The 144,179-nt window shown below is 42.6% G+C and overlaps 3 long non-coding RNA genes across 8 annotated transcripts in view; 1 reads left to right on the top strand and 2 right to left on the bottom strand.

The window, feature by feature from the left end:
* The first annotated feature begins 40,982 nt into the window (after positions 1–40,982).
* LOC141740474 (uncharacterized) lies at positions 40,983–114,885 on the top strand. Of its 5 annotated transcripts, none has more exons than XR_012586056.1 (14): positions 40,983–45,488; positions 46,080–46,157; positions 47,307–47,379; positions 48,878–49,089; positions 50,143–50,222; positions 53,552–53,729; positions 54,908–55,004; positions 55,497–55,653; positions 66,109–66,244; positions 72,407–72,493; positions 72,765–72,931; positions 97,424–97,593; positions 112,504–112,612; positions 114,200–114,885. It is a non-coding gene; the product is annotated as an uncharacterized LOC141740474 (long non-coding RNA). The 5 variants fall into 5 exon arrangements; XR_012586052.1 differs by having other exon boundaries at positions 47,262–47,379; XR_012586053.1 differs by lacking the exon at positions 50,143–50,222 and having other exon boundaries at positions 47,262–47,379.
* Positions 114,886–127,309: 12,424 nt separating this feature from the next.
* On the bottom strand, positions 127,310–129,963 carry LOC141740475 (uncharacterized). Its single transcript, XR_012586057.1, has 3 exons — positions 129,502–129,963; positions 128,875–129,098; positions 127,310–128,233 (listed from the first exon to the last, which is right to left on the bottom strand). It is a non-coding gene; the product is annotated as an uncharacterized LOC141740475 (long non-coding RNA).
* Positions 129,964–130,167: 204 nt separating this feature from the next.
* LOC141740472 (uncharacterized) overlaps positions 130,168–144,179 on the bottom strand; it is a 45,142-nt gene continuing 31,130 nt past the window's right edge. The window contains exons 1-6 of one of the 2 annotated variants that reach the window (XR_012586051.1): positions 142,844–143,023; positions 142,451–142,503; positions 135,983–136,082; positions 134,544–134,717; positions 134,024–134,103; positions 130,168–132,324 (exon numbers count right to left, since the gene is read on the bottom strand). This is a non-coding gene — a long non-coding RNA (uncharacterized LOC141740472). Of the gene's footprint in view, positions 132,325–134,023; positions 134,104–134,543; positions 134,718–135,982; positions 136,083–142,450; positions 142,504–142,843; positions 143,024–144,179 lie in introns of those variants that run through there. The other variant, XR_012586050.1, reaches the window with a different exon arrangement.

Here is a 144,179-nt window from a genome sequence, read left to right as displayed (position 1 = left end):
AGGGTTTTTTTAATTACAAATGTCTTTGCTTAAGGCTGCATTTCCAAAAGCACTTGCTAAACCCTGCAGAAAGCAGTGCCTTTTGAAACCTGCAGTACCAAAGTCAAGTTTAAAGATTTTTTTAGAAGAATCGTGGAGTTATAGAATTGGTTTTGGTTGGAAGAGACCTTTAATATCATCAAGTCCAACCGTTAACCTAACACTGCCAAGTCCACCGCTAAACCATGTCCCTCAGCACCACGTCTACCTGTCTTTCAAATACCTCCAGGGATGGTGATTCCACCATCCTGATAACCCTTTCAGTGAAGAAATTTTTCCTAATATACAATTTAAACCTCCCCTGGCACAACTTGAGGCCATTTAGGCATTTATTTTAGAAGTATTTTCGAGTATGAAGTAGATTTCACTTTGTCTTTTTCAGTGAATTTAATTGTGTTTGTCAAGTCCAAGTCCTAGCTCAGTGACCATCTTTAATTCTAAAATTCTAATTTTGCTTCTCCTTTCTGTGTTAATTTAATACCACTTTCAGTGTAAAGGTCAGGTTTATGAAATTCAGTTCAGTCGTTTTTCATGTTTCATATCAAATGGCGGGGAAGAGGCTGAGGCCAGAGAAAGACTCTCTTATTTTTTTCTTGGGAGGTGGAAAAGGTATAACAATATTTGGAAATTTGGGGTTTATTCTTTATTAGCTTTTTCCTAGTGGGGGAGTAACTGCATTTCTGCTTTGAACAAATATTTTCTACCCCTTGAAAAGCTGAAATTATTTTTGTCCCATAGACATCTCTAGCAACTTTCTATTTTTTCAAGGCTTAACTTCCCAGGAACTCCTAGAAATATATATCTAGTTCTTAATCTCTAAATTAACCAGAATTTCTATTAAATTGTAAGTAAGGTACTTACTTTAGAAATATGTGTTCAAAGGAACCACTAAACTTCATGGTTCTATCAATACGTACTTATCTCCTAATGGTATACGTGTTTAATATATATGTAAATAAGAGTTATTAGCAGAGATTGCATGTTTGGCTATAACTGTGGGTGCTGGAAGATTACCCTGGGGATCTTTTAAACTCTTCTTTGTTTTATTCCACATGAGAATGATAAGATTCTTATTGAATTAAATTTAGTTTTATTTAAATTATCTTGATATGTACTTAGAAAGTGTCTGTTTAAAGGAAAATGTGTATCTGATTTCAGAGACTCAGAATAGATACTTCTGTACTTCTCTTTGGCCACAAGGGACTACGACAGGAACATTTTATTTCAGTATTACTTTAATTAAGAGCTGATATGGAAAGTGTGTAGTGCCCTGTAATTTGATATGGACATTTTCTAACCTTCGAAACAGACTGTGGAAAGCTCTCTGTGTATATCAATTCCTGGGGTAAGCTACAGTGGATACTTTTTGAATTTGTCATCTATTTCTGGTGTCCTGGCAGTGTTTTTCCTTATTAAATCCCTAAGTTATGCCATATCTATTTCTGTTCTTTCTTTGAATCAGTCAAGGTTGTGGGGTTTTTTTTTTCCATTAGCTGTTATACAATGTCACTTACATTCCTGGCATTTGTATTGCTAGAAGAATTTGTCATTTTTGCATGCTTAGCACCTGCAAAAAATGGCATTTATGAGTGCGCTTTGCATACACCGTACCTGCATCCCTGGTTTTGCGTTCCCTAATTGAACTTAGAGCATGTAAGTCATCTCATCTCAGATGCACTCCAAAAGCGGATGTGCATGTCAAAAAAAAAAAAAAAGTATTGTCGGGCTGTGTATGGAGAAGCGGTTTAAGGTCTGTTTTGGGCATGCTGGTGCAGAGGCTGTTTTGGTACGGTGGTAAAGCACAACCAGCTGCCTCATTCAGCTTTTGCATTATTCATGGCTTCCCTTCAGAAACTGAGTGTGCATGAAAGCCGGCGTTTTGGGGCTAGTGGCTTACAAAGGATCGTTCACGCAAACCTTGTCTGAAGTTCTCAGCCACTCAGGGCAATAGGAGTATTTTGCAAAACACTAAGAAAATTGAAAACTATGGGATTATATGGGGTAAAACGTCTGGTCTGACAGTATTGGATTTTTTGTTTGGTTTTAGTTTTTACTGTGTTTTTCTAGGTCAGGTAGATGAAGCAAAAACACGCTCGCATTGCAGGGAGTGACAATTTAGATGTGCCAGCGAGAAATGTGTAAGAAAAGCCTGGCATGGAAAGGATGCGGTGGGAACTGCGTGCTGCACAGATGTGGAGTCTCGGAACACCACATCTTTCTTTATTTAAAAGAAAACCAAACCAAACAAATAAAACACGGGAAATTCGGGTTTTATCTGTACCATCCTTGTGCTCAGCCTGGAGGAGGATGCCCTGCCATCCCCAGGCCACGTGAGTGAGGCTGGCTGGGTTGAATCCTGCTCTCCGAGAGCAGGGATGGGAGAATACGAGAACAAGGCAGGCATCTATACCGTAGATGCTCTATGGTATATGCTCTGACCCATGCACAGGTGTCCCCGGCACAGGAACTGCCCCATCCATGGCAGGGGAAGGAACGTGCTGGGATCAATCCCCAAATAAAGAGCTGGTTTGCAGCCATACAGGTATGGCAGCTTGATAGCAGCACCAGCAGCCAGCGTTTGCTGCGGTGAAGGGTAGGGGAACACTGCGGGGGTTTGTGTGTCTCATGAGATGGCAGAGCAGAGCCAGCAGTGCTTCCCCACCTGAGCGAGTTTCTTATCTGCACGGCAAGAGTTTGTTGAAACTCATAATTCTTTTCTCAACATCTACGTTTCTGTTGCGTTAATGAACAGAAGCTGGAAATGAATGTGTCTATATTGCTAGAGAGCTGCTGGCTCTTTTCTTATAGAAAAACCTGCCTTAAAAAAACCCAAAGCGTAGGGAGGAAAAAATATCAAGTTTTATAAACAACGTTATACCCATATGTTGAAACTCTACCAACAATACCACCTTCATGAAAAAATTCAGCTCTTTCCATTGTCAAGTTTGCTAGATCTAAGTGGGGTGATTAGGTTCCTTTTCTTCATTCAAAGCTTTTGGGCAGCAATTTCAGGTAATATAAAAGTCCCTCATGGGCCAGGTTAGGTCTCAGTATCTAATCTGACGTGAACATTGAAGCGACTTGGATTTTTTCCTGTCTTTATTTTTCTTGTAAATATTCTTTTCATTTTCTTTTATTTCAAATCTGTTGTGTTTGGGAACTTTTCGGTTGCAGAAAATAGTTTTATGCGTAAATAGATAATGGAAATTCTAAGAATTCAAGGTTTGTTTTCAGACTGACTTAAAAAGAAGAGTAATTGTCTCAAAATATACTCCAAATTGCAAAAGAACCCTGAGCACTTGATATGGGAACACTGAAAAAATTAATTTTTCTTGCAACATTCTGAAATAAACCAATATAATTAGTAATATAATTTGAATAAATTGAATATAAAATCAAAGTTAAATTAAATTAAACAAACTGATAATCAAGGTGAAGATTTTTTACCTTAATGAAAAGGTTACGATATTGGCAAAATAAATATTTTGGTATTAGTGGCATAAGGTAGGAATTAGACCATCTTTGTGAAGCTTTACTTCAGAAAATTTAAAAATGTCGTTGAAATTACAAAGGTAGACTTTTTTTCTTTTCCTTTTTCTTTTTTTTCTTTTTTTTTCCCTGAAGTGGAATGTTCTGATGGAAATCTGTTTTTCTTTCATGCACTAGTTCAGTCCAGAAAGTATATAATGCCAGTGCCTCATTTTTAGTGCTGAATTCTTCTCTCCTTACTTACGGCATTCCCCTGCTGATATCAAGGCTTGGAGTTTAGCAGTCAAGGGTTGGGTTTTAGCAGTCAAGCAAACAGATTTTGACCGTTAATTTAGTGGCTAAATTAAGAATCCCAAGCTGCCTGGATGTCAGGGACCCAGTAAGTTACAAGAAATGATTCCTTGTTGCAAATGAGAGAGAAATGAGCTCTCCGGCTACGTGTGCCTCTTGGTTCAGGTGCTGAGGTGGGACTCATTCAAATGAACCATTCGGCGTCTGGTTTATCCCAGCACAGAGAGCCGGTGGTGGTCTAGGATACAGCAACGTTCCCTGTAAAAATTAAGTGCATTAATTTCTGGTTTTGTTGTATAGCGCTGCAAACCTACTTCCAATTGCTGGTGTATCCACCCCACGTAACTGGGAGAAGATGGTGTGTTTCTTTGTGGATGGTATAAAGTGCCCATGCCTGTGTGGATCTGCCTTTTCTGGTTTGGTATTACCAAATTAAGTGTCAGTTTGTGAAATACTTAACTCTATCTGCAGAGCAGATGGAGTGGAAATGCTCATGTGAGTAAATATTTGCCATATATGGACTGCACAATCTGGCTGCATCCTTGCTTATACTCTATAATTTATGCTTTTTAAACAGCAATGAAGAAACCTCAAAAGATTCAGAGGTTCATTTGGATTCTCATAAACACCAAAAGCTTGGATGCTTTCCTCTGCCTCTTGAGGCTTTACAATTTCTACAAGAAATTGGGTGAAAGCACTTTCTGTGTCAGTGTAGTTCATACTTTGAGTTCTCATTCCATCTGGGTGCAGAGAAAGTGGGGTAACTGCGAGGTAACAAGGAACAGTCGCTGCGTATGTTTAGACTCTAATACATAGTACCGTTTAGACTCAGGTCAACTGTGATGTTCAAGACAGTCAGTCCCATTTTTACCTGAAAAATCTATTCTGTTTTGGTTGGGGGTTTTATTTGTTGTTTTTTTTTTTTTTTTTTTAAATACCTAATTGTGTCCAAGACCCTATGAGAGAAGTCGTATTTGGCTACCGTCGGTTGAATGTGTTATCTGTAAACTCATTTACCATCTCTTCTGCTAGATAAGGGAAATTTCAAAACACATTTGCGAAGTGGAAGAAGAGAGAAATAGAAAAGTGGGGTTTTTTTTAATTATACTTTTAAATTATTTTATTCTGAAGATTTATTAAAAGGAGAAGAAAACCCCCTAAAGTTCTGAAGGAATATTAACATAACATGCCTGTAACTCAAGCTGTGTTTAATGAGAGGTGCTGTTTTTTTCTGCCATGAGGGCTACAGTCCAATGAGTGATAGCTATGAAAGAGGTCACATACATATTCATCAAATTCGACATGCACATGTAAACTGGTTTTAATAGGCCATGACAGCAGAAGTTGTGTCAGGCAAATAGCTGCACATGTGCTCATTCCCTCGACTGGCATATTTAGCCATTATCACTCTGGTATCCATGGATGAAATATTAGCTTGTTAACTTAAGACCATCAGTTGTTGCTGATGCTTAGTGGCAACCAAAAAAGCACAGATTCCCTCTGCAATTTTATTATGTGCAGAGCTAGGATTGAATTATTACAATTTCATTGTAATATTTCCATTTCCTTCCCTTATTTATTACAGAGGATATTTGTAAGTGATAAATTGGAATGCAGCTACAATATAAATAAAGGAACTATTGATTTGAAAATACTCCAAGGATTGGATCCTGTTATTTCCATGAATTTCTTGCACTGTGCTTCTGATTGTACATTCAGAAGGGACAATGTTGCTACAGCATTAATTTTTCCGTGAGCACACAGCAGTGTGTATATTGACACACAAAAAAAATAAACCAAAAGGAAAATACAGCCCTTCAGAATCCTCAGCGCAGCAAGGGGTAAACGACCGCACTCTGCCACGTGTAAATCAGCATAACCTACTGGATCCCGCTGGTTTGTTTTGCCTAAGGTGTGACAGTTGGGTTAATAGTTAACCTCTTTTTGTTGTTCTCTTCTAGGACTAGGGAGAAGGAACGCTGAGCTTTCCTTTTCCCTTCTTTTAGGGGAATAACATCTTCCTGCATTAGGAAAAAAGTGGAGAATGGCAACTACATACAGAAAAACAGGCTTACTTAGGCAACAGCTTTGCATTTTAAGAAGGAAGGTGTACTGTATTGCGGTCTTTTCCCCAGAGAGATTTTTTTAAAGGCTACAGATTTCAGCTGACGTGTGGAACGGGGCTATGATGGTGTGTTCGAGGAAGTGGTCTGGATTGCCACAGCAGCAAATGCACCTCTGTGTGATACTATACCGATGCGCTGATTCATAAACCTAACTTATTACTATACATATGTTAAGAAACCTGAAGTGAAAGCTTGAACAGGGCGAGAAACCTAAAAAGAGAGTTAAAACCTCGTAGCGTTCTAATTATGTATGCCGAGGTGTGAACGCTTTGCTTTTCCAAAGTGGTTCCCTTGCATTTCTTGAAGAGCTTTTGCAAATATTGAGAGCTAGTGAAAGCAGATGTCAAGCTTGGCCGAATTATGGTGTACTTGATTGTAATTTAAAAGTAATAAAACAAGTCAGCACTGAGGCAGCTCATCGCAGTAAAGAAGGAAATAATTCCATCTGTAAACAAGTCCCTCCCCTTCCATGTCAGAGGAGACTTAGCTGCCCAGGTCACGAGGACGAAACCTTCAGGTGCACAAATAGGGCGTGGAAGGCAGGTTTTGAACTGTATCCTCTCCTAGCCTGTTGGCTCTTGATGTGCTGGAGGAAAGCTGGCAGGAAGCTCAAAATAGTTTTTAGGTTTTCTTCTGCACAAGGACAATAACTGTCTCCCTGGAGACAGTACTTGTCAGTTCCTGGTGCACGCTCTTATTTTGGTCACAGTCCCTCCTGTACACAGCCCATCCCCTAAAAATCTCTTTATGCCAGGAGAATCTCTTATCCCATCGGAGAGTTACTCCCCTCCCTGGAGGGAATATTCATGTAACCAACTACAGCTGCAGTGAATAACACCAAAGACTCTTCTCTGGAGTTAAGGCTGATGTTTATTTTAAGAAAGCACACCTCATCTTTGTGATTTCAGACTCCCACACAGCTGGGAATGCCATGGCCAGTTGAGAAATCTTTAAAACTACGCTCCCGGGGCAGATACATTCATCAGTTACAGCGTGTTCCTTTGCATGTCTTTCACAGCTTCTATCTTGTGTAAGAATAAGCATGGAGAACAGCACGCTATTAACCATGCCAACTGCATGCAGAGTCAGGTTCAAAGATAAATACTTAAGGAAAGATACTGTATTTCAGTTTTAAGGGAATAATTTGAAAATAACCTGTATTCACAAAGGGTGGAAAATTTTGAGAGGGTCCTCTGTGCCGGTTTGTCTCTCTGTCTTCTGAATTTGGCAGTACCTGGTTGAGAGGGAAGATCAGGCTAGAGCAGGGTAATTGCTGCTGTTTGAAGGTTAGTCTTGCTCTAATCACAGAATCACAGAATGGTTTGGGTTGGAAGGGACCTTGAAGATTTTCTAGTTCCAACCCCCTGCCATGGGCAGGGACACCTCCCACCAGACCAGGCTGCTCAAAGCCCCATCCAGCCTGGCCTTGAACACCTCCAGGGATGGGGCAGCCACAGCTTCTCTGGGCAACCTGGGCCAGTGTCTCACCACCCTCACAGTGAAAAATTTCTTCCTGATATCTAAATCACGTAGAGGCGAGGATGGCATTATAGCCTGAAATAGCAGGCATTGCGCCCCTGACCAAAATGTTTCTTAGCATCAAGTGTTGCTACTCTAGGCAGTTTTAATATCCAGATAAAGAGACATTGATTCCTGCCAGTCGTCTTCATCTCTAAGCTGGAAGAGACTCTACCCCACAGAGCTGGAGACACAGGCTCTTGCACAGGTCACTGGAAGATCAGAATTTCTGAGCCTGAAGTCCTCCAGACAGCCTCTTCCTGTGCAGCTCTGTAGGCAGACTCTAGTGCAAGGGGTCGTGTGGAAGGCTCTTAGGTGCTGTGTGCTATAAATTAGTATAATTAAAGAGCAGAGACAGTGAGAGTTGACATGAGTTAATCTTTACTGTTGCTCTATTTCATATTTTTTAATGCAGCAAGTCTGGTTTCAAATATTTTGAAAGAAGACCTGAGATTACTCCAGCATTAACTGTGCAAGGAGAAGTCTATCCTATAAAAAGACTTTATCTTTTTATTAAAAAATGCACTAAGTCGTGGGAAAATATTCAAAATGAGGAATGATCTGATAAAAAACATTAGAGGCTTGGATTTGGCTCGTATGAACTTTTCTGAAAGAGAAGGGACGTGTTTGTATATTTCTTATCAAACAAGCCCAGATTTATTTATATCAATCATTCCTGTAACATGACATGTGAAATTATTATTTAACTTTACATTACAGTGACAAGCAACGTGGGTTTTGATCTTGTCTAGATGGAGGGGATGGTTTCCAAAAGAGCTTTGCAAGGAATTGGAGGACTGGCTGCTCTTTAATAATGCGGAGTGCAGTTTTTGGTTCATCTGGGTTTAGGAGCACAATTTTTTTATGGAAGCCTGAAGAAAGTGAGTTTTTCCAAACTTCTTAGTCACATTGAGAAACCTGTTCTTGGAGCAGGACAATAATATGTTGCAGTTTCTGTCACAGAGCAGTCTTTGAGGTTTTTCTTCACTTTTCTGTCCTCAAATCAACTTTCTGTCTTGAACATACAGCAAACACTTGAACTGCGTTCATTCTGAAAAGCAAATGCATCTGAGCTTGCAGTCGAAGCTATTTATTTGACTTTTTTTGTTGTTGTTTCTTTTATGACAAGCTGTTTAGCCTCTTTGATTTATTCATGTGCTGAGTTAATTCATTATTTGTATATGTAGGGGGTTAGGGGTGTGCTGGGGTGGATTTTTCAGCTGTGGTATGGCCCCAGCATTTGCAACTGGAAGCCTAGTTAGTGGATGAGGCAGCAAGAGCTGCTCGTATGGTCATTTTTGTCTGTGTTTTAATTGAAATCAAGAAATACAGCGAGTCCGTGGTTAATGTTTGTGAATATGCATACTGTTAAACTTACTGCAACTGTTAAACTGTTCCATAAACCTCTGAGTCCATGATCCAGTGCTCCTTTGGTGATGTCCACGCAGCTTTGCTGCATAACATTATTGGTGGGATGAAGGATCAGAAATGAAGCAAACACAAAGTGATAGAGTCTGCACTTTAACGGCTGGATATAAAAGGAAATCAGAATTTGTCCATCAGTTGGTTTTCAATGAAGGTCTCTGCCAGCCTGCCTGCAGGAAAGTTTTGATGCAGTAGCAGATGTCAGAGTCATGTGAAATAAAACCTGTTTATCTCGTTCTTTCTCCTTTCCTCTGAATTCCTCCTTTAATTTAAAAAAAAAAATCTCGATCCTTAAAGTTTTAGAAAAAACCTTTCAAGTGAGGCTGCCTTTCTGTAACCATCTGCAGTACTCCTGGCCACCAAATGCCAGCCACACTGTCCCAAACAGCTGACATAAGGCATTTCCTAAGGAATAAGCACAGACAGGGCAATGAAGCCTGACGTTTTTCTCTTGCTACCCAGCCCAACGGGAAGAGCCCTGTATACCAGTTCTGATCACTTATTCGGAGTCAGAAAAACGCTGTTTGGCGCATAGTTCCTTAAAGTTTATGGGGAGGATTTTCCGATGACATGACATGTAAAAGATGGTGTCTTGCATGTGTTTTTCCTTTCTCCCCTTCTTCGCTGACTGCTGGGTCACTGTTGTCTGGTTGAACATGCACAGCGTGTGCACTATGTGAATTCACACTTCCTTGGCAAAGGCACCTCATACAGAAAGCTCACTCCATAAATAACTTGGGCTGTGCGTTTATTCTGCTCTGAAATGCTGTAAAAAATAAAAGGCTACCTATCAAAGTTGTTTGTCTAATAATGGAGGAAGGGGACGATATTGTAAACACTGTCCAAATGAATTGTAGTAACCAGAATAAATGGTTGTTGCTGTTACTGAGCGCTGAGACTGAATTGAGGCCTTTCCAAATACATCACATGTGACTTTAATCCATTCCAGAGCCCAGGTCTCTTCCAGGCTTGGAAATTTGATGCTCCGAGGTGCTAAGCCCCCTCTATTGGTATAGAAATCAATAGGGCAGCAGCCTGCTCAGCACCCCGCCAAGGTGATCAATCTGTCGCGGGGCTGGTCCTCCAGGCCTGATCCTGCACAGTGTTTCTGTCCACACTTCATTTTAGGCAGGGATATACCGCCCTTTGCAGAAGGACCACTCGCTTGCTTTAAGTCAGCATGTATATGGGGTTTTACAGCATCAGGGCTTTGGTCTGTGTTTGGTTTTTATGTTGCTCCTTTCTAGTGCACCTACTTGAATAAGGCCCCATTTCTCTTTTTAAAATCAGTGGTTTATCTCCTTTTGGTGGACAAACGTTCTCGGCACTGAACTTGTTAATAATAAGCTGTGCCTAGAGTTTAAAGGAATGTGTTTACAATGTATAAAAGAGACCATAGAGGGTAAAGTTAAATTATATCCAGCCAAAACTGATTTTATGTGAAAGTTTAATCCAGCAGGTGCAGAAACAGTAGGGTGGGGAAGGGGTGGAGGAAATAATAAAACAAAAATGTTCTCAGCCATCAATATTTGCTGCCTGAGAGGGGGATGAATCCTGCTTCAAACAGCCCTTTAGACGCCACCGCTTAAGGGTCAGAAAAGGAGCTCTTTTGAGGTGACATTCAAACCTTTAATAGCGGGTGGTGGGTTTTGACAATAATAATTTTCTCTCATTGCAGGCCAGCGACTCTGCTGCTGGTTTACCTGTCTCCGGCAGCCTGGATGGAGCAGTAACCTAATCCCCTGCCTTGGAGGGTGGGGGGCAGAGGCAGTGCCTGCAGGTCTCCCCAGCCCATCCATAATTATACGGCCGGCAGAGGAGTGCCTCAGGTTGCACATTAGGCCCTGGCTGAGATTAGTAATTATAATATCAGTTTTCTCCAAATAGGCCTGACAGAATGGCACTGGTAGCAGAGGTGACTCAAAGTTTAGTAAGTCTTAGGGAAAGTTTACTGTCTCCTGCTGCTTTCTGTCCCACAAATTTGGCCTCTCTAATAACCAGCACCGGCCACAAACAGTAGGAATCCCTTTCAATCACTATTAGCCACACTTCATTTCTGTCATATTTGACCCCTGGCAAGCTGCAGCCCAGCAAAGAGCATTCCCTGCAGAAAGTAACCAGACATCCAGGATTTACTCGCTGACAAATGACATTTTTAAGGGCCCTTAAAAAACACTGAGACAAATTCACAGCAAGACTGTGGAAAGCCCTTTACCAACCTCCAGAGGAGATAAGGGATAGCATAGCCCTTCCTTGGTAGCACCCCATCTTCAGCTGTTTCTTCTGTGTGACTTCATGTTTGCTGGTACCTCTGAGAAGAAACTGCTGCCCCCCTTCAGTGTCTTAAGAGCATTATAAGGTTATTTGTGTTAGATACCGAGAAGTTTCCTAACACAAAAATGTCTTTCTCTCACCTGGATGTTCTCACTTGCAGCCCTTTCGGAGGGGTTCAGCAACCCTGGTTTTACTGGGGAAAAGGTGAGGCACAAGGAGGTTGTTGTGGCCACCAAATCAAGTTCTAGTCTATGCCTTAATTTTAAAAGAAATTTTTTAGTTCAGTAGGGAACCAAGTCTTTTTTTGCATGTTTAGTTTCTTGTAAAGACTGTTGTGCATTTGTGACTAGGTTGCAGATACCAGTATCCAGTTAATTCACTCTTGTAAGTGTCTAAAATGAGTGTAATATGAACCTGGAAAAGGCAATCGGGGGAGAAGGGAGCAGAATAACTCTGTTGGGAGATGGGAGCAGAATAAATAGGATATGCACAGATGACTTCTCTTTAGATGCTTCTAGCCTGATAATTCTGAGGTAGATCCTGGATGCTCAGTGAGATCTGCAGGATGAAGGTAAGGCTGTAGTCTGGTATATTAAAAGGTCAGGAGAAGATGTAGCAGGACAGAAAAGCCACGGCTTTTGATGCTACAGCTTCTTACATGTTCTTCCCAGCTGTTCTTCCTTCTTTATTTCATTTCCTCACCCTGTGATTTACAGAGTAGGGGGGTGAGGGGGAAACAGAAAAACATCTTGGCCAATGGCTTATGGCCATTAAGAAACAGTGGTCGTGGGGGTCACCCTGAGTACTTGTGCGCTTCCAGTAGCAGATGGCACATTCTCCTTCCTGCCCGCCGTGGCCATGCCGGCCAGCAGTGTACTCGGTGCAGAGGACTGCCTGGGTGCGGCAGGCGCTGCCCCGACCGGGAGAACTGCATTGTTTGCCCTTTCATGATATTTTTCTGCAACGCTCACAGTTGACATTTGAACGTATTTTGGAGGGTGTGTTGTAGCCACACCTAAGCCTGTGCCCACAGGGCTGTTGTCTCTCTGACCCTGCTCTCCCTGTTCGGTATATGCCTGCCCAGAGCATCCCTACTTCAGTGAGCGGTGAGGCTCTTTGCTTAGCATCAGGTTTCCCACGAGCAAGCTGGGGAGTGTATTGGTGACTGGAGGCAGAAGGGAGGGCTGTCAACCCACTGAAGAGGTACCTTGCTTTTAGGTTGAGAGCAAAAGACTTTTCTCCAACCAGTCCTGCGTGCTTTCCTTGTACGGTGCCTGCACACTCAAACTTTTGCATGCAAAATGAGAGCTTCACCATAGTTTCTAGGCTTCTGTCTTTCTTGGCGAACCAGTTGTTGGCATTCAGCTTTCCAGTGGCCCAGCCAACTTCCACAGATAGAGAAAACTGGTTGGGTTAAGCACTGTCTGACTGAGAGCTAGCCACCCTCTCAGCTGGGTAATGGAGTTTGCCAGACTGGGATTAGGTGAATGAACATTTTTGAGGTGCAAGAGTTGTCATTGATGTAACAATAAGTGTATGTTAAAGGGTAGCACAAAATGGTTATGACTTTCAATAGATACCTGTGAAGGGGTAGTGGAAAAAAAACCCACCACGTGAAGAATTGCTGCCCATCTGTGTGTGGTTTTGGGCCTGAAAGTGAGCGCTCGCTAGAGTCTTTGATGCACATCTTGGCATTTTGCTGAAGAAGGCTAAGCTAGACTCATCAAAAAAGAGCAGTGTGAAGAGGGACCAATTACTACTTGCATTGTGCCATGGGAGATTGTCTCCTAGACCTTGATAGACTCTTAATATATTGAAAATAGCCTAAGAAGGGCCAGCTTTGTTGCTGGGATTGTATACATTGAATTTAAAGTATTTTGCAGACATCAAAATCTCCTTTAAAAGTACATTTAAGTTTTGGTTCATCTTCTCCGTTATGCCCCCTGTTGAGGCATACAGAGTGAGTAAACATAGCCCAACAGAGCTGAAATGCTAGCAGTTGCTGGTGGGGTCCATGGTTCATGCTGGGATGGATCAGTCAAGAGAATCTGGGTCAAACAAAGGACATGGGCCTTGCTGTTGAACTCAGGGAAGAAATCAGGCACCTGGGGCAGAGTGTGTATCCTACTACTGCCCCCCACTTTACACCCTGCTCTTCCCACTTCAGAGGCTCTGGGCTGATGCGCTTATTTAAACACCAAAGGTTGTGCTATTGGACAACCATCTTGGCTGAGGCAACCATCGTCCCAGCCCAAGTAACCCATTATTGTATTTTGTCAGGTTGGTTCTCAGCTGGCTCAGGTTCCTCAGCCATGCAGCCGTACAAGCTCTCTGGCTGGGGCCAGGGAAGGGAGACCCATGAGGTGTCTGGGGACGCCCATACATCCAAGTAAAACCACAGGAGGACCCCGCTTGTCCTCAGCATCATCACTATTGCAAAGCCTGCTTTTTAGTACTCAGGCAGCTGAAGTCCACTTGCAAGAAAGACAGGTTTTCCTTAATTCTTTCTGATTTTTTCTACTCCTTAATGTCATTAATTGATTTTCTTTCAGGTTGTGGCCAAGGACCTGAATTACCAAGTTCCTTCTGAGCCTGAAGGTACGGGATACTTCTGAAGTCTCAAGGCAATGTAATTACTGAGCTATAAGGAGAGATGGAGCCCAGTTAAACTATCAGCCACTACTGGAAATTTGCAGTGGAGCCGTGCTGATCCTGCAGCATGCGAGGCAGAGAAGCCATTAAAAGAAGTCTAATCCTGCTGAGGAGAAGAGGTATGTCTTGTGCTTAATGCATCGAACGGGGGTTCAGGAGACAGAAACAAATTTCCGCTTTCCCAAATTCACGGTTTCCCAAATTTGCTGCATCAGCCTTGCTGCCTGCCCTTAGGGTTGCCACTGACTGTCTGAGCAAAGTTTCTGCGTGCCTGTGCAAAGCCTATTTCTCTTAGAAAGACAAGATGCCTGACACAACCGAGCCCTGCTCCCACTAATTGCCGTCAATATAAAGTATTGCTGTTAAAGTGGATGGCTGGATATTTACCCTTGAGTAACGACTTTGTTTCTTGGGCAAACCCACAACGTAGAAGTATTTGTGGCTTGTTGACTTGCTGCCATGCTAGTGCTCCTTCCCATGGTTCGTTTCTTTTTCTTTTTTTTTTTTTTGTGTCACTCTGTTTGTGTGAAAATCTGCATCTTTACATTTCCAGTGAGAGTCTGGTCCAGACTGAGTTAATATAAAGCTCTGTGGAGAAACAACAGGACAGGCTAGTGTTAAAAGGAAGGGAAGCAGAGGTGACTCAAAGTTTAGAGAGCCTTAGAGAAAGTTTACTGTCTCCCGTTGCTTTCCGTTCGACAGAGTTGGCCCATCTAAAACCAACACTGGCCAGCAGCAGTGGGAATCCTTTTCAATCACCATTAGCAACACTTTTATTTCCATCATACTTGACCACAGCAGGCTGCATCCCAGTGAAGAGCATTCCTTTCAGAAAGCCAGCAGACATTCAAGTGTAGCGGATTTACTGTGTGAAAACGGCATTTTTAGGGGCTTCTGAAAATGTTTAAATGAATGCTCTTTTTTTATTCTTTCTCACAGCTTGATTCTCAGCTTAGAAAGCCCTTCTTGCTAAACAATTTTAGAGTTTCCTAAAGGAGTTTAGGAGTTAGGTTAACGTTCGCAATATAAATGTTCTGTTGCTGCTGTGAAATCCCACATTTCTTAAGGCTTGTATATTGGCAAAACGAATGTTTGTAGCTATTTTGTTCAGGGTGAATGAATTGGGGTTACTGATGCATATTTTCAAGTTGACAAAAGAATTCTGCGCAGTCTTTTAGTTTTGGTAAAAGTCTGTAGTAACGTTTGGAAGGTTTTCTTGCTCTGCCTAGCAAGACAGCCGTCCATAATCCAGCCCTGTGCACGTTGAAAAGAGACAAAAAGAAAAATCTCCCCCCAAAAACTGAAAGCTGATTTTTTTGGAGAGGAAAAAAATGGGAATAAAGTCAGTCTCCGTTACAAATTGTAGCTAAAGCAGAGTTCGAAGGAGCTGGATAAATTTGACTCGCAGCGTGGTGGGGTGGTAGGACTTCCCTTCGCTCCCCAGACCAGATTAAAGTGGCTCTGGGTTTGGTTCCTTCCCTGTGCAGAAACGCCTGGGCTCCCGCCAGTTCTGGCTGGAATCAAAGGGAATCTCTCTTCTGCAGTGAATTATGTGACGGGCAATTATGTGCAAATAACTATAAAAGTATGGGTTTTGTCAAGTTCCCGTAAAGTCCCTGTTTATATTCACAAACTTTTACTGTCTTCTTCCCTGAGGCTGGAGATTTCAGGAGCAGCTTGTGAACTCTGTGCCCTTCATCATTTTGTTTTTCTGATCCCAGTTTTGGGGGTATCGCTGCACCAGCAGTTGCTCCCATGATGGGATTTTCGCATGCTGATTCCACATGCCTCTCCCTACACAACCTCTAATTATGTCCCGGGTTAATCTGACCTCACTTAATTAATAGCCCAGTCAACAAAGACGATCTTTCACAGTTAACAGAGAGAAATGAGCATATTTAGGCAGTTTTTCAGCCCACCTATGGGATGAATCATCTTCTAAAGAGGTTGTAGCCCGTTGTTAATTATGGAGCCTGGGTGAGTCATCCCGTAACTGAGATGCCACCGGTGAGATCGGGTGAATCCAGGCCTGTGGTGCTTCTGCCCGAAACCGTGGGTGCAAATTTGGTTTGGGTTAGTGTGAGAACATAATGCAAAATGCAGTCCGAAAACCCATGTGCAGCGGAACAGTTTGCCATACTTCTGTTATTCTCAGGGAATAAGTGTGGCAACGCTTTGGGAGTCGAGCGTGTAATTTGAATATTGAGCCTTCTAATTGATCCCAGTCCTGATGAAGACAGACTTGACATTACATAGTATATGATCACTGGCACAGCAGGGGCAGTTAGACAGAGGGGATTGAGTGGTGTGTTCATGAAAGACCTAATGGAAATCAAAGATAAAATGTTGCCTCCAGGAAATTATGCTCCCACACACATGTGGTCTGTTCTTTCTTACACCAGGAATATAGGGAATATTTAATGAACTGGAATTTAAGTAAGTATAGTGCGTTTCCCACTGCAACTATGTGGTCTCCACTAAATGCAATACTGTATTTTTGATGGGCAAGCAAATTGGTTTCTTTTGCTTTGTTTTGTTTTGTTTTGCTGACATTAGCCAAGAGCTTACATTTTCAATTTCCTACAGTAAATTGTGCTTGTCCACTTTTGAAGAGTACAGAACAAAGGTGTTTAAATGCGTGTGTCGAGGGTGGCAGTGTGGAAGATGGAGTTCAATAGTGCAGGTTCTGCTGGTTTTAATCTAGATTGAGGCAAGACTGTCAGACATTTTCTTTCCAGAAATCACTGCCCTACTAACAGTTCTCATGTCCTTGTGCACTCCTGAATTACAATATTATTCAGTAAAAAGGTGTTTGGGCTGCAATACTGCATTTAAATGACTGACTCATTCAAGTGCCTTACAGGCTGTAAGTTAGACCTTCATTATTAGACCATCATTAGACCAATTCAGACTTAAGGTGAGATGTGCTCAACAAGCATGCATTTATCTTGTTTCTGCTAAGTAAAACCTTCCGTGTTTTAACGGTATTTTCCAGCGTAATCTCTGTTATTAGGGTTCAGGTGGGAAAGTGTATGCGTCTCCTATTTTGGCAACAAAATTGGTAGCGGCTGGGTGCTGAGATGATTTGAAAGTGCAGCCAATGCAATGTTCACAGTGATCAAACCGGAGCTATTGCTGCTGTGTCAGCTGCCAAAGATACATAGTTGGAGACTTCATTCAGGGAGAATGAGGAAAATTCATAGTCCCATCACATTAAATAAAGAGAACAGCCAAAGCCCTTCTGTATTTCCTTTTCCCATTTCTTTGTGTGTGTTTTTATCCTCCTTTACGTCTCTCTGTCTCAGAAAGGTTCTTGTTTTAAAGGTTTTGTAGGTGTTGGGAACAAAAGCAGCTGAACTCGTAGCCTGATCCATCCAACCAGCTCCTCCTACCATAGACAGCTGTTCTTTCCTTTCAACCCTCCAAAACCACTCTGTGATAAATGTTTCATTTTAAAAAAATGTATCATCAATCATAACCCTTCTAGTAAGATACTTCTGAACAATAACTATAAAATTTCCTTGCATTCCTTTCAAGACGGTGTCTGTTGCTCTTCCTGTAATAACTGTCCTTCCTCTGCACCTCCCTGTCTTCCGTACTGTGTATTTCTTCTTCTCCATCCTCTCTGAAAACATGCCGTCCGCTCTGTCTTCCCACTTGTATCACATTCCCTTACTTTTATCCTTTCCATCTTGTTTCCATGGGCCTAGTCTGGTACCACTAAAATTAATGGATATTTTGGCAATTTCTCTGTCTGTAACAAAGCCGGATGCTGTCTAAGTGCTGCTGCACTTGGACCAGTAGCAAATGTATCAGGTTGCCTATGAAACTCCATCACGCTGGTGCTCTACAGGAAAACCAGCGCCACTTTTGTCAGGCTAGCCAGGATGTACATCATTACTGAAGAAGCAGTCAGGCCGTATGGAACATTAAATCAAACTCTAAGATCCCAAGACGAATTGGAGACTGGATTCCTCCCAGTTCTGTTCCTCAGGCTGAGATCTTTAGCAGACATATGCTGGAGGAGGGATCAGGGAAGAAGGAAAAGGATGGAACAGGAGACAGGGAAGTTTAAAATGCCCTGAGGCAAAAGCATAGCTGTCCTTCTCTGCAATGGTTTCTAGCTCTCTGTAAACCTCCTGAATGAGTACTCGTGGTTCCAATTTCTATTTTCTTTTTCCTTCTCTCCATAAAAGTATAAATATCAGTCTGTGCTAATTAGGGTAGTTTGGCTTTTGGAACAGTCGAAGGTTAAGAAGGTGTTTGGGAAACTTTACGGTAGTATATAAAAAGAGTGTCACCTGTCTCCTCTCCACACTGGAGAGCTGTGTTACAAAAATTCTTCTTGAACTGGTGTCTCAGGCTTCCTTTTTAGTTAAAATAAGATTGACCATGTAAACCAGATGTGGCAAAGCAACTTGAATCTTGAAAAAGAAACAGAGGTTGAGAGAGGAAGAATCACAAATCAGGAATTGGAAAAATGTCTATACTTTGTCCTGGATCCATCCCCTGTAAGCACTTTAGTGATATATTAAAAAGCCAGTAACTCTAAGCTTCCTCTTGTCAATAGAAACCAAGAGGTATCTCCAAAGAGCAATTCTGCTCAGCTAAACCCGAGTCAGCCTGTCAACGTGCTGTGTCTCTTCATGGATGATAAAGGAAGCAAAGGGGAACTCGTTTTCTATTTTTAGCATCTCAAGCAAATAGTTAAATTTAGAAAAGATGAAATTGGTCCTATGTATATAGGAAGGACCAGCAGATGAATGAGCCTGCACATATGGGGCAAAGGAAAGAGAAAAATAAAAATAGCCAGGAATAGAAGCGACCAAGTGATGGGCACTTGGCAGAGTCACCTGTGGTGACAGAGGAGGAAACGTGGAACAAATGTCCCTGGGCTTAGCTATGTTTAGTACACAGTGGTGACAGGGCAGGCACGAGAAAATGTTAGAGGCTGAGAGGTAGGATTGCTTAGGAGGAAACAGCTGGGCCATCTCTGGGGTACTGAAGTCTGTGGTAGATAGACTGCATGCAGACCTCTGTTTCTGATAAGCTCAACGTAGCTGGGATTTTATGCTTAAATGGCCTCGTTGACTGCCATTAATAATTTGCAGCAAAGCTGGACAAAAATTAAAATAACTTTTCCATGTTAAAAAACCCACCCTAAATAATTTTCTCTCAGCTATATGGGTAGGACCAGCATGGCCATAGCAATCCTTGAAAGGTTAGAGAAGTTGCTTCCTAAGAGAGCGTTGCTCTCCCATTTGTTTATTGCTTCATTTGACTTATGCACTACCCATGTTGCCGAGGGTTGTCTATAAATCTTGTACCAAATTAAGAAGACCATCTGTTGAAGAAAGCCCGTGTAAGGAGGTTTCCTGGAAGAGAGCACTGATGAAGCTGCACCTATATACCAAGATTTGAAGCCCCGCTTTCTCTGCAGAGAAGGGGGCAGAACTGGTTTGCTGTTGAACAACACACAGCTCCAGTGAGTCTGTAATTTCCAAATGTCTGTTGATTGAATTTGTATATTAATGGTTATAAGGATCTTCCTCCTTAAGCTATTAATCACATTTTATGGTATTAATTCATAGGAAATGATTAAAGCATCCTAAATAGGTAAAGATTTACAGGTTTAATATTAGCTGCTTGACTGGCATCTCCCCTTGATGTTGTAGTGCCAGAAGAGTGATTGGAGAGAGTTCATTTTTATGGAGTTATTCTTCATTAATAACCTGTTTCTGACTCCATCAAACATGCGCAAGGGACACAGAGACAGTTATTTGTTCTGAATATGAGGGACTGTAGGTTAAATGTTTTCCTTCATTTCAGATTAGTTACAGTACTGTGTTCTCTGCCTTAAGCAGCAACTCACTGCTGGGAGATGTGTGGAAGAGGAAAGCAATCAGGTTATATTCTTCATGACAAGAGTTTCTGAAAAGTCAGGTCCTTTGTGAACAGTCCACTGACTTCTGGCATTTTTTTTTTCATTTGGTCATGCAAATGTTTTCTGTTTCAAAGAACGCACAAGCTTTTAAAAAATAATCTTGCTGGGGATTTGAAGGCATGACGGAAGAGACAGCTGGGAGATCAGTTCAGAAAGTGTTTTCCTAGGTAGGGTGCAGCAAAGAAGAAAACAAAACTTTGTGAGAGTTTGTGAGTTAGTACTTGTGTATTGGAGAGGGTAGAGGGCAATGTAGAGAGGATCAAAGACGTAATAATTGGGTCTGGGAAGGTCCTGGGTGGTCATGAGAATATGGTTGACTCATGCTGGCATGAAATAGGAAGTTCTTTGTTGAATGACAGGTTGAATTTCAGACTCTTGGTGCCTGGATGTGCATAACTTATATATCCCTAAGCTGACGCATTTCTGCAGCAAACTAGTCTGTGTTGCCATCTCAGCTTTAACCTCCTGTTAAAAAGAAACATTATTTAATGCAGAAGTATCTCCATGTTTAATCAAACTCTTCAGGCTAATAACAAACAGAAACTTGAGGAGGCTTCCTTTTATTTTGATATAACCATTTTCTTTTTGTGGAAAGCGCTGTACCTTTTGATCTCCTGAAAATGAGGCACTTTTTTTGATGTCGTCTAAATCATATGCATCACACTGCTATTCAGTAAACAGTAAGTTCTTGATATGACTCACCTCTCACATGGCTTAGGCCTAGTTCATTAGGCCACTTAGGGATGAGGTACAATCAGTTGTTAGCCATCAAGATGGAAGATGAATTAAGTCAGTAGTTTCCAAATTGTGATCCACAGACCTGAAGGTCTGCCGAGATTTAACTGATCTTGAAAATCTTTTGTGCTTCGATTCAGCTATTAAATCACGTTCAGAAAAGTTCACCAGTCAGAAACATATCATCAACTGATGATACGACTGGCAAAATTTGACAGGAGTCAACACAGTCATGTTGTTGCCTGAAGAACTGCCCCTTTTCCCAGACTTTGTTCAACATCCCTTTCTGTGAAAGCCAGCAGCAGTGTTGTTGCCACCGCAACATGATGTAGTTACCAATGGGAGGGAAAGGGTCTTCACGATCGACTTTAAGACATGTATATGGTATAAAAAGTTTTGGACACTTCTGGCTCTTCCTTTCAAGAGGTTGATGTGAAAGTGAATTATTACTACCACAGAGAAAGAAAAGAAGTATAATATTAGGATGTTTATATTTTAGAGGTGGTCCATGCACAATGCCTGGAGGATCTTGTGATGAGATGTCACATCAAATAAGAAATCCAATACTCAAATTCAGTTGTCGTAAAAAGAAGGTTTTACTTTGACTCTGTTCCAGCACTCCATTCCAGAGAAATACTCAGTTTCAGAGTGATTTTTATTTTGCTTTGAACACTGTTCACATACACTAAATGAAAAAGAACTTTCATGTTCTGGTTAGAGAAATTAGCTCTAAGAACATTTTAATGCTACTTGCTCTTATTTTTGATTTCATGTTCCAGAAATGTCTGCAGTGCTTGCTAAAGATCATAAAGCATCATCAGCCTCTCCTTTGCCATGCATAATGAAACCCAGCATTTCAACAACATTGGGAAGAAGCTTTATTTACACAGCACAAAAGAAAACAATTTTTTGAAAGGCCAACATTAATCATGGACAGTAAAGCAAATCACAATGTTTTCACGGCAAAACACAATCAAATATTTTTATTCTAGCCAAAGAGGTTTCTCATTCTGAGAATAACACCGTACTTCATGCCAAAGAGATACAAAAGTGCTTCTCCAGCACTGTGCCTCTCGTGAGACCCCACCTGGAGTACTGTGTCCAGCTCTGGGCCCCCAACATCAGAAGGACATTGACCTGTTGGAGCGGGGCCAGAGGAGGCCACGAAGATGCTCAGGGGGCTGGAGCACCTCTCCTATGAGGACAGGCTGAGAGAGTTGGGGTTGTTCAGCCTGGAGAAGAGAAGACTCCAGAGAGACCTCAGAGCTCCTTCCAGTCCCTAAAGGGGCTACAGGAAAGCTGGGGAGGGACTCCCCCAGGAGTGGAGCAATAGGATAAGGCATGATGGTTTTAAACTGAACAAGGGGAGATTTAGGTTGGATATTAAGAGGAAATTCTTTCCTGTGAGCGTGGTAAGACACTGGAACAGGTTGCCCAGAGAAGTGGTGTTTTTTTCTGTGATACTGTTTAATACCACCCAGATTCTTACTTCTTGTCTTCACTTCTTTGAGAACTGTATTTCTCTTACAGTCTGAATACACTTTGCAAAGTGTGTGAGATTCCCAAGGATTTCCCCTGAGTCGTCAGATACTTGCAGCTCTTTTTTTATCAACTGATTCCAGTTTTCAAACCATCAAAAGCAGTTTGACGCAAAATTTGCGTCTTCATGCCTTGAAACCCTACGTTTCCTTCTCAAACCACTTCCTTCATTATTCCAGAGAGGACACAGCTCCCATTTAACTAACAATAGTATATAAATCCTTAAATGTGTTAGTTCTAACAACAGCTCCTGGGACATCTTCCTGGTGATTCCCTTCTGGTGTGATCTGCAGGTATTTACATTAAGAATCTATGACTGCTTGAAAAAAATGGATGAGTATCACAGCACTCAAGTAGCATTTGATTTTTTTCTTCTGTTTCATGGCCTGTTGTTTTTCGTATTCCTAGTAAAATCCCATCCAGCCTAGCACTGATCTTTTTGGCACTGCCCTTTAATAGCTGCCACCCGTCCAATCAAAGCAGGGCAGGAGCTGCCAAGCTCTAGCATTTCCTTGCTTTATTCCTCGAAGAATGTCCTTGCCTCCCCTTTCTTGGATGTTTTTTATACAACGTTTGTGGCTCTCTCTCTCTCTCTCTCTATTCCCCAAGACCGTGTTTGCTTGCAATTAGTGCAGCTTTTGAGCGGATTTAGGCCACTGGTACATGGCTCAATAATCACCACTTTTCCACTCTTTCCAGTCATTCTTTTGTGATGGGCAAATATATTTCACGGCATAATAATGTCCCTTGGCAGATTTGATCTCATTCTCATAATGTGAATTTTTATAGACAATGGACTCAATATGCCAGTTAAAATGGATTTTGATTTCGCTTATCTACAGCCAAAGTTCTTGGCCCCTGGTGCGCAACCAAGCCATGTGTAAAAAGGTATTCAGCTCTGAATGAGATCACTAACATCTGTTGCTGCACATAACATTTAATCTTCAAACACCATCAACAACAACAAAAATCAGGCAGTTCAAAACACGTAAGTGGAGAAACATGGGCACCGTGAGAGTGAGCTTCAGTTCCTCTTAATTGCTGCCATGCCTTGTGCTCTCCTCGCAGCTACAGTAGCCTGCCATCGGGAGTCCCTGATGATTGTACCAGGAGAGTGAAAAAACCCTGCTTTCTGAGAAGAGCAGCCCAAAATGCAGCCGTTCCCCACCCATCCCATCCCCTGGACAGTTGGATTCTTGCTCAAAGCGGGTGCTGAAGGGTAGTAAATGAGAGAGGTACTGAAGTGCTCAAGAGTATTTATTAATATAGTATCTGATATGCAGAGATTAGCCTGACCTTTATGGTAAAATTAGTTCATAATCATTCTGGTTGCTCTTGGTAGTCTACAAATGCAATTTTGAGTCTCTCCTTCTTTGTGGTATTCCTGAGAGATAAAATACGGTCACATTTTTTCAATTGTCCAGAAGAACGGGAAGTATCAGCCAGCTCTTCAAGGTGCTCTTTGCATTAGTCATTGAGATACCTTTTGACAGATTTTTATTTCTTCTCCCTTCTCTGTTCCTCAGAGCTGTGGTGTCTCCTGGATCAGGAGCGAAATAAGGTATCTGTGCTTTACACAACCTTTCTAAATGATTTGATCCCACCTTGGAGCTTTTTCAGAAAGCTTGTCAAGAGCCCTGCTTCTAGATAGGTGTATTTTTTTCTCTTTGTGGATGGCAGATGGTGTTGGCTTGTTCACAGGCATTGTCCAATGTGCCTGGAGTCTGGTAACCTCAGCCATCTCAATCACGCCCATGTGTAGTCATGAATTCTTGATAACATTGCTGAAGTCTCACATATTCTCTTTACTGGTTTTCTTAATCATAAAGATTCTCTCATCGCTCACTGAGTGCTCTCTCAAACCTATACTTGTGCTTTGCCGATACGTGTCTTGAAGCTATGCTGGTTTTTAAATACAGGGGGGAAATACTGTGGCAATGGTAATGGGAATAATATGAGAGACTGATGAAATAAAGTAAATTAAAGTTTAATGCTAGCAGTGGAAGGTAGTGATGACATTTTAGTTATATTGTTCTGTCTTCTAGAGCTATAGTTCAGAGTCATTGAGGAAGGAAAGGTTTATTGAATTTTGTTGTATAACATTGTTGTTGCAAATATTCCTGCTGGTCTGGTGCTATTCCGTTCCCCATCTCCTTAACTGCTCTGAATTTTCTTTGACTCATAGATTTCACAGGAAGTTCATCATAGTCTTGCACGGGCTGAGAGTCTGTTCCATTAAATGGAAGTTTGGGTCTCTTGTCCTTTCCAGGAGTTGTGGTTAATGATTCTACACCAAGATTTGCTACGTGATTTGCGTTCGGTACCTGTGGTTATACCCTCGCATTCCTTGCAGTGAAACAGATGTTTGTCATATGGTCCTAAACATATAAATCGGCCCGGTCTTTCCAAGCGATTTGTGTGCCAAAGAATTCAATTATGGCTCTGAATGGGCCTGGGCCATAACGCTGTGAGACGAGCTTATTTAACAGAAATTCTAGAGCGTTTGGCACAGTGCGTTTACCAGGGCGAGGCAAACAGGAATGAAACGCAGTCCTGGAAAGAGGACTGTCGTGCAGATGACTCACCACAATCAAACACTTTGAGAAAATACGGTCTCTAAATGTTATGTCTACAACTAATTACCTGTATTTATTGTAAGACCTATAGAAATACAGAAACTGTGAAGTTAAGGGAAAATGAAATTAGGTTTTTCAAACAAATGCCAGGCTGCCCAGTGTTCTTTTTTTTTTTGGAAAAAAACAGCAATCCCTTTGCCAAGTAAACTTAAATATGCTAAAATGCAAATGTTGATGTGTTTCAACAAGGAAATTTAATCGCTGAATGCAAACTTTGTTTTCAAAAATTGAAATATTGAAATCATCCAGGTTTCAAACTGAAAAGTAGGATCATATGTACACAGTCTTTATTTAATCAGCAGCTTTGACATTTTTACGTTAATTCTTTTCTTCAGATATTGTGTTTTCCTCCATTGAAATATGCCCAATTTACACACAGTATACTCACACTCACACTCACACAGTAGAGCTGACAGATTTAGCTCCAGATGTGACTGTATATACATATATGCCATGTAGTAAATACTGATTTTTTCCCCCCTTTTTTCGTTACTAATGCCTCGAAATTGTTTAAGTATACTTGTATAACAACTGATATCACTGGAGATGTGGTATATGCTCTTTATTATAAGGGAGGGCAGGACAAGGTTCAGTAATCAAATTCCTGAATGAAAATATTGTGATCTTGAGTGCAGCAGGCGCACGGTCAACAAATAAAATCAAGTGGTGTCTCGCGCTGATAGAACAGGACATGTGTTCTTTGTGTAAGTATTTTGATGGCTTGTTGATGGCATCAAAAGACAAGAGAGAGTAGAGAGGAGATGGATGTACTCTGTCTTTACAGTGGGTGAGTATCTGAAGGGCAAATCCTCTACTGGACAACAAAAATAATGCCTTTCCAAGTAGGTCTTAGGAAACAATTTTTCTCCGCAAAAGCTACCGTTCCTCATACAGTGCTGAGAAAATAGATGGAGCAGTCAGGAGATTAGTGACCTTAGGCAAATCAACACCACATACCACAATCCATTTAAACTTCAGATCTTGGAAAAGCTGTTTGAAGCGGCTTCATGAGGCAGCAGTAGGCTGGCACTCTTTTTTTTTTTTTTTTTTCTCATCAGGATAATGGTCCCTCCTCTTGGCAAGTGAGAACTTGCTCTGAGAGACCCTGCATCCGCGCCGCAGTTGGAGAGCAGCCCAGGAAGGCATGGCGCTGCTAGCCAGCCAGCGTGGCAGTGGGGACGATCGAAGAGCAAGAACATCTTTCTTCAGCCTGGTCAGGAGGGTGTTAGTGCAACACCGAGTCTAAGTTCACAGGGAGCCCCGCCAAGCACCTTCTGGCTCCGTACTAGAGGAATGGTGCACAGGAGCCAAGACAGGGAAGCCCTGAGGAAGGGCTGGGGCCAAAACTGGAGAAATCAAATCTAGGTCTGAATAGAGCGCTTTGCTGACCAAATTTGGATTGTCACCAATTGCCTCTATTTAATGAGACCCTGCGGAAAGCAGGACCTTACGCTATAAACTTCCGAAAGGGGGAGCAGAGCATCTAGGTTGGTGATTAACCAACTAGACTAATCAGTTGTGTGCGAGACACTTTGGGGGATAGCTCTGATGCAGTTTGTGGAAAGAACGAGGTGTCATTTCGGTTTTTTAGGGATGTAAGTTTGTAACTAATTTTTGTCTCTCCTTGCCAGCGTAACGGTTTGAATGTTAATTTAATTTTGCAGAATATCATTTATGTAAATGTAATTAGAAGGGAAACATGATCGGGAGATGCACAGCACCAAAGAAAATTTATTACTCCGAGGGGTATTGCTCTAATCATTCAACTGCAATATTGAGTTTCCCCAGATTTAATCTAAAAGCAATAAATTACAAAAGGCTAATGTCCTGCCCAACAAAAAGCTGTCATGAACCCAAGTTTCTGTGGGGAAAAAATTCAACTTCATTTCAGCAACAGGCTCTCCTCGTTTACACATTCCTTTTATGATTCCAGTCAAGTCAAAGTAAAATGAATACAAATGTGTGAGTTTGAACACTTTCCCTTGAATATGTATGTGTGTCTGTTGGTGATTGTAATAATCAGCAATCCAAGGCGCTGGGACTCTCTTATCTGGGGCTGAATTAGGAATGCAGTCCCGCAAAGATACAACTGCAAATTCTTCTCCCCACCTTTGCATGACCCTGTGATTTAAGGGAAGGCAAACTTGAGTCTGATTAATTCCAGTGTCCATATGAAAGCCTGTTGCTAATGTGCCGTTGGTTTTGTTCTGCTGACAAAACGAATGAGAAGAAACGAGCTGTCCTTTTGCCTGGGTTAGTGACTGTAGCCCCTGTGCTCCATGGGAAGTGCTCTCTGTGCGGGGAAGTTGCCCTGTGATGCTGCTGGTCTGCGTTTGCTAAAGGGACTCTTCTTGGAAAGCGGAATGGAAAACAAACAGATAATCAAATAATATTGTGTGGTTACTTCTCGAAGCCATTGAATAGCTGTTCTGCTATTCAAGGAGCATCTCTCCACTTGATAAAACCTGCAACGAAAAATTGTCAGTGAATAAATAAGAATTGGTAAATGCCTGCCTAATGTGTAAGCTAAAACACTGTTAAGTGTTGGGGTTTTGTGGTGCAATTTAGTGTGAAGGCTGTTGCCAACATTACACTTCTCAGGGAAGAGGAGTAATTAGTACAGGAAATAGGTTTCTTATGTTTTATTTAGCCAAATTCATCTCTGGTTTAACTCCACTGTAGCCTGTATTACATTTGTTCTTATTTCCCAGCATTCCTCTGCACAGTTCTTTATACTGTGACCTTTAATTCACTGTGATTGTCTTTTATTTTAGGTAGGGGTCATAGTTCCTTTGTCAATTTGTTAGTATCAATTATGTTGTAAGCCCAGGTTTCTTGGCTCACAAAACGAAACCCATCAGATCTGCAACAAGTTTTTACAAAGTGCAAATTGGCAGGTTTACAGATTCCCACAGCTGTACATGGGACGTGGGGAGAAGCGCAGGGATGCGGCCTCTAAGGCACAGAGAAACAGAACTGTGAGAGGACCGGGGAAAAATGCAGGGAACAGAGAAAAACGATGTTGTTAGTAGCAGGGGAGGAGGGGCTCGACATAGGAATTGCTTATGTCCTTGAGGGGGAAAAACAACTCTTAGGAAGATGGCTGGAAGCAGTAACTAGCAGCCTGGAGAATGAGAGAAGGTGGCTGGGCTTGTTGGGACTGGTGAGGCTCAGAATGTGCTGCTGACCAACAAAGTCAAGCCAATTATGAAAACAGTTATCGAATTCAAATCAGTATCTTCTTTCTCGTCCCAACCAAGCTCTGGAAATAAGGTCCAAGGGCTCTGGTGGAGATCAGGGCATGTGTGTGTGCAGGTCTGTGCCAAGGTCCCGTGCTGTGATGGCACTGATGGGGCAAGGAGGCAGCTGCCTCCTCCTCCTCCTCCTGCCTCTTGTGTGTGTTGCAGAGATGAGTTCCTGCACAGGGAACTCTTCTTGTAGAGCTGCTTCGATGTGGCAGGCACCCCAACTCCTGTTTCCCTTCAGCCAACCCAAAGTTAAACTGAAAAGGTGACTGGGTAGATTCATAACAACATACATACTGCATCAGCTTTTGGTCTGCGGGGTACTGGTTATAGTTGTAATTCTCTACCCACGGGTGTTTAGGGAGGTACAAATGTGTGCGGCAGAACATAGGACAAACTGCTCTGGGTACACTTAATTAACAGTGAACGTGCACAGTGCTAATCATCTCATCCTTGATTTTCTGCAAGTACAGCACGGATCATGACAACCTGAAGCGTAACCTGCAGCCTCTACTGTATGATTGCATAGAGGATGGTTTGCAGCCGGGGCTAGTTCTGTGGCTTTTTTGCAGGCAAATCAGTAGAGAATGACAAAACCGCAGAGCAACAGTGAAAAAGGTCTTACCTTAGTGATCTGTGGCGTACAGGGATTGCAAGACGTAGTGCTAAGAGACCTGAGATGTATTTTTCATTTCACAAGGTGTAATGTAGCGAAATAAGATTAAGGTTTTTTTTTCTCTCTTTTTTTGCATAACGCACGGAAGGGAATCCTGCATCATGGAAAACCTGTTCTGCCCCAAATGAAGACGAGTGTTCTAAAATTCCTTAAGATGCATACATGAAGATTTTATTAGTCAAAGAAGTCTTCCAAGATCATCATCATTTATTACAGTTCCTGTGTTTTTCATTCCAATGAGATTTATAATTATAAACTGGTAATTAAAGAGGCTCCACTATGTAATTCCATAGGAATTCCACTGTGATCTGACATTAATTAACAACCAATTATAAATTATGATAAAACTTTTTAAAAACCCACCAGTGTCTGGATGCCTTCTTTCAGTTACAATGAAATGTTAGAAGGAATTTTGCTTTTGTAAGCTGGAGCCTTTTGTAGATTCGTTGGCACTACCATGCGTTATGGGTGTTTTTCTGCAATGCAACAACTATGTGGATGGATTTGAAAGAATTTTTATCCTCGTATTTCTTTTGAGAGGCATCTGTCTTGCAGGATTTCAACCTTCTGTCATGTCAACAAGTGTGCACACTTTAACGCTTAGATTTTATCTGACTCGTTATGTAAATTGGGCTGATGTGATGCATCGCTTGTCCGCCTGATGCAAGCTTTCTCTGTCTTGAAAGTATATTTTCAAAAATTATAGCCAATCAGGAAAAAGAGAAATAGTTAGTGGCTCCAGTAAGAATGTCTCTGGGATAGAGAAGACATGATAGCAGGTTAAGGGGACAAACTGTCAAAATTCTGGCATTATTTGGCCATCTGCATTAAAGATCTGATATCTAATGGAATTTGTATGTCCCCAAAATCTGTCAGGTAGAAGGCTACCTAGAGATATGTGGGTACTAAAACGCCTGGTACGCGTGGATAATCAATACTTAACATCTCTTTTTCCTTTTTTCTCCTTTTCTTTATTTCTTTTAATTTTTTTAATTTTTTTGGGAGAACTCAGGTCAGTAATCATCATTAGGTTTTTCGGAAAGAGGAAGGAAGTGGGATAATACCTAAACCCATTACTTACGAAACCACGTAGAGAACAAGAGACGTACAAGGAGACAACAGATTCTTTTTGCATAGATGAAATCATGAGGTAAGTTTTCAAAGCCTTGCCTTGCAGATTAATTTCTACCATCTCCTTTAAGCCAAAATGAAAATCATGTGTGTGTTTCTGAGTATTTCTTAGCACACTCCTCCCTTGCTTCTTTGCAGCTCCTCCCTGGGACCTTCCACAGCTCCTTTGATCAAACCTCCAAGACCTCTCCCATGAAGTGCGACTTCTGAGCTGATCAAAGTTAGTACGGGTAACGGAGTGAAGAGAAGCGTGGCCCTTTTAGTCATCTCCGCATCCAGCTTTCATTCTAAAGCAACACTGGTCTGAGCACAAAGTTGTTCAGGAAGGTAATAGCATGGCTTATTTGGCAGCCAACTTCTGTTGGCTTTGGAGGTCTCACTGTTTCTCAGGGTCGGTGTGGTTGCATGGGTGTACATCATTTATCTTTCCATTGCAATTTTTTGCCATTTTACAATAGCAGAAATCTGCGTGAGCAGTCCTCGTATTTAAACTCAGACAAATCTGACCATCTTGACCAATAGACAGTTCTGCCTGTTTCTTTCTCCATCGCTAATGTGAATGTCCCTGTTCTCCTATAAAATAGATAAGATTTCAGCTGGGAAATTCCCATAAAAATCTCATCCCGTTATGTTGCATCTAACTTGTTATCAGGGCATCTCTGAAGAGCTTTGCCAGTTAGCCAGAGATGTGTCACTGACAGTGAGGAACAAAATGCAGCTTTGGCATAGGGAAGCGTTATAAACGTGCTAGATAGATCAGCATCAGTGGTGAATCAGCCTGCTCCTCTTGGACCCAGGGAGTATACATGAACTAAACTTGTTACTTTTACTTGTAACTATCCCTAGAAGGTATGAAGTTTTTAAGATCTTGCTACATGCGTTTCAGATATTAATATGTTCTTTTGGTTCTGTGCCTGAATAAGATTTAGAGGAATTTGGAGTGCGGCTGGACGCTAAAGCTTTAGGAGATCCAGCGTCAAAGCAGGGCTCGTAGTAACCAACATCCTGTCAGCAAATCCTAATGTTCTATATTTAACCTACTATTAAAATTATGTTTTGTTATTTTTGTCTACCTTCAGCTCAAAAGTTTGGTTTCTGTAAGACTGCAGAACAAGGAAAGCTCAGTGAAAGCTATAAAATTTATCTCACTGCTTTCTTTTTGCTCGCTGTTGATCTGATGGCAGCTGAAAGGGCAAACGAGAAAGGGAGGTATTATGTTTCAAGGGGAGAGTTATAAAAGTCTAAACTGCATCCAAAGTATATTTTACTCCTAATAATGAGAACTGGATGAACAGCCTTTAAAAAAATATGAACCTACCCCAACTACATTGGTTCAGAACGAACTGATCTAATGCAGTTTTCCAAAGAATAATTGATATTATATAATCATAACTGGCAGTTTATGTCATGAAAGTGACACTTGACACTTTCCTGCTAACCAGTTTAACATCATCAATTAGAACATCACTTGTGTAATGACATTTTAGTAACCGGTTTAATATCATAAATTATGACATCACCTTGCTTTATGGCATCAGGGTTGAATAAAAGGTTTTCTTTAGAAAAGAGAAAAAGGAAAAAAAGTAGGAAACCTTAACATTGCCCCTCATTTTTTCCTTATAAAAGTTACGTATGTTCTAGCCCTCTGTTCACTATCCTCATTAGGGAGGATCTGAGAGCTGAGAGGCTACAAACAATTGAAATAAACAATTTAAAAGAATGTGCTCTGGGTTAGCACAGACAACCTCCCAGTAGACAGTAGTGTCCTTTGCATAACACCAATGGAAATCGTCCAGAAAAGGAGAAGAAAGTATAGGCATGCTCATGGAACCTGATGAACTCAATTATAGTGCAGTAATATTTACCGAGATGTGGTGTGAAAGTTCAAGATTGCGTCATTACCCACCAGCAGGTGTTCTCTTTCTTCATGGTCGGTGGCTTTGAAGTGATCCTTTATGTCTTATTCTTCACTGAATCATCAAATTTGGGTACTGGAGTCTGGTATTTTACATCTCAGACTCTCGTGGACAACTGGGTGATTGCTGGTGATTCGAGTTCTGAGTTGGCAAATGGCTCCATTTATTTGTATCTATTTAGCCTTATTGAACCAGACAGGAGCCAGACATGAATTGAGTTCAGAGTATTCTCAATTAAACAAAGGTCCATGAATGTGTGTCTTTGTAGGATTAACTGCAAGTAGTCAAATATTTTAAGTAGATTGTGTGTTTTCAGAGCTGGCTTTCTAATGGCACATAGCATCAGCTTCCTTCCCTTCCTACCAAGGTCAATATCAGTGACCACAGCCACAGGCAGAACAAGTTATAATCCAGCATTTTCAAAATTCTTCCCGCAATTTTTTCTCTTGAAACTGAATCATTACCATATTACGCTGTGCTGAACTCCACTGGGACTCTACCCTGAGATAATGCCCAGTGTGTCTTCTTGCGCTTATGCGGAAACTTAACCTTGTACATGCAGATGGTCCCTGCAAATTCATGTGCTTCTCCCATAGCTTGCCTTCATATCAGGTCCTTGGTTTGCAAGGTGGGGAAAGAATCCTAGGTAGGAAGTCAAATTCACATTTTAGAAACTGTTGTGTATTTATTGGGGCATAAGCGTGTCCGTGAGTAATCCAGAATACTTTCCCTTGCTAATTCCCAGACTGTAAATCAAGGATATGCCAAATGGGTGCCACATGCCATCTGGGCAACTGTTCTCTCCTCGATCAAGTGTCCAGTGCTCAAGAGATGCCCAAATACTGGCAAGAAGGTGATAAGTTGGTAAGTATGATAACACTTCTTAAATTACAGACAAAATTTTAAGCAAATCCATGTAAATTGTCAGTGCATATCTTAGTGGTCTTCTGAGGATGCTGTGATTTACCTCCTCTCTTTTCTCAACATTTTTTCAAAAGTTTTTTTCCCCCATGAATATTTATGTCGATGCCTCATTTGCTGACTGAATTTCTACTCTGCTGGAATTATGCTTCCCCATAGTGCACCCAGGAAAGGTGAGCCGTTAGAGGTGAGAAAAAGAGATTCCGTGACCTTTAGGAAATAGCAAGTGGCACTAGATAAAACCTATTCTGTGAGGGGTTACTTATGGATTGGGTGGACATAATTACCAAAAAATTATTGTCTCTCTGAAACAATTAACTTCTGGTAGATCAGAGTCCGAATCTCCAGAAGCTCTGAACTTTTGCAAATCGGCTTTGGCCACTGGCACTCTTAGGCAATGAGTAATTCTTAAAATAGGCCTGAGTGATAGGTACCACATATTTCTAGTTATGAGTATGGACTTATTTACAGCTGGCATTTTTTTTAAAGTGAGTTGTAAATGTTAAGGTGCTAGATTCAATGCTTATGAATGTGTTTCCTTGGTGATAAAGCTTTCACTAAGCACGTTATCTATCTGTGCTATCTTATATGCAGACAAGAGGTGATTCACACTGTATGTTATAGGTCTTGTGCTTTAAAATTGAATCCTCTATTGACTTATGGCTGAGAAACATGGAAATCAAATCCACAGCTGGTTCTTCTTAAAAGTGAAGTTTTGGCAAAAGCAATGAAGGCTTTAATGCATTACAAAAGTGTGCATTTTTTTAAGTTATTTCACTTCCTATTTTCTCTCTACAAAACTCCCTGAAGTTAGGAGTGCTCTTGTGTTTCATCTTGCAGTTTCAGCAGAACCCAGCCTTGATTTTCCATGCCCTGCTACTGCCTATTAAATGCAAAGAAAACGTTAGTTCATGGAGGTACACAGATAAATACACAAATACACAGAATGAGATCTTTCTGACACAAAGAAGCAATTTATCTAACGACAAAGCAGTTGTGGTTGGAAACCTCTTCAGTGGAGAAATAGAAATGGCTTTGGAACAGGTGAGGTGGGACAGACAGACTGAGCAAAACCCTCCTTGCCCTGACAAATAATGTCACTTACATTAAAGTGAGAAGCGCTGGCCCAGTTGAGGTTAATGGGAGTTTGAACGTTCTTTCCACTTAACCTTCCTTTGTAAGTAAAATAAGGGAGAGTTGGCCCCATGGGTGTCTGTGAGTAGTTACCTAGCGTATCTCTGCTCTACTCTGGCCTCCTATAAAAGGATGGTCTTGCTTTTCATCAGCTCCAGCACTCAGTAGCTTGGAGGGGTTATAACACAGAAGAACAGGTAGATAGATGCAAAAGATGCAAAGGGAAGGGAGGCCAGCAGCCAGTGAGACATCGCTGGTTACAAAAAGCTGTTGTCCCAGCACACATTACGCGTCAGGGTTTAAGAACTATAAATGGCATAGGGTTATGTGCATTAATTGCATCATAAAGTTAGAGGGGTCCCAAAGGAGGTCTGGTCTCAGCTGTGCTGTGACTGGGACAAACAATTAATGAGACATCTTACAATCTCATTAGGCAGGACAGAAGTAGAGAGTATTAATCTCCCATTCTCTGTGTTTGAGACTTGAGTTTAAATATTCCCATTGTTTACACAAACAATCTATGGAGTAGAGGGGAATGGACCTGACTTTTCCTGAGCCCTATTCCAAATTTTAGGGACTGGCTTTTCTTTCCTTCCTGTTTCCACCAGCATGAGCTCTGCAACCATCCTTATTGCGCAGAAGTTATCAAAGATGTTTAGATTGGCTTTTTGTCTCTAATTCCAGCTTCTGTTTCTGTGATTCACGTTTTGGACAGCCGCAGTGTCATATGGTAAACAGCAAACTGTTCTATTCCCAGTGATCTTCTCTTCATTTGTTAAGTAACTCACTGCTTTCCTTGCACGTACAAAACCGTCCTACACATTTTTGAGAATGATATTTTTGGGGGCTTCAAATACAGTAAAGGTAAATCAAGAACCAGGTCAAGTGGCATTGCGTTTCTGAAGCACAGTGGAGAGAGACTTTCTGACTGTGCAGGTTTTAAAACCTCTTTTTGGCCATTTAGGAGAGATGAGGCAGATGTTGACGCCCTTTGCTACCCATTTAGCAAGTTGTACCCCAGGTTGTAGCAACTTGGTGGAAAAATGGGTTCCCTGGTATGTGGTAATGCCCCCACAGAGGTCTACGTTCTGCTGTTGGAACTGGTACAGGCTTTCTGGCATCCCTAGATAAACTCTCGTATCATTTAGCAAAGCTGTCAAGGGCTGACATTGGCTTTGGAGACACCTTAGAGATGGAGCATAGGGCTACCACCCCGTGGGCTAGCCCTGTAGAAACCCACATGGAGACTACCAAGTTTATAGGCTGTAGGAATGGCTTCGTGTGCGCTCTGCTTCAGTGGCACGAGTCGTGTAGGACTGATCTGGAGAAATCTATTCATTGCTGGGTGGGCATGAATGTAAATGTAAGGATCATTCATGTCAGCCTCCAAGTGGACTGGCACCCTGCAGATGGCTCTGATTAGAGACCAGAAGAAAGGAAGAAGGTGCAGTGCCTCCTAGAGCCCGTATTCCTGCTTTTGGATTTGCTGACATTGTTGACTTGGCTTTGGGACAGCTTTTGCTGGAGCTGTTGCCTAGATCTTGATTTTGGCATTGTTTTGTCTTTTCTTGTACTGTTTTGTCCCAGTTTGTCTTTGGAAATGTCCAAAAATGGAAGAGGCGCCACATTGTCAATAGCAGGGAGGGCAGAGGATTTGTCTCCTTCGCTCTTGCTTGGCCTTGAAATTCTCCTTAATTAGTATTATCATTAGATTCTCACTCGTATCACCCACCCTGTCTATTCTGCTTAAATATACTACCTCCAAACACAACAAATCTGAAAAAATGTGCATATTATTTTTCTTTCTAAATCAAGTCCAAAAAAAATGAACCAACGGTATAGTTCCGCTATAGTAACTGCTCATTTTGCTGCTTAATTTTTTTCCCCCTTCTTTCCTATTTCCCTTTGTTTTTCTCCACATCTCCAGGATACATAAACTCCCTGTCACTCTCACAGCTCTTTCCAGCTCTGCAGCTGCCTGTCAAGAAATAGATGGTAAAGTTCCTGCTACTGCCCATTCCTTACATTCAGAGAAGTGTTTGTTTAAGATCCACAAAAGTGATTTGCTTGCCTAGATTTTACCCATTCCATGAAGTTTGCAATTTAACAGGAAACAACACAAAGCAAACAAACTGCCCTCTAACCTAGGATATTCCTCTAAAACATCTCCCTCAGAAAACTCCCGCATCAGGACAAATATAAGGGGATTTGGAAAATATTTGGTTTCACCTAAGCATTGACTGGATACCACATTTCCTAGAGGGCAGTTTCCTTTGTGAAAACTGTCTGAAAATAGAGTGAGATGAAAATTAGTATTTCTCCTATCCCATCCTTGTCCTAAGTATATTACTGAATATTAACTACTAATAAAAAAGGAAAAAAGGACTTTGTAGGTTCCTGAAAGTTGTTGAAGATGGACCCTTGTGAGAGCAGAGAAATGAGTTTGAAGGAGACAGGTCCCGTGTCTTTTTGCTTTACCACATTTAAAGAAGTGCAGGAAGTGAAGTATACATTATTGTCGATATTTATTTTCAACTTTGCTGATATTTTCATATGTATCTTCAATTACAAAACTGACACATTTTTCGGGTAATAAGTATTTTCATTAGTGTTATTTCCTTCCTCCAAGTTGAAGCAAAAATTACAGATGTGACAAACAAAATAATAAAGATAAACAAGGTAACGTTTGCTTTTCCAGCAGTCTGCTTCCATAGTCACTGTTGACATTTTTAGTTTCCTGACAATGGAGCTGTTTAGTAAGTTCCTCTAAATTCTTACCCAGCCAGAGCCAAAGTCATCTCCCAAGCAAATTCCTCCTTACAATTACAGTGTGATACTTCATACCTGGCATAGCTGTTTCTCAGTAGCGATTATGAACTAGGGATTATGAACTAGTTAAACTTAAGACTGTAATTTGTTTTTTAAAGTTCCTCTTCGTCATTCCCCATTTTTCGGTCCCCCTACAAGTATCTTTTAAGTGCACCTTAAATCACGCCAGGCCCCAGAGGATAAAGGTAGATGCACGGATGTTGCAAATACCTGGCTGTTCCGCTAACTGGTGGCTTTGCAGGGACCATCCTGAACATCAGCCTTGATTTTAAAGTATGCTGTTGCTTTGGCACCCCTGGGGGGGGTAAACAAGTGAACATTATGTCATTTTTTATAAATGTCCATTGGACTTGCGTGGATTCTCATTAGTTGATGTATCAAGCCTTCACTAACTACAAGACAGATAAGCTAATAGATACATCAGTTAAACCAAGTTGAGCTTAAGTGTCTTAGATAATAAAACTAGGCATAAAATCTAATTCAAGCAATTTCAGCAAAAAGAATAACAAGTAGCCAATCTGGGATAAAAATGTTTTTATTTCAGTACCTTCTTCTTCATAACATCCTTCACAGACGCTATAACATTATTTTAGTCTTTAGAAAAATATCTAACAACATGATTGTCTCACACCAGGCATAATCCCAGTGGAAATTAAAATTGCATGCATTTTCTCATCACTCTTTATTTAACAACTGGGAGAGTTTTAATATTTGAAACTCAGCAAGAAAATTGTCTTGAAACACAGAGAGTCCTTTGGGGTAATTGCACTTTTGTTTTGTGTGAACTTTAGATGAGCAATTTTTTTACAGTAATATGGATCTATGGATTATATGGTGGGTAACATATAAGTGCTTCTCACTTAACATATACGGAATAATAGCAAAGAACATTCTAATAAAACCATTTGTCAGCTAGCCATAGTAATAAAGATGCCCTCTTTCAGGTTTTTTAATAATTTCTTTTAAACCCATCTCACTGGGTTTAAAAGTGAACCTGAAAGTCCCTGTATTCCTGCATGGCAGGCAATACAATTGCAATACTTCTTCATTTTTCACAACAATAACATCAGACAAAAGAGGGTGAAAGAATAAACACAACTCTGCTGTTGTGAAGACAGGAAAAACATTTTACACTCTTATTAACAACTAAAATTATAGCATCTTATCCAGAGCTATGTTTGATGAAAAGAGCAAAAGTTGGTTCTAAGAAGAGAAGACAACTGAGAAGAATATACCGAGACCTCTGCTTTGTTTACGTGGAGAATCTTGGAAAAGCTTTTGCACTATTACTGCCCCAGCTCACCCTAGGGTAAGACAGCAGCGTAAGCTGGGCTACGACAGAAAGTAGCATTTTTGCATTGCTGACAAAAAGTGGGGTGATATCCCTGCTTTGAAGTCAGTAAGAAGGGTTTTTTGTAATAACTCCTAAGTATATACTTGGCCCCAGTGCAAGTCAGCTAGCAGTTTCATTGGTGCTTTTGAAGACACTGACTTTATTTCTTTTTTTTTTTCTGTAAGTGAGAGGACACCTGGCATGCCCAAGAAATCTAGCATTAAGAGGACTTGGTAATGCAGTTTGCTTGACTCCGAGCAGCAGTACCCAGAAACCGATGGCTCATCTAGAAAATGAGCTGGTTGTTTCCCTTCAACAACCAAAGGACAAATGCTTGTGGTGCAAAATAACATTACAATAGGCTCTTGCAAGTGGCCATAGAAAAGTGATAGTGGATTTAGTAGGGTTGATTGTATCTGCTGATTTCCGTTAGAACCATTTCCTTTTTGCCTGTAATCGACCCTCAGGAGATAGGCTTGCTAGCAAGGCACCATGACTGTGGTGTAGTGGCTTCCTATATTCATTACAGCTTAGATCTCTTCTGCAGATTGGAGATTCGGAGGTCAATAAGCACCTTTTAGAAACACTCCATTCACACTCAGAGAATGCAGTTATTATTGCACTGCCTTGCATTGGGTGTTGTCGCTTGCTTTCGTGTGTCCAGCAGAGCAACGGTGATGCTCCTGTCATTTTGCTTGTGCTCTTCATGTTTCCGTCTTCTGCATTTCTGAGGCAGAGGGAGACCTGCCAGTCCCTAACAGGAATTTGGGGCTCTTCCCTCAAGTGTTTGTAGCGAAGTCAAAACAGCAACATCCAAGGCCTCTCTTTATGCAGAACTTTACTCTGGAGCTAGTATTAGTGCCATCACGTTCAAACCGAATTTGCTCGTCATCTGGGATGATTGCACACTGAAATATAGGCTCAGATACATATTTCCTTGGATTTCACTCTTACTGTAATATTTTAATCCTTTTCTGTGGTTCTTAATCATGACATCTTTTTCTCCCATTAAATGTCTCTCAGGAATTCTGTTCGCGAATTCTTCAACTAACGAAGGCATACCTCAGGCCTCTAAGTTATTTCAGCAGGAGAGAGGCATCAGATCTACCCCTCCAGTGCAGCATCAGCAAGACCAAACAGAAGCAGAAAGTGCTTCGTGTGCTCTTCTTTGCATTAGTCCTGTGAAGTGTGCAAATATTCATACAGATGAATATTTGCCAGGCCAGAACATTTGTCAGCAGACTTCATTTCAATAACACAATACCTGTGGGTAAGTCCGTAAGAGAAGAGAGGTCACTGAAGACATTTATTCCCAGGCAGTTCTGCTAATCACACACAGCATAAGACCTCAGGAATCTTAATAGCATGGTCCAAATGGGCTTCAGATATTTGTGGAGTCTGGGTAGCCAACGGCAATTTGGTGTTGAAGGGCGTCCACTGTAAGTATTTTGAAAAACTCAAGGTTTTTCACCAAAACATCAGACCACCATCAGAATCTCTAAAAAGCCGGAAGCCCATTGTTCCACTTTTTTTTTTCTCTGCACCTAAGCTGAATACTAGGAATTCAGTAGCTGGTAGAGGGTGGAAAGACCATGTTTCTGAAAAAGAAAGGCTGTAGGTAAGCTCAAGGTAGTCTCTGACTGTCCTTGCGATCTCTATGCCAAGAACAGGGGCACTGAGGTTGTTGCCAGAGTGACCTGTGTGCAAGCCAAGTGGATCAGGAGGGACACTTTGGAACAGTTATTGTCAAAGGTGTCCATCAAATCTCATACTGTTCAGTCCACACAGTCACATTTTCAAGATGAGGAAAATTACTACTACCTTCTGCCCAGGCAACTGGCTCTTCTAAGCCAGGGGCTGGTTTTGCATTCTAAACCTTGGAAATTGAGTTTAAATTGTTTGTGCAGACCCTAGCACAGCAAACACCAGCCTATGATCTAGTTCTTATGTGCAATGGTGTCGTGGAAGGCCAGATGTCCATGTCAAAAATTAACTTTATTTCCTACTGAAAAGCCTTATCATCGCCTTGTCCGTACTCGGGCACTGAAAAGACTTTTGGTTTGTGTCAGTCATGGGTGACTCTTTGGAATGTACACAACTCTCACCTGATTATTCACCAAGGCTGCCAGGTATTTCAGTTTGCAGACCACCTTAGTTATCCTTTTAAATTTTGCATCTCTCATTATCACAATCTTTCAACCCTATTGAAGTCATCCTGATTATTTCGTAGAGTCTGTTTCTTCTGTATTAACATGACTGATCCAAGTATATTAAAGAATTTCCCTTTAATATTCCAGCCTGAATATCAGTATTTGAGGAACAAACAGGTCATTCTACTGATAGAAGTTGTTCGTGTGCAGAAGGCATTTTATTTCTTATTCTCTTTGGTATTTTAACAAGGGCAATCAACTTAATTCCACATTCTCTTGTGAGATTTTGCCTTCTGGGTAAAGAACATCCTTTACCTCCCCTTCTCCCCCTTTTCCCAAACAGTCTTCTGCTGTGCTGGGAAGATGGAATGTATAGGTGATATCCCTTTCAGAAAATATATCCATAATATATCACAAGTATTGTCATTATGATGTATTAATGTAATGCATCATCAGAGAGCTGTCAGGGCGAAGATTTATTACTCTGAAATAAGTTATGGTGATACACTGGGGAATGGGTTGACAGAATTTTTGTTTATTTTTCTAAATTAAGGACTTTTAAAGTAAGTTTAAAAATCTCTTACCTTCATGAAGTAGTAGGGGTGGGAGGGTCACAGAAAAGAGGACTTGAATCAAAAACACCAGTAGGACTCTGGAGGCCTCATAGAATAAGAATGTAATATTTTTTTCCCCAGGTAGTTTCCATAAGGTCTGCAAAGTTTAGGTTTCCAGCTTAGATGAGAGCTACAGTGGGCAGTCAAAGTCATTTTAATCAACCCAAAGTGGGCTTTACTGTTTCTCCTTTAAAGGAAAACAGAGTCTCCAAAGCATGAAAACTTCGGCTAAAAAAAGGCAAACCGGGCTAAAAACAGTCAAAAAAAAATGCGTTTTAGTACAAAAGGCTATTCCCTTTTCCAGGTGTGTCCAGTGGACTTATTCTAAACCTGATATAACTGCAGTGAAATCAGTGAGAGCTTTTCAGCAGGTTTGCACAGACTTTGGATCAAGCCCTTTCCCTGCCTCATGTGGTGAAGCCATGAAACTTGGCACATTTATAGCATTGTAACATAAAGCCATCTGTGTACAAGTACAAACTTTTCCTTATTGCTGAAGTGCTTAATGTAATTACAATCAGGCTTGCTTCTCTTCTGCTTTGCTCATACATATGCGGGGATGGATGAAAACTTGCACTGGTGAAGAATCCCGCAGCATCTGAGTTTGCGTGTCGCGTACAGCAGTGTACGTTGCAAGCCTTGTAAATCTTAGGCACTTTTGCATTTTAAGGAACACACATAACATTACAGACTGTCTTATGGAGAAACTGGTAACAGAAATATGCCCAAAAGTTCAGCCTGGATTCTTTTCTTGATAACTACACAAGACACCTGACTTAGGAGCTCAGTTGCCCTCACTTCCGTGTATAGTCGATGAGGAGTCAGAGGTGTCAGAGTTTGGGTACCCAAGATGGAAACTCCCTCCAGGAGGTGACTTTTACTCTTTGATGGCTAGAAAATGAACATGGGGCTCCTATTCAGCTTGTTGACCGCCTAAAGAAGGTTGTATTAATCCTCAGTGTCAGTTCCCCAGGTTGTCCCTGTCCATAAGCAGCTTCAAAGTGGTTGTTTCATCTTATGATTCCCTCTTTCTGTTGACTTCAGCTATTTCCAAATGCGATGTTATCCCATGCCATTTATTGTATCCTTGCATTTCCTATATCATGGGAATTTGCACGCAGTTTCTTTAATACAGAAAATAATATTGGTCAGTGCGAGTTGAATACCAAGGTTGCTTATAGGTTAATGAATGCACCGTGCTTGCTGCTGACTGACGTAATTACTGATAGGTGGGACACTGAACTTGACCCTACAGCCCATAGACATGTACTTGACTTTTTCAGTGGGGATGGTATATTCAAAAGGAATATTAGCATTAAAAAAAAACGCACACAGTGGATGAATTTGCAGGAGTAGGGAATAAGTTTGCTGAAGGCAAAGGGTGGTTATATCAGAAGAGTCTACAAATTTCTCTTCCTGAAGGAAAATAACGATAAGCAGCTTAATTTTGGCCAATTTTAGGAAAGCGGTTTAATTAATTACCTAAAATGTAGGTGTGAAATGAGTCCAAAGTTATGCAGATTACCCGAAGTCCTTTATAAACCGTGCTGTTATCAGTCTAGGAAAAACCTTTCCTCCTCCATAAACTTCAGAATGGTTTGATCATGTATAGTGACATACATTGACTCAAGCCAAATTTGTTTTGAGATATTCTCAGAAATGGGTATATACAGATGCTTATAAAGAACCTGCACTTTGCAGATGCCAGAAAAACCTGTTTCTGCACATGGAGAAAGCTCCAACAGGCTGTGTAGATACATGCTTATGGTTAAAAATGTACTAGTGTCTATGGACACTATATATCCATCTCAAATACAGCAGGGATTTTAAGAAGGGCACAATTGGTTTTTTTTCAATTGTTGTAACTAGTAAAAAATTTTCTTAGTATGTGCTTGTCATCAACTAATCTGCTTCTTGGAGGAAGATGGGCCTTGTCTTCTCCAGTGTCAGATGGATGAGCTTGTAGGATCACCTTACAAAATGTGGTAATTGAGGGAAGATTTGTGTTGGGATCTATGGTCTGCTGACAATAGTTTCTTTCCTAATTTTGTGATGACAAAGGAAAGAACTTCTGACCCGTGCTGCCAGTGTTAAGAGGCAAATAAGTCTATTTGAAGGTTTCTATGGAAGGTTGTCACATATGCTACAAATCAGAAGCTTAAGCACTTGCGTTGCACAGAGCTTGCAGTTACAAGCGTTTTGCCCAAACTCCTGTCCTCTCTATGAGTAGGGTTTCACTCACGTTTAGTATCTGTGGTGGTTGCTGCTCAGATCACCAGTTAACACAGTCTTAGGTCAGTAGGTTTTAAAGGAGGTAAAACATCTTGGAGAGACCATATGAAATCTATCATGGCAAACCACTGATAACTCCACATCTATTAGCTTCAATTAAGTATTTCCATGGGGAACTGTGGAACTGTTTAAAGTCATGATGACACATACACACACTTTGTTCCATCCAAAGAAATGATCTGTTTTCCAGATTTCCAAATAGCCAAGCTATTTTGTTATTGTTTTTTTTCTTTCCTCCTTTTAAAAGAAATAATTTATAAGAATTTATCTTGGGCTTGCTACAGATTTAAAAGGAGAAAAAAGATTTCTTCTGTCCGACTTTTAAATTATATGCATGACCAAAGATAAATATGTTTTTTATTTATAACTGTGGATGGATGCCAAACAAAGCCTTTCATATGACGCACCGCTGCTGTAGTGGAGAAGTACTTAAAACAGTTCCAGTCAAGTTAGGCCCCAAGACTTTTCATGCAACTTCATGCAAAATGGTTAAGACCTTTCATTTTTTTTTTTTTTTTCTTTTCTTTTGAACGTCTTCAAAGGTTACAAGTGCAACATGCTTAGAGGATGCCAGGCTTCTTCCTGTTGAGCTGACATGGTCTGAAAACCACATTGAAACATGGGAAACTGCAGCTACCACAGATTGCAGATGAGGTTTTGGGGGGTTTTGCAGGCTGTAGATCTCTCCTACCCCTCCCCGCGTGGTTGGTAACAGTTGGATGAAGGTTATGGATGGAGGCTGGCAAAGCAAAGGATTGGCGTGCTGTTATGAGACTGGGATGAATGGACTTTGACAATACTGCTGAATAGGAATACTTGTGGAGCTAATACAAACAATTTGTAATTGTCAGAGCTGAAAAGTAAAAACATGATTATAAACTGTGCCTAGGATCAGCTTATGTCAGCTTTAAATGATTTAAAAGTCTAGTGTCTGGAGCTGCATCTTACTTGCCTGTAAAACTCCTTGAAGAAGACTTACATAACCGAATAAGCATGTCTCTCCTTTCTTGTGTATTTATTGTGAAAAGTTACTCTTTGTCTAGCTGACAGGAGACAGGTTTTTAGGACGGATGTGAAACAAAGCCTTGCAGATAAATCAGAAGATACGGAATTTCTCAATTTAAATAGAATGAGACAATTGCCTGGTAACAGTAACTCCTTTAGAAACTATTGGTTGTCCTTGTTTTATGCAAGGAGAGGATCTGAATAGTTAGGTGCTGGTGCACCTTGGTCACCTGGTGGCTTTGTGCTGTGCCAGGCTTGGAAACTGTTTCAGTGTGGATGTGAAAAAAGTCTGTAAAGGATGCAAACTTCTCTGAGAAAAGGGAAGGAGCATAAGAAAGCATCCTCTGTTACTTAGAGCCTACCATCATTATGCCTGACCCTAGCTCATTATCCCTTGATATCTGGCGCAGACAATGACCTTTGATGGCACTGCGCAACAGAATGCAAAGGAGATGCCTGCCTTTTAATTTTGGCTCCGGAATGTCAAACGTGGTAGCTTCTTCCCCACGCTGTGTCCAGTCTTCCTTTACTCAAACACATGTACAAAAATTCAAATGCTGCTAAATACTACTAAGCAACACTGTTTAGGTACTAGGTTACATTTCTAATTTTGCTAGGAGCGCCTCTGTCTTCCCATCACCTAGCAGCCTGGAGTAGGCTGGAAGCAACTAATCTACCATGTAATGAGATAGGTTCCTGTTGACACAAGTCAAGGGCAAAACTATTAAGTCATTAGGGCTAATGTTGTAACATTCTGATACAAAGGCATGGCCTGGGCCTTTCAGATTGTACCTCTGACCTTTGAGGATTAAGTTTCTTCGCAGCTTATTTTTGGTACTCAAAAATCTGTCTTTTTTTCCTGCTGCTTCACATGGACTGGTTTTTGGCCCTGTGCTAGGTACAGCCAACAGCTTCTGCAGTCTTGATTTGTCCCGGTTTTATCAGAGGAACTAAGGACAGAAAAGAAGTCACATTCTTAATCCCGCAATGCCAAAAGTACATCACATATTCCTTTGCTTTGCACTGCCCGTCTGACAGTGTGGCCCAGGGGTCTGCTGGTAGAGTTGGGGAAATAGAGGTGGCTCGCAGGATTCTTCCACAAAGTAGAGAAAGTGAGGATTCCTTAAACCAATCAAGATGTCATTTAAGTATATAAAATGTAAATGTGTCTTACTATGGCCCTGTGATATTTTGGTAAAGTAACTTTTCTCAAATCTAACAGGTTTTGCCAATAACCAGATGGTTATTTCAGCCATTGTATCCTCCAGCACAGCAGCAGGTCTGCACTTGTTCACTTTCATTGCGTGGGCAAGGGAAGTGCAGTGGGCTCCAGACTTTGTCTTGCTGTCATACTTACTGTCTCTCAGGATGGGTTCACTTAATGGTGACTTTGTAGACTTGTTTAGCTCTGAAATTTTTGGCTTAATGCTTTTCCTTTTCTGAGTCACTCTCTGAAATAAGGAGCCAAGAAATATTCTCACTTGGACCTGTGCTGGGTCGCGTCTCCATTTCCCGTCACTCTGAAGCCATAAGGAATTGTCCCGTTCTCCAGGTGAAAACAGCCTTACCCACAGGTAAGCCTCATGGCCTTCATTTGTAACGAACCAGTTTTCGTTTTCAAGATGCACGAGAAAACCAAATCAAGACACCCCAAACTATTGTCTAAGTCCTATGTCTGAAACTTTTGACCAAAATGTTTTAGGCCACATAGCGAGGCCAAGAACATACATCAAGGCCTGAGTGACATTGTCAAAGCTGCTCACAGTAAGTCATTATTTAACAAGGAGGGCTCACATTATATGATACTTTTGTTCATTATATAGGAACGTATTCCATAATGTGGAGTGCTCACCAAAAAAAAAAAATCTGAGAATGTTTTAAATTTTGTTTGTAAGTTGTTTTTTAAGTCTTACCTTGCTTGTGCATTTTGCTTGTCCCTTTGGACTGCTGGAAAGGGTCCTGTCTCAAGGAAGAATTAGCAGACTGTTCTTTAAAAAGGGCATTTGGGAAGCCAGGCATCCAATGAGTTTATGGCAATAAGATGTAGAATGCTATATTTCATTAATTTCTGGTTTATTTTATTTTTGCATTCAGTGTTTTTAAATATGATTACGATGAGGAAATTAATGAATTTCTGTTTTATTTTATTTTATTTTTGCATTCAGCGACTTTAAATACAACAGTGATGGGGAAAGGGAAGTTGCAGTGAAAAAGATTTTGCTCTTAAGACTGTACGTGCCAAGGTAGGTCTGGAACGGATGCTCATGGCTGAATTAATAAACTCTGACTGTAGAGGTTTCGAACATGAATTCTGACAGACCCTTCACTGTGACAATACTAGTGGGAGTCACAATAATATCATCTGCTGCTGAACATCGCTAGTATGCGAGCACTGTTGTGCCAAAGGTTAATATGCCAGTTTTATTTCCTTCTCTCTACAGCTATAATTTAAACGAGTTGCACACATAAGTGATGTTATATGCATAGGGCTTTGCATTAAGTTTGCTATGTCAGATTTGTTTATAAAAATCATATTTTGAACCACTTGCCCAGGGGCTCCGTTCTGGGGAGCTGCAAGCTGATTTCTTTTAAAGAGGTAGTTTTCATTTTCCATCAACTTTCAATAGAGATTTTGGAGCTCGGAACAGGGAGCTCAGCTTTAAAATTAGCACTTGCCCAGGTTTACAATTAGATTTAATTACTTAGCAACAGAGAGTTTAATCTGGTTTTACATGTGTGCCACATGACCCTTCCCATACCTTACTGGGATTGCAAGGGCCCCCTGCCTCTCTTGGGGAAAATTGCTTCCCAACATTTTGGAGACCGTTTACAATGTTTTTGTTCCTACGCTGCAATGCTAACGTTGCCCATAAACCTAATAGTCACACAGTAGTTAATAAGGAGCAGAAAGTTTTATAGTCTTTTCCGCAGTTGTTAAAATCCTGCTACTGTAATTTAGTCCTAGCCACACAAACCCTATCAGTTGTGAAAAATAAGACACTCTATATTGGTGTATTCTTGGAAACCAGTAGAAGAGAGGACCTCTCCTGAGCATCTCGCTGAATGTAATGAACTTGGGGATTATTTAAATTGCTTGGCTTGTAATATAAACACTCGTGGGCTTGCCAGCAGTGTACCTTCAGGATTTGTGGCTTTTCTTAAAAAAAATAATTTTGGATTTTTTTTCATAATCAATTGCAATTAGTGGCACTGTGGCAAAGGATGGTTTATCAGATTGCCTTTCAGTTACAGAAAATAGAATCCATTAATGATGTTGCAAACATATTTTTAGTCGGGTTCAGCAAGAATAATTTCCTCTCTTTCTATGTTATATTATGTCAACTAAGAACATTCCCAGGGTACCAGCTGAATCGTCCTTTCTGCTATTGTAGACCTTCAGAATGGATTTGACCTTCTCCTGCTAGAAGAGATGCTGATATTCATGACCACACCGGTGGAAATGAGGTAATTCTCAAAGTTAGTAAGATTTCTGGAATCAAACATGAACTGAAATGGGCTCAGATGTAATTGGGGGTTGACTACCAGTACCTGTTGGGTACACCCTTACTCCAGTTCCTTAACCACATCGTCAGGGAGCAGGAAAGGCTGGAGCTGGGACAGAGTGGTCACTGGAGGTAGTGGCAGCTCTGAAACAGCTCTGAAAAGGAACTGATCGCAAATTTCTCTAAAAAAGAATTTTCTGTTAATCAGCCTCTGCTAATAGCTAAACAGTTACATTAAAGAAATGAAATAAAATGAAATTGCAGCCATCTTTCATTCAGAATATTTTTCTCAGAAGGTGCCTGTTCTACTAGTACATGGAAAACTAGTGTAGAGATTATTACACTGTAGTGAAGACTGGTGGGGGAGAGGAATAAGCAAAAGCTTATTTGTTTCAAAATTGGAATCCTATGGACACCGTGAGCTCTTAAGCACAATGATACTGTGTGCTGTCTGAAAGGGCAGAGTTCTAATTACTTGTCTGCCATAACTGTACTTCAGTGCTTAAGATGTTCTGATATCCTTTAGGTTTCATCTTCCACCTGTGTTTCCTGGGATTGCAATAATACGTTCTGAGCTTTCTGTAACATTTCTGAAATGCATTTTTTTCACAGATTAACAGTACATACTTTGCTACTTATATCTTACCATTGTTTTCCCCCGCCATTCCTGAGAAGAAGGTTATGGGCTCTCTTGGATGAGCTTGGCACTACTGACACATTGGGGTTTGCGTCCTCTGAAAATTGGGTGCAGTCGATGGAGTAGAAATCTGTGGGCTTGGTGTTGAATTTAGTGGGGCTTTTGAATGCAGGGAACAGATAGTTTAACAATGATAGACATGAAGGGTGTGTTGTGTCTGTGGCGGGTGGACACTTCAACGAGAAGTGTCCGTCAACAGGGATAGAGCTCCACACTTAACTCCCCTGGGCGCTGTGCCGAAGCGTTACCCAAAGACAGCACAATTACACTGCCACCCTACTATAATAGAAGTCTAAAAAGGAAATGGTACTATTCACTGAGTAATTTCTGACCCGTTGCATGATTACACTACAGGATTCATTTTGAAGCACATATATGGGAGTACCCTTGTAATTATCTGACTAAAAATATAGCACTGCCATTTCTGGGTTGGTTTTTGAAGAGTGGTTGCATAAAACTTTATCAAGATGTTTAATACACTGTGCCATGCTCTTCTTGGGCTGGATTGTTAGTGGGAAAATGAACTCAGCAATGTGATGGTTGCAATACCTTCCATCCCTGGCATGCTCAGTGCTCCGTGTGTGATTCTGCACAGGGCGTCTGAAATTCCCATAGCCGTCAGTCTTGATGCCAATGGAGTGGGAAGGGGTAGGAGGGAGAAGCAGGTCCCGGTGCCAGCCCCTTCCCACCCAGCCTGGCTTCCTTACTCCTCGGGGCTCTACACACCTGGTCTGGTCCCTAATTATTTTCTGCTTAACCACAGGGGTAAGCCAGAACATCCTCCCTGTTGTCTTGAACAAGCTGGTGGGGAGAGCAGAGGAGTAACTCCTTCCCCAAGATGCTCCTGGATACCGTCTGAATATATACAGCCTTTTGGTATAGGTTTGCCCCAAAGGTAGAGTCTGCTGCTGTCTGACAGGCTGCTCCTATCAAGAAGTCAAGCGCTGCTCTGGAAAACAGACTTGTCTTCATGTGGTAAGTTTGTTCTCCTAAACCTTGATCCCAAACCCACTGAAATCAACGGTGTTTTGAAGTCAATTTCCAGTTACTTCCATGCTCTGGAGATTAGATTTCACTGCCTTTTCAACCCTGGATCTCAACAATTCCTGACCACCTCACTCTGGCTCTTTTTTTCTCTACTGTGGGAAAAAAAAGACGCTATTTAACATGATGAGGTCTAAATAACTGGGCACTGTGCATGGAAACTACAGCTCTATTGTTAGCCCCATTTCACAGACAAGGAAGCTGTATCTGAAATGATACCTCCAAATTGCAGCAAAGCCAAGAATAGAATCCAAGTTTCATTCTGTAGATACCCTCGTACAGGGAAATATTTCAGCAAATATTTGCAGTTATTTCTGAACATCTTGCCTTATCCTTAGTCACTTGCAAATGCAGCCATGAACTAGAAGTGCTTCGTGTTCATTTTCCTATTGCATTACTTTTCTTTCATTTTCTTTCCTTTGTTAGTTGCAGTCATTAACGGTTTGTGAATAAATCAATTGTGGGTAAAAATATACTAATAAGTAATTGAGCCTTTTTATTCTGAGGCTGACTGAGCTAGAATACTACAGAGAAAATGACATTTTCAAACTGAAATGGAGTATTTTTTTTTGCAAAACTGAACTGACTCACAAGCCTCAACCCTCATAACTTTGACTAAGAATTAGGCTCCTTAAAAAAGCAGCTGAGACCCTTCGCCGGTTTTCCGTTACTGAGGAAGTATCCTTAGTTCAGCAACCAGGTAGGGAAGGCAGTTGGAGAGCTACATTGTAGGTGACACTTTGGAATCGTAGTTTTTTCGGTATTTATCAACGGCTGTATTTTCAGCTTGAAGGTACCAATGTTTTTGTGTCGCCTAATAAATTACAGAATGTTTACATGCAATTAGGTATGTGCCTACGGAGGAGAAGACACTGGGAAACAGTATTTTCCAGAGGCAGTAGCTAGTTCAGAGGCCCAGAGCCACTGCAGTAGCTGTTGTCAGGGAGGACTGAGTGGCAGTTCTAATTACCAGTGTCTGCACAGGTTTCTCATAGGAAGATACAAGCTGTCACGATCCCTTGCCAATCACATGAGAACTGACCTAGGGAGAACAGCAACTGAAGGTGAGTGTACATGTCCAATAAATTCAGTCCCCACTGCATTAGCTTATTTTTAGGATTGTCCTGAAAAGACATTCAGCCTGTATCATAAAACCTTCAACTGAGCAGAAAATATACAGAATGATGATGACTTTAAATTTGGGTTCATGCCCTCTGGGGCATGAATTCATAGTACTTCGGATATGATTTGATAATGTACTGAATGCTGAAGGAACGCAGAATCTGTAGATGAGTTCATAAAGACAGAGCATTTATGCAATGGCAATGCTCTCCTAATCAAAGGAAGCAAAAGAAATTTTAATCTTAATTTTACTGGAAACGTTATTCTTAATTTGCAATGAAACTGTGCTTCCTATATAAGATAGTTCTCAGAAATAGGATGTTTAAAGTTAGGGCATAAATTTATGCATGCAACGGCTACGCCGTTTTCTGATTTTTCACCTTCTTCCATTGAATGTATTAGAGACTTGTTCTTGAACATAGTTTAGACAATACATGTGTCACCAGCAATGATGAATCAAAGAAAGAAAGCATCCAGAAAGGGAAGCTAACTAGACAGGTAGACCCTCATCAGCATCACATTCTGTTCTGCAGCTACAATAACAATAATTGAGTCAGACACATGGATTTTAAGTGCCTCTTAAAGAGGAAAGTTAGGGAGAGACACTGTGGAAAGAAAATTATATACTGAAATGTGGCATCTCAGTTTTGCAGCTGCCAACCTTGTTCTGTCAGTAGCCACAGCTGTTGCCTTTTCTTCTAAACTTAGCAGGGGATGGGTAAAACTAAAGCGAAGCAGGGCAGGCGCTTCAGCTGGTAAGGAGGTGTGGGTCCAAGTCCCTCAGTGTAATCAAAGGAAACCTTTAATTAGTTTTAACTCCTGAGAGGGAGGTATTTTATTTGTGTGGACAGAAGATGACACCCAGGGAGATGTGGGCCTGCCTCGTGTGGATGGATGCGCTCTCGGGATGCTCCTCGGCAGCCCTTCTGGCACCAGTTAGGTTTTTTCTAGTTTTGCTGTTCTGCTGCTTGCATTTCGTCCATCTTGGGCAGCAAGCTTCCTCAGTGTCAGCTTTCCCAATGACTGAAGGGGAATATTTGTCCAAAAAAGGAGGAAATCTAGTCTCTGGTTCTGCTGCTGATTAAATATGGTCTTTAGCATGTGGTCCTCAACCCTGAAGTCAAACATGGTGGATTTCAGATCTGGAGTGATGAAAAGTACAGGCTTGTTATAGCAGAACTTGAAGCCATTGGTGACGATTTTCAGTAAGAGTCTTGCAATACACTCACTGAATTTGTGTGGGGTTTTTTTATTTATTTTTTAAGTGTCAGCTTTGGATGGCATGAGACTAAGTACGAATATTAACTTCCTGATTTTTTTCCTGCCTTTGGGGTTGCAGAAGAAAATGTGAAGACATGACCCAACGTGCAAAACAGAAAATGCAAAGACCGAAACAAATCATCCACATTTGTGATTTTCTTTTTCTGTATTTTTTCTTTAAATGCAGTCTTACGCTTAAAAGCTAGTTCTCTGCTTTTTGATATGCCGGCTTGGGATTTTTGAGTGGTTTGCCTCTCCATGTGACAGTCACCTGCCAGTTACCCAAATGATTTGGGGTGGTGAATAAAATGCAGATGTAGATAACAGAAGACGTGTTTTCCCCTGAGTCCCATACTCTGTAGTAACCCTGGCCTTGGCATAAGGGCAAGAAGGGTGTTTATGGTGCAAAGGACTGCTAATGTAGCATTGGAGAACTGTAAGAACACCAAACCTGGGGTGGTTTTAACCTAAAAGAAATAGTCCTGGGTCAGAGATACCTGCTGAATATCTTTTAGCTCAGAGGGATGCAGTTGTCTCCTTCCAGCACAGAAGCTGGGAGTGATTTAACGTGAGGTATGGGTAATCAGGAGAGAAGTGGGAATATAACTTAGTTGACAATATAGATGCGGCCTGTACTTACCTTATGGGCAAGCTTCACCAGGGGATCAAATATTCTCAGCACCAAGCAAGATAATGCTCGTTGATGCTGAACTATTGTATGAGCCACTGACTGCGAAGGAAGGACGGTCCTAAAGAAACAGAGGAAATGTGGATGTTTGTGTCATATACAGAAAATTCATCCTGGCCTGCGTGCCAGATGATATCCTTCCATCTGGTGAAGCTGAAGATGCTGAGAACCAGGATAGAAGGAAGGGGACCATACCCCAGTTAGAGCTAGCAAAATATGTAGTTGAATGAAATAAAATATTTCTTGAAAAATGATTGATGAAGACTAGAGCTCATAACTCCTGGGGTAATTTTGTCACTTTTATCTTCAGGGTGGAGATCACTACATGCCAGGCTGCATTCCTTCATAGCATCTGAATCATTCTTATTGTCTCCACAAGCTGAAAATGAGAAACAGACTGGCAGGAAAGTTAAAATTTTCAAGGTGGAAAGAGCAGGGAATAGCCTGATTTTTTTTTTTTTTTTTTGATTAAGAGTTCCTCTTGCATTTTTGCAGATAATAATACACTGGATTTTATGATGCCTCTATTTAAAACAAGACAAGAGTTTCCTATATTTCGAAGAGAAATAAGAGCACCTGAAAAAAGGGCTTACTCCAGTGCTGTCTACATCCAGCCTGGCTTTCTGTGTGTTGCACGGGGAAGAAATATTTCCAAGGCACCAGTGGTTGCCATATCCTGTATGCAAAAAGATTCCATAAATGTCTGAAAACAGATGGAATGCAACTTTGGAGGAATAAATGGATTTTTAATTTTCTGAACATTTTGGATTCCATCTGGTTGAAGTAACTAAGTGACCTAGTAGAATACTTTTACCTTTCTTGTATAATAGATAGAAACACAGCTTGCATTGCTAGTGACTTACACATTCCCCATTAATAGACGGGTTTTACTTGCTCGTACGTTTGCTTACTTTTAACTCTTTTGACTGCATGACGAGGGATGCCTGATGCACCTCTTCCTGTGTATCAGATCTAAATGTTGGCCCTCCCTCAAGTCATGATTTGGCCTTGCAGCCCGTAAGGAGGAATTCTGAACCATCCACCTAAGCCCACCTGACGGCAGTGGGAGCCTGAAGAGATAACATACCTTAGACTTATCTCCTTAATTTTTTTTGCTGCAAGCATTGGCACATGTCAAAAAGAAAAAAAAAAAACCAAAAACTTAATTTTTTGTCTTGTTTAAAGGCAAAGAATAAGAAGGAGTAGAGGCTTTGTGTACAGGTACCAGTGAGGTAGATTATTTCTATTCACTGCTCTTTTTGTTACTACCATTTAGAATGTTGTTAAACAAATAAGAATAAATACATGTGTGTTTTTAAACAGGAAATGAGCGTTTCTCTATGAATAGGAAATACAGGCAACTTGAACTCACAAGAAAGAAGTCATAAACTATACCACTCTCTATAAAAAATGGGAGACCTAGGTTTATGGAAAAGACACCGTTTTTGTGCCTGCCTCAGTGAAAGCTAAAAAGCAAATCTCTTCACCCTCCTTGAAAGAGGTGAGTCTTTTGAATCGCTAATATCAAGCCTGTACTTACTAGTTGCTCTATTTATGAAGCTGATTATTTATGATTGCCATTCAGAAAGTTCCACTGAGAATAACTATTTCCGTGCTGATAAGTTCATAAGCAATAGTTAGTGGGATATTGACAATATGTTTGGTATTAGTTTTCATACTTTTTGGCACTTTGGAACATTTCTCAGGGTTCTTGCTATGAATATGGATGAAACATTCCAAAGAATGAGGAATAACAGCTCCCCCCTTTTTTTTTTTTAAAGGACAGTAGTGAGACTGTTTTCCGCTTCTGGAAGCAAGTATATTTGTGTTTCATTAAAAGCCATTGCATTTTAGGATCACAAATTTCAGTCTAGCACAAAGCCTGAAATCATTGAAAGATTTCACTTTTGCCCGACACATTAATGCTATGTAAAAAGTGCGTTTGCTCAGTCCTTAATAGGACAAAATATAGCATTTCCACACAAATCACTTTTATATAAATCTCTGGTCACTGTAACCCCATAATTCAAACTAGGCTTCTTTCTTTTCCCTGAAATTTGTGATTATGAGCTTCTGACGGCTGGCAGGAACACACACTGATGCTGCCAGCAAAACTCTGGACGCGGTGCAGTCATGTTTTGAGCGTCTTTTGCTGGGATCCTGTAATAAGCTTGCCTTGTATGGCATCGAGACAATTGAATTCTCTTTTGCATTATACACTTCTATAATTGCATTACTGTCTCTGAAGCCTTTTTGACCCCATAAATGATTAAAACTGTTGTTACACAAACTTGGACTTGGGAGATGTATTTAAACCTCCATACACAGAACGTAAGTGGCCGAAAGACTCACTGGCTGTGAGCATGGAGGGTTTGCTGTTTTGTGATTTTCTTAGAGTTTAGAGGTTTGTAAAAGAGAAGCCCATATCCTACTAATAGTACTGTTCGCATGTTCTCTCATTTGTATAATTGAGAAAATTACCAATATAATGAAAACAGCTCCATCTAAATAAGTTCTCTATCCACAGTTAATAAAATAGTATCTGCCCTCAGAGACCTGGAATTTCTCTGCAAACGCTTTTAGTTAAACAAAGCATTTTGTGTACCTACAGTAAATGTGATATTTATTTTTTCATTATTCATGAAACAACTTTAATGTCACTGCTGATTTTCCTGGTAGGATGTTCAGCTCCAGCATACCGGAGCTCATGCTGAGTTGTTGCTGAAGATGTCATTCACAATAAACATGAGCTGCTGTGACAATACGATGGCAGAAGGTGAAGAATCTCTTTTCTTGTGCAAGGGCGTGCATGTCTCTCTCTCTGTGTGTGAGAGGGAGAGAAAGAGAGAGATTTGATTGTGTTTACAAGATTCATTCGCGGCACAGCAGGCAGTAGTCACATTGTAATATTCACCTTAACACAGATAATTTGATTTTCAACCTGGTTATCATGCATTTAGACATAACGATACATGAAAATATATGCTTTAGCAGTGCATTTTAAACAAGGTTGCACACTTTAAGTCGGAATATATTAGAAGTGAGCGTTGATTTTTGCAACTGCAGAAGTTGTGGAAAGCACAGTTCGGTGTAGGTTACAAAATTACTAAGAGGAAGTGAATTCTAATGGTGAGTCTTAGGGACTGCTACTGTTTCTGGGCTGAATTCCACAGGATGGGCTTCCCCAGGTTCGACATCTCTGAAGGTGTACAAGTTTTTCCCATTTGAGAGCGTCAGGCACTAATGGAATTTCTTTTCTGAGTCCCAGGTTGTCTCCTGACTGGAAAATGAAGAGTCAAAAAGTCCCACGGCCTTTCTGCCCTTTACACTGAAGGGAAAATGAACTGCCTGGTCATAGGACAAATGTTGTCTTGGGTCACCATCAAGATCCTGACCTTCTTAACTGATGTGACACACGGAAAGAGGTACGTTGATGCTTGTCAAGAGCAGACCCTCATTACTGCATCCTCGAGAAGCCTGAGAGATAAGGGGATCTCTCAGCAATTTAATTACAGTCGTAACACACTGGCTTTCATGCAAGACAAAAAGGAATCTTCTGTTTGTGCTGGGAGATTTCAAGCTTGACTTAAATCTAAAGAGTGTGGACGTGGTTGGGCATGATTTTGTGAATCATCTACAGCACATTTGCAACAAACAAAAGCAGGCATAATTCTCCTGAAGTCAATAGGGTTGAGCGTGTTTATACGAATGGGGCATTTGGCCCAAATCCAGTTGGAGTCTTTGCAGTATCGCACCTCTGAATCTTCAGAGGTTTTCTTAGGATCATTAATATTGAGGCTGTATGGTACCCAAGGTAATTATCCATTACTGCTTGGGCTGGGCCCAGGAATTATTCCACAACATGTTGCCTCATTAGTATAATATAATGGAAAGAACAGAAACAAACTAGAAACTAGGAAAATAAGGGTGCTAAGAGGAGAAGGGTGTGAAGAAAACAAACACAGCGGGGTGAGGTCCTCCGATGGTGTAAATCAGCGCAGCACTATCACCTTCTGTGAGGCTTTGCCAATTTACACCCTGTGATGCTCTGGCCCATGATTATTAGGAAAGTATGTTGTTGATATGCTCTATAATGGCTTCCATTACCAGCCCATGCTAAAAGAAGCAGCTGGTGAAAGTTATGTTTATGTTCCACAGATGGATCGGCAACGGCAGAGACATAGCTCTGTGTCTGGTAAACAGGTGTTTGACTTTATATTTGCTAGCTAGCCAGAAGAAGTTGGATTCTTGGTGAGGAGTGTAGGCAAAGAGATCAATTTAGTTCCTGAAAAGGAAGAAACAATTCTTTTTGGTTGCACTTCACCTTCTTTTTGAATGGTGAGTAGTGTCCTGAAACGAATCCTGCCTTTTATGAACTTAGTCTAAGTGTCCTGGAAGAAAAATTAACAGAGGGGAAAAAATCCCAAAACTAATGGGGAATATTCAAATACTAGTATCTCACCTCCTTCCTTTCTTGCTTGTTTTCAGGAGGAGAAGGAAGCACTTTGGCTTCAGACAAAGTGAAAGGTGCCTATAATGGACTCAAAACTTCCCGTGCCAGAGGAGCAACTTCAGCAGTTGCTGGAGTGCAGAACAGGACTAGTTGAAATTACAGTGGAGATTAGCTATGCCTTTGCTGGGAAGTGGAAATATAATAATCTTTTTAATAAGAAATGTTTTGCAAACCAACTCCAACACCTGTAAATTTAATACTTACGGGTGCACAGCCAGTGCAGAAAGAGAACAATTGCTTTTCAGCTTACTGAAAACAAACCATTTATTTTGACTGTGTTTATTCATTCTTGATTGCTCAGAAAACCAAAAAGCGACTGGGATTTTTTCTGGTCCCTGGATGACAAATACTTCTAGATAGAAGAATGACAACATGTAAAATTCCTGGGTGAATATCATTCAGGCTACAATTCCTTAAACTCTGAGGGTTTGGGAGCATTTTCACGGATACCCAGCAGTAGGCTGAATACTCATTAATAACTAATCTTATGACTCTGTGAATCATAGTGATCCAGATTCAGTGTTTCTAGTTGCAAATCAGGTTATTATTTTACTCTTTGACCAGCTCTAGGGAAAGCTCCTTAATATGTAATGCAAAGAAGTAGCCTAAGGGAATAGAGCAGGCTGGCAGCATTTGCCTACAACTTTCCCACACTGCTACCGGGTGTTGATCCTTCTGGCAGAAGGTTAAATGCATCCTGCTGAGTCCTTGAAACCGGTGGCCAAGGTGGCTGCAAGTGGTTCTCCAAGACAAGAGATGACCCAGAGAGCAGGAAGACCAGCTGGGATGGCTGGAGAACCCCGGGTAGGTCTGAAGAGAAGTTCACCCTCAGCGTTGTTAACTCGTTACCACGCCTGTTTTATTGAAACCAAACTCCTCAAAGGGGCGGCTTTGGAATTGGCGCGTTATGTCGGGAAGGTAGCTGTTTAAATGAAGTGTGAGCAGCGTGTGTTTTTGAGCTTCTGTTGTAGATGTAATATATGAAGGAATAGTGAGAGCAGCAGGTGTTGTCGAAATTTATGGAGGAGCAGCAAGCCCAGGCGGCAGCCCTACAGGAAGAGCAGCGACAGTTACCGCAGCAGATGGTCTCAAGAATTATGAACGTGGGACCTATCCCCAGCTGCCCCTATAACCCACTTCTTGAGCAGGAACCAACAAGACGTTCAGTCCAGGCCTACATGGTCAACTTGAGCAGCGAGACTGGGGGCTGTCAGGGGAATGAGCCACTCTAGATCCATGCTGAACAAGCCCAACCCAAGCTGTGCATATTGATCTCTGAGCAGTGGTTCTGCTGCCGACTAGGCGAGGTACATCTTGAACCAGTTGGGAATCCCAGAATAGAAGTACTGATAAAGGCTCATGGAGGAATTTAACTACCCAGACATCTGTTGAGTAACAAATACAGCTGAACATGCATCATCGCAGAGGTTCCTAAATTATAGTGAAGACAACTTTATGATCCAGAAAGTAGAGACTCCTGAGGAGAAGCCATCCTGGATCTACAGGAGTATATTAATGAAATTTGCAGATGAAACTTTGCAAGTGCATTAAAAATACAGCAGCACTGTGTTTTAGGATTGACTTTAGCAGAGTATCGTATGTCTGCAGAATGGACTGTCTTCTCATCCGTTTATTCAATTTTACTGTTTCACAAGTAAACGAAAGTTCAAGCCTACCTTCTCCTGTCTCTAAACCTGTTTGCGTCATCCTTGCACACAAAACATTTGAGATCTGCAGACTCTTAACTACTGTGCTTTGCAAACATCTCTGTTGGACAACATATAGCTCATGACAGAGACCGGGAGAATTAGAAAAGCAGATAGATAATAGCACTATGCCTGTTCCTCCAAAAATGCAAGTGCATACCTTTCCAGAAAAAAAATCATTTGAAACAAATGTTGAAGAGGATGAGGAATCTTAAGAAGCAGAAATATTGAAAAGATAATAATGAACAGCAAATAAGGCATGAGTTTTCAATAAGGCACAATAGCAAAAGGGGCCTATAAAATTTTGGAGTACAAACAAAGAGATATTACATCACAGAGTAAAGTTCAAATAGGGCTTTTTTTCCCCCCTGCTTGGTTGCAGGAGATATAAAATAGGCTAGTGCACCGAAATGAGCAACAAAAAGGTTACGCTGATTATAATGATGAACTACTGACAGTAAGACTGATGACTTTTTGAAAAATCTTCTAGAAGTTTTGATTTACAGTGACACTGGAAAAAGGAAAACCAAACAAAAAGCCCACAAAACTTGATTTTTATCCTGAAGCAAGGGAATCTGTGAAATCTTTGGGGAAAAAATTCTCTTAAAATTTCCCACATAAATCAGCTAATCTTTGCCATCCTCAAAGAAAAAGCAGCCCTGAATGAATCCTGCTTCATTCCTCAGATTTAATACAGGGATAATGCCAGGTTTTCTCTCTAATGATTCATTTCCTTACATCTGGAGAATGTGTCTTTTGAAAATTTAGGGGAAAAAAAAACCCAAGGATTTTTGGTGGGGTTTTTTTTTTCCTCTCTTGCCAAGTTTTAATTTGATGCATTCATTTCTCCATTACCGTTCTGTCCCAAAGTTTATTGTCTCAAACACTATGCAGCAAAATCTTTTTCTCATCTCTTCAGGAAGGTAACGTTTCAATTTAGATTTGTAATAGCAAGGTATGATCATCTCAGCAGGATGGTAACCTTAGTAATCTTCCTGCTAAAAACCTGTTCATTAGCTTTATGATAAAATATGCCTGTGTTATAAATATTTCCAGAAAAGAACAGAACTTTTCACTTGTCTACATTAATGCTGACATCTGCTATAGGTCACACAGAGAAAGAAATCTACCTCCAAAAGTGATTCCAATTCAGCATTGTATTAAGACTATTATCAAATAATTCCACTCCACCCAATCAAGGGCTTTCTCCGCATCTAATGCTAATAACATTCATGGTCTCGAGCCTTTGCTTTTTCGAAGATTTTAGCCTCCCCAAAGCATCACCTAAAAGGTCACTGAGGGGTCAGGGAGCATTCAGGTCTTTGATGAGAAAGAACCAAGAGCTCCTTTTAATCTTAATATTCAACTTTAGTACACACACACACAAAAGAATAAATAATTTCAGGAAGACTGGTCTCAGGCCAGGCACAAGCAATAGTGGAAGACTTTTCTTGTCAAAGGTGCAATCTAAGAACTACCTTTGCAAGCAAGGAATTTGGAAGGAGATGAAAAAATGAATGAGAATCCCTCTCTGGTTATTATTTCTGTCTGAGTTCCAGTTTGGATTGGACTCAGACAAAGAAGATTGGAGACAAGCATGCTATCAACAAGATAGCAGCAGTGATATACAAACCACCACTAATGAACTCCCTCTATATGTCCAGGGAGCCCTCCTAAAGAAAGCCTACAAATGCCCGCCTGAAGGCTCTTCTTGCTTCAGGCCGGATGGATTTATTTGCTGTTCTTGCTCAAAGTTAATTTGTAATCTACAAAACCAGTCTCCTATTAAGAGACAGAAACAAAACCTAAAGGTAAAAAAACAGCGACAGAATCTCTATCAATCCGAAGCTTCAATTTTTCTGTCTGCTGCACCTGAACGGGCATGGGCAGTCACTGGACTGAGCCTCTTCAAGGTTTCAGCACAGCAGTGGAAGCAAAGGCCAGTAAGAAAAGTCACTTGTGGATCCCCATTTCTATGAGGGAAGGTATAAAAGGCTCTGAACTGTCCCTGAGCAAGGTTATTAACTTGAAAAGTACTTAGCTGAAAGTCTTTCCTGGTGCATTGACTCATGCCCTCCACTTCAGCAAAGCCAGATTACAGTGATTTGCCAACGATTTTGCAGCTGCAAAATGCAGGAAGGTATTTTAATTGCATTTTCCCCTGTGATCAGTTCTCTTGCCATATTCTGTGGTTGAAATCTTATTGGAATGCTTTAAATAGAACAAAGACTTGGTCGGCTGTTCTGCCCCGTCACCCTTCCTCTTCCCATCCAAACTGGTGCAGGTTGTTCAGATGGAAATGCTACTTTTATCTAAAAGGCTTTTCGTCTAAAAAGTGACTGCAGATGAACAGTGCCGACAGGAACTCTTCATAATCACTGGCTGGGCTTTTCGCACTCAATGTATGTTTCCCGAAGGAAGGGCACTGCAAAATTTGTATCAAGTTTGGAAACGGAGTGGTGAACTGACTTCAGAGCCATCAATAGGCTGATTTACCCCAGCTGAAGTTCCTGAGCTGCACAAAAATACCCCTTACATTATATGTGAATCAGCTGTTTAGTAATCAGCGGGATCCAGATTCTGGTGGTTTTACTTCCACAAAAGGCAGGAAGAAGGTTTTTATCACATTTTGCTTTGTGTTCAGCTCTGAAGCCTTACTGGCAGATGAAATTTCAACTCACTCCGATTTGCATTAATACAAAGATGGTTAAACTATTTGCTTTCTTCTTGCTCTTCACCCATATATACTCACCTTGAGTAGGAAGAGTATCTATAACTTGCCTCGTTCACCTTAATGGCCCGTCTGGTGGAGGTGCAGAGATGATGGTCCTCAGGTCCCTGAACAGCCTGTCGAGGGACGTGGCCTCTTCCCTTACATCTCCTGAATTGCCTCTGGAGCAGCTCACCTCTTTCTGTCAAGTGAGCCCCACATTTCTGTTACCTGCCTGAGGTTGACACCTCTCCTGCAAAGTCACAAAGAAGTATTTATGATCAGATACCAGTTCCCATGAAATGTTTGTGTGGAAGCAGGATTTCTGCTGAGGAGGAGGAGCGGGGGTGGAAGCACGGGTTGATTAGGTCCCCTTGGTTAGATTGGATCTAGTTCCTATCTTGTGCTAATCCACCCCAGACTCCTGGCGGTAAGATCCAAAGCAGCATAAAGCAGATAACAGGAGAAGGCAGAGGGGGCTGGTCAGGGGTGTTTGTAAATAAATCTGGAACCTGGGATCTGCAGCCTGCTTGGTTATGGTTTTGTGAAAACACAATTACAGCATAAAATGAAAGCAGGCTGTGCAATGAAAACAAGAGGAATGCCATCACCCAGGTTGGCTTGTACTGCAAACCACCCTGGTCAATCATCCGAGATGAATGGAGGTATCCGCTGAATAACCTCACTTTGCAACTTTTATGTGAAGGCTTGATAAATGAAGTCAGGGAGAGGTACAAGAAAGTGATTAAAACCAGCCTGCGCAAAAGGCAATGATAACCTCCCTGAGCTTGAAACTTTTTTCCCCTTCTGCCTGAGTTTGTTGGATAATTAACCCTTTCGTCCTTTGGTCTCTGTACACAAACATTTGTATATTCCTACAAAGCAGCTGCATCTTGGCAGGCAATTTGTCACTGGTAATAAATTAGACCCAGTGGCAAGGCCAACCACTTCCAATGGGGATGCTTACAACCAGGTACTGTGATCTGGAGTTTCGTAGTGGCCTCGCTGGAGCAGAAGACCTTTTCCAAAGTTTAGCTCACTCATTTCTTGTCTCTGGGCTCTCTAAGCTGCCCAGTATCTCACTTGGCGACTCCTTCCCTTCTGGAAGAACGTGCCCCAGGCCACGCTGGCCAAATAGTTTTAGGGCATGCCAGTCTCTTGTCATAGTGAGCTTGAATGGGATATTATCAGGAAGAAATTTTTCACTATGAGGGTGGTGAGACGCTGGCCCAGGTTGCCCAGAGAAGCTGTGGCTGCCCCATCCCTGGAGGTGTTCAAGGCCAGGCTGGATGGGGCTTTGAGCAACCTGATCTAGTGGGAGGTGTCCCTGCCCATGGCAGGGGGGTTGGAACTAGGTGATCTTTAAGGTTCCTTACAACCTAAACTATTCTATGATTATTGTTACTAAAGCAAAAGGCAGTTCTAGCATTATTGTCAGGCAGGGGCCAGGATTTCTCATTGTGGACCTGGAACCATCATCTGTAATCTCTTGCGGTAAAATTATTTACTGATTTTTAGGATGACCAGAGTATGCAGAAAAGAATTTTACCCACATGTGGCATAGTTGGAGATCAATAGATTTCCCATCCCTAGTTACAGTCCATTGTGCTTCTAGGTGTTAAAAAAAAAGGGGTCTCACAAACAGACCCTGCCCAAATGTGGTCTGAGGCAGCTGCTTATGGTTTGGTTGCTTCATTTTTGGTCTGCCCAGCCACATTAAGATACCAAATCAGGCACTTACAGACAAACGTCTGTCGAGAGTCTGAGTCTGAGATGGGCTCTCGGGTGGAGATCTAGAAGTGAGCACTAACAAAACACACACAAGCTTTCTTGCCTGTCAGAGAAATAAGCTTTTCTATGGGGAACACCCCCCCCTCCCCGGACGTAGCCCAAACAACGGCAGCAGCCCCACTGCCTGTATTGAACAAAGCTCTTTAAACCCTTACCGAGAAGCAAAATCTCGGCTGAGAAATGTCAACAGAGCTTTTACGACAGCCTGAAAATTAATTGTCCTCTGAAATGGCAGTCCTCAATTTAGGCTTAATCTCTCTTGCATTACTCAGGTAGCTATTGTGAAGTATCACCCCGCTTGCTGCTCTCGCTGACAGTTTCTATATCCCTTCACCACGCCCACTGGAAGGAAAACAATCACATAAATCCCTCTTGCAGGGCATGCTCAAACTCGTTTCTTATTGTGGGGCAAATTTATGGTCGCATTTACTATGTAGTCTTTAAAGGGGACTGGCTGGTGGTTGAAGGTCTAAAATTACAGATGACCTGGGTGTAAGCAAAAGTGGATTTGTTAAAAAATCTGTATTTAAGGAAGGAGGGAAGGGGGTGAGAGAGGAGAGCTAGATGGTCCCTGTGTAGTTTATGACTTTTCCTAAAAAAAAAAATATAAAAAAATAAAAATAAACCTTCAAGAAAAGTAGAAAAGCAGTTTTCAATTCTGCGGCTCTAAATATCTGTTTATCCCACTGCCATGATGTGAGCATGCCCAGTTGGGATGATTTAGCACTCTGCTGATGACTACCAACGGAAGGACTTCATGTGAAAAGGTAGTCTGCCACGGCTAATGGGCTCTTGTTTCAAAGGGATGCTGTGTGTACATTACTAGTGTATGGAGAAGGTGCAGAAAGGCCTCGGCAGACATTAGGAATGGAGTGTTGTTGATGATGAAAAGGCACTTTGCTGTTGAGGGAATGGTGGGAGAGAAAAGGCGTATCTGTCTTTTTGATTAGAAATGCATGCTTCCTTTCATCATCTGAGCTGAAAAATTGGCTTCTGCTCTTGGTTTATGAAACCATTTTTCTTTTCCCTTCCTTCCCAGGTTTGCAAACTCTTTAATAAATTAGTTACTGTGAGGTGCATGGGTGCAACAATCACCTTAGAGGCTTTTCCCAAATGCATCTTTAATATTTTATAAGTATTTAAATAGATTTATTCAATGTGAACAGCCTGATTTATTAACACTGGCACTCTGGCATGGAAAGGGGGTTCAATACAAATTATGTTGTGTCAGAAATTTTTAGCAGCTAGATCTCAATTTACCAATGGATTCTTGGAAGTCAGGAAATAATAGGATCCACCCCATGTTAATATTTAATCAGGCTTTGGTGCCAGATAGGAGAAGCTGTCGAATGAACGAGACGCAATGAGGGGAGCCCTGTATTACATTAAAATACATCGTGTGTGTTCACTTCTTAAATGTGGGGGGAGAAGTGGGCCAGTTATTGTGGCAAGTGAGAGGTTCAAACCTGACGCTGAATAAAGATGCTTTGTCAGGCTCTAAGAGCTGGCCAGATGAAGTTAAAGTAGCCACGTGTGGGAAACCTCAGCGACCAGGTGTGAAACTTGTTTCCCTTTTGATGTCTGGGGTCCGAGATATACCTTTCTTTGTGCAGATTCAGAAAATAATGTATGGCAACATAAACGCTGAACCCGACATGGTAGCAGAGCTGCTTTGTAAAGCACTTTGTAATGATGCAACGAGGAGGTTGCTACCAAACCTGATACTGTCCTACATAACTAGTGTACCAAGGGGCAGGGAAAGGGTGGGTTTACCCATCCTCTGTAGGTCAGTACACTGTAGGTTACTGTTTTGAATTACCCAAAATTCATTTTCACTCTGAAGTGCCATGTAAGATTATTTTTATTTAGCCTGGTACATTACCCTCATAAAAACAAATTGGTTTTATTTCTGTATGGGACCACCAAACCACTTTCTCATTGCAGATTTTGGGTGTAAATTTAAAATGCAAGGAAGCTCGGAAGCAAAGTTTTCCACAGTAGTGTTCACTCACTTGAATGGAATAGATGAACGTAAGGGCACAGTTGCAAAATAGCTCTGCACGTCAGCGGGGCTTTCCTAAATCACTGCACCCAGTGTGGAGCGATTCAGATGAGCTAGGAGCCTGCTCAAAAACTGGCAGCATCTCATTTCTGCTGAGTACCACTGACACAGCCCCCCAGTCCGCCCCGCCAGGCAGGGGCTAAATAGGTGAATGAAGAGCAAAAGAAGAAAGCTTCAGCCAGCCACAGTGGGACCGATACCGGATAAAGAGGAGAAAAGAGGACATCTCAGATGCCACAGATCTTTTCCTGGAATATTTCAGGATGACCCAGCAATGAAGAAACCCTCCAGTGGTCAAGACTGCCTAGCCATAATTGCATGCTCATGTGCAAGGGTTGAGTTCTTTGGAGGGTGTGAACTAGAGTAGTGTGGTTGAAGTGCCTGGAATAACACTGGTGGGCACTGGCTGAAGTTTTGGCCTGTAGCTGAAGTCCTGGTGACAGTGAGCTAGTCTTTTGGTAGGAAGTTCATTCGTTTCCTTTTCTCACTTAACGATGTGTATTTGTATCCCTTTAAATATGTAGCGTGTTTAGTTTCCCTGTGTGATTGCTTTATTTAAAGAAAGAAGAGTTGAACTGCTAGTCCTTTGTGATGTTAATAGTAAGAAAATTGGACGATGCCCCAGTAAGATGACTGGGTCAAGACAAGGGGCTACTCTGCACATCTGGTTCTCTCAAAGTTTGGTTGGAATGGTTTATTGTAAGGTTAGATTACCAGGGATTACCTTAGTTTGTGCTGCTGGTATCAGGAGGGGGAAGATAAACCGAGGAGTGGAGCAGAACACTATGTGTGATTTCTTTATGCTGTTTAAGGTGAAGTTGAATTTGTTTTTGTGGAGCGTACACCTGAGAATGTTTTGATGTGATGGTATTAGATCCAGAGCAGGGTCAGCTCTGTTTTATAGATCTCCACCTAATCTGCCACAAAGCAGGCTGGCTGCTCAGGATGGAATGAATGGTAGTAGTTTTAGCTATTATTAATATATACTTATGCAGTTCCTGAAGAGTAAACAGAGATATGACCTACAGAGTTGCAGCTGTATCAGCTGTGAGAACAATTATAGTTCAGAAAAGAATAAACCTTTTTTTTTCATTCCAGGGAGGGAGTGTGTCCCTTGGCATACAGGATTATATGGTCACAGGTTTTGAGGACGGCAAGTCCAGATTTCTGCTGAAGTATCGGCCATGCTTGCCTGCCTCAGGGCTGCAGCTATTTAGGAGTTACCTGTGCTTTGGTGAGTAAGGAGGTATGTCTTTCTGCTTTAGCTTATTAAACCAATCTACAGTTTAGGCTATCGTTTGCTTCTTATGTGGTGCAAAATAATGCATGCCGCAAAGTTAACTTCTAAAGTCATTGATTTGCTTTTTTAAACCACTGCCATTTTTAGCATCTATTATCAACGTTCTTAGTAATGGCGTGTTAAGTCTTCACTGTGACGCGTTATGTCCGAGCAAGGTGATCTCTTTGTTAGGCATTTTGATAGAGTCACAAGCAAAGAAGATTCTAGTACTTTTATCTCAGGAAACGAATACGATCACCTACTCCAAACTCAAATACATATGGATAGATTTTTCTTATATTTTTTTCAAGTTGAGGCTAGATGGGGAAGAAATAGAGGAGAGAATATCAGAGGGAATAGGGCAAGTTTCACAATTCAAATATATGAAGCTTAACTATATTGGTATTAGGAAAAATATTAGGAAAACATTGTAGAAAGTTAAAGAAAGCGGTACTGGTTTTTCAGCTAAGTCTCACTGTTCAAAAGTTCACCTGGACATCTAGAGAATTTGACCAGCTAGAAATATGCCTGAAGGCCCCAAAATTTCATCCCCTTTCTTCCGAAAGGAGACAGCAATTGAAAGAGAGGAAGAGCTTCTGCAGTCTTCCAATGGGCCTTTCCTGGAGAAATGGTCTCGCTCAGGTCTTTAGGACAGTTACAAGGTACTACTTTCTGCACGAGTGAGGCCAAAGTGGTTATCTCAAAAATCTGAATGTGATTTTAATTATAGCTTTTATTATTGGAACAGCTGTAACCAAGATTGTAACAGTCAATTATATATGGAGCTTTATTGGCAAAGGGTGCTTAATATTAAACAATCATTGCTAACCGTGAACATACCTGATATAATAACGAACTTTATTTGGAAGATCAGCGTGAGATAAAGGAGTTAAATTTAGCTGTACAGCCTGTAACAATAACAGGAGGGGATATCGTGAATTCATTTTATTTGGAAACAGAAAACTCTGAATGTTGTTAGATTATCTTTTTGAGAGCATAAAGTAAATGTTTGGTAACCAGAGATTTGTATTGCTGGAGAGAATCACTTTCACTAAAGCTACAGTAACCAAATGTTTAAATGTGCAGGGCTGAACTGTCAAAGCATGTAACAACATCTTTAAATAAAATGGAAGCGGCAAGAGCTGCCTTTATCAGTGTCCTCTTCTGACAACTGCTTACGGTTCAATTCTGTTCCTGTTGAAGTCAGTGGAGAATCTCCTGGTAACCTGCAGTGATTCATGGCACGGACCTTACCAGGGAAAAAAGGACAGGTCCCAAAGCACCAAGAAAGGTGCGCTGCTGTCCCACAGCACGGGAGTTGTTTACACCCCGCAGAGCGATATTGCCGACCTGCAGCATTCAGAATTGTGGCTCGAGCCCCTTCCAAGAGCCACGTCGAAGACAAAAGCCTTATACCCCCCCAGGAGATGTTTTTTCAGTCTTCCAGTTCTAAGTCACTGGTCATCTTTGGCAGTTTTAATACCTAGGTTTTCAGCTTAACCAAAGGCTCAGAAAACCACTTATGCTATTTTTAGGTTTTTTTAATTAAAGCTGACAATCTGCGATAACCAACGGTAGGCTCAAATCAGAAAGGCTCATGTGGCAAAATCTGCCCTAACCCCACAGCCATGAAGCACTGAGAAAGTAAATGTGGGCTGGGCCATATTCATGGTACAGACGGGTTTTTTTGTTGTTTTTTTTTATTTTATTTTATTTTAACTTTATATTTGTGTCTGGCTGTGTGGGCTCTTTGGCCGAAAGTGTATTCCTGGTGCAAGCAAGGAGGCAGGATGGCAAGCGCCCATGGGATGCGGGGACGAGGCAGGCTGCCCTGGGCATCCCCGGGACCCCCTGAGGTGGGTTTTACCCACACCCATTGCCCAGACCCCACTTCCACGCTGGCAGGAGGACAAGCCATGTCTCCTCTTTTCAGTCTCATTTGTTAAATTCTCAGAGGCCGAACTGGGAGCCAGCATTTTGAATTCGTATTTGGGCTTGGGTCTTTCTCTTCAATCCCACTCTCCCTCTGATTGCCACTGTTGGGACCCGATGGACCAATATTCTGCAAACAGACGGTGTCTTCATCAGCATGTATACTGAAATACTCCAACCAGAGCTCCCTCCTGCTTCTCGGTTTCCAAAATGCAGCTCAAATCCTTAATTGGGTAACCTGAACTTCTCTGTAATCTACATATCAGTGTGTGTGGATCTAATGGACATGTCAGTGCTATGTACAGTAACACTTTTAAGTCATATAATGGCCCTGCTCACGAGAAGAATAAACACACCGTGCAATTTAACTGCAAACCGGGGGGATACAAAGGAGAATGGTCGCTGAAAGGTTATCTACAATGTAAAAGCAGTTATTTTCCTTTTGCAGATTTTGGGGGCGATCTGCAGCAGCAGTATTCACCTTAATTTTGAGAACTGATGGTCTAATCATGTCATCTGAATGGTGGGGGGAGAAGAAAGGAAATGGAGAGAATTTCTTCTTGCAAGCGCTTTTCAGCTTTTAAGAGGCTTTTGTGTCGCCTGTGCAAGCCCACAATTGGATATTGCGGAGTAGAGTACTTTTATGCAGAGAAAAGTATTAGGAAAAAACCCCAAAGGTGTGAAATATAACAAAAGGCAGTATTTGGAATTGCAGTGTTAGGAGACACAGCTGAAGTCAATGGGAGTTTGATCCATGAAAGCACAGCAGGAACGCGCCATATATAGGAAAGCACAATCTGTCAAAATTAAGTGTGTAGTTTATGGTATGCTTTTTGTTTGAAATAACATATTACCTCCTATTTATAGTAAAGCAGACTAAACAGTTCTATATGTCTGCATTTAAGGTTTTCAGACAGAGAGTAAGGGCACCTTTTACCTGGAAATTGTAGAGTCAGAGCTCAAAATTGTTAGCAGTGATATAAATGAATACCTGTGATTTTACAGGCATATAAATCTCAAGCTTCTGCTTACATAGCCCCGTGCTGTCTGCAGTATTGGCTGGATCTGAAGATCACTGCTGGAGGACTACTAGGAAACAAATGAACTCGCAATGCATAGCATCTTAAAGGAAACTATAAATGGGATAGGTCAAGGACTAGGCATGTAAGCGACAGGAAAAAAATCTTCCTTTTAGTTTATACAACTCCTGCTTCCATGTCTGTGCAGATTCCTAATAAGGAATAGTAACTTTTTGAGGCACTAGGCCTGTACATATTTCCTGACCTTATAATTCTCACAGTTCTAGACATTCCAAGGTAGGGGGTCATTCAGACAGAGTTGTAATTTCTTGTGCATATTTATTTCCAAAGTATCTTTTGCATAGTTTCCCAGTGAAATCATGTGCTGGGGCTGGGGAATGCTAAATAGGTTATTTTTCAAGCTTGCATATAAAGGGCCTGTCAAAGTGGACTGTTTTGGACTTATCAAGTAAAAGTGCTGGAGCCAAACCATGATGTTTGTAGCTTGTCCTTCCCAACCCTGTTACAAGCTGGGCTCCCAACCTTCCGACAGGAGGTGATGCAAGAAGGTTAAGGAGCTCTGGTTTTGTTATCGGTTAGGATTTTAACGATGATAAAAGTCTTGAAAGCGTATGTTGGCTCAAGAGGAATGTGACCTGAGCCTTCCCCAAAAAACTACATTTTTTTAACCCTTCGGCTTTAGATTTGTGCTCCTTTTTCTTCCCATTCCGTGAATAAACACAGGACAAATTTTAGGGGGAAAAAGGCTGTAGAAGCCCAGCCTCTCTGTAAATAACCTTAACTGGCTGTGAAAGCACGTTTTGAATTTGTTTCCCAGTCCTTCGCGACACGTACTTTTTTTTGAAGCAATTACATTTATCTGATCAAAGACATTAAGAATTTCGAATATTCATTTCTCAAAATCCATCGGCCAAGCAGCAGCTAGAAGTTATCTGCTGTCTGGAAGAGGTTTACGTGAAGTATTTGTCTGGCCATTTTCAAAACCAAAAAAATCTGTGCTAAAAAGCCTGTAGGTAATGTATTCATCAAGGAGAAGCCAAACTTGAGAGGAAAGAGTTTGCCCTCAATGCTGCGTATGTCCTGCTCAAAGCAGCAGTGAGGAAGGTTAGTCAGACCTCAGCTTTTATCAAGATACGTCTAACTAATCTAAATTGAAATGTGGGCACTTTCTTTCTGAACTCCAAAAGCATGCCATGCATTTGGGACTGAGGTTTTCAAGCTCTTGTTGAAAAGTCAGTGTAGACTTTCTGCTTGCAAAAATTCCTGTGCAAAAAATCTAAGCTTTTTCTAAGCAGTTGAAAAGAATGGCAAGGGGAAGATCCCGTGGAAATTGGGAGTGTTTTCACAGATTGCTGGTGACAGTAAGTATCGTTTTATAAAACACCAGTTAGGCTGCATATGACATATGGAGACAATTTCTGCCTCAGCTATATTTACCTTTCCCTTTGATCTAATGGGAACAGCTCATGTATATTGAGGCAGAGCTTGGTCTACAGTATCCTGTTTGGTTTGCGTATTGGGAGATGTTTGGACCAGCTAAGTTGACACGTGCCGTTGTAACTGGGAGGGCAAGATTGTGCAATGAGCCTGATTTAGTCATGTGGAGGGACAGTTACGGGGTGATATGAGTGAAATGCATTAAGTGCTGCCTTCTTCCTTTATCATTAGAGAATCATTGAAATGTAAGACTGGAAGGAAACTCCATAGGCCATATATTCTGTTCTCCTGCTGGAAGGCAGGATCAATTATACAGCCATCCCTGGCAGCCATTTAAGTAAAATATTACTGGAATAAAGAGATATTCTTTATATTTAGAAGGAGGGAATACTGCCAGCACAGTTAGTTAGTTACCTTCTGGAAAAAAAAGAAGAAGAAAAAAAAAACATAAAAGAGAAGTTATTCCAGCTCTCTAAGAGTTATCATTCAAATTAGTTTGATGATTTGCTTGGGATCATTGGAGAAGCCTGACTAGAAGATATAAGTGGAATGTAAGACAGGATATGTGGAAGTGAAAAATAAGGAGGTATGATCACAGAAAGGCAAGGGAACAGGTTGAACAGGTTTCCAGTTGAGGTGGTGACTCCAAAGGCCATAGTATATTTAGGCAACATCTGAATGAGCATGTGGAATTCAAAAATACAAAGAGCTGTGGGTTGTATTTTTGAGCTTTGAATTACCTGGTGTCTCTTTCAAAGGTTAGAAGTGAGATTTTACATGGCTTGCCCCCCTTAATTAGTAGTGGAGATTTGTGTGTGTACGTGTGTTTGCTTACACAGCACTGGCTTTACTTCTCCTGAACCAAAAAGGCAGAATAATTTTGAGATTTGTTCAAAAATAAGTTATAAATTTCTTAAAGTAATGCAGGAAAGAGAGAGGAACAAACGACATTGCACCTCAGCTCCACGTGGATCCTGCTTGCCTCTGCTGCAGTCCTATCGCTGCAAGGCTCCCTGCCTGATTGTTGCAAGTTGTTTTTCTAAAGCCAGAGCATTTCATTGGACTTTCGACAGGGCTGCAGTTTGCTCTGCTCTACACTTAAGTGTAAACAGTACAATTATTTGCCGAGTGTTATCGGTCATTTATTTTATCAATCTAATATTCTTATATTATGCATCTTAATACCACTATTAACTGGTTTGGGTCATTTCTTATTTGTATACCAGAAAACTGCTCTCAATGTTATTACTTATTGGTCATAATCAATTAGGGAAGTTTTTAGACTATGGCAGTCTTATATAAATACACTGGCAAAGTTCACCTCCTATGATTTCTGACAATTAAATTGTTCTGTCACTTTGGGACCTTCATTAATCTCAACTTGTCATCCTTGTTTATGCAGGTTATAATGGCCTGTGTGTGTAAGTGAAATGAGATGCTAAAAGCCCTTGGCTGTTTAACTCTTTGATGAAAGTCAAGCAGGAATATGCAGTTGAAGGGAAAAGTTGATTCTTTTTTTCATCCCCCAAAATAGCACCGTGGAAATTATTGCACTGTTTAATGACCAGCTATGAAATAAGCCAAGGAAAAGTTTTACAGAGGGGTGAAGAAAACTGAGTCGACGGTACTGTTATCACAGTCCTTTGTGTTTCTGCATGAGTGCACGTAGAAATAAAGATGTGGCAACGTAGATTACTTTCTCTTCCAGAAAAGTGCTATGAAGACACCGTGTTCCAGCAGAGGAATCTAAAGGCCAGAGCTTTTCAGATAACTTTGCAGGATTCCTGTAACTCAGGTGAAGGACATGGCTAAAGTCTCTCGAAACTTTGAGTTGGGAGTGTTACTAGTAGGCCCTTTAGTTTGGGTAATTCTGGCAGACTGATTACTCGGGACCACTGCAGGCACACTTCTGAGGACTTTGAGAAGTGAAAGTCCCTTTACAGAATTGAATTCAGTATTTAGGTTGCTGGGGGAGTTTATAATTTTCTTCTTTATTAAATTAATCTCCTAGAATTCGAAGACTTGCTTTCTAATGTCTCCAAATGCCCTTTTCTCTATCTTTTAAGGTCTTAAAAGGCTTTCTAGAGTGGTCACTCTACAGCACCAGCACCGTTACTTGTATCAGCCTTAGGCAGAGCTCCTCACTGGTCCTTCCTCTTGGAGTGACTTCTCACTTTCCAGGCCGTGGAACTACCATCAGCTCCTCACCTGGCACTACGCACCAAAGACGCAGGTACCTTTTATTCCATTCAGTTTGTCAAACCTAGTGTTTCCTCTTTGGCAAGTGCCTGCTGCAGTTGAAACCCAGCCTAACAGATAGTTGTTCTCGTGTGCAACTGGAAATGAGGGGCCAGGTCAAAACACGCAGTGCACTGTCCCATGGTGGCAAAGCTGGAGATGGAGCGCAGGTGTCCTGACCTGCTCAGAGCCTCCATCCACATGCAGCTGGCCAAGGTTAAATAGGAATAGCCTTAGAGTTATCCATCTCAAATCTAAAAGGAGTGTAATTATATGCTATTCTCTGCACCCTGAGAAACATACGAGTGACATCCTCTCTCTGAGCACTAATTATCATAATTCTTAGGCCAGAGAGAGATCCAGAACACTGCACAAATTATCACCCAATATCTTTAATAAATGTGGATGGCAAGTTACTTGCAAAGGTGCTGGTTAATAATCTGGAACACATATTCCCAGACCTAATTCATTTCAGTCAGGTGGGATTTATTGGGAATTAGACTGTCATGCAGTAGTATGATACAACTCTTCAGTACAGTAAGTTCATACAGAAGCAAAGGAGAAAGCTGGTGCACCTCATGGTGATGTAAGGGACTTCAACCATACAGAGACAGACTATTTCTGACTCTCCTAAATATTCTCCTATGGACAACTCTGACACTATACAGCAAAAGCCAGTGGCACCAGTCAATCCATTATAAAAAAGCCAATGCCAGTGGTTAATGCCCAGACTTCCTAAGTTACAGAAAGGAGAAATGGCAGAGTTGCTCTCCCATTTTTACGTGATCCAGAGTTCACATAATAACTGCTTTTCTTTTTTCTTTTATGAGGTTAATTTATAAAGAAAACCAAATCCCATGTGCCTCAAGGATGCCCATTTTGGTTGTGGCTGCCTTTCATTATTGCCTAGAGAGGAAACAAAGTGATGGGCTCCCACCAAAGATGCCTCAGTGTGTGTACCTAAAGTTCAGTAGGATAAATGCAAGTCTTGGAGGCAAACTGCCAGATGTTATTTGTCGAAGCTGCCTCTAGGCTGCTCTGAAGCATACCAACACATGTGTCAGGGCAGAATGAGAGTCAGGGCAACTTTCCAATTTTTCTTGCTCCCAGAGCCTCGCCAGGGGAAGCTGAGTTTAGGAGCAGAGAAACAAAGACCATGCAAATGGGAGATTGGTATATTTGAGGTTCTAATGCTGAGGCAATTATAAAGCATTGTATATGTAATTTCACCTTACATTTTGAACAGAAAACAATATACCTGTCTTTCTAGATACCGCAGCATGTGGTGAGGTGCATAAATCAGATGCAAATGCTAGTGCTTGCTCCTGAAGCTGTGGGGCCAGCATTACTGCTTCTGCTCTGACAATGCCAGCTGATCATATACTTTGGGAATGAGGTAAAGCTTTAATGGGCCTTTTGAAATAGACTTTTTAAAAGCCACACTGGATTCTACTCAAGAGCACGCTAAGAAAATCTTGAGTTTAGCCAGTTCATTTCCACTCACTGCCTTCATACATACATATAAAATAAACAGACCGAAGCATTTGTAGTATTGTTTGCAAAAATAAGTGATTCATCCTACAAAGGAGAAAAACACTTGCCCAAATAAACATTACATAGTGGTGAAACACTGTTCTTGAAGTATCAACCCCACGAAGATGCTATTGCTTATATTCTTCTTACATTATCATCTTTCCATGAACAGGCAGTTTACTTAGACTGATGTCTACGGGGAAAGTCTATTTTTAGCATGTGTTTGTACATTGGCCAGTATAGCCAGATGCTGATGTCTAATGCGTGCCTATTGAAAGTGAAAAGACAGAACTGAACATAGTTTAAGAAAGGAACTCTCAAAAAAGTTTACTATACAATGCAAAGGGAGGATATTTAGTTCCTAACCTCCATTTCTTCACAATAAGATGTAGCATTAAAGAGATTACGTCGGTGTATTCCTTTTTTTTTTTTTACGCGCTCTTGCAGCTTTACCTTAGTAACATTCTCCATCTTAATGTTGGCATCAGACACTTTTGGTACTATGTAAATTCCATTTAGTACACAATTATGCACAGCCGCAAGGTTAAGGTTGCATAAATAAATTCTCATCAGTTTTGCACGTGAACCCTGAAATGAGTACACCTCAAGATCTGTAAAGTGATTAATTGTACCAGGACCGCTTAACTGGGGTGGGATTCTGCTCTGAGCTCTTCCACTTCCAGGATGTGGTCTCTCGTGTCTGCAGGATGTCGTGTCATCTTATAGATGTATCCCTATAGATCTATGTATCAGGTATATCAGAAAACAATTAGCACCCCTTAGAAGTGGTGGCAGAGAGTGGAGCGCAGCAATGGTGCTCTCAGGAAGGGCAGTGGGGTCAGCTGAAGATGGGCAGTGGAGGCTTTCACTCAATTCACAGTTCTTTATGAGACTCAGAGAATCACTGGAGGAGATTCCTTTTAAAACCTTGTTGAACGTGGTGTTCAAAATTGTATTTGTACGAACAAGGGCTTTGACGAAAAATGGAATTTTTTGTTTATGAAGAAGCAGTTTTCAAATTTTCATTAAAAAGAGGAAACTAGCACTTTCAAGTGAAAATTCCCAAGTTTTTTATGAATTTCTGGGGCATTTTGAAGATTAACTTGAAGAAAATAAGGATAAAATATAACTCACAAGTCATTTATTTCTCGATTACAGCCATCTAATATCCTCAGTGTGTATGAGTCAGTTCAGTTTACCAATACCAATTAAACCAAATGTGGCTTTAAAATCTCACAGTATATTTAAATGAAGTGAAAATATTTTCATTTTTTAAATGAGCAGTATCACATAATTAATTAGTTACAAGTTTTTCATAATCACTGAAATACAGGGGCATAAAGAGGCCAGCTAATACGGATGTAAAAACCTGTTTGTGTGTGTGTATGTGGGCACCCACACATCTACATCTACACAGCACACACTTTTGTATCCCCGCACGTGAAAACACACGCACGTATATATACACACACACACACGCATAAAATCACTGATTAAACTACTGGTGGCTACCTCTCCAGGCAAATAAGGCTCATAAATTGACACATTTTGCTTAATCTGTATGTAAAGCATGTTACACATTGCTGTTATAATGCAGACATCTTAAGTTTAAATGAGACGAAAACAAACATAAAATTAGCACTTTAGGGAACCCCCTGCCACTCAATTTGTGTTGGGTTTAACACCTTCTTATTTTATATATCCTTCTACATAAACAGTTTTATATCAGCCCTTGATATGGTGCCTTCAAAGAATTAAATGTTGAGCTGTTTAAAAGCACTAATTAGCAGCTTTAATACAAAGGGGAGCATAGTTATTAGTAAAATCTTGTAAACCTAGAATACCCTTCGGGCCCAGTCATTTGTGTGTGAAATAACTCAATAAAAATATTATATTGTTAATCACAAAAACCTTCAAGGGAAATGCTAAATCTGGGAAGAAATATAAACTCTACCTTTCCAAACAAAGGAGGAAAAGTGACCGTCCACATTAAAGCAAAGCCATAAAATCCCAAGAAGAATATATTCATTGATAAAATGCGGCTTGTTTCCTTGTAAGGGTTTGCGCAATCTGTAACTTTATGCACGTACAACAACAAACATACATAAATGGTGTTTAGTTTGAACACAGCTAGCCACATATTTATTAAATTAGCACTTCATTCCTTTCAATAACCTGCAACAATGGCAAGGCTTTTTCAAAAGGTAGCTTTTGGTAGTGGTATGATAGTATTTAAATCTATACAGTTCTTTGTGTACAATGCAAATTATATCTGCATATATGTATGTGTGTACCGTTAGAGATGTTTAGAAAGGCATTGGGATCGATGAATTTTCTTTCTAGAAAATTGTATACGTACGCTTAATTTTGTTTGATAAATTTAAATTTATGCCTGACAGTGCTGAGGTCTGCTTCTTTCGGTACATCACATATGTTTTATGTTAATAGTTAGTATTTATGAGGCAGGTAAATAATTATATTCTTAAACGTTTAAAAATTACACTAATTCCAACATTATTAAGGAGGTAGTGTTTCTAATTTATACAATGTGGTATAGCTGAGTGGCACTACATAACAGAAGAAACATGCTTAAGTATGGAGAAAATCATTTGGCCGACTACTACTGCTTAAAAATAAAATGCTAAGAATCTCAGAATTTACAGATGCTAAAAAAAGACATAAGACATTGCTTTTACAGTTTATGAGTGATTTCATGAGATACAAGTGAAGACTTTCACTTTAAAAAACTAACTTTCTGCTAGTGTTTCAGTGAAAGGAGTTTGAACAGTACTTTTAATTTTAAATTTCAGAGGAAAAATTCTGAGGAACATTACCCCTCTGAAATTATTATTATATAAGTTCTATATGCCGTCATGCAGAATCGTTGTTTTCATCTGGTATCAGCCTTCTCCTCACCTTTCCTGGGGAAAAGATTGGGGGAAAAAAAGCTGGGCAGGCATATTTTAACGAGTGTCATCATAATGATCATTTGCTGGTCTTAGCGCTAGTGGATTTTTATTTTTTTTAAAAGGAAAAATAAATAAGGATAGTTTCTAATATTTGCGGACAATTTTAAGTCGAAATTTCTCCATAATGAGCAATATCTATCCTTTCCGGCTACAGGCTACTATAAGAAACATATTTATTCAAAGCCCCAGTATATTTGCTGTGAATATATTTTTAATGTATTTCTCTAACATGAAAGAGCTGGCCAGAGCTTAAACATTTTTTTTTTTTTGGTATGTCATGCTTTGCTTTTTATGGTGTTTTATGTTACAACCTAATTAGTATCTTACAGTGCCCTTACATGTACTTAGGGAGTAGGGTTTCACTAAATACACTGAACGTTTTATTTTGGGGGACCTCCGTGACACACTCTAAGCAGTTTTAAGCAGGCTAAGAATATGTTTCCAGTCAATCAAGCCTCTAGAGATAGGTTCTCCACCTCTGGCTAATGCACTGCTATAAAACCTTCACCGTTTCTGACTGTGCGATACAGTCTGTTATTAAACCCCTAACCGTGCACAGCCACGGGATTCGGGAGGGCGGGGGGAGGAGAGGGAGACAATTATTTCCAGGACTTCATAAAGCCTACTTTAACAAATTACATGAAGATTAACTAATAGCAGCCTCAGCGCTGGATGGCTGGCCAAATTAGGTATGACTTATCAAACCAGTGCTTCCTCGGCTGCCTTCGCCGAGGAGGTCTTTGCCGGCAGCTGATTCGATAGATGATGATGAACCAGGTCTGATGTTTGGTCTGCACCGCAACAATAGCCAAAGGCAGGCAGCGGTGCTTTCAGCTCCTCTGAAAAGGGGTTTGGAAAGCCAGCCAGGTCTCGAAGTGTCGGCAGTTTTCCTGCTTGAGGATTAAATGTGCCTGCACAAAGCCGGCGTATCCCACAAATCAAAAGCAGCGTGTGAGGAGAAGGGGCAAGCCATGGCAAGCGCGGTCTGGAGCGGCGTGATGGATTAGGGAGAGGGCCTTGTGAATGCTCCCTGTTCTGAAGGGGAGATGATCCGTCAATCTCAACAGGGCAGACCTGTCAGAGTACAGCACACCAGGGTCCCCGCCATCCTCTTCGGTTTTTTATCTGTCCTGTGGAGGGCACCAGCATTCAATGGCAGTCGCCACCCCGGGCATTCGATAAGAAGCTGAGGAGAGGTGTTTGGGAAAGGGAACTGTCTTTTGCCCTTTCTGCAAAAAGGCTGTGTTATCTTCCAGCTTTGGAGAGAAGGGAGAGGCCAGGCCAGGATGTTTTGGAAAGGCTAAGACCCCTCTAGCCTTGCAGTAATAAAATGCAAGATAAATTCATCTTGTCTGAAACATCCTGAGACGCAAACAGGGCAAGCTTGGTCCAGCACCATGCAGGTAGAGCACTTGCTGGGGTAGGAGGGCTTCCCAGGAGAAATCTAGGCTTAAAGAGAGTTTATGTTTAACCATGAGGGGATCACCCTGCTCTCCCTACAAAGACCTTTCATTTCCATCTGGAATGAGTATACGATAACCTAGTCAGACCAGCCTCTCAGTCACCAATCAAAACACTGACTCCTGACATTTGCCTAATTATCTTTTCTCATCATCAGTCATCTCTTGAAGTCTTTGCTTCATTCAGATGCCAGGTATTTCCGAAATTAATCATGTCATTGAAAGCGGCATCTTTTCATGTAAATGGACTTTATTATCTGGATCGAAAAGCTCCCCCCCCCCCTTCCTTTGAGCTGCAAAAGCCCATTTGTAGGGAAAGTGTCTGAAATCTGACATGCTGCCTTCTCAAGAAAGATTCGTAGTGGTGACCTCCCAGCAAGAGCTAAGCATCCGTCACCGGCAGTGCGTGTGTGTGCTGCTTGCACCCTTGGGCTGGATGCATGCTAATTTGCCCCATTGTTTCGGGGTGAGTGGCTTTCCAGCACTTCCGAACAAAGCCTTTTTGCATAAGCTTCTGTGCGTACAATTATTTTATGTTCACATCATTCCATCATCCTATCTCTATTCCTGCTAGAAGAGGGGATGGAAACGTCTTTGTTTTCTTGTTATACTGGGGATTACAGGCTGGATTTAGCATGTTAGCAGGGACACTCCTCTTTCATTAAATCCCATTTGACAAATGTTTGGGAGCATAGGATTGATCAGCCCATTGCATTGCTCATCCTGGCTTTAACTTTCAAAGGGGCACTATCTTCAAACCATGTTGATTCAACAAGAAACCAATCCGCAGTAATTGACTGTGCATGCGAAGTGTTGTAGGGATGGATGAAGAAGTAAAAACAAGAGGCATACGCTCAGGAACGTTATCGAAGCCTTGGCAGAAGAATGCATTCATTTTGCTCATTAGACCCGTATTTTAATGAATTCTGTGATGAGCAGGATTGAGAATAGGTCAGCACCGATAACGCAGTTCTGCAGTTTGGAGAGTTCCTTTTTTAAGTTTGTGGTCGTGCATTTACAACTCCTTTCAAAAACACCCAGTTATTTTATACTCACTGAACCTTCCCTCTGGGACCATCTGAGGACAGCAGTATTAATTGCTGGCAAGCTCTATGCTCAAATTAAAAAAGTGAAACTTGGGCATCATCTGACTAAAAGGGAGAAGAGGAACAAGTCACTGGCCTTCTGTGCTTACACTGTCAAGTACTCAAAAATTAAGGTCGTTGTTTTTAGCATCGCCAAAATAGGCTTGATGCGAAAGAAGCAACAAGTATACTTGTTTTCAAAGGTTTCAGTGTCATGTGAGAGTCATGTTCTGTATTCCCTGGTAACAGTTTAAGAGCATGAACAGACCAAAAGTGGGGTTTTTTTAATAACAGGCACACTGTTAATCATCAGTTATGAACGTGTAGACATAACGCGTAGGTTATAAATCATTGGATGCTGAAGGCAGAAAGAAGCAATGCCATTATCTAGTTTGTGTTTCTGCCTAGTAAAGGCCACAGGACCTGGTGAAGGTTTTATATGATGCTGTATCTTTCAGCAGACCTTCTGAAGCTGACATTAAAATATCATGATGGCTAAGCCACCACAATATTCTGTAAGCTTCTCCCATTGGTAAGTGCTCTCACAGTTAAAAAATTCCCTGTAATTTCTGGCATGAATTCGTCTAGCTTCGACCTCCAGACGTAAGATCTTGTTTTACGTACGTCTTTGTTAAACTGAAGAGCTCTCCATCAAATTTCTGTTTCCTGTGAAGGTTCTTGTATACTGTGGGCAAGCCACTCCTTAACCTTTTCTCTATTAAGCTAAACAGTCTGAGCTTCTTGAGCCTCTCACAATTGTTTTCTAATCCTCCCAGTGTTTTCTAGTCCTTTAGCCATTCTCTTGGCTCTTCTCTCTAATTTATCAACAGCCTCTTGAAACATAGGCAGCAGAATCGGATTCACTATTCCATTAGTGGTCACACCAGTGCCACAGACAAAGATAATATTACCTCGGGCTTCTAGGCTATATCCCCCTGTTTACATATCCTAAGGACTGAAGTTACCCTTCCAGCTACAGAGCTAATGTGTAGCTGAGCATCCACCACCCTGCCATATTCTTTCTGGAGCCATTTCTTTCCAGGAGAGAGTCCCCTTCTGTAAGTATTCCCTACAATCTGTTTACCCAAAGATATCTTTTTACACTTCCCCTGGCTTATTGTTTCCTTTGTGCATCAGTGACCTACCGTTGCTATTTACCGCCTTCCCAACCCGTGCCGGCAGAGACTGCATGTTTTCTAACAAGTGCCGAAAACACTAAATGGCACCCATCCATCCAAGAAATAATTCTCCGTTCCCAAATCCTCGATAAGGATTCCCCATATAGAGTGAAAGATTACCAGCTGCCCTCCCCCTCCTTCCTTGCTAAGAAGATGACGGTGCACTGTCAACCATAGGGAAAGACGCGGTACCCTTGGCTTGGCCCGGCACCTCACATCTGTCATGCCCACTTTGGTGAGGAATTTTTCATCCTGTTTTTTCTTTCTACACTGTCCTGAGAAAGTACCTATACCCAGGTTCAGAAAAGAGATACTGGGAAACTATCGCTTCTACCGAGGAAGAGTTAAAACTCTTCTCTGCTTGATAAAATGATGCGTGCTGATGCCTAGATGTATTTCACCAGGTAGAAGGCTCTTTGTAGGAAGAGCAACATTTGTTTCTTCACATTTAGATTTGTTGGTTTGTTGCTGCAGCATTCTGAGATTGACAGGAGGGTGCGTGGTGTTTACTGTTTATCGCTATTTATGATTACCTTTATTGCTGTGCTACTACGTTGGTACTGAAGTGATGGGTAGAACCCATTCACACGAGTAACAGTATAGGCTTGTCCTAAGGAATTGTGGGAGGGCTTTTTTTTCCAAAAGTAAAAATAATAAAAAACCCTCACCAGTTTTAAATTATTTATTGCTATGAATGCATTTAAATGTGTTTCCCTGTAGTAGCCATAACATTTATTTTTCTCAATAGTTTTCAGTAGTTCTGGGAACTGTTTTTCACAGAAATGTCTAATTATTATCACTAGCAATTAAATTTATTTATTATGTTTTGCTGTTGCTGAAGGAGCTTCTTATGCCATTGACATGCTCTCTTGTACACTCTCACCAAAGATGAATGGAGGTATAATTAAATTGCAATATAAAATTGTCAATGTTGACATTGTTTCTCTTTCATAGGGAGAAATTTGTAACCATCTGTGCTTTTTTCCAGTTTGAAATTATTTCATTTGTTTTCTATTTTGTAGTTTTTGAACATACACTTTTTTGCCTTGGTCTCTTCTACCCCCTTTTTTTTTCATTGCTTCCCATCCCTGAAAAGTCGTTCGTATTCTGATAACTTTTCAAGAAAGCTTGCAGAAGATGTAGAGACTTGGTCTTAGCCTCTTTAGCCGGAATTTGTCCTTTCCATGTGGCCATTTGGAAAAATTGGTGCAGTGGAAAAAGAGAAAGAAAAATGAGCAAGTGGAAAAAGAATTCTCCACACCAAAGAAAACATTAAACTTCATCCCTTTTGGTAGCAAAATATAAAGAGATTTTTTTTTTAAATAAAGAGGAGAGAGAGGGAAAGAGAATTTTAAAATTTTCAGTTCTGAGGGAAAAAAATGAGAAGTTTGTAACAACCAGAGGAAAGGTGGGGTTCTGAGACGGGTGGAAAAAGCAAAAGCACGGGGGTCTTTAGAGGAAAAAGAAAAGCTTTTAATGGCAATTCTTTTTTTTCTTAGCGCTTGCTTTCTGCCCTTCTTTCCTAGAGCATTAGGACACACAAGGGGTTAAAGGTCCAGGAAGAGAGCTAGGGAAGAAAAATCCCTCTGTTAATTGATCTGCCTGTCTGGTGACGAGGGCCAGCTGAAGCTTGTCAGAAACTGTATGAGCTGAATCAAGCTTGGGGCCCTAAGTAAAATACAGACACCTGGAGCGAGGAGGGGCTGGCTCGCTCTCTGTGCAGCTATTTAGTTGTTCTTTTAATGTAGGCAGGGAAGGGAAAGGGTCAAGCAGTGCTGAGCCTGGGCTTGAGGGATGTCAAATAGTTTTTCCACTGAAAAGAAACAAGGCTAAAGCCTGTTAATGGTATCTAATGCTATTATTGTGTGCGTCTGTGTGTACTTGTGGGCTTGCTGGTATATGTTGGAGGCACGTTTTGGCAATTGAGGAGGCATTGTTGTTTGATGGCCTTACCCATAGGCATGTCGCTGGGCGAGCAGCAGTGGAAATCTTAGTGAAATCTCCACAACTCGATTTTGATTCACGCTGTTCAGGGCAACGTGCTCAGAGGGGATCCTTTACCTTCTGCCCTCCCCTTGCCGAAGGATGAAGTGATCCAGAGTATGGCTCTAAAAAGCATTTTTCTTCCTTCTTACTCTTCAGCTCTGCTTCCAGACCCCTCCGCCGATGCAATCTGGCTATGATTCTGCATGCCACTTTGTTTGACCCTGATGACATAAGTTGACGCATGTACTTTTGAACCTTCCCAAGAATGAATAATATCCCTGCAATAAAACGAAATCCTAGCATTTTTAACCCGCCAAGCCCCTGTGATTGTTGGGGCCAGGCATGTCAAATGGTGGCTCAGCCGATGTCCGCCTGAAATGAAGTGGATAGATTTCAGCCCCAAAACAAACAGGCCATTGAGAGCTGGCACTGCTCCGCTTTTCACGTGATACCTGTGATGAGTATGTTGGAAACACTGGAAGCTTTTTCCATGGGTAGTGGGAGGAGGGAGAGAGGACTAAAGAAGGTGCAAAAGCCTAGAGAGACTTGCGGCTTCAGATTTTAAAGGTAGCAAGTAGCCTAGGAAAGCTCAGGGGCCAGGGGAGCTCACTGGCTCTAAAGCTGTCAGCTGTCAGGGTTGCTTTGATTCTCATGGATTAGGTATAACTTGAAATACGTCTGTCCTTCCCCTTTGTCCCGACTTCCCGAAATACCGCGCTTTAATTAAAGATGGGCCTCAAGGTTACACCAAGTTCAAACTTCCACCAGATATAGCGAGGTCAAACCCACAACTTTATTTGGGGATTTCTATGCGTTTTGAAGGCTTCCACACACCTGGCTGAGCCCAGGCCCTATAAACGAGGACCAAGACACAAATGAACTGCATTGTTGTTATTAACGTTAGATCTTAAGCCTTAGCAATACCATCCCAGCAGCTTTCCCATTTGGTGCCCAGACATGCCAAGAGCAGACCAGAAGCTTGACGTGAGCAGAGCCCTCTTCTCCAAGAGAAGCTGCCAAGCTTCTCCTTAAAGTCCTTAAACCCTGACAAGGTACTGTGGAAATACTGAAATCATCTGTGCTGAAGGAGGACTGTGCTTAAATCGGGATGCAGGAATTAGTGCGGTAATTCTGAATGACTGAAATAGAAGCTTCCAGTATTTACTTGTGTGTATTATTTGTTAGATGCCATGAGTCCTTTTTCCTCTGGACTTATAGTATTACGTCCCAGAGCAGAGCAGAAGATTTGCCTGCCCATGATAAATTTACATATTTATTTATAAATATTGCATTGAAAATGGCAGGAATGAATAAACAGATGTATTGGAAGGAGATTAGGCCTCTGTATGATTAGGTCATTGTCTTAATGTAAAAAAAAGTCAGCTTTCCCTTTTTTCATTCACTTAAAACGATAAGACTACCTTGAATCTGTCTTTCACACTGCAATTTTGTTTTGTTTCTTCAAGAGAGGCACTGAGGAGAACTGATTGCAGTTATTCTTGACATTTTAAATGGCCATCCTTTTCCTCTTGGATATGGTACCCAGATGTATAGTTAGAAAGTTAAAGTGGCTCAGCTAAAGATAAGGATGCTGTGAACTTCGGTTTTACAACTCCTGCCTTGGCCTCCCGGCCCAGCTGATGTAGTAGGAATGAGCTTGCCCTGCTCACAGAAATTCAACTGGAGAGGAGGAAAAAAGCAGGGAGAAAAATAACAGTACTCTGCGGTCTCCCACTCCAAACGCATGTAGGAAGCTGCCCGACCGGGATGTTGGGAGTGATCCTGGCTCTGCAGCCCACGGCAGGGAATCTGGCTTCAGCCTGAGCAGTGGTACGGGCAGGAGCCGGGGTTGCCTGGGTGGAGAAATGCAGGAGATGGAAAGATAAGAAAAGGAAAGCATGGTGAACAGATTGCTTGAGCAGAATATTTTAGCTTAATAAAAAAAAAAAAAAAAAAAAGAAAATAAGCCCACAGACAACTCCCTCCCCTAAGCCTACAGTCCCCTGTATGAGGCTGATGAAATTTATACAAGAGAGAGAGAGAGACATAACGAAAGAAATTGTTTATTTGTTTGTTTGCCTTTATAAAACCCATTTGGGAGGAACATCAACGAATATACCATACATCAGTTATCTGCCGTATACCAGTTACACTGATGCTAGAGACGTCTTTTGTTAGAAATTAATGTATGTAATAAAGTTTTACATTTTTCATATGTTTTGAAGTATGTGGGCCATAATTCTTTTGACTGCATAATTACTTTTTGTACACAAGAAAAATGAGGTACTTAGTCCTAAGTAAATAACCTCAAAACAAACCAAGAAAAACAGTTGCATCTTTTTTATCTTCTGGGTCTTCCACAATAAATATTTTGTTAGAAACTTAAAAAAAAAAAAACTTATATATCCTCAATATAATTTCACTTAAAAAAAAAACAACTAAGCCCCTCTAGGATCACATTGAAAAAATACGCTGAAGTTACTGAGGAAAATAAATGTATTTGTGATGTTTTTAGGCACAGATGAAAACAATGGTTTCTGGAAGGGTTTGTCTGGTTAATAATTTTAGCTGAGTTTTCCCCTCTTCTCATTTCTGGACAATGAAAATGCTCTAGTAAATGAATTTCAGTAGATCCAAGATCATTTAGTGCTCTTGCTTTTCTGCCACCATTCCCTTTAACTGAACCTGAAGCTGCGACTGAAGAGCTGGTGTGATGCGTGGCCACGTGAGAAGGGCAGTCTGCTGGAACCAGCCGGCAACGGAGAAACTCTTGCTGCAAACTGAACTGGCTTCATTTTGAATGCTAATGGCAGGCCAAAAAAACCCTGGCGAGATAACCTCCCAGAAGTCAGGAGGCTGGTTTATGTATCATGCCAGGATGAGAAAAGGGTTTGTGTTGTGGGTTTTTCCGTAGATCAGGACTCTTTTTGTTTGATGGCGTGGTTTTCCGAGCTTTCTGGATGATGTTAGTTTGGGTCTGTGAGGCACTCTCTGTTTCCTGAGGACCAGAAGCTTTTTAGAAGACACTTAAAGAAAAGAAAACATGTTTTGCAGGGATGGCGGCAGCAGCAGCTTAGGTTCCCCAATCTGTAAGCAGCTGTATTTAGGGGGTGCAAGTGGGCCTCGGCCACGGACCCAAGTGCCCTCTGGCCACGGACCACAGGCAGCAGCTCAGTCCCTCAAGGAAAGGAGCCCTGGAAGAGGTCACAGCCAATTTACCTCTTCCAGTCCTTAAATGCTGAACTAATGTCAATTCAGGGTCACATAAATACAGAGATAGGAAAAGGGGAGGAAGAAATGTTTTGGAAAAAAAATAATAATAATCAAGATATGCTTTTTTAAACTAAACTGAAATAAGCTACTCTTCGGCAGAAATGAGGGAGTCACACCGGGTTTGGCACTGGCTTAAATAAATCAATTAAAGTACTGATTTAAGTTAAACCAATATGCTAGCAAGGCCTTAGGTTTTCATCTTCCAAAGACTTATGTGCATGCTTGGCTGAACAGTGGGAGTGATTATCTGTATAATTCATGGTAGGAATACGGCCCTATTATTTACGGATTCAGCTTTATAATATATACTGTATTTGCAGATCGTTGCCTCTGTGCAGGGTTTCTGTGGATTTGGAGCCACTTGCTCTGCGTAAAATGTATTTCTAGCTCCTCCACCCACCCCATACGCTCTCACGCCTGGGCCTGTTGGCTCTCCTTCCTCGTCCCCGTGAATTCCGCTGGTGGTGCTGGTGGAGGGACGTGCTGCTTCTGCGGAGCCGGGCCATTTTTTATAAATATGTAAATAAAATTTACCTCCTCCTGCTGACCCCTCCAAGGGCCATTTTTGGCCTGCAGCAAATATTTATGTGCAAGCTGTAAACCCCTGAAACTGAGGGGTTATAGTGGAAATGCTGACAGAGTATTAAGAGACCTTTAACCCTTGGTTTAGCTGGCCCTGCTATAATTACAGGTCTGTCTGTTATTTTCAATAGCACTCGTCATGACCTTGCCTCTATTTTTTAATTATAGGAGAACTTGTGAAGGGAATTATTACTAAGTTGGGGGTTCCCCGTCTCTCTAAATTCAGTCTTTATTAAACATGTAAACCGCTGAAGAGGCAGGATTGGGCTAATGGCCTTTTCCCTCCCTTCCCCTCCCTCCTTTCTAGACTGTGGTTCAAGTTGTGCCTGAGCCCTGAGTAAAACAAATGCTGTGATTTGAGCCTCCCAAGTCCCCCATGAGCACTGAAACTGGCTGTACAATAAGCATCAAAGGTTAATGAACAAGGGAAAAAAAAGTTGACATTTTATTTGGTAATGGTTCTAGTGCTTGAAATCCGAATGGAAAAGATGAGATCCTGGAGGAGGTTGCCTTTTCTTTTCTCCTTCCCTCCCTTTTTATTCCCTGAAACATCAGTGTCTGGAGGAGGCAGGTCATGTCGGATCCCAGAAATGCCTCTTTAAAGATGTTTGTGGTCGCAAACAACTGGGCCGTAGCTTGCAGTTTAAGGAGAGCAGCTGGAATACATTTTTCAAGCAGCACTGTCAGTCCCCGCGCTGGCTTCTTTGTGCTCTCCCCTACTTTGGGGAAGGAGGGAGGGAGCTCGCTCGCTGGGGTGATGATATCCGGCCCCTTGCGCTGCTGACCCATAGCAGTTCGGCAAGCTGCCGGCGCTCGAGGTGGAAAAATGCCCCGTTCTCATCAGCTGTTCCATGTCCTCTTGGGTTTTCCCAGCTGGCCCCTGCGGAGGCTCCTTTGGCCCTGGCTGCCCGAGCTTAATGACGCTGAAGTTCCCCACTGAGTCTGCAGCACGCAGGGAATCCCCCAGGTATAGGGTTATTTTCCAGCTCGGTGTGCTTTAGCGATGCTGAAGGGGTGATAGAGGAATGTACACTTCCCTGGCTGGTGAGCATCTCCCTGCAGCCCAACAGTGTCCTGGATATCTCCATCTACTGATGGAGGAGAGAGCAGCAAACATCTCCAGTATCACCACAGGGCTCTCCTGCGGCAGATGCATCAGCAGGCCTGGAGCAGTGAAGGGGCCACAGGTAGCCTGGAGAAAGGGGGATCCTCTGTCCTTAAGTTATAGGTTGGGGAGAATCTTTGGGGATGAGCATTGACTTTTCCTATCATGGGGCGTACATAAACTCTGGATTTTGCATGCATGAGCACCCCTGGTGCTGAGGGGAGGCAAGCAGAGAGAAAAGTCCCACTGTGGAAGAGCACAGCGGCTCCTTGCATTGCAACACTGCTGTGTTAAAAAGAGGATGACAAGAGATGTGCTTTGAGGCAGGAATTTTCCTGGGATCCTCTGGCTTGCTGCTTGGCTCCTCAAAATGAGCCATGGGAAGCGTACGGGCTTTGTGCTGGCCCTCGTCCCCCTGGGGAAGGGGACCTTGGCTGTTCTTTCAGTATCTCCCCATCAGATGCACAAATTGAACCTTTGGAGCAGTTTAGGTATTTTCTTTTTTAATGGGAGTGATGGATTGGCCTTCAGTGGCTGAATGACCTTTCTGTTCCAGTCTAGACAGCTGCGGAGGGTTTGAGAAGCATGACTGGATCAGGCCCTTAGGAAATGCTTTCACTAAAGCACTTTATGTACATTCGGAGAGCTCATGAATCACTGGGCTTTGCAGATAACATTACCCTTAAAATATAGTAGATTATATTCATTTTAATATTTACCCAGGTAGGATGCAAAGCGCGTGGCCATGAGGCGTAGCGCGGCGTTGAGCGATGGCTTGTCTGCATTGTTTGTAGATGAGTAATTGGAGTTGCTGCGCCGAGGCTGTGGGATGGGGACCAAACTGCCTGGGTGTTTATTTACATGACTCAGTGAATGAAACTGAGTTGGAAGCATAACTTATAGGTGTTATTCTTTCTCTCTTCCCACTGCCCCCCCTGCCCCAAAAATGCAATTTCGGAGTATCCATAGCTTCTTTACGCTGTATCTTGATACTGCTGATTTCGAACAGCGTCATCCTTTGCTGAGGTGTAAGGAAAATGGATTAGCACAAGCTGGTGCAGGTAATTAATATTGTGTGGGCGAGAGAGGGAGAAGACTTTTTAAATGGCTTGCGGTACATTTATAAATCTGTCCTACAGCGTTCACTGCTTGTAGTTATGGCTAAGGATGCTCTGCTGCCCCTCGTCTTCCACTTCATGCCACTGACTGCATTCTCCTCTCATCACTGTAGGGTATTTTACCTGCTGTAAATCATTTTAGAGCTTAAATTATGTATTTATGCTTAAATATTGCTGATATGTAATCATTAGTAAAAGAACTAGCTGCATGTTGACCAAAGGTGCGAGCTTTTGTCTGGGAAAGCTGAGCATTTTGATTGATAGACAGAATTTTTCTGTGGAGTCATCTCTGTAGGTTGAACCAATTTTCTCAGTGCTTTCCCCAGAACGTTTTCTCCTATTTTAAAGTACATGTTGTTATGGAAATTATTATTGAAAGCAGGACTGAAAGTAAGGCATTATTCTAAAAAAAAAAACCTTTTTTTTTTCTATGGATATTTAGATTTTAAACTACTGAAAAATGTGTAAAGTGTATGAAAAAGTAGACCCTTTGCTCCAAAATGAAAATACATTCCTATTCCCAGTTTGATGACAAGAGCTGGCTTCCACTTTTGCACCTACTTCAATTAAATCAATAAGTAGTCTGTCCACAATCATTTTAGCTTAAAAGGTGGAAAGCATTTTAAGGGAAGTGTTAAAGGTACAGCCACTTACACGAGGTGGCACAAGAGGAAAAAGCTGAACTGGGATCGGAGTCCCACCAAGCGTTGTTTTGGTTTATGTTCCTCTACATACCTAGCTCTTCTTTTGAAGAAGTAAAGTGCTAAATAGCAGGTTGCTTTTTTCATATACCTGTCCAAAATACACGGACTTGTGTCTACAAGTTAATCACAAGTATGGCTATGCTATAAATCACCATTTAGTTCCTCGCTTTCTGGGAATGTTGATAGTTGTATAGGTAGAGTCCATTGCTATATGCTACAAAGATTCCCTGTATATCTTTATTTTTAAAAGGTATATTGGCTTTATTTTCAGGATTTTCACAAAGCTGGAGAACTAAGCAGGGAAAGCATGAATCTTTTCTGTGTGTCCCTTAGGCAGCTGCCCTGCAGTGGGGTGACCAGGGGATGACTTAGCCAGGTCACTTGCTCTCCATGTCCTCCTGCTTTTTTCATCTAAGCAATCCTTCTGTCCTTCTCACTTTCTGTAACGTACCAGGACTGCTGTGGATACATTTTGACTGTCATGTATATGTGTACAGAAGCAATACTGGGATGGATTCTCCAACCTGCTCCTCCTTTGTAAGTCTACCAAAACCCAAACCAAGACCAGTTGTACTGGCATGTGGGGTCTGCCTTGCCTTCTTTCTTTCCTGTGGTATCTCTAGTTGCTGAATGCTCAGAAGCAGTTATTTCCTTTCTGGAGGCAGTTATTTGCTCTTCTGTAATAATTTGTATATTCCCTAAATGCCAAAGGGATACTCTTCTTGCTAACTCTGGCTAAAATAAAATATAACGGAGGAAACCGCTGGCTGTATGTTAGGGCAGGTCAGGAAAGGGGCAAGTTGATTTATGCTTCCAAATGACCCAATGCCACGAAGCGTTTAAAGGCACGCTCGCTTGCAAGCATGTGAGGAGTCCCCGGTTGCCACCGCCACGCACGGCAGAGCAGCAGCCCCCGCGCCGGCCCCGGGAGGAGGGTACCAGCCGCTGCCTGCACCATCCTGTGCTGAGAGACGCTGCTGGTCCCACCTCTGCCCAATGCAAAAGCCAAGAATCAGGGAAACTCCTGCACTCAAGTCATTTAGGTGCTTCCCAAAATCCTATGTGATCTACCGAAGTGCCAAAATAGATCAACAAATTTTTAATGTTTTGCTCGTTCCGTTTGATAGATTGCCAAGTGAGAAATTTCAAGGGGCCTAGGAGTCACTCAGGTGAAAGAGCGACTTTCTGCTGTATTTTTCATGTGAGTAAAATGCCGATCCATAAAGGATTAGGAGCCTTTATTTAGTGTTTGAACTTTAACATTCCTCAAGCCTCGAATTTTTAATCTTCAAAAGAAAGTAGTCATTTCATGGCGAGTTATGAAACGTGAATTATTTATTCCGCCAGTAAATATGTAATTAGGCATATTTTGAAAATCTGTAATTAATCCCTCACCCCTTAAACCCATAAGAAATGCTAATATGCCTCTGAGGTAAGGCAGGTTTCTATAAAGGGCATTATGTAAGCTGTTCTGATCTGTTGTGTAATTATGTTTGCTGTCTGTAGTGGGAAAAAAAAAATCCTAGTGAGAATTTGTTGTGGAGGAGAGGGAAGAAATGGAAGGAAAAGCTTTGCTCCTCACCGAGCAGGAGGCGATTATTAAATGGCAATATATCCAAAGCTTTTCGTTTGCTTGGGTTGGCTTTCAAAGGGTGCGGTGCCGTGCATCAGGCAACAAAATCAAAGATGGTTATTTTATTCCTGCTTGATGTAGCAAACTATCGGCCCTGCCTCAATAACCCCAAGCCAAGGAGGTACTTTGGCGTGGCTCGTACACCCACTGCTTAGCACACCTGTTGTCCCCCAGCAGACTTTTCCTGATAAAACAGGGAGATCTTGAATCCGAGCGGTACCCTTTAAACAATTTCATGTTCAGGTTTTCATTCTGCATCCCGATAACACAATATATTAAAAAATGACCAAAAAGAAATATGTATATATATGTCACAATAAGGTTTTCCAGCTTGTTTTTGGAACAAGGAAATCTGTTGAGAAGAAAAATATAATTGATCTGACAAATTTTACCATTGTGGAAAGCCCAAGGACAGATTGCTAAGCTCAAACATGCTTTTGGTTTGGAAGGACTGGACATATTTTAAGAGGCTTTCACAAACAGCAACTGCCAGAGCTCTGTCACTTTGCTGTAAGAATCTCTTATTGTCATTTTAACTTCACTAAGAGGACAAGTGCAACTTACTACTTCAGATGATGAAAGCAATGAGAGATTTAAAGGTCATTGAATGCCATTTTGGACAAAATTGGGCACTTTGGCACTTAGGATGGGACTTATGGGGCTCCATAAGGGGCCAGCAACACTGTACACATTGGAAAATATTATATAAATTGGCTCAAAAAGCAAACAGATGAGTTCACGAAGGTATGTTTGTTGGTGATTAGTAAATACGCCCCCCTGACTATAACCTCAGAAGCAGTAGGTTGCTGTTTTTCAAAACAGAATACCAGCGGAAAGATTTTTCTGTATGATATGCCCTGTTCCCTGCACTCAACCATTATCAGAGTCATAATCGTTGAGCTTAGTTCATTATTTCCTTGGCTCCCACCAGTGGAGGTAGGTGGGAACCATATTTCCTTTTTTCTCCATGCAGTTTCTTACCTTTGTCCCAAGGCATTGGGTCGACCTTGGGTCGAACTTGTGGCCTCAAAATTATCTGGCCTCAGAAGCCCCCTGAAAGAGACATCTTTAAATGCGTGCTGAGCTTGCCCACCGCACTTGGGAGCAGGCAGCATATGCTAACTCAGTACTTCACGAAGAAAGGCTCGCTCCCAGAAGTCAACCAAAAGGTTGGGCATCAATCAAGCAGACGTACAGCCTGTTCTCTTCCGAAATGTAGGCAGGCTTCAGGTTAGAAAAGTTGTAGCTCCTAAAACTCTGCAGTAAGAAGAAGGTGCCTATAGAAGCTGAAAAATACCCATCAGGCTGCTCCTCAACAGGAACATATCCCTGAGTCAGTGCCATCTGCAAAGTGGTTACAGCCCCATTGACGTGAACATGGCTTTTTTTCAGTCTGAATTTCTCTAAAGCAATCAGAAATACAGCTTCTCGTGGAAGTTGTTAACCTGCTGGTGAATTTGTCATGGTTATTTTGATGTTTGTTGTCTTTAATAAAGGCCTTGGAGATGTGAGATGATGTGACAAACTCAGCTTTTGTCTGAATCGAGCAGCGTACCGACAGAGAAGATGCTGCTTCACTGGGGAGAAAGTCTATGAAAATATAACATGCTCCATTATGATTTACTGTTCCAAAAGCCTTTAATGCCTAGGCAACCTCTTAGGAGAAAGAAAGACTCTTCCAGGGAGTCATTTATGCCACCTTAAATAGATGTGTCGGCTTTTCCATAGCTGTTAGCCCACAGCAGATGGACAAGACATCGAATTTTCTGGTGCATGAATAGTTGACTGAGGTGAATAGAAGCCCAAGTCAGGGTCTCAAAGAACCTAGCCCAGATGGCAGTTAGGAAAAGCTGCATATGCATTGCAGAAATGTTATTAATTTTAAGCCCAGATGATAATTTCTGGAGTCCTAAATGATGAGTATTCAGCGCTGGTGCTTGGCAAAGCTGTGTCTGCTTATTTTTATTTCAATTACACGTAAGTCAAAAGTAGCCTTGTTTGTATTTGAAGGGACAGTAAAAAGGGAATATAAATTCCCGTAATGTGAGCTTTTCAATGAGGTTTCATTTCAGTTTTCAGTTCATTTTGTAAAGTGAATTTACAATAGAAATGCCTCCAGTGGACATTATAGCTGAAAGTATGCTGGTTTCGGCGATGGGGAGATAAACCTCTTCTCCGACTGCGCTTTTGGTGCAAAGAGGTATCTGTGTCAACAAAACAATCCTCAGAAATGTGAAGGACTGCTGCAAAGAGGAAAGGAATAATCAGTCCTCCACGCCTCTTGCAGATAGGACAAGAAGTAATGGGCTTAAATTGCAGTAAGAGAGATTCAGGTTAAAACCTTCTTGTGATAAGGACAGCGAGGCACTGCAAGACACTGCCTGGGGAGGTGGCAGTGTCTCCAGCACTGAAGGCCTTAAAAACCCCAAGATAAGCATCTGTCAGGAATGACACAGGTGCCACGGGCCAGGGAAGGGACTGGTGACCTCTGGAAAGCCTGTCCAGCCCTTTGAGGCAATGACTTGGGGGGGAGAATGTGCTTTGGGGAGGTCTGCGATGTGAAGCAATTGGAGAGATGTGCCTGTGGCTGGTTGTCGTCTGTGATAGGGGCTCCACGTAGTAAGGTCTGGGGAGCAGCAACACTGGGCTGGAGCTCTGAAGATGGATAAATTAGTTTGGAGGAAATAAGAACTAGCGTACCTCATTTTGGAAAAAAAATAATGCAGGCAAATTGGGCAGAATGAGTCCCAAGTGGACCCTCTCCTTGTTTTTCTGATGAAGTCTTGGGGTACATCACTGCCCACCTTTCTGGTTGGCCAGAGAGACCCCTGAATGAAACAGTGGTTGAGAGGTTGGAGTGTTTATTTGCACCATTTAGCTGGACAGGAGGTTGCCAAAACCTAGAGGAGAGGTAAAAAGGTATGGGCATGAGGGGAAATGCTGCAGAGCGAGAAAGGACACTGAAGTATGAGGAGCCTTTAGAGGGCAGTAAGTATCCTTGGAGGGGAAAAAAAGAGAAAAAAAAAAAGGAGAATGTAGTAGGTGAAAGATGGGACAGGGTGTTCGAGGGGGACCCAGAAGGAAATGCTCCAGGATTTTGGTTGACAAGCCTCCAGACTGTACTGAACTTCTCGGGCTTGTTTATACCTGACTGGTTTCTAATAATGCCTGTGTTACGGAGCTAATAAGCATAGGTGAGTAGTAGGGGTATAATAAATGCATTTCTGCTTGGCACCTGCGAAGATGCTAGTGGAAATTTGGTGCCGTCTTTCTTCTAAACTCAGTCCACGGTTTGGTATAAAAGTAAAGAATCAATGAAACGAAGAAAATCTGAAAACCTTGAAATGGTACATCTGCCATTAAATGGTCCCTCCCCTGGGAAAGTAACAGATCCCTGCTCCCATTTTATAAATATGTGTGTGTGTGCAGCCGTTGGTTCTGTGTTGTTTATCCAGTGTGCCTGGGGTGCGCCTGATCCGAAGGGAAAGGTGGACGCGATCGCTGGCTGCGGCCACTGCTGCAGTCCTGCTCGCCGCCATTCCCTTCTTCTGAAAACCTTGACTCCCAGATGAGCTGGGCTGAGGTTGCTCGTACCAATCCTGAACATAGTTCTCGCCTTGTTTACTCCAGACGAGCAAACCATGTCTGAATTCTGCCTCTTAGCACTGGGAAGAAAATTTCAGATTTCATTTGCCAGGTGTTTCTCAAGGAAATGGGTGTCTGTGCACCTTGTGTGTTACCTGCAACGTACAGCAGGTCAGTGACCCTTGGTGTCCTCTGCTTCAGCATACGGAGTTATGATTGCGTCAATGACATTAGGTATTTTGCATAATACAAGATATTTAGTTAAGATATTCCCTACCATGTCAGAAGACGCTCTTTTACTGTCGTTCATTAAACGTTTGCTGGATGATAGCGACAATGTGCCGTTGCATTCCAGGCTTCTGGGTTTAGTTTCTCTGAGTACAATTGCGCTTCTGCCGTAACGACTGCCCGGCGCAGAATGCCGTGCTGCTGCACACAAGCACTCGCCTTGCCAACTGGTCCTTGTTAGTTGGTTTGAACGAAAAACCAGGGGAGAAATTTGAAGTGAGAAGGCGTACAAATGTAAAACCCGGCTCTAACACACCCTAGCTGCTTTACTGGCTTATCCGTGGGTCTCCACTTCCCGAGTATGTTTCATATAATTACTACATTACATTTTTAATTATGTTTGTTTTCCTCCTTGCATGCCCATTTCTTACGTTTCTTCTTCAATGTATATAGTACCCCGGCAACATCCACATTTATAATTACAGAAGATAAAGTTATAATATTCCCGAGGCAAAACTGCATTTTAACAACTGTGCTAATGTGGAAAACAACTTGTGCAGAATAAATATGCCCTACAATTAGTGGTACGCCGACATTTTTCATGGTTACCTTACATATAAATAAACTCAAGCCACTGACATTTTTCCTGAGGGCTTTTATCTCTGCAGCCCCAAAACTGCAGACAGATTTGTTGTAAGTAACACTATCACCATAATAAGTTTGAAAACCCATTATTTTTTTATTTTTATTTTTATTTTTTTTTTAAATTCATCTGCTTTTTGCATCTGCATAGCTCGGGGCTGGGCCCGTGGGTGTGATATTGTCTGTGTGATGAACCGTCTCCGCGTCCCGGGCTCCCCGAAGCCTATCATTTGGCTGAGGCTAACAGGAGGCGACTGGGCAAAGCCGTTTCACCTGAGGGTGGGCCAGGTCACAGGTCACTTGTAATAGCTTCTCCATGCATCTCCAGACCTGTAAATGAGACCAGAGCCCGACTCACTTCACTACACTTTCTTTGTCTTAGACGGATGCTCTAATCAAACAAATTACCTAGCCCGTGATCACAGCCGCTGAGCCAGAGATGGTTTTGCAGACGCTTGTCTGGGGCCCTCTCGGCCATGCAGCGCCGCTTAAAAGAAAGGCTAATGTTTTCCACCAAAGGTAATAAAAAGATGTGCGGTCACTTGGCTAAGCCGGCCTCGGAAAAAATCCCCGGGGACACCGGGGGACACATTTTGACAAGCTTACAGCACAGTTTACTTCAGTCAAGGGCACATATATGAAATATAGGGGCTGGCTGCCGTCACTGCGAGTGTGCACATGGGGATGCTCCACCGACCCAGCACATCGTGGCAGAGCCTAGATGTCACTTCAGTAAGAGAGTAGGTGTACCTTACCTCTGGGCAGTGTTCAGTTTTGCTTGGATTTAGAATTTTTTATCTTTTTTTTAAAAACAGAGGAAAACGGAGATGGGCAAAAAGTGCATATGTGGGGAAGAAGGTGAGCCCAACCATAAATAAATGGGCTCACGGAGCACGGAGGGAGGGAAGCATACAGGCGTGGTTTGTTTATTGTAAAATTCAGCCTTAGGCGGAGGATTTAAAACTGATCAACCCGCTACAAACATATTATATTAGTCTTGTATTTATTTATTGCACAGTCCTTTAGTTTTATTTATTGACTGCCAGTCCCTTCTGTACTGCAGGCAATGCTGTCACTGTATTTTCTTAAAACTTCCACAATAAATTTGTGAACATTAAAAAAAATTCCAGCTGTCCCATATTTTTCTCCTGCGTTTTCCAGACACTTTGGCTTTTGTAGAAATAATGTTGGTTGTTTACTTGTTTCTGACTCCAAAAAAAGCCACTCTAGGTACTTTCTAGTTTCAGATGTTTTGTGTGGTTGTAAAAGAGAAAGGCACCAGTTTTGACTCAGAGAATGAGCTACTGCAAACAATCTGTTGCTAATATAGTCTAATTGCTAGTGATATTTTGAGAAAACAATTAAATTGGAAGTGGGGTTACTTTGGTGTTTATTGTCTGTGACAGCTTCTTTTGGAAACGGGCTGGAAGAGCTGCCGAACTGAGGCTGTGATGATGTGCGAATAATACTTATCACCAACACAGAGCCAGCCGGCGAAAGCTGGGGACCACAAATCTAGGGTGAACTCACCTGTTAGACACGTCGGGATGGGCAGCGAGATGTTGCGTGATCAGAGGTAGGTCCTTCCACTTACCTGTATTTACACTCCGCAGCATCACTGTCCTCCTTTTATTGCACTGGGACCGTGAAGATGCTTAGATGCCTGCTGGGTATGAGCTGAAAAATCTGCATGAATTTCGTTGTTGGAAGGCAAGGTACCACGTACTGGAAGAAATACGTTTGAACCACAAGTGTAACAGCTCAAGGGAAAAGTCTGGGCAAAATTCCCATGGATTTCCCCACATCCAGGTTTTCACTGCTGGTTGTCACTGTGATTAGTTCAAGGTGTAAACAGACATGCCCTCTGCAAGCAGCTGTGCTGAAGGAAGAGCTTGCCACTTACCACCAGACTTCCCGCTTGTTCTTTGACACCCTCTGCTGGAAAACGCCGCCTCCTCCTACCCACCAGCCAAGCTGCTCGCCTGGGACCAGCCAGCCCCATTTCAAGCTCCTCCCAACCATGCTCCAAAAGCCTCCTGCTGTGGTGAGGCTGTTCCTGTGCAAACCTCTGCCTGATGGGCTGCAGCCATGGGGAGGAGGCTGAGCAGGGACAAAATGGTTGGCCTGAGGCTACCAAAAAATGCTGTGAAGACTTTGTATAAGCCACAGCTACAGCAGAAATGGCACTGATGGTGAAAGAGGCTGTAGTGGTTAGAGACAACGATAATTTTCAGTACAAAGAGGCCAGATCTTTGGAAATATGTAACATGCCACACCTGAACTATCCCCGCCAGCCGCTATAAGGGAGCAGATGCAGACCTGATGCTGGTTACTGAGCTTAGTAACAACTGGGAGGGGTCAGCACCAGCCCCAGCCCAAACCATCCTGGCCTTCAGCAAGTTCTGAGCGGGTGTTGCTTCTCCTCGGTATCAAGAAGTCCAAGTGTGGCAGAGAAGACTATTTAACCCCATCTGTATTTCGGTTGTTGCAGAGTTTGCATTCACAAGCTTTTCTATTGTGGCAGAAAGTCTAGAAAATACTCCTTTATATCTCCTGTGAGAAGACTGGTGCTCACAATATCTTCTGGCTCCAGAAGCTGGAGATTTAGGAAAAGCATCAACTGTGTCATCTAAGTAGGAACAAAATCAGGTGAAGAGTTTTGACGGTGAGAGACAACGTCTCGGGAGCTCTCTCTTTTTTGCCCTCTATGCAGAACTGCTCGCATCAAGACCTTAAACCCCCTCTGTAAAAGCTGTTTGCATGCAAGCAGATGGTATTTCATTGTCTTTTGCTACTGATCTTGAATTATCAGCCTTTATAATGAAAATGCCAATTCAGCCTTGACTGCTCTGCTATAACTCTACCAGGACCACTATAATGCACACACCATATATACTGAATATTTATTATGGTACTGTGCATATTATTTATTGTATATGCAACATATTTTGTAGGTGAAAAATGATACCTTATCTAAGTCAATGAGCATAACCAGGAAAAATATGGCAGAGTAATCATGTGATTCATAATTGACATCTGCTCTCCAAAGACTTGGACAGAATCTGAATTTTCAGCGTATGCTGGAAACGCTCTTCTGTTTGCTGGCCTGGGCATAACCGTGCCACCGCTCTCCCCGGCAGCTCCATCAGTCTTCCGCATTTCCATAATTCCCTGGGCGCAGAGGAAAGCTGGGCCAGCACATGCTGAAAATATTTCAAGAAGTTGCAAAAAAGCGCTGATGTTTTTCAGTGTCCAGAAACAAGGCGAGGAAGTGGGTTTTTTTTCTGTCCAAATGCTAATGAAGACCAGCCCGTGCGCATCCTTGGGGTTTTCTTAGCTTTGCAGTGGGTTTTTATATGTGCATGTGTGTTCGTGTAGATATGAATATATGAGTGCCATTTTTGGGGAAACATCTTCTGGTCTGATTTCACCACTCTGTTGATATGCACCATGCTGCCTGGATGTGGCCGGACCAGCGAGACCTCTGCAGCCTCTCCCCACCATCCAGCATTGACTCTTTGGTTCAATCCTATCCTATATGTGCCTTTTTGTGATGCAGCACAGGGGTTCCTTGCGCGTATTTGGAGTAACATAAGCTCGAATTGCTGAGAAAAGAGAATTTGGGGGCTGGGGATCATTGGCTTTTATCACTTCGGCTCCTGCTGGTCATGAGAAGCTCATGATGCAGTGGCTGCACTCAGGTCCTTTTGATAGGTTGTCTCATCAGCCTAATTATTGACCAGATTTCCAGCAGATTTAATGTATTGATGGGATACACAAGCATCAGTGAGCAAATCCCCAGAAGAGAGGAGGGCTGCAGAAAAATCCACAGAAATTACACAGTAGGTAAAGTCACATCTGGTCTACAGAGAGGAGGATAGAGGGGAGGTGAAGGTGGAATTTGAAGAAGTGGAGTTGAGTGAAGCTGCTCTCAGTTCTACAAGCACCAACGCTTGGGAAATTTTCCTTTCGCTGACTCAGTTTTTCTTGCTTTTGTAGATTCTTTAGTGTCTGCTACTGTGGCTGGGAGAAATATGGAGCTGCTTCAGCTCGTCCCACCCTGGCTGCGATATGGCGTCCTTGCAGGCGTGGGAGGCAGGGTGAGGGTGGAGAGGAGGGGACGAGGAAGGGTTTATTAGTGTAAACAACAACAGGGATGTAGCGAGAGTTTTCGAACAACCATCCAAATCACGTTATCGACGGCATCTAGAGACCAGCCCACATCTTTATTGGCGTTGCTCTCAGTGCAGGAACGTGGCCAAGTTTGTCTCGGCATCCGAGCTAGTCTTCCTTGTCAAAGCCTTGTTTTTTCTGGACAGATAAGGCTCTGTTTATAGCACACTTAAAAGCAATAGCTGAAGAGAACAGAGGCTTCACCACTTTGATATGCAAAAGACAACAAATTTTATGTATACATGGGGGGAGCTAATCCTGCTCTCGCTGAAGCCTTTTGGAAGATTCCCAGTGACTTTGCAGACACTTTGAATTACGGCCAGCTTTTGCTTTTTTCTTTTTATTTTAAATTTTTTTTTCCTTCTCCTCTTGCGAAATGTCAGGAATAAATATTTTTATTCAAAATGGCACGGCGGTGCCTCACAGCGCCACGGTCTGGGCCCCTTTCCCCCGCAGCCTCCGTTGCTTTTCCTGACGGCAAGACACGCAGCCGGAGCTCAGAGCTCGGAGCCCTTTGGCCAGTGCGGCCACACCGGGGAGGTGCCAAAGCCAAGCGCGAAGCTGTCGTCTGCAGAGCAAGGCCGTCATCAGCTGTCAGACAAGCTGCCTTATAAATTCCAAACTCACGGGGAACCTGCACGCTGTTTGCAACGTGCCTGCTGGAGAATAAGGCCTAAAAAGTCATTTTAGAGATAATTTTAAAATATTTTGGGTCTTCTGGTATGCCAGCTCCATGGCAATAAAGCCAGCAATCGGTGCTTTATACCAACTAGCCAAATCTGGTGTGGTTGCGCCGCCCTTGCCCCAGGAGGGGTTCACGGCCAGGCAGAGAGGTTCACTGTGAGCAGGAGGGAAACCGGCCTTGGGAGCAGTGGCTGCAAGAAAAGCCCCTTAAAAGAAGTGTTGAATTTTAATGAAAGCAGCTCGTAATGTGTAAGAGGGAGAATGCTGTTACGCCTAAGTGGAGTTGCTTGCGTGTCTAGCCGGGGAGCTGTTGTGAAGCCTTGTAGTCTGTATCATGGGATTCCGCGTGCCTTGGAACATTGTTCTGGTATTCCGTTGTCTTTAGACACCCAGCACGTGCCCTTGTATAGGTAGGTAGGTAGGTAGGTAGATACACATACATACGCATACATGCATATATTTTAATATGTGTGTGTATATATGTATTTATAGACACATTGCATATTATTGAATATACATGCTATACCTATTATGCATACATACGTATGCATATATGCTTAGACTTCTGTACGTTTTTATGAGAGAAGACATAAAAAAAGAAAAATCTATATAGTGTAGGTACATAACAAGATGTGATAAATATACAACTTTAAGTACCTTTGGCAGGGGTTGCATATACAAGTGTATATCTAGAGATGTTGTACCTTTTCAGATAATATAGGATGAACCAGATTATTTAAAGTTGATCGTGGATAATTGCTGCAAAGCAAATCGGAGCAACCAAGTTGTCCTCCTCGTAGGTGGGTGAATTTAAGGAGACTTGCCTCAGAGTTGTGCTGACCGGCTTCCCCCAGACGATTTCTGCAAGTGGTGCTTGGAAATGCCTTTGGAGTGATGGTCTTGGGCTTAAAAAGAGCGGCCAGGCTGCCTGGATGGGGGATAAGGGGCTGTCAGGAGCAGCCCCCGGGGTGCAGCCGGCACCCCAGGCATCGCTCATCTGACGGCTCCCTGACGGCCAGAAGGTGCCAACGTGTGAACATTGGCTTCAGTTTGAAAGTTTAAAAGTGAATCATCAGTTGCTAATAGTCCTATCTCCTAAATGCTTCTAATACACTTATTATCACATCATTTAAGCATCCAGAGTGGTATTAGGAAGCATCAGTCCCCTGGCAAAAGATTCCGAAGTGCGTTTTCTGGCTGCAGCCTTAAATTGCTTCCCGGGGCTACTAAGCCTTGATGACTGGCTTCCAGGTAAAGCAGAAAGAGATTGCCTCCTCCTGCCAAAAGGGGTAGAGCAATATTTGTCCTGATTTCTGCTGGCAGTTGTCAGCATGCTGCTCGGAGCAGCTGGTGCCCCGCTCCTCTGCATTTCACTCAAGAAAAGAAACATAATAATGGGGCAAGGGGAAGAAAAATCATGAGAAAATAGATAACGCTTCTGAAAATTGAATGGGCATCTCTGACTTCAGCTGTGTCACCTGCCTAGTGCTGGAAGCTAATGCTTGGTTTTCAGGGGGGATAACCCCAAACCACCAGACAGGGCTGTCACAGCCACAGCCTGGGCACAGCCTGGGTTTTGCCAAAGTCCAGCTCAGAGAGGTGCTCCAATACTCTCCCTGCCCCGAAAAATGAAAAGCAGAGGTCACTTCTTATGTCTTACGGGCTCAAAAAAAAGGCAAAGGGACAAAGATTGTGCTGGGCTTCTGAGGAACAAGCATGATGCTCCTTCCCCGTGGTACTCGACTCCTCTGGTGTGTGCCCATGGGTGCAGCGAGCTGTGGGGTCTCAGCTGCGATGCTTCCTTCACCAGAGGAGCTCTCCTAGGCCTGTGTGGAGCAGGAAACTTTCCTTTTCCCCTCAACTCCTGGTGTTTGAGGTCTTAATTTGTCAAGCCCTTGATTTGGAGCCGGAGGAAAGCACAGCCCTGTGAGGGCGGTGTGGGATGCCCGCTCCTGCGGACAGGACCAGGGAGGGAGCAGTGGGCCGTTTCCCAACAGTTTTCAGATGCCTTCATTAAATGAGAGAGGGAAGAAAAAATAAAAACCGGAGATGTCAGAAATGCCAACAGTGAAGGAAAGAAAAAAAATGAAGGAAAAAGCACACACACATCTGCAGCTGATTTTAACTGTATAAATAAATGGTAGGTTCCTTTGGCACTCCCAGCACAAATAATTAAATGGTGCACTTGGGTTCTAGGACACCATTGACCAAAAAATATATATAGATATGAGAGTGTGTGTGTGTGTGTGTATATATATATATATTCGTGACATGTATATATTTGTCCCGAATCATATGTTTATCTTTTTTCCCCCTGTGCAATTACAAATTCATTAATAACCCCGTGCCTGAAATGACAGCAGGGTGGGGAGGCTGACGGGGGCCCTGCGTCAGACCCCACTGGCCGGGGGGTCTGGTTTTATTTAGGGCCACGCCTCGGCAGTTTTAAGACAACACAATGCAATTATCCCGACCACAAAATGTTCTGCGAGAGCCTGACGGTCCTCGGTGCCGCTGGAAAGGGGGATGCAGGGAGCAGGCCAGCCCTGGCTGAAATCTCCTCCATGGGGCTGTCAGCAGTCATCTGCCTTCCCACACAGCCCCTAGATGTTAAGGTGAGCTTAACTCCATCTATATCTGCCAGACCTGGGGATTCATCTCCCCCATAACCACTCGTTTCTTTCTGCTGGAGGTGTACAGCTGAGGATGGGCGAGATGGATACGAAGCTTGAAAAATGTCCTTTCCTCCTCTTAAAAAATCCTTGCCGATGCCGGGAACCTGCTGCCCGTAATGGGGCAAAGCTCCCTTGGCACTTTTTCTAAGGAGCGATGAAGACATCAAGCCTTATATGGCTTCCATTATTATTTTGTTTTATTGTGTTGTCATTTTACGAGGAACTGGAGGCCCACGGGGAGCAGGAAGGCGCTGCCATCTAAACCGGGGTGGGGAGTGGAGGAGGCACGTCGAGGCTGCCTGGTATCGGGGAATGATTTCATCCCAAGCCCTATTGTGGCGGGGAAACAATTCCTGTTTACCAACAGGCCCGCTATTGTGCTGCCGCTGCAGAGGAAATCTGCAGCCAAGCGGGGTTGCACAATGGCCGGTGTGGTCCCTTCCCGGCGTCCTTGGCTCGGTGATGCTGGGACAACGAGCAGGGCTCGGGCAGCGCATGGGTACCGATGTACCTCGGCGAGGCAGCCGGAACCCGGCCGCGCAGCCCCAGGCTGTTATTATTTTGGTGTGAGCATCGGGGGGTGGATCCATGCTGAAATACACCCTCCCTTACTTGCTTTCCCACCCTGTTGCAATCAATTCGGGGGGCCCTGCGGGCGCCGCATGGGGCACAAGCTGCACAAGCAAGAGGAGGGACAGACAGCTTTATACCACCCTTTTCTTACTTCTTAACCTGGCCTCCATGTAGGTAGTGTTAATACCAAACCGGAGAGGGATTTGTGGCTTAAGATGGTAAACAGTGTTAAAGTGTTTCAGTCTCCTTGTTCTCTTTCCCAGAGTTCTTCATGCAGAATTTAGATCATCTCAATGCAAACCCCTCTTCTTGCCTCTTCTTCTCATTTCGCCCCATTTACATTTAAAATGGGCATTATTCCATTTTAACCTGTGGACTAGGGGTGCAGCAACTTTGCAGGGAATGTGAAGCGAGGTGATGCTAACCATGAAAGTGGCACTCGGAGGGAGGTAGACCAGAAGTACCTAATTGTGCTTTGCACACCCAAAGTCTGAACAGAACCCTCAAAACCCTCCAAAACAGATAAGCTGTGTGTCCGGACAAGAAATCTGTAGCCGATGCCTATCCATGATAGGACACCGGGGCCCAGATAGTCAAAGAAGGTTGGAGCGTCAATAAACTCCTTGGTGGCTTCATAGACCCTGCTCAGCCCAGCAATGCATTGTCTATGGGGCCATGGCAACTCCTGAGCACTCCAGGTGGGTTTTAAGAGGGAAGCAGGCGTAACCTTTAATATTTCAGATGTGTCCATGCTCATGTGGCTAGAGCTCGTGCAGATAATCTTAATTGAAGTGGTTTGGGTGCTGCCAGCAACGCAGATCCTGTCTAGAGCCAGCTATGGCAGTGATCTAGGACTTACCTGCATCTCAGGAGGGTTTCATTGCCAACCCTGCGCTCTATCTACCCATGCTTGAAGCTAGTGCAGATATGTCCCCCACTGTACAGCAACGTCCTCCAGATCCTCCAGCACCTAGATCTGTTTGCTTTCCATCCTCCACCTCCCTCACTCACCCCACCTCCTTCCGACAGGGTACAGCCCTTTGGGTTATCGTTACCGGTCCTGCCCCAGCGCTGGAAGGTGACAAATGACCTGATTTTCCACATCTACTTCGAAAAGATGAAAACAGGGCTCCATACGAGCTCATCTGGGCTGCAGCAATGCTAACCAACGCATCTTTCCCCAATCCCTTAGGACTTCTCTGCATGCAAAGAGAATGGGACAACCCTGGAAGGATGAAATAAAGAGTGAAAAATGCTTTTAAATTTACTTACTGATGTGTGGTCACCAAGCAGGGGCTGGGAGCAGCCCCCAAGCTTTACCATTGTCTCTCCATAAGGGCATTTATTGCAGCACCCCATCCGAGCAGAGCAGCACAGGCTCCTGCCGTGTTGTGCCAGAATTTCTGCAAATGCCACGCGATTTATGCACATACGCAACTTCGTATTTTCTTTTGATGTTGGTTTTTGGTTTTGTTCTTTTTTTCTGACATAGGCTGCTGGCAAATCTGTATTATTCCCTCAGCCTGTTAGGAGCGTACGCTGAGCCATTCCCAGCCAGTTGGAGCTTTTCCACAAGATGGTACTCAGCCCAGTCTGTAATTGAAACAGGGCACGGATGCTCCTGGGGAAAGCAGACGTCAGCCAAAAAAACAGGCTGTGATAGTCAGAGATATTTAATATACAAATAAGAAGTTGTTTCATAAATATCTTATAAAAACTGTAATTTACTTCCCAATATTTTAGCAGATTATCTTAATGCAAACAGCAGATGTATTTCGGAACGATGAGACAAATGTTTAGCAAAATTAAAGTTATTCATGTGCAGTCACACAGGGAATATTTGCATGATATTTTACTAATTGCTGCAAAATCTGACTTGTAGCAAATAAACAAACAGGGGGAAAAAATAAACCAGCAGAAAGATTAGCCCCAGGCATCTCTTTTTAAGTTCTCTGAGTCTTTCTTCAACTGCTCAACTTTTTTCTCTGGCAGTTCCTCCCCAGTCTCCCCATCACTCTTCTCAGGCCCGTTACGCTTTTGCAGACTCCCAGTTTTCCCCTGGTAACCGCATTTCTTCCGAAAGGGGCTTGATTTTTGTCTTCCCTTGGAGTCCAAACCCCCTTCCTTGGTCTGCAATTCTGCCTGCTCTAGTTTCTAATTACTTGACTGTAGTCAACGAGGCCAATTTCCAATGGTCAAATTTCCTTAAGCATTTTGGGGAAAATACTTCACTGTTTTACCTATCTCAGAGGTTGTCCCAAATAGGATGGGCCATACAGAAAAACCCAATGCAAAAGGAGGGGATGCTTTTTTAGTGGCCAGGAATTCAGACTTGGGTTGCTTTAACATTCTCCTACAAGTTTCAAGTTACAGCAGCGAGAATCGAGTTGTAGTTGCTGATTGTTATGACATTATTTTATGTCAGGTCTATTTATTTGCCCTCCTGGAAAAGAAAATGTATTTTGAGACGTCAAAATATTTTGTTTGCCTTCATTCGATTGCAAGAGGAGCCTTAGGTGAGGTAAGAAAAATGTATGTTTATCAAAATTTTGGTGCGGGGTAGATGGTTACATGTTTGTATGTATTTCATACTCCCAAATTGAAGGAATGCTGAGGGTGCAAAAAAATCAAGCAGTGGGAAGTTAGCAAAGGCCAGAATTAAAATTGATACGTCTTGTATAGAAATCCCATCGACTGCAGGAGCAAGTGAGGAGCAGCACTGGAAAGAGAAGTCCTTGGTTTCACCGTCCAGGTGCTTTTTGCCCAAGGTACTGGAGTACCTAGCACCAGCGAGTGTCTCTTACCATCCTTCTGTCAGTCGCTGTAGGTGGATAGGAAACGCACTTTTTTTACATGACTTCTTCTACAAGGAACGGGGAATTTTTTAAAGGGTTTGAGCCTTTAAGATCCCGAATCACATTGTAAATCATGTCCCTAATGCTGAAAATATTCCCTGTTACGAGTTGGATTCTGGAGGAGGGTCCGGGAGGCTTGGAGGGAATGTGTGCAGCCACTGTTTGGGCACTTCATTGCCCAGACAGGTCAGCAAGGGCCACCAAAACTCAGGTGCTCGCTCAGTGGTGATGCAAACGCTGCTTTCTTCCAGTGGAAAGCCAGCCCTGCAGATTAGGTGGCTGGGCTTTGCTCAAGAATTGCTGTCCGTAGGAAAAGGGGGGGCTACGAGCTGCCGTTCCCCACAGTTCGTGCCTGGGCAGCATCCTGGTTTGGTTGGGGCATTCATCAAGTGCCAGTGGGATGTGGGATGGGATGAGACGCGCACCTCCTCTTAGCTCATATCATGCGCATTTGCAGCATCCAGCTTTTCATGCTGGCCAGTATTTGCATTTTGACTGGCATTTTCCTGGTGGTTGTGAGGTGGATGGAGATGCTGAACTAAATGCACAGGTAGGTGGTAAGGAGTCCATAAATAATAAGATCATCTGTACATCCCAAATGGCTCTCTGAGATTTTGCTGAAGTACTTCTGTAGGGTCAGTTGTCCTCTAACCTGATTTTTTTTTTATTTTTTTACTTGAAGCAACTAAGGTAACGCAAAAGGCAACAGGTAAATTAGCTGACTGAATAGGAAAAGTGAACGGGAGATCAGGGCATCATTGTTATTATTCTTTTTTCATTAGAAGAGGTGGGGGGTTCCATTCCTGAAGTTTACATTTTGAACTCACTAAAGTCTTTGGCCTCTCCCATCCGCAGGTCACCGCAGGAATATGTAAAAAGGAAATGTTTTATTTTAACAGAGTCGAACAAAGTACATGAAACACACCCTTGCCACTGCATAACATTCCTTAAGTTAAATCACAGAACCTAGCATAACCTTTTTTTTTTTCTTTTCCCCCCTTGGTCTTTTATTTCACTGAAGAGAGCCCAAAGTATAATATTCTTTCAGGAAGCATAAATCGTATTGCTGGAAGTAATAGCAATCTCCTAAGCAAAATCCCGCAGGACTCGCGCCACTCTGCTTTCTGAAAAGCTGCATTCAAGTACATCCAGCGTGCCTCTTTCCCAGCGGGCATCCCGAGCGCAGCGCTCGTGGCCATGCACAGGGAGCTGTGGATGATGCCAGAGGATCTGGAGCTTTTTGCATTAGGGTTTTCCTGGTGTTTTGGCCCTTACGGGCAGTCCTGGGTCTTGGGAGAAGCTGCCAGACTCCTGCCCAACCACCCTAACTTTGGTCCCTCTTCTTGCCTTTCAATATGCATGTGTAACTCCCATGAATGTAAATAAAAGTTATGTACGCGCACGGAAGGGGAAATAGATGCATTTATCTTGGCTCAAGACAAGCAGCATCTCCCCAAGGAGCTACTTAGGAGGTTATTGAGAAGCCAACAGCAAAGTGCGGTGGGCTGTACCTTCCTACATGTGTGTTGCAGAAATTATTGGCGTGTTGCTGATGTTTATGGTGAACAAATAGTTTATTTCTGGGCTAAGAAAGATTCCAGTGTAAATACTCAACTGGCAGCTAGCTGGAAGTTTGCCACTTGAAGTTAAAAGGCCCGTGACCAATGGTGTCAGATTAACATTTCCAAGTTGGACAATGTACAAATGGTGTTCTTGGACTGGAATAGAAATAGATGAAAGTGGTCTACTGCAGTGCAAATAACAAACTGGCAACCAGCTGGTCACTGGAAAGAGAACATGCTATGGGAATATGCTTTCTGCAGAAATACTTTATTTTGGAGATAAGCATTAACAATAGGAAGATGAGGCTCGTTTAACAAGAACCATATGGTCTCATCCTGCTTTTATTTCACTCAATGGCAAAGCCCTGCTTGTCTTTTGTGGGTGCGGGATGGGGATTACTGATAATAAATAAGTAGCACAATAAGTTGCCTGACCCACTGTTGCTCTTCAAAAGGTGTAAACAACTTATTTTTAACCCATGTGTTGATATTTCAGGAGACAATAACTGAAAGGAAGCAGAATTAAAGGGGTTGTTGAAAAACAACAACAACTGACAAAATAAGCCAAGACAAAGATCCATTCAAGACAAAGTTATCAAACTGTGTGAAACCAATACAGCAACATTTCCAAGCTGATAAGTCTGATAAGTGGAGAAGTTGTAGATGGGCTCATTTAAAAAAAAAAAAAAAAAAAAAAAAAGACATTTTTGTGGGGAGGAAACAATAGCCTGAAAAAAGTGGTTTACGTGCAGATGGGGTTATTCCATTCCATTCCCCAAGGCAGGAACTTTGCTGGGGTAATGGTCGTGTCCTAAAAGCACTTGCTTGCTTTTTTAAGTAGCTACACAATCTATTCTGTTAGCAATATAATTAAAGATAACAGAATTCAGCATCATAGAAAGAAAAGAAAAAGCAAGCCAAGGGAGTTGCAGCCTCAGTGGAAAATCCTGTTTTGGGAACTTTTCAAGGATGTAAAACATCGTCTTGAATTGTTTACTTTTATGGGTAGGAAGTAAAAAAGAAGTGAAGTAAGAGTGGAAATGGCATTCTTACCACAGTTGGAAGGTCGCAGTAAAACCGATACAACTCAACATTGCAAACTCATTTTTAAAACTGATTTTGGTTGTGGGTTTTTTTTTTTTTTTTTTTACAGTGGCTAAGGTTTGTTATTTTGGTCACAAAAAGACAGAAACGTGGAAACTCTATTTGTTATCAAGAAAAATCATGATTTGAACATGAAAAAATATGGATCGTGTGTGCAGAGGCTCGCGTCTGCCTTTGGATATAAATACTCACTCACATTGATTTCCATGTGTCTGAAGACAGCCTATAGCACTCAAGGATATCAAAATTCCATTTTATTACATGTTTAGATACATCGTATTTCTGACTCTGCTGGTTTTGCTCCCAAAGTTCATTTTTCCTTGTTCTTGCTGTAAAATACAGCAAATCCTGGAAGCGGAGGGAAATGATACAGAATTTGGAGCACATGTAGATTCAGATGTTCAGTTCGACTGTCTTAGTTCATCTCCTGTTTTTGCTTTAAACACCCCTTCCTCTTCCCCTTCCCCAGGACTCATTTCTCCCTTGTCTTTACATTGATGACAAAACAGCCTTAAACCATTTCTGTGTTTCTTTTGGGCTCCCAATGGCCACCACAACACCTCCATCTAAAAAAACACTGAGTCGCCAGCCCCATTTTCTGCAATTTGGAAGTTTCAAGGCAGCCCAATGCTGAAGGCAAGCCCACGCTGGCTGGTTGTGCTCATGAGGGAAGTACACGCCAAGTGTGGTCCTGATCCAAGGCTCCTTGAAATATTGGGAGGTTTTTGTAGTGATAGGACAAGGGGTAATGACTTCAAACTGGAAGAAGGTAGATTTAGATTAGATGTCAGGAAGAAATTTTTCATTATGAGGGTGGTGAGGAACAGATTGCCCAGAAAAGTTGTGGATGGAGGTGTTTAAGACCAGGCTGGATGGGGCCTTGAGCAACCTGGTCTAGTGGGACATGTCCCTGCCTGTGGCAGGGAGGTTGGAACTGGATGATCTTTAAGGTCCCTTCCAACCTAAACCATTCTGTGATTCTCCTGCATTCCTCAGGGCAGGCTGCACACAGGTGGGCGCTGGTGGAACAGAATTTTGGATGCCAACACCTTCAGGATTCAGTTATTCCAGGTTTCCAGCAATTCTCTAATGAAAGGGAATGAGAGGGGACTCAGGCTCGGTGTGCATTTATAGAAGCAGTATTAATTTGGCAATATTACCAATAAATAAACAGCCCCTAAAGAGTGAGATCGCATCGCCCCACCACCCAGCTCCCCCAAAAAGCTGGGGAGAACCCTCTGATTTTGTCCTGCTTACTCCCTCGCTTTTCTTTTCCCCAAGCAGCGGGGATAGCTGAAGAAGCCTGTCATCGTTTTTTGCTGTTTCTAATAAACACATATGGTGATGCATATAACAAGAACAACAGCGAGTCGCTATTGTTCATTGCACGGCCATATGTGGGCTGTCCAGCAGCTCGGCAGCTGCATCGTGAGCGCTCAGGAATGTTGATAGCCCAGAGAGAAAGGAATGATTTTTAAGGGCTCTGAGCCTCACAAATAGTGCGTCTGCTTTACATACTGCTGTTGCTAAAACAACTTCTGCCCGTGCTGTGCCAAAAGCATAGATGCGGCGTTAGTCACCGCAGAAGTTTATAAGGTGATTAAATTGTTAGCGATTGCAATGCAGAGGCTGAGAAATTAGCTGGGACCATGTTGAAGGGAGCTTTTGCAAAGCAAAAAAAACCCCCAAATAAATATATTTTTAGATATAGAAATAGTGTGTGTGTGTGTATACATATATATGCATCTGTATGTGTGTGTATAAACATACGGTTAGTACTTTTTTTTCTTCAACATCAGAAACTCAGGCACTTGCACATCTAGTACTTCACATAATAAAAACTTTGACCCCGACACTAATCCATATTTATTTTATCCCGTTGTGCAAGGTTGAAAGGCATGCGATTTACCAATAGTTTGTTCTCCATTAGCTACGTTTCCCTCTGGCCTCGTACGGCTCTGCTTGGGCTGGATGATGCATACTTGAGTGATGCAGAGGCAGCCCAAACGCGATGGTTGGGATGCCTTGCGTACATCTGTGTTTCTAACACTCTTCTTTTCCTGATGCCATATTTACCCAGCAACCTGGTGGAAAACGAACAGCCCATCTGTACATCTTCATTTTTCCATCAGTGTGTTTGGGGGGGAGAGAGAGAGAGAGACTGTGATTCAGGGAAAAGAGAAAGAAAACTTAAAAGCAGGCAACACTTTTTTCAAATTTGGACAAACGCAGGCAGGGAACCATATCTTTATTTAAGCACTTGAATAATTTAACTGATGTTGTGTGTGTGTGAGAGGCTGAGTACCTACTGTAAATAAGAAGAGAGAGAGAAAATTGTAAGGGATCCAAAAATCAACTACTTGCATATGTCTCCGAGCATGGCTTTTTTAAAGTCTGATTTAAATATCAAAGTGTGAATGGTTTTGGTCAGTGCTTCTAACGCATGGCGGGAAGTCCTCGGTCTTGTATTTCTTTTGCACACCCCTCACACACCATCTTTGTGGCACACAGATTACCTGTAAAATGGGACATGATTGGAGTAACCTATAAATCCCCGGGAAGAACCGCATCCAGGCATTCACAGAAACCGTAGACCAGCTCAGACTGCCAAAATCCACAACCGGTTTTGCCTGGTAAACGAAACCACAAACATTTGCACGCTCAGATATCCTAACAAAAAGTAAATATTCTGCATGACGTACTTTTCAATATTGCACACAGTAGCACAAAAAAAAACAGGAAAAAAGAATTTAACTTCTATTTACTCCATCTTAGGCTGTTCTTTCCAACGGGTAAAGCCAACATGTGCACACCGACTCTCCTTGAAATAACGAAGGGCCATATTTTTTCCCCCTGACAGATGAACACGGCTCTCGGTTCCTCCTGGGAGCAGTGGCAGGACTTCAAAAAACCCCGCGCCAAGGCCTAATTTTCAGAGGTCTCCAGCATCCCCCAGTTCCTCTTGACTTGTAAGTGACTTGCAGCTTGAGGTTTTGCTCGTTCCTCAGCTGAATCTTTCAAAACTCGTGATTTCTCAGCATGAGTCAGTGTTTTATGTAACCCCAGCTTGCATTCCTCCAAACCCCTCCTGAGCTCAGAGCGCTCCAACAGCCAACCTCAAATTCTTCATCCTCGCAGCTGACAACTTTGGTCCTCTGTCAGCAGCACGACAAGCTCCTTGCGCTGCTCCTGGGGGGTTTTGGGGCCCCGATGTGGCTCTCCGAGTGCGTGGACTGAGGCTGGAGGAAAGCTGGGCTGGAGGGGGGAAGCTCCACTCCACAACGGGCAAGATGTTGGGCTTTCCCGCATCAGAAATGCTGGTTGCCAGTTTTGTCCAGCTGGTTGGGGTTTTTCTTTTCCTTGCAGCAGCATCAGTGTTATCCATGCCCTTACCAGAAAACCCCACAGTTTTCATGTAAAAGCGATAAGTAGGGAGGACACTGATGTGGTGGATCCCACTCACCATTGGTCCTCTGTAGGCACCTCGGATGGTAGATTCATTTTCCACCCCCAGCACCCTGCTTCACCGTGAAGGCAGCATCCAGAAGCGGGGTTTTATGTGTGGCCGTTTGTACCCCAGCCTGGCTCTGCTTGCTGTTTGAAACGTAGCCAAGGCATCCAAGTCAATGAAACAAGTAGCTCAGAAGCACATTTTGGGGTATTTTTCCAGGTATTTTTGGCCTCTTTTTGTACAAATGGCTGATGGCTTGTCAGATGAGATGAGTAGCTCAAATTTAGGCCCTAGAAAGAAAGACAGAAAAAAAAGATTTAAAAAACCCAATTGAACAATTTTCTAAAATAAATGCTATTCTTTTGTCTTACCGTCTTTAATCCTTTGTATGTAAGCGAGTACAAATATATGCACTCAAAGGCACAACTACCTCCTGATGATAAAGCAGTCCCATGCAAGAAACGCTTTACACTGTTCAGAGAAACCAGTCAGGAACGTGAAGATGAAGCGAAGGGGAAGGTGTGCCAGTCCGCTCCACTAACCTACTTAGATGCAGCGCGGTAACAGCAGAATAACCTGCCATCTGATACTCCGGGTGCTGGGACCGTGTGGTGGCACCGTGCAGACCTCGGGTGTGGAAACCGTCTCCTAGCAAGATTTCTTGTCCTCGTTAGTGCACAAATTTGAAATGTGTATCTGTAGGGTCACGGCCAGGTTTCATAATTGTACTGATTGTGTAGAATGTGAGGAACACGCACCACAATGCTGGGATTTGTTCTCTTCTTCCTCGTCCACCCAACAAACCAGCACCTTTCCCAAGCTGAGGGTGTTGACACCTTCATTCCTCCAGGAAAGGGCTGTGTTGAAACACTTTTTTTCCCCCAGCTGTATCAGTTTTCCTTCTAAAAGGTGTAACCTCGCCACACGTGGGTGCCTGGTCTGTACCGATACGTAACATTTCAGTGCTGACCGCCTACCTCCTGCTTGGGCAGGAGCTAACGGGTTGGCCATAGTTTTTCCTGAAGAATTTGGGCAAAATCCTTTTACAGCTTGCTTTGCCTATGGCCTGCTTTTGCCTTTTTTTTTTTTTTTTTCCTCACTGCAGACCTCAAAAGCAATCCCCTCAGTCGTGGTTATATATATTTCACTGGAAGTGAAAGAGAACAAAACAAATAAAAACACAACGAGGCTCTTTCTTTCTCCACGTTGGTACTTTCTTCAGGCTTTCTACCAAGGATTTCCAACGGCATTTGTCGTCGTGTGGTAAGGGCTCTGAATGAATTTATTGATGGTAGCTGGAAAAAAAATGGAAAAAATGAATGAAATCCCTTGAGATAGAAGCTATGTCATGAACTTCCCCAAGTTATTTGCAAATGTTTCTGCCAGTTTCAATAAATCCCTCAAATTTCAGGATAGGCTACATTAATTACAGGATGGCATTATGTATTTAAAGGTTGCTGAAAGTTATATCTGCGATCAGTCATGTTCAAACTGCATGTTCACGTGAAATATTTGTTATTTTAATACGTAGGCATGCACGCGAGCAGCGATAGTGTCCATGATGTTTTAATAGGCTTTTTATTAGTTCGTACTCTCCTTGTAATCTTGTTTTACAGTATGTGTGCTCAATGTGTTTGTGTCTATGCTCTTCATGCACACATCGCAGGATGCCAAAACATCCTTCTGCTTCCTTGTTTCCAACCACTTAGTCAGGCACTTGAAAGCTTTCCAAATCTTGTTAAAAACCAGAAATAGCGCTATCACTTCTTCTTGTCGGCATGCACAGAAGAGATGGAGATGGTGGTGGATGGAGAGGGCATCTTCATGGGTAAGCTCAGAGCCTTAGTGCCGCGATGCCCAGACCTGATCTGGGACTTCCCACTGCCTCGCTGTGAAAAGTCGGGGGTTTGGTTCACTTGCTGGATGGAAAAAAGTCAGTGCAAAGGTGCTCCTTGTATATTACCTCCAGTTTAAAAATGTTATGAACCAAAAGTTCCCTGGCCAAAAATCACAGGGTATTTGTTTAATTATTTATTTTTACATACATATATATACATATAAAAAATTATTAGTATTAAATAGGTAATATATATTACGTAAATAATAATAAATAAATAATATCATTAAAATAATAGATGCAAAATAAATATAAAATAAAATAATAAATAATTTATATATTTTTTATATATGTATATAATCTTAGTTATATTTAAATTTTTAACTACACTTTTTTTCCCAGGAAAATCTGAAGTAACATTTAAACAGAGGTGGTATTTTTTCTGAGTAAAATAGATTTTAAAATCAACTTTATTTTATTCACTATTTTTTCTGAAACTAAACTAAGCAGGCCGCCTCAACCTAGATTCAATAAATGCTTCGAAAGTGTGTTTCTGGTGAATTAAAAATCGCTCCTGAGACCATTTGAAGTGTTTCAGTCGTGTGAGGTCTGGCTGGTTAACACTGGGATCACATAATACGGATGGTCCTGGTTTCTCCAGAACATGTGCTTACTGCTTGTACCTCTTCTTTCTGCTTAGACTTGATGTTTTCTGGTGTGTATCTCTTAGGCAAGGAAGCATCAATTTTGGCTGATGCCTGGAAGCTGTGCTGTAAGAAAAAAAAGAGCAGTATTAATGAGTATTAATTAACTGGACGCTCACAACCGGAGGGAGCAGCGGAGGGTATTTTCCTTTGGTTGTTCTTGCAGATGTATATTCTCTGATGTCTACAGATGGTGGAGCGCATCCCATTGTCATCATGGGAGTCAACCATGGTTGCCTTGGTTCCCTGTCTCCATGAGGTGGGAACATCAGTCCAGTTTGACTGCAGCCGCTCAATGGGTTTAAAAGCATGTGTTGCCGCAGGCGTGTGCCCACACACCCGTACATCCACGCAGAGCATGGTGAGAAGCCAGCCCCTATAGCCTTAAGAAACCCAGATAAAAATAATGTTGCCATAGGGAGCTTCTGCTGTGCGTGAGTAAGATGACTGCAAGGCTCCCACTGCCTCCTGAGAGGGGTCGGGATTTCAGATTCAATTAAGGAACTTGCCACAGAGTCGTGACACAGCCATTGCTGGCTGTCTACACTACAGCCCACATTTGGTCATGGTCAGCAAAAAAGCTGGTCAAATAACATTTATCAGGTTGTTTACTTGGCATATCCCCCACAATCTGAATAACGTATTTTACAGGGTATTTTTTTGCCCAGATGACAAGCTAGATGCAGGGCTTACTAATATAATTATCAAAATTTGACGGGTCTCAAGTGCCAGGTTTCTCAGTGGAGCAGCATGTGTGGCCCCAACCAGCCACAGTACTGAGGAGCACATGGCCACATGCCGAGACTTCTGCTCATAGTATCTCCTAGCAGACATGGCCTCCATGGAACATCATGGCAGGTAAGATCTATCCAAGCCAAGCTGGGTGGCAGGAGTGCATCACCTCCTGGGCAGGGGGTTGATGGTGTGTCAGACCACAGAGCCTTCCACCCTGCTACCAGACTGGAGTAAAAGAGCCACTTCACGGGGAGAAAGAAGCAAGTGAGGAGCTCTTGCAGGATGGTCTGCCCTCCTAGAGATAGTGAGGTGAGGCTCTAGCCTTTGGGATGCAGAGATGGTGAGAAATAGTGGCATATTTTTTAATTTGTAGAGGGAATGACTGGCTTGATGTCATGGGTTGGGTCTTCTTGCTCCTCTAAAAGAAACGAACCTGCTTGCCTCAAGGCTGATGCACTCTTGGAAACTGAAATAAAATCACAGAATCATAGAATCGCCTGGGTTGGAAGGGATCTTTCAGATCATCTAGTCCAACCATCAACCTAACTCTGACAAAAACCATCATTAAGCCATTTTGCTAAGCAAATATGTATGGTAATAATGATGGCAGGAGGGAAAAAATCTCTTTCGTAAGAAAACATGGTATGTAAATACACAACAGAGCTTCATTTCACCCATGAGAAGTTTGTGCAAGTGCAGAAAAGTCCAGGTTTTTCTCCTGCCCCCCCCCAAAGAAACGTAATCTAGAGTTTATATCGGTTGGTTTATGGGAGTTTATTGGAATATCCAACAGGGTTCATGTAGTGTGTCATAAGGTAAAGCCTGTTCATTGGTGATTTACAAGCAGTGTGTGCCGGTGTTACTGTAATTTATAGACCACAGATGGTCGGGGGTGCCCCTGCTGACTTGTAGCTGAATAAGAAGCTAAGCCCTGCGTGTCATCTGCTGCAGGTACCTCCAGCTCACTTCCCCAAATTAGCGCTGATTGAGACCTGCCTTCAAACCTGGAGGGTCCCGAGACCTCTGCCTTGCAAGCTGGGCCTGTGTCGGGAGGGGAGAGGCCACGAATGATTAAGGCTGGGGGGAAAAAAAAAAACAACCCCAAGCACAGCGGAATGGCACCAAAGGAAAATTGCTTTTTACGATAATAACTTCCCTTCTCAAGGCTGGTACTTCACTTGATGGGTTTTTGTCACCTGTTAAATGGAGAAGGAAGAATGTCAATCCCTCCTTTCATACACCAGTCTAAGACAAACATCTCCTCTACAAAAATTTATATGTATTCATAAATCATCTCCCTTGTAACAATCTCTAAGGTAGATCCTATCTTTTTTTGTCCTCATTTTCCTCTTTTAGGTAATCACTCTTTATATTTTACTACAACTTTCCTGCGTCAGGTTTACCTAAGTCCTTGCTTCTTTAAGCCTTATTAAATAATTGTCTTTTTATTCCAGCACCTCTTTCTGATCCCCCAGGAGTTTCTTCCTGGTGGATGCACGAGGCAGAGGGCAGACAGGGCTGACAGCACATCCCACCCAAATCTTCGGGAGATTTATTTTTTTTGGCGGGGGGGATCGGGCCCCTTTTCGCTTTTAATTTCTGGGGCTGACAAGGTTCCTCGCGTCGCCTCGTATTTCTCCCAGCCCTGGTTTTGTCTTGCCACGTGTGGCCTTGCCCTGCTGGCAGAAATACCGCGGTGGTCTCCGGCAGGATCCGGCAACCTTCGGAGAGACGTGCCGGATCCATGGGCGCCCAGTGCTCGTCTCGCCCGCCACAGCAAGGTCATGCATTTTAACAAGGTGCCGCCAATCCCCTTTTTAAAGGGCATTGATTATGTTTTGTTAAAATGGGCTTTGAACTTGGCTGACCCTTCACCAGTAGGACATTTCAGGGTGGGTTTTTTCCTGCCTGGACCACACTTGACACCTGTTGGATAAATACAGCTGCAAATGCCACTGCCAGAACCCCACGTCCCAGCTCAAAGCTAAGGGGCTGGATTTTTTTCTCGAGAGTAAAGACCTCGGAGAATTTGGTGGCTTCTTTAGTTAATAAAAAGAAAAAAATACAACTTTGTTATTTCTTATCAAGATGGGGAAAAAAAAAAACCCACCCTATAGACAAAAGCAGCAGAAGGAGAGCTGTAATGGAAATAAAATTGACAGCCTCTCAAAACTCAGGTGGCACTTTCCTTTTCCAGTTAATTACAGTTTTAATTACATGGCTTCTTGTGACTCCTTGATACCTAATAAACTAGACTCTGTGGGGCGGCAAAGTTGAGTTTTGCTTGAACTGCAGGTGTAAGGCTCAGCATGAAACATAAATCAACTTCTTAAACATGTTCCCAGGGTGTGTTCAGGCTTTTTCTTCCTATTTGCTTGTAAAAATCACATCTTTTCACCATTGTTGGGTAAAGAAAAAAAGAAAAAGGATTGCAGCTACAATGCAGTGAGTATTACCTTTGTGTCTTTGGATATAAAAATCCCCTTTTAGTAGGGAAAAATGGTGCTTTTTTTTTAACCTCAGATCTGGTAAATTTTAAAGGAGTGATGCATTAGCTGTATAGACCCTCTCGCGTTATCATTTTTATAGTGGGGGTGCATAAGATGGAAGAGGAAGGTACATTAGCGGCATGACAGCGAGGGGAGACTGGTATGTGGAAAATAAGGAGACATTCAGCCCGTAAGAGCTGCCTCTTCTGAAGGTTCTGAAAACAGAGAGCACCTGTTTGTTCTTTGTGTGTTATGCCATGGAAATCTGTGCTCCAGTCAGGTTCAAGCCAGTGCCATATATACCCGCCGTGAGCGGGGTAACACCTGTTGCATGACCTGTTGCAGCAAAAAGCTGGAGGAAAATATGGTCAAGAAGTTCCCTTTGGTCTCAGTCCTAGGACATCTGATGGGGCCACGAGCCTACTGTCACGACCACACGTGGCGACAGTCAATGGGGATTTCAGTGGAAGATCGCCCTCTTCCCCAAACCAAACAAAATTATTTTAAAAAGAGGGAAGGGGAGGAGGGCAAGAGACAGGAGAGCTTCACAGATGGCCTTTGGATGTTGGTGCAAAACATGAGCAACAAAGTTCGTGTGTGGGACCTAAGTCTCCTTAACCTGTGAGACACAACCTTGGAAGGACTTTTTTTTAATGTTGTCTTAGTTTTATCCTCAGCTTGTGATTTGTCTGCTTGAGTACTGGTTTTATACGGGTGCAAAAAAAGTGTATTCATTACAAATGGAGAAGGAGAGCTCTGGGACAAACCCGCCTGGTTAGCAGCTTTCCATGCCCAGTAAGGGGAAGGTGGGAGAAATTGCCGTGTCCTGCTTGCCTTTCAACATGAATTTTTGGTTTCTAGGGTTTTCCCGTTGCTGATTACCTGAAGTAGTGCCATTGCGCTACTCCTTGGCTGGAGCAAGCGCGCTGAAAGCAGCTGAGGATCTTTCTTGCTCCTCCAAGAGCTTCATGCCCAGCCTCCCTGCTGCCCACCCCCCACCTCCCCCGTGGCCCATCCCAGCCTCGGGCTCTGTCTTGTGAACCTTGCTGACATCTTGCTGACACCCACAGTGCTCAGAGCCACCTGAGACACGGTCAAAGGCATCTTCCTAAATAAAACTGCCATATGGCTTGGACAGAGCAGGCTGATTTCAACCTTAACTTCAATAGAAAGCTTCCCTGAAAGACAAGCTCCCTGTAGACTAGACTTGTCTGGCATCTTTTCACCTTGATGTCCCATTGATGAGGGTGATTCCTGGTGGTTTTGTAATTATTATAATTAATTATAATAATTATTATAATTATTAATTATAACTATTATTACTATTATTACTACTACTACTACTACTACTATTACTATTACTATTATTATTATTATTATTAAAGTTCATAATCTTTCTTCTTTTTCACAGTCTGGCTGCCCTATCCTCTTTACATCCGCGTAGGTTACTTACCTGGACAATTGCACTTGCAAATCACAGCTTTCTCTTTGATCAATATTGTGTTCAAACCCTTGGGTATAAATGTCTTTATACCCTTGGTATAAATGTTTTGCGCTCTCACAGGCTGTTTGCGTGCAGCGTTCGGGCATCTCAAGGCAAAAATGTGGGGAGCTGGACTGTGGTATGCGATTTCTGTGTGATGTTACAAATGAAAAGGAAAAAAAAACACAGAAACCAAGGAAACTCTTCTTTCAAGGCTAGCGTAGCTTCACCTGTGACATGGTGGGACGGTTTGGGGAAAGGTGCGCAGCACGGCACAACACAAGTCCGTCAGCACTGTGTCCCCATCTCAGCATCCTCTTGGCTTTTGGTCTCAGAGGACACATTGTCCAGGTGCTCCCCTGGTGACAACCTCAGCTGCCAGGTGCAGGCTATAAATTTTCCACCACAACCATCTTGCAGCAGAGACTTGCGATTCTGGTTAAACAAAAATCTTCATTAAAGGCAGATGACAGAAAAGGCTAGCTTTTCGGAAGATAAAGAAAGCCTAAATCAGCCCAAAAAGTCATCTCTTTTTCAGCCCCGCTTGCCCACATCACTACTGCAGGAGGTGCAGAGGAAAGGCACCTCTTGGGCTGGACTCCGCAGCGAGATGATCCTTCCTTCAAGCACTTCTGCAGCCCCTGAGAAAAAGCTGCTGCCCTTTGCAAAAAGCTGGATGGATCCGTGAAGCTCTTGCTCTTCTCCTCTTCATTTTCCCCCATCAAAACCTACCCCTGATTTGACACCTGTAGCAGATGAACTGCAGAAACTGAGGACAGATGGAGGTACTCCACACGCAGTTTGGCGATGGATGAGCACACCGTGTAATGTGTACTGGCACTTGTGTGTTTCTGGGTCCACACACGTGTCATGGTGACGTGGGCATTTGTGCCAGCCACGGTTCGGGAGGACCTCAGTGCTGTGGAGCCCCCAAGGCTTTGCAGCCTAAATCATGAAACCGGAGCAGGCACACCTCGGACAGACAGCTCAGCGTCTTTAAATACCAGCGTTAACTCTGAAAATTAACTGGGGAAGCAAAAAAACTCAACCCTACAGCCAAGCGAGAATTTGCAAGAGGAGAAAAGGAAGAATTCCTCCCGCCTTCCTCCCAAATAAAGTGTTTCATCATCTTTTTCAATTAGTCTTGGTTTTATTTTTGAAACCACACAGAGAGGCAATTACAGTGTTTTATATACTTTCATATATATTTTTTCCAAAGTGGGAAAGGCAGGGTAAAATTAAGGGAGCTAGGGAAAGGAAGGAGAGTAGGAACAGGACTTGGAACAGGACTTTAAAAGATAGAAGAAGGTTAAACAAACAAACAAACAAAAAAAATGAATTCCTCTCTTTCTAGCACTCTAAGTGGTGTTGAAAGTGAGAAGAAAGAGGAGAAAAAAAACAAATATCCAAAAGGTTTTGGTTCACAACAGAGAAATGAAGCAAAACTTTACAGCTGAAACAGACTACACATTTCTTTGCTTTGAAATGCTTCCTGTGATGGACAAGGAGGAAGAAAAAAGATGTGTGCATGTCGGAGTGGGGGAGAGGACGCTTTTTTTCTGTGTGCATTGAGCTGCCTGTACCTCGAGGTGCAGGGAGCCTCCACCAGCTTGTTGGGAGGTTAACCACAGCGAACGACTGGGGAAAGCTGCGGCACAGAGCTGGAGGGAGTGCAAGGAGATGTTAAGGAGCATCCTATAGCGAATAAATCCCTGCAGCATTGCGGGTCCCATCGTGGAGGGGGAGGGCAGCGGCGCGGGAACGGCAGCATAGCATGCACTAAAACCATATGCCACCGACCCATATGGCAATGTGGTCTGAAGACTTTCAAGGCAGTTCCAACTCGGAAAGGGCTTGAAAAGTTTTCAAACGGGGTTTTTATGGTCTGCTGAAACACAAATGACCGTTTTTCATTCTGCAGGGAAAGTTTATCTGGAGGAAGGCGGGCGAGAGGCAGCCACCCTGAGCCTGGTTCCTGCTCCCGAGCCGGGCAGAGGAAGCGTCACAGTGTGGGGAGCGTATTTCTTCCCCAGTTGTCGGCAAGCTGTGCTTTAATAACAGCATAACAGATAGTGCATGAAGGAACATTAGCCACAAAAATGATCCCATTGGGAAGGAAGCTTGGAAGAGGTTTTTCTTTCTGAACTTGACACCAGGGCTGGGAACCCAGCGCACATCTGTGCAAACCTGCCCGAGGACAGAAGGGATCAGGCACTTGGAGATCTCACCCTCGCTTGAGGAAGCTCAAGGTGGGGGTGGATTTAGCTGGGGAGGGGTTTTTTTCAGTGCCGGGCATCCCACATCATGCTGGGATGGGGTGCGTGGGGCATCGGAGCAGCAGCGAGGGATGAGGGCTCTTGGGGAGAAATCATGCATGGCCATGGCTGCGCAAGGGGGTGGATGGAGAAATGACAATGAAAGAAGCAGCGGCACCGTCCTCATAGCTGCAGGAGCTGTTGGCTGTGCCTTGGCACAAACAGGGTCTCCAGCAGCCACAGCCCGTGGCTGCTGCACTGGCCTGCCAGGGGTGTTGTTCGTGTCCCTATATCAGACACAGGGGTGGGGACAGGTGTATGGTATGGAGGAGTCTTCAACCCTTCGGTTGTTTTTGGGACACCATTCATCGGAACAGCATATAGCGTGAAGAGTCCTAGAATGGTTTGTGTTGGAAGGGACCTTGAAGACCATCTAGTTCCACCCCCCCTGCCATGGGCAGGGACACCTCCCACCAGACCAGGTTGCCCAAAGCCCCATTGGCTTGCAATGAAAGCTGGTAAGATCCAAAAGGCATTGAATAAAATAGCTAGGGGAAAAAATATAAATCTGCTCAGTCAATGCGTTTTACTTACCTGTAAAGTTTTATGGCTAACTGCAAGGTGAAATGTCCAACCACATGGCAGGCATCAGGGCTTTCTTACAAGCTGCATGTTTGTTGGTGTTTTTCTTCTAGATTCTGCTCCTGGCATCTTGTAATTAAAGGAGAAAAATAGTTTCCAGGAAAATGTAAAATAATCCCTAACCTATTGGTTAAAAAAAAAATAATAATCCTAAAAATTGCAAAAACAAAGAGAAATAACATACCCCAAAGCTGCCCTGGATCTTGCTCTCCTTTAATCTCATGGATTTGGAGAAGGCTTTGTGATTCTTGAAGATCCAACTCTTGAGGATCTTGTTCAAAGTTGGGCTGGAAGAGGCATCCCAGCAACGGAAAAATGCTCTGAATGATGGTCACGTACCCACCTCAGAGCAACTGGAGAGCACAGAGGGAATAACAGACCATCCGGCAGCGTTCCTACCCGTGGCAAACGCTGCAGATCTATTGCCTTCGGGGATCTATTATTTTTCTGGTGAAACAAGTCTATCTATTGTTTTAACCAGCTTAGCTTTTTTTAAGCCAGTCCCTCGCAAACTCGGTCCGAGCTCACCTGAACAGTCCTGTTTTTTAACTTTTAGGGGGAACGTGACTTATGATTTACTAGATAGCTACGGTGGGCCTAATGAAATAAAAGTCTGACCTATGTGATGTGTGTAGGCTACTGTATTATAAATATTTAATAAGCTATATGGAAAAAAGGAAAGTATAGAGGTTACAGAAATCATATTAAAGCAACTAAGTAAATACAAGGAAGGTTAAAGTGTCTAACTCGATATGGTATAAAGGCTAAAGCAAACCAGATCTCTTCTAGATACTTTTCCATGTACAGCGGTAACTGGGCTGCATAAAAAATAAGGCAAGTATTTAAAGACAGGCAAAAAAAAAAAAAAAAGAGATCTGAAGCATTTGGTTGGCATTGATAGCAATCATTTCAAAAAGCCCTGGAACATTTAAAGAGAATTAGAAAGGATTTTGCTGGAATCAAAGGGAGAGCACTTTCCACGGCTGGACGTGTATTTGGGTATCTGCAAACTGATTACATCAGAGTGAGCAGAACAGCCTTGATCATCCAGGACTTTAAAATCAGAAGAAAGGGGTTTTCCTGTTTGGGCTCTTTTTTTCTCACTCACACATCTTACGGCTTTCATTCTTCTGCCTCCTTGATGGTAAAGTAACATTTATTTTGGCACGGAGGCTCGGGGAGCGCTTTGAAAGGCCCTGTGGGTCGAGCAGCTACAGTGTGCACTGAGCCCGCGGGGCTGGAAATATTTAGGTTTAGGGGCCGTCTTTTTTTTTTTTTTTTTTTTTAAATCCTAACCTAAGTTTTGTTTTTAAAGAAGTGGATACCTTCACGCTCCACCACAATATCCGCTGTGAGGCAGACGGGGCTCCCGGCTTGCAGCCTCGCTGGCCCGCCATTTCTTCGGCAACGCCAATCCCAGAACCAGCTCTTGAGCCAAAAAAAGGTTTTTGTGAGGATTTTGCCATCACAGGCAGTTTACCCTTGGTGTCAGCCAGCGGAGAGAAGGCGGTCAAGCCCCCCTGCACCCTGGCTTGCCCTCGGCTCCTTCACCCTGGTGGTGGTGGTGGGCTTGGCTCTTTGCTCCCGTCCCCCCGGCCGGCTGGGAGGGAGCTGGGATGGTGCCTTGCTCAATCATCCCGTGCCAAGGGTCTGTTTCTGTTTGTGAGACAAATAAGACTCCAGAGGGGAGTGAGGCAAAACCTTGGAGCCAACCTTAAGCCCAATGATGCCAAGAGGGGCATCTCCTCCCCGTGCTCCCTCCATGGGAGGGTGTGCACCAGCCCCCCAGGTGCCGGTTTGGATTATGAAGCCTGCTGAAAACAACTCCCATTTGGGGTTTTTTTGTGGTGTTTTTTTTTTTTTCCTTTGGGTTTTGTTTTTTTTTTTTTAGCCTTCCCCTGGCGTAGGCAATGGATTTGGCCGGCGGGTGGTGTGGGAGCAGGGGAGAGGGGAGTGTGGCAGAGGGGAGCGGGAGGGAGACCCTCCCCTCGCACAAGGGCTCGCATTGGTGGGACTCCCCCCACCGGCCCCGCTCCTCCCTCCTCCCTCCCCGCCATGGACGGAGGAGGGCAACGCAGGCGATGGGATGAGGTCAACCGAACGGCGAGAACTGGGGGTGGGGAGACTTGGGGAGGTGGTTGGGTTTTTTTTCCCCTTAAGTCCCAACATATGTTTGATAGAAATTTTAAAGGTGGAAACTGGGGCGAGCGCGGGGCTGACGTACAGCAAATCCAGTACAAACAGGCACAAACGAAAATGAAATTACACTCATCCCTCCCCTTTCTAGCGTCTCTACGTTGTCAAATGCGGTAAACAAGCGCACAAGGTAACCCGGCTCCCGGCAGAGCTGGCAAGAGCCTTTCTTTTCCATTTGATGGAATAGCCTAAGCTGTTTTGAGGTCGGGAAATGCATTTTCTGTCATTTCCCCCAATGAGGTATATAAGTCACGCACGGGATCTCCAACACCCAGGAACTGTTGTATTTTTAAACCCGTATGTGGATTCCCGCTGTGACCCGTGGAAGAGGAAAGAATCCCGTATGGGCTCCACGGGGATGCTGTGTTGCCCGGAGCGGCGTTTCCCTGCCCGTGCCCCGGGTACCGAGGGCACTTGGCCGCCCAGCTTCTCACACGAGCCTGTCTCAGCTCCAGAAGCCTGTTTTTATGGAGAAGGAGGGGTAGAAAAACTCACTTCCCGCTGCTCGTGGAAAGCAAATAACAGTGCGTATTCACCTATTAAAATACACCCTTTTTTTTGGCAGATGACCTTTTTTTTTTTTTTTCTTTTCGCAGTATTTTCCCTGCTAGAGTTATCATCCTAAATAACGCTAGCCCATCTCGCTGCTACCGACGGAGAGGCTTTACAGTGCTATGGAGAACTATTTTGAAGGTACAAATCACTTGACCTAAAGACTCTCCCTGGAGTGTCAGTGCTGTGCACTACATTTTCACTCTGCCAAACCCTTTATTTAGCACATGCTAAAGAACATTTAACATTTAAAGATCCCCTCTGTACATCCTCTAAATGTCTCCATCCTTTGCTTTTAGATTAATATGTCTTCTGTGAAAATGAGATAATTGATTACAGAGCCGTATTATTTACAAATGAAGTGTTGTTCATGTATTGACCTTTCATTTCTATAGCTCAATACTAGTCCTTGTACAGCATTTTTAATTAGCGAAATGGTAACAGAATTGGAAGAAAAGGGTGAGAAAAAGAGCTTATGTGGATGCTTTTAATAAAAGGAAACTTTAAGAGAACTTGCACATTTAAAAATGTAAAAAATTAATGTTAGGTCAGATTTTATGTCCCAAATCTTTGTTTAGAAAGCGAAAGAAATCATCTGCTTCCAAAGGCACTGCAAGCAGAAGCGCAGGAGGAAGGGGCTGATCAATAGACAGGAATGAGCGTTTGCCCTTCACCCTGGTCCGGTGGCTCTTCTGCACCAGGGGATTAATTTCAACCCAATCTCCTTGATGAGGACCAGCAAAGCCCACCTTAGCATTTCAAGACGAATGGCGCTGATAAAGTTGGGGGGCTTAGGCATGTACAGAAAAGCAAAGCTCACAAAACTAAGATGCCAGAAACGCCGAAGAGGCGAAGCATAGTAAATTCACCCTCCTGCAGCAGGACAGGGGCTACCTGGCTTGTCCCAACCGGCCTGGTTTAAATCTGGATTAAATAACGGTGCAGCCCAGATCCCGGGTGGGTTTGGGCAGTGAGGGGTCCAGGCAGCCCTCCTGAACCCCGTCCCCAGCCCCGCCGCCGGACACTCGGCTGCCCTGAGCTCAGGATGACTCAAACCCAGCTGGAAGAGGGATAAAGAGTAAGGAAGCAAGAAGGAAAGATGAAATACGGCATAAATATAGTCCATGGGAGATTGAGGTTTAAGAAGAAATATGTTCTGCTTGGGAAGGGGAAGGGTATCTCGTGAGAGCCACGAGCAGACTTGGGAAAGCTTTGGATTTCAAGAATAACCGGAGGAAAAAAAAACCTCCTCTGCCGTGAGTGTGTCATAGTCCTTGTGTAAATGCTTTGGTCTGTTTGCGTCTGGTTTAGTTTGACCTCTTAAATGAGTAACTGTTTCTAATGGACCCGGGGATTCTGATGGGGAGAAGGCAAGCAGCTTGCCGTGGCGTGTGAGCCAAGCTGCTCGCAATGCTTCCTTAAGGTGGCTGGTCAAAGGCAGAGATGTTTGCAGCACGCAGGGAGCATAAACCCTTGCAATGCTTTAATTTCCACTAATACCAAAAGAAAAAAAATCATAAAAATAATCTAAATTTAGCTGGACCATGTGCTTATAATAAAACACCAAAGAGGCAGAGCTGACCTCAGGTTGATTCCACCGTCCTTCCCCAGGAGGCTGAAGGAAGATTTGCCACGTGGACTTCAATGGATTCAGATCCATGAATATAAATATCTGAAATATAAAGCAAATAATTTCGTTTTTCGGTAACAAAGATGTTAGTTAATATCCTTACAGCTATAAAGGAACTATTGTAACTGCAGGAGTGAGGTTTATATATATATATATATCTATATATCTTTTTATTAATGCAACAGAAGCATATTAAAAATGTCTGTCATTGCAAGTCTGGAGTAAAATATTAGGCTCAAATAAGGTCATCGCGGAAGGATAGAGGAAAGTAACGGAGGGAAGGCTTTAAGCACGTTTTCAGCAGACAAATAATACACATTTCAGAAGGGCTGTTTTGGGGGAGTTTTGTCCCAGTACCCATGGGCTTACGTGCAACATCCACTGAACTGATGAAAAAGACAAAAAAACCCCACCACATCAGCATCCTCCAGCGCTGTTTGGGGAACGGGAACGTGCTGCTTTGTCTGCTAAATTGTTGGCAGCGTGCACTTTGTCCGAGGCATCTCAGCTGCCATTTTCCTCCTGAGGGGCTGGTCCCGTTCCCCTTTAAACATCATCGTCTTCTGGCCCCAGCAGCAATACCCCGTTCTTGCTCAACAGACACTCCTATTCAATGCTGTTGCAAGGAACAAAATTAAATGTACATTCAATACAGCTTAAACAATTCCGCTGTTTATGGTTGGGTCTCCCACACAAGCTAAATCGTACATATAGGACACATGGTATAGTTTTGCAGGAGGTGGCAGCAGGCTCCTGGCATCCCCAGTACGTGGCTGTCCCCATGTCTGCACAGAGAAGTCCCTAAACGCGACCCGGCCACCCCAAATGACCAAATTTTAGCCCTCGCCATGGCTGAAAATAGGACATGGGAGGGGGCCCTGCTGCTCGAGCACAATATATCCCATACATCCAGCTCGCCGGGCTAAGCGGGACACGGGGACCCCTCAGATGTGGAGCCAGTAGGGAGCACTCCAGCTACCTGGGATTTTATAAATCTTTCAGCTATCAGTCTTTCAGAGCTCCAAATGCAAAATCCAGCAGCCCAGGATATCATGTGGATTTATGGCTTGGGATTTATGAACTGGTCTGGATAAAATAAGAACTGCCTTGACATGATTTTTTTTTTTGAGGTTTGAGGAAAAGAAATAATAAAAAATGAAGACCTATTGGGTTTTGTTTTTCCCCCTTTCAAAGCTTGCTGTTTATACAAATGTAGATGTTTTGTATATATTCAATGATTTTGATTTTTCTTCTTACCTGTGTCCTTCCTGGGGCTGGAAGGGGAGCAGCACAAGAAACGCTGCTCCCGCAGGGTTTCCTGCCTGGCAGGAATCGCTCAAGAAAACGTGGTCTCACGGCATTCCCAGCCCCGCTCCTGGAGTTAGGAAATCTTTAGGGAGATTTCTGGATGTTTCCAAACAGTAGGCAGCTCCCTGCGATGCATCTGCCCCGGCTCTCACCTGCTTTGATCAGTTTTTTCCCTTAAAAAAATTTTGCAGCCCTTGTTATTTTTCATTTTTGGCAAGCTGTTTTTTCAGGCGTGCGTGTGTGTATAAGGTGCACGTGTGTATATGTGCGTGCACATTTGTGTATGCGTGTGTGCGTGTATATAGGTACACACACATATATGTATATAATAATTGCATGTCTATTTCCAGCTGGATAAACATACACACAGACATATACATTTATGAGAGAGTATTATGGATTGTTTGTATATTAATTCTTTGATTAGAAATCAATACAGACTATCGCTTTCTATTAATACTGTTGGACTGTATGCATTTTGCCTGAGAACCCATCCTGAAGAACTTTCTATCCTCGTCTGTAACTTAAGACTTCCTTTCAATGTTTCTCATCTTGTAAAAAAAAGATGGTATTTACCTTGATCGGGAGGAAAAAACTGTCAGATGTATTTTTGCCACCTCTTCTGATTGACTCTTTCGTACCTCTGCCCACACTTTCTGGGTCACTTTCTTCCTGCAATCCTTGAATCCTGTTCTTTCTTCTATGGATCGAGGTACCCCTTAGGAAAAAACGCCAAGCAAAGACATGGCCCCAGCCTGTCAGCCTACCACCTTCCCCATCCCCTCGGGCACAGACTTATCCACGTACTAGACTGTGCCGACACCTTCACCCTGGGTTGCTGAAACCTTTGCAGACATCCGTCACCTCCTCCCATCTCAAGACCTGCACGTGAGTATCTCCTAAGGCTTCTGCCAGCCTCCGGAGAAGTAAAGGGGCTGTACCAGGATAAAAAGCCCGGGAAGGCGGCGTGATGAAGGATGCTTTAGCACCTTTTGGTACCCCAGCCGCACAGGGGAGTGGGGATGATGCTCCCAGCGCAGCTCAGTTTTGCTCTGTGCAGGGAGAACAAGCTTGTACATCACCTCTGGTGCCTGGACAACCAAAGCCGGAGGTGCTCATCCCAGCCAAGGAATTCAAACCAGCAAACCAAACCCTGCCAGCCCCTGTCCCATGCCGGGAAACGTAATGGGCTTGGTCTGAGAAACATCAGCAGGTTACTCTTTGTGGGTCTTGAAGCAAAATCTTTCACTTTGTTTTTAATTCCCACACATTCAGAGTGTTTTTCGTCATGACTCACATCCCAGGTATAATTTGATTTGGAGATTTTGTTTTAAATAAAATTGAGGAGCCCGAACCATGTCTTGCAGCTATATAAAATTGCTTCTTAAAAAAAAAAAAAGAAATCCACAATTTTATTGTTTTTTAATTATTCAGTGTGAATTTTCCAATTGCCACCTTTTAAGCTCAGAAATGATGCAGTGAGCCACCACCTTTGGGGTGAGCAGGCCCGAAGACTGCTCCCGCCTCGGCACCTCCCTTATCTCAGCGTTGGGTAAGAAAGTTTCCCAAGAATTTCATGCAAATTCATGAGATTCGGCGAACAGTGAGGGAGACCGCGATTGGGAATACGTCTTTTCCAGTTTTCACCCAGCCGAGCATCCGTACCCCTGGTACCTCAGGTATTCACTGTGGTTCCATTCAGGCATTTTGGGGGCAGAGCAGGGGCAATTTGAAAAATGATTTTTCTCCCCCGCAAGCCTTTTTCTGCCCGCTTTTCACAGCGCTGGCAGCTGGAGAAGGGCAGGTGGCTCTTGCTGTGACACCGGGGATGTGGTACCCTGCAGCGGGGACGCCCCCAGCCTCTCACCCCTCTCCCTGCGACACCCGGCGCTAACAAATCCCACCAAACAACTGTGCCCACAGAGGCAGGACCGCCAAAGGGTGCCGGTACGTGGCTCCTGCTCTCCCCGGTCCCATCTCTGGCGGGGTCTTGCCATTAAAAATGATCTCTGCCTCCGAGGGCGAGGGAGGGGGCCGGGGGCAGGCTCTCGTGCAAGGCACGAAGTGTCTGGACCCTGCTAAGTTCAAAGGCACCCTCCCTCCCAACCCCAAGGAGGGATGTAGCCGGCCGGAGGATGGCTGGAGGCCACACAGACGGGAAGGTATGTAACAATCCATTTATCACTTTGCAAATATTAGTGCTGCTCGCATTTGCTGCAGCAATATTTCTTCTTGGAAATTGGTGAAGTGAGTAATAACAATGTTATTTATTCTAAGACCTTGGAACTGAGAAGCAATAACGGGGGGGGACAACTGTTCCCTTGAAAGCTTCGGAGGTGCTGGAAATAAAATAGCGGGGGGCGGGGGGGGGAGAAAACAGACCAACAAAGGTCTGGAGGAGAGAAAGCCCTCGAAATCTCTGGTTTAATTTCGTTGCCCCAAAGGTAATAAAATGGATTTTGCAACGATTTCTATACAAACAAGGAGGGGTGGGAGAAGGAGGGACGTTTCCGATCCCTCTCTCGCTGGCACACCCCGCGGGGGGAGGCGGCAGGAGCGCCGCAGGCTGGCCCCCAGCGCCGGCTGGCACCTTGGGTTGTCTCTCTGGCAAAACGCCGCCTTCGCCCCCGAGTCTGCTTGTTCTTAGCTTTTCTCTTTTTTTTTTCTTTTTCCCCCCTTTTCGTTTCTTCCCCTCCACCTTCCGCCCCCTTCCATCCCTTATCTGAATATATAAGGCTGCCCTTTGCTCAGATTTATGGGTTGGGGCAGCGCTGTGTGTATTTACAGTCTCCTGACCTGCAGACCTACAGCTGAACAAGAGCAGGAGGAAAACAGGGCCCAGTTCCATAAACAGAGACAGATACGAGGGGGAGGCAGCAGGAATTGCGAGCAAGCACTTAACATTTTTAACTGTTTGGCCCGGCCAAGGAATTAGTGATTAGATTAGAGGCAAAGAAAAATGAGAAAGCGGGGTGAAAGATTTGGGGGGGAAGAGGGCGGCAACGGCCGAGAGTGACCCCCCCACCCCCGGGTTTGGCATGGGGAGAAATTAAAAGTTATAGGGATTTTATAAAAGGTTTTCCAGGGCAAAAGGGAATAGGGATGAAAGCGAATCTCCAAATCAAATCAGAGCCGTGCTTTCCTTAGGTAGAGCCAAACAGCGCTTTTCAAGTCTAATTACCTTTTGAGTAGGTAGATTACTTAGTCTGTGTTTATTCAGGTACTAATTGCCTCAGATTAAGGAAAAAGAAAACCTTACTCAACGATAATAAATATTTCTTAAGTCCGTATCTATTGGTTGGTTTGTCGGCAGAAATTCGGTGCAGACAAGACATATTTCAAAGGGGCCGGAGAATTACCCGACTTCTCCGAGGCAAAGGCAGCAAAAGTGGCAACAACCTGGAAAATAAATAAATGAAATGCAACGTATGTAGGGGTCACGATATAGCATAAGTATATCAACATGATGAACAGCTTTGATGAAAATGGTAAACAAAACCACCCTCTCTTCCTGTGGCTTGTTTTACATTGCAATAAACCACTGACTCTATAACCTATCAGAACATGCTGAGATTTTATGCATCATTTCCAACTACTATTTGAACATTTGGTTTAGAGTAGTCATGAACTATAATTAATGGGATCTTTTTTCTTTTCCCCCCTGATAAAAAGCGGGCTTTATTGTATTTTATTACCTGTTGGTCCTAAAGCTCCATATAGATGACGCAAATTCATTGTAGGTTTTAGGATGGGGATAAAGGGGGGGGGGGGTTTGTTGTGTTTGCGTGTGATTATGATGAATTAACTTTTACCATCTGTAAGCAAACCCAGAAGTTTAGCTCGCCGTGCCCTTTCCAAATTTTCTTTGCTCCTACAAGCGAGCTGGTAGCGCCAGGACACGGAGATTTCGGCCCAACTCAGCCTGCCAGGAGGAGGGGGGGGGGACGGGAAACCAACCCAACCCAGGCACCACAAAGACCATTGAGATGAATGGCTCTATTTTATGAGCCATAAAAGTTTTATTCATCTTGACACCGAAACAGGTTTAGGCAGCGAGTTGACACGCCTTAAATAAATAAGTGGAATTAATTCCCCAGCTCGTGAAACAATAGCGGCGTGCCCGTAACGCCGAGAGCTGCCCCGTTGTTTCCCGTTGCTGCTCGATATTGATATTATTTGTAGGGGTTTTGTCATTTTGTTTTTTTTTTTTTTTTTCTCCACTCTCTCCTCCGGGGCCTGGTTGCTCCACTTCAGATTCTTCCCCTGTTTTATTAGAGGTTGAAAAAGGTTCAAGACCTGGTTGTACCGCTGCTCCCACCGACAGCTAAGGAACCAGTTTGGCGTCTGGTTTGTCTGTTGTTTTACTGCTGACCTTCAAATCAACTTTCCCCCCTGACCCCAGGAGGCATCTATCATGACAAGAGGCTGTTTAACACAAATGGTGCCCATTTATAGGGGAAGAGAGTCAGAAGATTTCCTTGGTTGTTGTTTTTTGGTTGGGGTTTTTTTTTTTTTGTGTGCATGTTTTGTTGTTTTTTTTTTTATGAAGAATTTGGTTTTTTCACCCCTCTTTTCTCACTCACCACAGGTGAAATCCCTCCTAGCAGCTGGCTTATGAAATAATGCGAGGGGAGGCCTTAATGAGCTGAAAGCACCCTCAGCTGGAGATAAATATATGCAAATGAGATGCACAAACAAAGGAGCCCGGACAGAGAAATATCTGCAATTCCAGCAAAATGCTGCCTGCAGCTAGAAGATGAACAGCTTTGATAAAATGGTAACAAAAAGCACCTTTTTCTCCTCCAGCTTGTTTTACATTGCAATAGAGCATTGTTATTGTAACCCATCGGAGCATGCAGAGGTTTTTTCTGCCGCGTTTCAAAAAAAAAAAAAAAAAAAACCCAAAAAAACCTGTTTAAACATTTGTTTTTTAAGGCATTCATGGGATAGAAGCAATGAAACGGCTTGGGTTTTTTTGATGCCTTGGGGTGGGGTTTTTTGAGGGGTTGGTTCGGTCAGGGTAGATGTTTGGAGGTGTCTTTTATTTTTTAAGATATTTATTTATAATTTTTTACCTTTTTTTTTTTTTTTTTTTTACCTGTTGGTCTCTCTCTCCGGCTCGGTGATTTTTGTCATGATGGTTTGTTTGCACGGGGGTAGTGGGTGGCTGTCGCTTTGCTTAAAAAAAAAAAAAAAAAAAAATTAAAAAATCAGAGTTTTGCTTTCAAAATTTGGAGGGAAAATCCAAGTCGACAAGTAGCGAGAAGCAGCTCGGGGCGGGGGGGAGAAGGGGGGAAAAAAACCTAGACTTGAACGTTCACCAAGCAGCCCCCGAACAGGCAGCTTTAATGAAAGCAATCAAGCCTCTGAGCTAATTCAGAGACAGACATCTAACATGCTGATTTTAATAAGCTTTTAAAAGGCAATCTCTAACTTTTAAAAGTCGCTCTTTTTAATTTAATTGTGGGGTTTTTTTGGTTCATATATTGCCAAAACAAACACGGCCACTAAAATATGTTTTCAATATGTATAAGTAGCAGATCTAGACAATGTTTTAAATTAGCCACGTATATTTTTGGGTGGGGGGGTTGGGGGGGGAAAGAAAGAAAGAGGCTTACTTTGGATGAATCGAAGACCTTTTCCAAGCAGGGCTTGTCACATCAAAATAATGCCTTTATATTCTCGTCCCTGCCTTCGTGAATCCTCTCGTGTGCGTGCACGGATGTCTCTTTACCTATAGGCTTCTTCAGAAAACAGCCCCGATCCTCTCTCGGAGACACACAGGTTACTTTCTAAGAGGCAGAGGAGAAAAAAGGCAGAGAAAATACAGCGCTGTTTAACTTTTAACCTTATGATATCATTAAATAGATCATTACGGATTTATATGCAGAGGATAAACACTATAAAGTTTAGAGGGCCCTTTACTCAAGGCACTAACCGCAATTTTTATATCTGGCAAGAAGAAGAAAAATAGACTTACCTTTTTTGAATAAATAAATAAATAAATAAATAATCCCCCTCTTACTAGGTTGTACGGCTTTGGCACTTACAGATGTTAGAGCAGACAAGTGTCGGATTTCCCGATGTCAAGCAGATTTCCTAATTTTTCATAGACTTCTCCTGTTGCATTTTTGGCCCGATATGAGAGTCATCAATTTGTGGGGCTACGCGCTGGAAATCACGATGTACGCCTAACGCGTGCTTTAATGAACCCTAAAAGCTGACAGGCAGCTCTCCGGCAGCCCGCACTTGCCCCAAGCTCAGGATTTCAAGAGTTAATAAAAACTTGGTTGTATCGGGAAGGCTTTCTTTTTGCAGCCCAGGTTTGTAGCCGCATAATTATGTTCAACTGCTGTTGTTTGAAAAGGGCAAACAGCATCTTAGGCACAGAACAATGAAATTACAGCTGAGATTTAGGTTAGCAAAAGCCGTCTTCTGCAGGCTTTTATGATTCATTATTTCCCATTAAATACAGTATTAGAAGTGTACACCAGATAGCTCATGGTTGCTGCGCTCAGAGCACATTATCTATATTACACAGGTCTGGGGAGCAGAATTAGAAAACTTTGGGGGAATGAGCAATATGTGTTTGCTGATAGAAGTACCATATGGCTCATCTTCCTCAATTGCTTTCATTGCGACTCTGATGCTGGAGAAATTAAAGTTTTATTTGATGTGGCACAGCTTAATGAACTGTCTTCTGTTAGGAAAATTGAATATGTTTCCTGTTATTTGAGCACAGAGCCCTCATGGTTTTGGCTGATGAGGGATGCATTATGTATTGTTTATTTAGCATTTTGAAAACAAAAGCAGATATTGGAGGTAAAATTGATTACTGCAGGATGCGTTATATAATCACATTTTTCTTTCTTGCGTTCCGTAATTTACGGCCCTGCCTATTATTTTTACGACAGCATTTTTTTTCCCACTCCCCCAAAAGAAAAAAAAAAGAAGGGGGTGTTGAGGCAAAGTCTATAATCTCTGCTTTGTTTATAAGCATCATGATAATTTTTAAAGCTTAGGGAAGGACACAAAAGGGAAAAAAAAGGGCACTTACATGTGTATTAACCTGCAGCCCCAGTGGCTGCCATGCCGTCGGTCCGGGGATGCTCAAGGACCTCTGTGTCACTGGGGGAAGACTCGTTTCTCCATCCTAGCTGGAGAACACCAAGGGGAACATCCAAATTTCAGTGATCAAATACCCCAAATCTCACATTTCTAAATATACCAGAGAAAGTCAATTGCACAATGTTTGTGCCCGGAGGGGACAGTGTGGCTGTAAACAGGGAAGATACAGGAAAGTACCAGGTGGAGCAGGGCCCACGTCACTTGGCTGACTGTGGCAAGAAAGAAGTTATTGATGGAAAGATGGCTCAGGTAAAAGGCAACGTGTGGGTTTGGCTTTGTTTTATAGCATATATGAAGGTGCGTGTGCCCTACCCATACCATTGGGGTGGTTCTTCTCTGTTAGCAGCAATAACTCCATCAATAGAAAGGGCTGTGTGCGCTAACACCCCCCTTCTCCCCACGTTTGTGAGTGTTTATTTAAACTCTGCAACTCAAAGGCAAAAAAAATATCTTTGGAGTACATTATTCCTATTAATTCCACTTCTACTTGTTGGCAACCCTGCCCCATGCCACCCTCTGGCTTTTGCCGATCGCCCAGGGAAAAGGGGTGGAGCGGGGAGGCAAAGGCAAAAACTCGCTCCGCGCTTTTTTTTCCCCTGCCCTCCGCACTGCTCCGACAAAAAGGCAATTTGTCTTGCGTGCCCCGCGATGTTTGAGGACTCTGGCAAACGTGCATGTTAAACAAGACCCCGCGCGGAATCTAAATACCATCCATTAAAAGAGAAAGTCCCAACGTGTTTATAGGAGCGGGCCAAGGCGCGCGGCCCTCGCGCCGGCAGAACTCCCATTGACGTCAGCGGGGCTCCTGCTTATGTAAAGATGCTGCCCTGCACCTTCTTAAAAGAAAAAGGAAAAAAAAAAAAAAAAAGAAGAAAAAAAGAAATGAACAGTATTGGAAGGAGGATGTTGCTCTTGAAAATGTCGTGGAGCAAAGTGGTTAAGCAAAGCCTGTACAAACAGTGACTATAAATATTTTCCATTCTCTACAGCTCTTCAAACAGCTCCCTGCCGTAATTTCAGATGAGCTCAAAAAAATAAATAAATTATAGCGTGGGGGAGAGGGAGAGAGGGGGAGGAAAAAAGAAGAAAAAAATTAACAACGACAAAAAAATTACATTGCAACCAATCCCGAGACTGCAAAAAAACTTCATTTTTTCAGCCAGATCTATTTCCCGGAGAAGAAACGGGTGGGTTTTTATGAAAGGCTGCTCCATGACAGGAGCCTCCTTTGAGGAAGACCATTATGCATTGTTATCAGCATGGCGTAATTTGACTGTTGACAAAGTATCTGTGGCAGTGAGAATGAAAGCAGTTAGAAGTGTGGCGGGTTGTAATCAAGAAGATGCTTAGCTGTGCAACGCTGCATCTTGAGCAGATTTGAATCAACATTGCCTTGAGGGGACACACGCACACACACACACACATACACGCACCAAAAAAAAAAAAAAAGTCCATTAATTTTTAGTGGGAAAATTAGAGTGGCACTTGATGAAGTGAAATTTGACATGCGTTAATTGCTCCACAGCTCTCCTAATTAGAGATTTTCAAATTCTTTTACCGCTGTCAGCCTGATGCCACATTGTCTTGCCGGACAAATAGTAAAATTGCAAATTGGGTTGATCGAGAAGTTGGAGTTGGAGATATCGGACTCGGGCTCATTTGCTGCCGATCGTCATTTTCACAGGAAGGCTGGGAGTGTTGTGGCCTATGAAGGGCATTTGGGGAGAGAAAAAGTACAATAAAATCCTTCTTCTTGATAAATAAGAATCATTGATTTAACAGAGCTTGTTTAAAAAAAGATTAAAGGAATGCAAGAAGTGGACAATAAAGCAATGGAGTTGCAAATAAACCTTTAACCTTTGTTAAATCTCTGTCTTGCATAACATTTCAAATACGATTCTGTTTATAACAAAGCCATTAAATTCAGTTTATTTTTTTTTCACGCGCTGTGGTAGGGGGAGGCAAGGGGTGGGATTCAGGTTCCTGCACATGTTTTGCCCTGACCTGAAAGGCAGGCGTAGCAAGACCACGTTTTATATCAAAAACTAGTTATAAGGTTGTGTGAAACCAAGTAGTGTGCCGGTTCTGAAATCATGATTTTGTCTCTTTTGCTTTTGGTTTTTTCCTCCCCACCCCCAGATCACACGTCCCCTCCCTTAGCCTTTGAACCCCTCTTAATTCATTAACATATTGAATTTTTTCAATTTTCCATTTTCTTGCAATAACAATATTAATGCCAGGGCCAAGGCCTGATTGGAGCTAAATTACTTGTTACCTGCTGGCATTTATTTATATGGCATTGAATTATAAAGCTTTGCTATTGTCATGCCTTGGGCGAATTGTTTATGACACCAGTAATAGGAGTAATTGTTATTGTTGAAATTACCTGTCAGCTACCCATAGCAGTGGCCCTTGTCCCACTGACAAATAGTGACAGGGGAGAGGGATCCTCCGCACGTCCTCCTGATGACTTCTCCTCTGATAATAAGGAGTGCAGGGCCTCTGATAATTTGCCTGTCACTGTTGAGTGCAGCTCAGAGAGAGTTGGCCAAATTGTTGTCATTCACTTTGACAAAGACAGCAAAACGCTCTGGAGCAGGAGGAGGATTATCAAAATAAATGAAAGCGCTCGCGCCTCCTTTGGTTTGGGTTTTTTTGGAAGGTTTGGGGTTTTTTTTGTTTTGTTTTTTTTCCCCTCCTCATCCCCGCTCGCCAGCCTTTATGCCGGAGTTGTAAAAATGGGAATATATTTCTTAGCCATGAGACTTCGGAGGCAGCACAGGGAGGAGGGTGGGGGGGAGATGACGATGACACAAGGGCTTGTGCAATTTGCTTTCTGTTTGCCTGAAATGTTTTGGTTTCTAAATATAAATTATTTTTTAAAACACACATACACACCCCCTCCCCAAGGCTGTCTGTGTTTCGGCAATAACCAACTGTCATTGCTGGAGGAAGGGTGGTGCTGCTGGTGGGAGGATTTTATTTTATTTTAAATTTTTTTAAAAAAATTTTTTTGTAGTAAGCAGCATTTCTTTCAACTCTTCTTCTCGTGCTCAGCACTGTGAACCCCTCCCAGTGAAACAGTCGGTGATACCCCATGCACAGGGCTGCTGGAGGCATGCTCTACGCCTGCTATGGGGTCTGCAGGTTTTTACATACACCCCCCCCAGGCTATTGCACTATCAGCTAAGTTATCTTCACCAAAAATATCATTTCCTCTAGGAAAGGAGTTTCTGCCGCTGATAAACCAAGCGGAGGTTCATTTGCTGCTGCAAAGGACCACTACTAATGAGGTTTTGCAAAGAGGTGGCATTATTTGTCAGAGCCTATCTATTTTAAAAAAATTTTAAAATTTTAAAAAATTACAAGAACTCCCCCCTCCCGTGCTGCCACTGGTGTCCACGGGAGAACGACCATGTGCGGTGGCCATTAGCTGCCAATCACACCCTGACACCGCTGGGAAAGGGGGATATTTTATACCCTGTCCCAGCAGCATCAGGGATGCTCCAAGCACGGGGTTTGGAGCGAGAACATTATGCCCTGCCCGATCCGACGTCATCCGCCCCGCATCCTTCACAGCTCAGCTTATAATAGCAATAATTTCCCTTTTATTAGTCTTTACACTCAGGTAATGACTACCTGGGGCACAAAGCACCACGGGGGCTGGCTTTAGGCCCCTCGCCCCCCGTAGCCGGTCCCTATCCACTGGGGAAAACCCCCTGCCCTGTCACAGATGCATCATTTTATTAGCTGTGAGGACACGGTTTGGTCCACGTAAATACCTGCGGGCGCCGCCTCACCCCTTGATTTGCTCCCCAAAGGAGTCGGTCCGAAGCATCGCCATTGAGAAATTTTCATGAGCGGCGAATAAATCTGCCAAATTCGAGTCTTTCATTTGTAACCATCGGGCTCAAACGCATAATTTAGCCAAATTATCAGCCGCCTCCATCTTCCCAGGGAACGAGTGCAAACAACGTTTTAGGAACAGACATCTAAATTTAGTAGGGTTTTGAATAATTGATAGGCTGGTGTGACAGAAGATAGAAACTTATGTTTCTAATCATTCCAAAGCTTTTCTCCTTCCTCCCACCCCCCGAAATGAAGTCACTTTGTTTGCAGTTAAATATACGGAAGATGTCCACTTAACAAGTATAAAATTGTGATAGCATTAAGAGGTTATCCGCGGTAATAAAAAGCGGGGAACATGCCTGGGAATGTGATCTGTAAGGCAGATAATTTTTAAGGATGAGGCTTGTCCTTGCTTTGTCTGGGGAGAGGCGCGTTGCTGATCCCGGGAGGGGGGTGTGTGTGGAGGAAATAACGCACGTTTCCAAATGAAGATATTTAAAACGTGTAATGTATTTCGGCATGTTACTGTAAGCTGCCATTTGATGTTTTTCCTATAAAGCCTAAATTAAGCCTCCTAGGAACGGCTGCGTATCTCCCGTTCCTAGAGCTGCATCAAAAAATAAACCACGTTTTAAATGGCTATATTACCAAGACTCCGGTAGGGCTTTAAGGGGCGAGGGTAATCGTCCTCCCTCTATTTTCTCCCTCCGTTCCTAAACGCAGCCCCAGCCTCCAGACAACCCACCTTTAAATTTCAAGCTCATTTGAAACGTAAACTTTTAGCAAATAAGCGATGGCTGACGGAGCCGGATCGCTGCAGCGACTGGCAGCAAATTCCTTTTTCTCCCTCCCTCCCCTCGGCGTAAGGGGTTCGAAATACCCATCGGCGTCCAAAGAAACTGCACAGATCACTGCTGCTCTAAATAAGGCAGAGCAATGTTCAGGGGGAAAAAAAAAGTAAAAAAAAAAAGTAAAAAAAATAAATAAACCTCTCGACGGATTAAAATGACATTTCTGTACCATGTCAGTACGGATGACAAAGCGTCATGTTTTGCATCATTTCGAAAAGATATTCTTCAAACAAATTTGGTATATAAACAGGCAGCGGGCTTTTGTTTGAAACATTTAAGATCAAAAGTTAGGGGAAGAACAATTAATATTGCCTATCAAAATCCCCTGTTATTGTTAGAGATACATTTTGCGGTTACTGACTATAAATAAAAGCAAAGGAACAGAGCCATGGTTTCTCACCACTGCAAATATAAAAAGGCAATTTCCAGCTTTTCCTTCTTTTTTTTTTTCCCCCTCCAAGTTGCTCTTAGATGTGTTTGCTGAATAAACGGGATTAACTGTATTTAAAACAACAGATAAAGAACAGCTTTTTATTACACTGAACGTCTGCAGGGTTTCCACACTCCTCTGAATACACTTCGTGCCTGGAACAAAATACTCATGTTTTACCTTTTTTTTCTATGACACTGTATAGAATAAGCAAAATATCCTTGTAATAATAAAAATATGGAATCAATAGGGAAGGGTGGGGGGGCAGAAAAAAAAAAAAAAAGAGCATTTTTACCATTTCTCTTTCTGGCCAAACGCTGGAGTGATTTTTTTTGTTGTTTGTGTGTTTGTTTGCAGTTTTGCAGCAGGATGAGAAACCAGGGAGGAAAGCGTTCATTGCGCCGCAGGAGCTTTCCCCCTTTTCCTTCGGCTGCAAAAACTCACCCGGTGCTGTTAATAAAAAACTAATGGCGAGAGTGCGATCCGAAGAGCCAGCCTGCTATCAGCTGAATTGCAATGGAGGCTTTCTCAAAAAATAGGTACAAAGAAAAGAATTTAGACAAATTTGCCTCTTAACCTTTAAAGATTTCCTGCCTATTCCAGTATGTCCTTTATTACATTAATTTTTTATTTAAATTACACCATTAACTGGATATGAATTTATCAAGAATACATATATTGATTTATAAAACAGTATCATTAATTATTATAATAGCTAGATGTAGCTGATATTACAAAGCCATTTAAAGGTTTTTAATATAACTTGGACATACATAGATAGATAGACATTATGGACAAGACTACAATTTAAACTGGCTACCAGCAGTTAATGAAATCCTTGATTTATCTTCTCATTTAGAGATTGATTATATTGTTGCTTTGTAAAACTATTTATTTTATGCCATTTTTCAAAGGATGTCTCAATAAAAGAAAAAGATAAATAAAATATCCAGTCAAGTCTCAAAGCATATTTTGGTTTTTCTTTTTTAATGCTGCTGCTGATAATTTATTACAAGTTTGGAGTCTTGTCACCTTCACGAAGAATTGGCTTTCCTGATAGAAGCTCTGTTTGCAAATGAACAATTTCATATATTTGGATTAAAAAATAAAAGAAGAAGAAGGAGAAAAAAAAAAAAAAAAAAAAAAAAGAGGCTTGTCTTCCCAACAACATCGTGTTTATTTCCTAAAAGAAAACCCAACAAAATGCCTTTCCGGCATAGATTTCTTAGGCATATTTCTGTTTAAGCTGTGGAAAAATGGGACTTACCCTAGTGCTGCAAAGCAGTCAGTCATGGAGAACATTTTGATTTAAAATGCAATCTGAAGAGAAGAAAAAAAAAAAAAAAAAAAGAAGGAATGATATAAACAAACAGCACACCACTTTCAAGTTACTCCTAAAATGTTCCTAGCTTAACTAATACATTGAAAGTTTAAATCTTTACACATTGTTCTTGAGGGGCTATGTCTCTTGACTCTTTATTTATATCACTTATTCTTGTCTGGCAACATATGTTACCGATTTATTATAGTATTTTTTTTACTGTTAGCCAGACAAATGTAAGGGCTAGCTGAGGAGGGGTAGTTGCATCTGATGAGTTTAACAATTGCAGGGCATCCTTTAGGGGTAGCCAATGGGCTCTTTTGAAGCTATAATACTCACCATTAACCATTTTCATGCTGACATATTTTTATTGTCAAAGTTGGGGCTTCCCCTGTCGTCAGCCTCTTTTGTTTTCCATGGCCTCACAAGCAAATCGAATGGGTTGAGAGCCGCTCATCCAGCAAGGGCTTTCGTAGGCACCTCAAACTGCGCTTGCGGAGCTCGGCATGTCTGCATAGTGGCCCTCCCCCCGCAATGAATAAAGAACAATTCGTAAGAAAAATAATACTCAAAAAATGTAATTCTATAATACATGAAAACTGCAAACAAATACTAACCATAAGCACTCAGTTTTTCTCAGTGCCATTACTGACACCAAAAGCTAACAACGAGGAAGACATCCCCATCAAGACAACCCCCCGCCCCAAATTCTTATTTTAAATGGACGCACCAACAGCGGAGGAGAAGCCGCGAGGACAGGTGGATGTTGTGTTTTACACGTGGCATTTTTAGGTCACCCATTCTGGGGTTAGAACTTGAACTCTCCCCACCTTTCGCTTCCTACTCAGCTTCTCTCCTATCTCCTTGTTCAATGCCAACAAGTTCCTGCAGCTCCCCTGGAAACCGTACCCCCGTTTGCTGTTTCACTGCTGGAGCCCCAGTTCCAGCTTCTGGGTGCCAAGAGGTTCCTACAAGCCATGGGGATGTAATTCCTAACGTAAAACCACAATCACAATTTCCAGCCTTTCGGTGCTAGATCAGACCATTACACCTACCAGCATGTCCTACCGTCTATGAGACACCCAATGTGGGATGCTCAAGAGCCCTGCTCACCAAGGATCTCCAAAAGCAGCCTGTAGGGCACACTCCAAATTTCCTGCTGTTGGGAATTCAGTCAAACCTTTGGGATGGGAGACAGCTCCGAAAAATTTGGTTTAGTTTCCCCTGCATCTTCAGGAAACAGGGGGAAGAGGCTGTGCAAGGCTAACACAAGACCATAGGTCCAAAGGAGTGACCTACTGGGGAAAAAGATACAGCAAGCAGCATTTTGGGTGGAATATGAGGTGTTCCAGGTACAATAAAACCAGGAATTGCAACTAAACTCACTGGGTTCCCTTGAAGGGGGAGGCTGGGTTGGTGGATTGGGACATGTCTCCCGATAGCACTGGTGGGTCCTTGACAAATACCATGCAATACAGTTTTTACTGGGACAAGAGGGAAAGAGAAGTGCTGCCGTGGTTTTTTTTGTTTTGACTCAATAAAAGTTCAGTTGTCCCAGGATAATTTGCTTGGGTTTTAAATTAAAAAAAATGGCCAAACATTCCCTCTACTTATTATAGGGGTTTTTGAGAAGAAAGCGAACTTCCTAAAGTAGGTCTGGATTCAGCAGCATGCA

The sequence above is a fragment of the Larus michahellis genome, chromosome 3 (genome assembly GCF_964199755.1).
Source record: "Larus michahellis chromosome 3, bLarMic1.1, whole genome shotgun sequence".
Classification (NCBI taxonomy): domain Eukaryota; kingdom Metazoa; phylum Chordata; class Aves; order Charadriiformes; family Laridae; genus Larus; species Larus michahellis.
This window is presented reverse-complemented; position numbering and strand designations above follow the sequence as displayed.